General features: G+C 39.4%; 10 protein-coding genes, 1 non-coding gene and 1 pseudogene across 16 annotated transcripts; 3 read left to right on the forward strand and 9 right to left on the reverse strand.

Moving 5' to 3' along the window:
• Positions 1–1069: 1069 nt before the first annotated feature.
• On the forward strand, positions 1070–13759 carry LOC148087554 (alpha-N-acetylneuraminate alpha-2,8-sialyltransferase ST8SIA3-like). Its single transcript, XM_087789337.1, has 4 exons — positions 1070–1497; positions 4592–4714; positions 5970–6527; positions 8308–13759. The coding sequence occupies exons 1-4, from the start codon at positions 1340–1342 to the stop codon at positions 8588–8590; spliced, it is 1122 nt and encodes a 373-aa protein (XP_087645463.1). The 5' UTR covers positions 1070–1339; the 3' UTR covers positions 8591–13759.
• Positions 13760–15179: 1420 nt separating this feature from the next.
• LOC148087555 (ras-related protein Rab-27B-like) lies at positions 15180–18037 on the reverse strand. Its single transcript, XM_087794791.1, has 5 exons — positions 17854–18037; positions 17702–17787; positions 16204–16307; positions 15451–15574; positions 15180–15369 (listed from the first exon to the last, which is right to left on the reverse strand). The coding sequence occupies exons 1-5, from the start codon at positions 18004–18006 to the stop codon at positions 15180–15182; spliced, it is 657 nt and encodes a 218-aa protein (XP_087650917.1). The 5' UTR covers positions 18007–18037.
• A 2408-nt stretch (positions 18038–20445) lies between these two features.
• On the reverse strand, positions 20446–27893 carry poli (polymerase (DNA directed) iota). Of its 2 annotated transcripts, XM_087789376.1 has the most exons (11): positions 27820–27893; positions 27460–27560; positions 27276–27389; positions 27040–27204; positions 25356–25499; positions 23890–24120; positions 23658–23830; positions 23503–23594; positions 22403–22536; positions 21439–21632; positions 20446–21379 (listed from the first exon to the last, which is right to left on the reverse strand). In XM_087789376.1, exons 2-11 carry the CDS (start codon positions 27497–27499, stop codon positions 20711–20713), a joined length of 1956 nt encoding a protein of 651 aa, XP_087645502.1. In that variant the 5' UTR covers positions 27500–27560; positions 27820–27893; the 3' UTR covers positions 20446–20710. The 2 variants fall into 2 exon arrangements, with proteins under 2 accessions (XP_087645502.1, XP_087645493.1); XM_087789367.1 differs by lacking the exon at positions 27820–27893 and having other exon boundaries at positions 27460–27643.
• A 44-nt stretch (positions 27894–27937) lies between these two features.
• On the forward strand, positions 27938–37240 carry LOC148087557 (uncharacterized). Of its 2 annotated transcripts, XM_087789346.1 has the most exons (17): positions 27938–28088; positions 29020–30182; positions 30248–30337; positions 31064–31301; positions 31422–31723; positions 31778–31921; positions 31987–32101; positions 32158–32229; positions 32893–33033; positions 33587–33700; positions 33755–33828; positions 33880–33984; positions 34762–34877; positions 34975–35113; positions 36438–36558; positions 36654–37034; positions 37155–37240. In XM_087789346.1, exons 1-16 carry the CDS (start codon positions 27938–27940, stop codon positions 36737–36739), a joined length of 3171 nt encoding a protein of 1056 aa, XP_087645472.1. In that variant the 3' UTR covers positions 36740–37034; positions 37155–37240. The 2 variants fall into 2 exon arrangements, with proteins under 2 accessions (XP_087645472.1, XP_087645480.1); XM_087789354.1 differs by lacking the exons at positions 36438–36558; positions 36654–37034; positions 37155–37240 and having other exon boundaries at positions 34983–35110.
• LOC148087558 (UDP-glucuronosyltransferase 2A2-like) lies at positions 37091–41445 on the reverse strand. Its single transcript, XM_087792792.1, has 6 exons — positions 40731–41445; positions 40518–40666; positions 40191–40322; positions 39746–39833; positions 38967–39186; positions 37091–37400 (listed from the first exon to the last, which is right to left on the reverse strand). The coding sequence occupies exons 1-6, from the start codon at positions 41443–41445 to the stop codon at positions 37091–37093; spliced, it is 1614 nt and encodes a 537-aa protein (XP_087648918.1).
• trnae-cuc (transfer RNA glutamic acid (anticodon CUC)) lies at positions 38228–38299 on the reverse strand. The gene has a single exon. It is a non-coding gene; the product is annotated as a tRNA-Glu (tRNA).
• A 432-nt stretch (positions 41446–41877) lies between the features above and the next one.
• LOC148087560 (UDP-glucuronosyltransferase 2A1-like) lies at positions 41878–46108 on the reverse strand. The gene is made up of 6 exons (XM_087793397.1): positions 45394–46108; positions 45180–45328; positions 44382–44513; positions 43909–43996; positions 43584–43803; positions 41878–42483 (listed from the first exon to the last, which is right to left on the reverse strand). Exons 1-6 carry the CDS (start codon positions 46106–46108, stop codon positions 42150–42152), a joined length of 1638 nt encoding a protein of 545 aa, XP_087649523.1. The 3' UTR covers positions 41878–42149.
• Positions 46109–51569: 5461 nt separating this feature from the next.
• On the reverse strand, positions 51570–57505 carry tal2 (T-cell acute lymphocytic leukemia 2). 2 transcript variants are annotated; one of them, XM_087794927.1, is made up of 3 exons: positions 57026–57505; positions 53785–53956; positions 51570–52915 (listed from the first exon to the last, which is right to left on the reverse strand). In XM_087794927.1, the coding sequence occupies exon 3, from the start codon at positions 52896–52898 to the stop codon at positions 52566–52568; it is 333 nt and encodes a 110-aa protein (XP_087651053.1). In that variant the 5' UTR covers positions 52899–52915; positions 53785–53956; positions 57026–57505; the 3' UTR covers positions 51570–52565. The 2 variants fall into 2 exon arrangements, with proteins under 2 accessions (XP_087651053.1, XP_087650980.1); XM_087794854.1 differs by lacking the exon at positions 57026–57505 and having other exon boundaries at positions 53785–54234.
• Positions 57506–58107: 602 nt separating this feature from the next.
• Positions 58108–69565, reverse strand: shoc1 (shortage in chiasmata 1). The gene is made up of 28 exons (XM_087793971.1): positions 69497–69565; positions 69157–69223; positions 68964–69087; positions 67596–67677; positions 67359–67522; positions 67141–67297; positions 66984–67080; positions 66182–66323; positions 66024–66110; positions 65174–65297; positions 64931–65025; positions 64537–64746; positions 64179–64469; positions 62897–63115; positions 62597–62785; positions 62437–62529; positions 62191–62354; positions 61635–61707; positions 61507–61570; positions 61272–61447; positions 61120–61216; positions 60946–61057; positions 60206–60327; positions 60050–60137; positions 59805–59936; positions 59576–59725; positions 59022–59502; positions 58108–58391 (listed from the first exon to the last, which is right to left on the reverse strand). Exons 1-28 carry the CDS (start codon positions 69499–69501, stop codon positions 58306–58308), a joined length of 3891 nt encoding a protein of 1296 aa, XP_087650097.1. The 5' UTR covers positions 69502–69565; the 3' UTR covers positions 58108–58305.
• An 889-nt stretch (positions 69566–70454) lies between these two features.
• On the reverse strand, positions 70455–84306 carry krt1-c5 (keratin, type 1, gene c5). Of its 2 annotated transcripts, none has more exons than XM_087789397.1 (9): positions 84041–84306; positions 82556–82950; positions 80224–80306; positions 78836–78992; positions 74753–74917; positions 74548–74673; positions 71006–71223; positions 70917–70942; positions 70455–70851 (listed from the first exon to the last, which is right to left on the reverse strand). In XM_087789397.1, the coding sequence occupies exons 2-9, from the start codon at positions 82940–82942 to the stop codon at positions 70739–70741; spliced, it is 1275 nt and encodes a 424-aa protein (XP_087645523.1). In that variant the 5' UTR covers positions 82943–82950; positions 84041–84306; the 3' UTR covers positions 70455–70738. The 2 variants fall into 2 exon arrangements, with proteins under 2 accessions (XP_087645523.1, XP_087645514.1); XM_087789388.1 differs by having other exon boundaries at positions 70455–70854; positions 84041–84302.
• On the forward strand, positions 80935–82291 carry LOC148087564 (uncharacterized; annotated as a pseudogene).
• A 5333-nt stretch (positions 84307–89639) lies between the features above and the next one.
• LOC148087565 (LIM/homeobox protein Lhx6-like) lies at positions 89640–98741 on the reverse strand. Of its 2 annotated transcripts, none has more exons than XM_087795125.1 (9): positions 98601–98741; positions 97947–98062; positions 97402–97530; positions 96909–97030; positions 95172–95389; positions 93765–93865; positions 93573–93668; positions 91277–91448; positions 89640–89945 (listed from the first exon to the last, which is right to left on the reverse strand). In XM_087795125.1, the coding sequence occupies exons 2-9, from the start codon at positions 97947–97949 to the stop codon at positions 89863–89865; spliced, it is 924 nt and encodes a 307-aa protein (XP_087651251.1). In that variant the 5' UTR covers positions 97950–98062; positions 98601–98741; the 3' UTR covers positions 89640–89862. The 2 variants fall into 2 exon arrangements, with proteins under 2 accessions (XP_087651251.1, XP_087651176.1); XM_087795050.1 differs by having other exon boundaries at positions 95172–95392.
• Positions 98742–109259: the final 10518 nt, after the last annotated feature.

Here is a 109259-nt window from a genome sequence, read left to right on the forward strand (position 1 = left end):
AACAAGGATATGTGTGTAGTATTGTCGAGTACTCGACTCTGGTGTTTTTACAGACCACATGACTCTTGACGAAGTTCTCTCTTTCATTCGTTTTGACACCAAAATATGTCCAAACATCAGCTTTTAAAAGATGCTGGAGTCGACTGTATCCTCTCGTCCTCAGTCATCGCCGGGAATCTTACAGGTTTTCAACCTCCCTTTTGACGGCTGAGGACGTAATGATACTAATAATGTAATAATGTTGCCATCTAGTGGCCATATGTTTAGTTGAAAGACAAACATTAAAAAAAAAGTATTATTATTTGTAAAGTTCCTTTTTTCGAGACCAGGGTCACAAAACGCTTTAACAAGCTATGAATATTTGCACGTTAGTTGTTAACAACATTTTCTTTTTATTTTAACACACACTTCATTGGTATAAACCATAACAGAACTATGCCTAACCCCCTACCCCAGAAATAGGAAAACATTGTTTAGGAGAAATATCTACACAGTATCGTAAAAAAAATTGTGATATATAGATGTATCTGTATTTTTCTATGTATTTAAATACATTATTATAACGTATTTACATACATAACTCACAGTTGAATCCTAGTCAATACGTTTTTGGAACTCAAAGAAAATATATTAGTTAAAACCTCTCTCTCTCTCTCTCTCTCTCTCCATTTTGCACTTGCTCTCTCTCTCTCCCTCTCTCTCTCTCCCTCTCTCCATTTTGCACTTGCTCTCTCTCTCTCTCCCTCTCTCCTTCTTTCTCTCCCTCCCTCTCTCTCTCTCTCCCTCTCTCTCTCCCTTCCTCTCTCTCTCTCTCTCTCCCTCTCTCTCTCTTCTTGTTCCGCTCTTTCTCTCTCTCTCTCACTCTCTTTCTCTTTCTCCCTCTCTCTCTCTTCTTGTTCCTCTCTTTCTCTCTCTCTCTCTCTCTCTCTCTCTCTCTCTCTCTCTCTCTCTCTCTCTCTCTCTCACTCTCTCTCTCTTTCTCCCTCTCTCCCTCTCTCCCTCCCCCTCTCTCTCCATTTGCACTTGCTTTTCGCCCCTGCGTGCGTGTGCACGAGCCTGTGCGTGCGCGCGCGTGTACGCTGCATCTCCTGCAGCCTGGAGGCGTTGCAGCGGCGGCTCCGGGCAGGAATGAACACAGAACCTGACGCGACCACCACCGTTCTGATGCGACCCGTCCGGACCCGACGAGAGTGTTTTCTCCCCCCCTTCCCTCACGACCCCCAGGACCAGCAGACACACACGTCCCGGTGATGCGAGGATAGGCCCCCGCCTCCCGTCAGCCGCACACGGGGACTGAGAAGAAGAAGAAGAAGAAGAAGAAAAAAAAAAGGCTCCCAAGATGGTCCGCATCGCCAAGGCCCTGGGTCTGATGATTCTGTTCGTGGCGGTTCTGATCCTGTCGCTCATCAGCTACGTGTCGCTCAGGAAGGACAGTCTCTTCGGCTCCCCCAAGTATGACATGGGGGGTCCGAGGATCATGTTCCACGCGGGGTTTCGGTGAGTAGAGATCGAGATGTTTTTTTCTGGTTGGAGATGATGCTGAGAGAACACGTGACTGTGGGCCTGGTGTGTCAGGGATTCGAACCCGCGGCACCTCACCTGCGGACACACCTGGACAACATTCTACTTAAAACTACGTCATTTTAACGATATATTTCTCATACATTTTTTTTTAAAATCAGAACAATAAGAGACAAGAAATACGTTTTTTAATGAAATAATATTAATAACATTCTCACTCCTTTTCAGAGAACTCAGAATCAGGGTTAAAGGGCTAAACTAATGTTGATTGAAATATTCAAGTGGATTTAAGCCACGCCCACGGAAGACACCTTTTCTGGAGATTAAATCTTGTTCTATCATAACCACACCCGCTCCGCTGTGATTGGTCAAGCGTCGAAGGTTTGTCACTGCCTGTCATCACTCACGATCATTACCCCTAACGTTGATATGTGATACACATTTTTGTCCGGAGCGATACAAGACGACACAACTATTTACTGTGTCACCTTATACTTTTTAAAGTATCTACATTTGTTTATTAGTACATCTGTTAAAATAAATACATCTTCATGTTAATATAAGTACATCTTCATGTTAATATAAGTACATCTTCATGTTAATATAAGTACATCTTCATGTTCATATAAGTAAATCTTCATGTTAATATAAGTACATCTTCATTTTAATATAAGTACATCTTCATGTTAATATAAATACATCTTCATGTTCATATAAGTAAATCTTCATGTTAATAAAAGTACATCTTCATTTTAATATAAGTACATCTTCATGTTAATATAAGTACATCTTCATGTTAATATAAGTACATCTTCATGTTAATATAAGTACATCTTCATGTTCATATAAGTAAATCTTCATGTTAATATAAGTACATCTTCATTTTAATATAAGTACATCTTCATGTTAATATAAATACATCTTCATGTTCATATAAGTAAATCTTCATGTTAATAAAAGTACATCTTCATTTTAATATAAGTACATCTTCATGTTAATATAAGTACATCTTCATGTTAAAATAAGTACATCTTTATGTTAATATAAGTACATCTTCATGTTAATATAAGTACATCTTCATTTTAATAAAAGTACATCTTCATTTTAATATAAGTACATCTTCATGTTAATATAAGTACATCTTCATGTTATTATAAGTACATCGTCATGTTAATATAAGAACATCTTCATGTTAATATAAGTACATCTTCATATTCATATAAGTACATCTTCATGTTCATATAAGTACATCTTCATGTTAATATAAGTACATCTTCATTTTAATATAAGAACATCTTCATGTTAATATAAGTACATCTTCATATTAATATAAGTACATCTTAATTTTAATTTAAGTACGAAACTAAGGACCAAAAAGAGGGTTCAGCTTATTGAACTTTCTTTGTGCATTAAGCTAAAATAATAAACTGAGACGGACAGCTGTCAATCAAAATTGGAAAAAAAAACAATGAAATGTTGTGATTGCATTATTCTCATTGCAGTTATCAGATTAATGACACAATAATGCAAAGTACATCAACAAGCATTATGAATGTGTATAATTCCCAATCTATTTCTGAATAAATAAATATTTTTGGCATTTTTGTAGTAGAAAAATAATGTTGAGTTGCGTCGTTTACAAGTCGCTAACATGAAAAAGTTACGCACCTCTATTCCGTTAAGCTAGCTCCATCACTTCCTGTTTTTATCCAGTGAAACTATGCTTTTGATTCAAATGAGAACATATTAAATTGCTATATTCGCAAGTAGAATGCAAGGAGAGACTATTTGAAAGGATCTCAAGCCTTAAATGTAACGTTTTAATTAAAAGTATAGAGGTAGAAACTGCGCTGTTTAAGCTAGCTCGAGTTAGCTTATGCTAGCGCTGGTTGTCTGCAGGTTTAGAACCCGGTCCCGCGACCTTCCTCTTACTAAAAGTACAAATTAAACAAGTTTAAACGTGAAATTAATGTTAAATAAATCCATCTACAGCAAACCAGCTTTGGCTAGCAGCGGCTAATAAACACAGCTTTATAAAACATGTTCTTTACTCAATGTTTCTGGATGAAAGCCCACAAATGATACTGGAAATATTTTTTAAAGCCTTTTATCCAACTTTACTTTGATACTTTCCACTTGGCATGGTTTCTTTAAATGAGTCAAAGAGCCTGATGCCCCTAATCCATTGACTCTAGGTTAAATAAAAGGAAGTTGTTTTAAAGCCTGATATTTCAATAGAAGTTGCCACACGATCACTTTTAGTTCCTACTTTCTTTAGTTTAATTTCCTTTCAAACATGGTTCTTCTGTGAGTTCACCATCTTTTTTTTTTTTCTTTTTTTTTAGCACATCAGGCGGCTGCATATTTCTATCATCTGTTTTTGTTTCTGATCTGTCAGATTCCACCGTCTCAGGTTTTCGCTTCCATATTATTAAGAAAGGATGTTTAGGTTTAAAGGTAGATTTGTGTTGCTATGACTACGTTAGAGGAAGTTTCTCAATCAAATTATTTCTACAATTTCTCATTTTTAAGGGTGAATATAATTGTTTAAAGTCGTGTGACAAGATTCTTCTTTAACGTTTTCTTTTGAGCTTTTTATGTCTGTTTTTAATAAAAACACATTTTAATATGAGTGAAAACATCTCCGTCATGGATAATAAAAAAAATCCTGAGAAACGTATTTTGAAAAACATTTTCTTCTCACTTTTCACAAAGAAATAAACGACAACATAAAGTCTCTAATAAACGTGTGTTACTAATAAAAGTAATCTCATTAGTTTAGTTGTGTAATGTTGAAGGTCCAGGGTTTAAATCCAAGTGAAAGTGTCAAGATCTCATAATAAGAGTGAGAAGCGAGAACATTAAAAAAAAAAGAAGAATGAGTTCACTGAGAGGGAGTGAGGCAAAAATGGTTCATGTCAGAATCGGGGTTATTTCAGTTGACGAGTCGGGGTCACAAGATGAAGAAGCTCCTGATTCATGTGACTATAAGTTCTGGATATGGATTTGCTTTTCAATTATTAAAGTTATTTCTCGGATCTGACGCGTAACAACGTTCCTCTGTCCTCAGATCACAGTTTGCCATGAATTTCCTGGATCCGTCTTTCATCCCTTTGACCACCGCCCTGAACGAGGAGCTGCAAGGAAAACCCTCCAAATGGAAATTCAACAAGACGGCGTATTATCAGCAGAGGTAAATCATCATCATCATCATCATCATCATCATCGCTTCCTCTTTCGCTCTCGTCAGTGCTGCGTGATCAGCTTAAAAATCCACATTAGCGAAGACATGGCATCAACTGGAGAGCAGTCATCTCCGCCTGGTTCTGTCAATTATTGATATTGATAATTAGCCTCGTGGGATGTGAGTGGTTTTCACTCCAGTGTCTGTGGAGGAAACAAGTGAACGATGAATTAAGAGCGAGGAAACCACCACAACAACGAGGTTTCAATCTTTAATCAAACATCTAAATAAAAGTGTACACAGTAACTTGGGGAAAGAATCAGTATTTGTTCACCAAACATCACTGATAGGGACGTAAGAAATGATGGATACATAAATATCGCAATGTTTTTTTTCCTTCACGATACTGTATCGGTATGTTTTTTTAATTTATAATTACCACGCAGATATTCACGGTCAATATGGCAGCGGCGGTTATTACCTCAGCTAAAAGGACCAGTGAAATCCAGTGAGATCCTGGTGATGACTGAGGGCGAGAGGATGCAGTAGATTCTTTTAAATATGATGTTTGGACATATTTTGTTTTCAAAACAAATGAAAGCAGTTACGACTTCGTCATTCGGTCGTTTCAAAAGGGAGGTTGAAAACCTGTGAGATCCCCGGCGATGACTGAGGACGAGAGGATACAGTGGACATATTTTCATGTCAAAACAAATTAAAAGCTTCGTCATGTGGTCTGTAAATACCGCAAGACCAGAGTCAAGTACTCGACAATACTACAAATATATATTTGTTACTACAGTATCACAATCTTTGCGCTTGATGGATCTACTGACTCCTTTAAGAAACATCTTAAGACTTTCTATTTGTTCAGGCTTTTCCTTGATTTTCTGGAACTCCTGTTGTGTTATCAGTATTATCTTGACCTTTAAAGTATATACTTTATTGAATATTGTTTTGATTGTTTAAGTGCTTTGTGACCCTGGTCTGGAAAAGTATTTTTATACCATTTTAGCATTTGAAATATTGTTGGTGGTGTAGCATCCCAGAACTTGCATGAACATCACAAGAGTGTGAGGAATCATCTCGAGTCTTAGGACTTATGTATTTAGATCATTTAAGACACTACCATGTGTTTCATCATCTTGTCCCGTTAATAACATTCCCTGAAAATGTTTTTTTTCGTAGTAAAAAAAAACAAACTCTTGTGGACGAGGATCAATGAAAACAATGATCAATGTTGTCTTTTTCATCTCGTTTCCAGAAAAGATATCTTCCACTACATCGACATTCCCAAGAACTTCTCCCTGACCAAGAACAGCGTGCGCGTGGGGCAGCTCATGCACTTCGACTACTCCAGCCACAAGTACGTCTTCTCCATCAGCAACAACTTCAAGTCCCTGCTCCCGGACGTGTCGCCGATCCAGAACAAGCACTACAGCATGTGCGCCGTGGTCGGCAACAGCGGCATCCTCACCGGCAGCCACTGCGGCCCCGAGATCGACCAGGCCGACTTCGTCTTCCGCTGCAACTTCGCCCCCACGGAGGTCTACTCCAAGGACGTGGGCAAGAAGACCAACCTGACCACCTTCAACCCCAGCATCCTGGAGCGGTACTACAACAACCTGCTGACCATCCAGGACCGGAATAACTTCTTCCTGAACCTGAAGAAGCTGGAGAGCGCCATCCTCTGGATCCCGGCCTTCTTCCTCCATAACTCGGCCACGGTCACGCGCACCCTGGTGGACTTCTTCGTGGAGCACAAGGGCCAGCTGAAGATAGAGCTGGCCTGGCCCGGAAACATCATGCACGATGTCAACAAGTAAGGAAGTCACGTCTTATTCTCTGCTACTGCTCTTGTTACATCACAACCTGCTGATGCAGCAAACAATTATTTATGAGACAGTTTGTCAGTGGGAGGCCTTGACCTGGAAAACAAGATTTATTTCGAGGGGGCTCGGAGTCAAAGAGGTTTCTCGTTATAAATCCATTTGTTCTCTTCGTGCTTAGGTTTAAGCCCATTGGTTCCCAACTACCAGGGCCCGGTACCGTACCATGAAGAATTTCATATTGGGCCACATAGAAAAAAAGGTTATTTTAATTAATTTGATATATGTTTTATTTTGGAAACTAGGCCACATTTAAGTACCATTAGCTTGTCAAACATGGAATGCTAGAGATTCTTGATTCTTTTCATACACTTTAACGTTTGTTTGTTCTTTGCCAGTCATGCTGTTTTATTTTCGCTGCTTTTATCTGAAGGTCGGTCTGTAAAAATAGTTCTGACATCAAACCAGTCTGTGGTTTAAAAAAAGTTTGGGGATCCCTGGTTTATGCGACACTCACTGAGAAAGATGCATCTAAAATTACACAGAGTGGATTGTGTTACAGCATCTCATCATAATAGCTTACGCTGTATATTTGTTATTATTAGAAAAACGTGCAACAAAACCCACAATATTTTAGCGACTGAAATGTGCACAAAGAACAACGGTTCCTATTTCTTTTACCCTAACCATTAGGACAACTTATGTGTTGTTTCAAGTGAGTCTTAAATAGATGTTGGACTCTATTGTATCATCATCATCTGTTTGTACAAAACTATCTTTTCATTGAAATATTTACATTAGAAAATGATCTTAAGCCCCGCCCACTGAAAACTCCTTTCATGAGCTAAAATCTTGTTTATTATAACCACACCCACTCTGCTGTGATTGGTCCAGCATCGTGATTTGTCACATGCGTCAAGTTTCCACCTCCAAGGGACTCATCGTACAAAAAAAGCAGGGTGTGATTACAGCTGGATGGAGGAGGAGTGAACCCATTATTACATCATAATGTACTGCGCTCTTGTAACCTCTCGTTCGCCCAGATTTAAGAGGGGGAAGAACTTTATAAAGTAATAAGTTATAAACATGGTCATGATGAGAGACTTACTGCATCTTGGAGAGAAAGACTTCAACATTTGAAACATGTGAGCGAGTCAGGAGAGTTGGGTTTTTAAATGAGTTGCCTTTTAAAACAAAATGGAATGCTGACAAACAAATAGGGATAGGATCAAAAATGTTCAATACCGTGACTGAAACCGATATCTTCACTTCGATACAGCTTCCCGAACAATACTTCCTACATCAAAAATAATTAAAAAAAATGTATTTACAGTGTAAAATAGCAGTTGCTTACAAGTGATAATTCAATATAATGTTCACTGCATTTGTCACTTGAAATGTAAAAAAGAAGAGTAGTCTTACAAGTTTACGTTATTATTATTATTATTATTATTATTTTTTAATAATTATTGTTTTTTGCAAATGCACTGTTTTCCTTTAATGACGGGGATGTACATCTATTTTTAAAGAAAACTAAATAAATAAATACAAAACGAGCAGCCTCTGTGCTAAGACCAGATGAAAGACAGTCGGTCCTTATGCTCGAACAGAAGATTAATTCTGATCCATGTTTCCGCTGATTAGACGCTCAGACACTGTGATCTCTGTTGTATATCACACTTTCTTTTTTTCAAAGGTTCTGCGTAAAAGATCGCTCACTAAGAGCCTCTTTCATCACAATTAGCAACTGAATTTTTGGTTTCCTTCCTGCAGATACTGGAAGACTAAGAATCTGTCCCCGAAACGCCTCAGCACCGGGATCCTCATGTACACGCTGGCGTCCGCCATGTGCGACGAGATCCACCTCTACGGATTCTGGCCCTTCGGCTGGGACCCCAACACGGGCAAGGACCTGCCTTATCACTACTACGACAAAAAAGGGACCAAGTTCACCACCAAGTGGCAGGAGACGCACCAGCTGCCCAGCGAGTTCAAGCTGCTCTACAAGCTCCACAGGGACGGCGTGACCAAGCTGGGCCTCACGCACTGCTCCTAGACGACTGGGACCCACGGCTCCAAACGCGACAATAAGTCTCCCCTGATCCGCCGCGAATGTAGATCACAGATGTCATTCATTTCAGGACGAAAATTTGGTCCGTTCTCTCTCTCCCCCCCCCTCGTAGCACGACTCTGACACTAACAGCCTGCAGGGGGCGTCTCATCCGTAACAGATGGTATACTCCACTTCTGCTAAAAACGACTTCGCATCTATCACCAACGTTCTGTCCTCTGAAATCACTGCCTAATCTCAGGGAAGGAGTTAGATCAGTGTGTTATTTTTAATCGGAACCCACAAAAGAAGGTGCAGTTCCTGTTTCCATTTCCAAGTGTCGGGAATCTGCACTGCCCTGTAAATGAGTGTTTACACAACAGACCTTGCTATTCAACCTTCAACCACTAATGTCTCTCACTTCCAGTTTTTTTTTTTTTTTTACTAAAAAAAGAATTTAGCCAAACAAATGATTCACTCAAGTTAAGATATTCCACACAGATGTGCCTTTGACTGGTCATGATAAAAGAGTCAGAAAAAAAACAGTAAAAACATGGCGGTTCATTTTCGTCCAGGTTTATCTGCTTTATATCTTGTTGTCTTGCTATCAAGACTCTTCAAGAATCAAAGCCTACTAGGATTTTATTTCCTCTGAGATAATGAGTAACAAAGAGTGAGTAACACAAGGCTATGAAAGATATAAAAAGGTAAACAAGAATCACAGACTTAGGTCAATCTGACCTCTTCAAATAACTAGAAGAAGTACAGTTTAAATGCATTTATAAACAACTAAAACAAACAATTGTGTTGATTGTTTTTAAAAACTATTCTAAACTGAACCTACGCAGCATCAACTAATCTGATTCCAAGTTTATATGTTGGCGTCGGTGTATGTTGAGGCTCTGAATTAAACGTTTTTTAAACACACATATTTTACAGTGACATATTCATGGTAAATTCGCCTTCTAGTATGTTTACAAAAGTGAAAGTATCTACTTAACTAAACGGGAAACTACAAATAGCACTTTGGATTCAGAAGTGGGAGCATTTCCTTCCTGCACTAACTTCTACTTTTTACAACTTGTTTTACATTTATATTAAACTAAAGCTCATTTTTAAGGTGAAAAATGTAAACTGCATCATTTGTTATTGAGCATAATCACACAAATTAATCACAAAAGCCCTATATTATAAGTACAAATTACTTACTTACTTACTTTCAAATGCTGTCAAGAGAAATGCTACCGATAGAGTTCCAAAGATAAAGAAGTCATCAAATTACTGTTTGTATCCAAAATACAACCTGTTAGTTGAACTCACCTTGTCAGGCATTTTCTTGTGAGCCCCTGTAAAATATTTGTAATCTGTAATCAAAACGTTTTTATTTATTTTACATGAATTGTTCTTACAGTATAGTGTTGTTTAACTGGAAAATACCTAAATACTCAATAATTTACTCGGCATTAACTTTGTGTTGATCAACTTATTTAGATATATTCTTCAAAAAATAAAATGTTTATTTAGCTTTAAAAATGTCTAAATATCATCAGTGAAGAACTATTTTATGGTCCTTCTCTTCACTCCAGGTCTTTGCCAGGACACGTTACAGTAACATACTGTCGTACAACTATACAAATGTATGTGTAGTTTATCACAGTGGAAAATAACACCTCATATAAACACAATGTTATTACTTCTCCATGATGGAATTCATATACAATTTATATTGCTTACAAAAAAGTTGCTCGAGGCAGTCAGCCTCCTCCAGTATAAAAACATCAAAAAGCCAACTTTTAAATGTGTTAAATAAAGATTTTCAACCAGGAAAACAAGCCAAGTTACAAGTCAAAAAGTTCTTGCCAAGGTTTCTGATAATCTGGTGTTATCTTTGTATTATGACCAGTCCAAGAAACACCTGTGGATGTTGTTTACGTAGCATCACCTCCGAGTGGAATGCCAATGTGTCGTATAAGCCAAATATATGGAAGCGAAAGATGTTTATATTGAATTCCACAGTCAAACTGTCCGCTTGTGTTGGACTTCTCTGACCTTATTAGACTTTTTAGCGACTGCTCACACGAGGTTAAACTCCTGCACCAGCAACCAAAACAGCAACACACTTGTTCCAGTTCGTGCCTCCGAAAGAAACACAAAAAAAACAAGCTTCGTCCACTATTCAAAGTTTTCTGAATCCGTTTAGATTTGTACATTATAGACTAGACTATGTAGATGGATTATACCATTTTTAATCTCTTTACAGTTGAAGTGGGGATTCGACAAAAAAACGGGTATTTTTACCAAAGGAACTAAAAAGATGGTTTTTATTTTTTAAGATAATCATAAATCCAAGTTTGTGTTTGTTGATGAATATTCCAAGAGAAAGGGATTCTGTAGAGACACATTTAAGAAGTAGAAAATCACACTAAGGAACAGGAAAATGTACAAAATGTATTAAAAGCTGTGACTAATGAAGTATTAAAATAATTTAACATTATTTTCTAACCTTCAATCTTACCAAGGGATTACAATTCTTTAAATATTCATTTATAAAACAAATGGAATGATTGTTGTTTACATTTGCAACACAACATTTGATTTCTATTTTTTACATCTGAGTCCAGGGCCAATGGGGGAAATATAAACCACTACTTAAAAAGGCAAATATTGACTCTGCTTTGAGTCTCTGCTGGTTGACTGTCTGTGAGGGAAACACCAGTAACAAGTGTTTTTTAGTAAATAGGGTTTAAATCTAAGATCGAAGATTTTTTCTGTCTCTTTTCACAAAAAAAACCCCATCACTCATGAACAAGATAACAATTTTTAATCAATCCAATATTTAAAGCTAAGATTTGCACCAAAAAACACAGCAAACACGTTAAAAACTACAGAAAACTAATATTTGTTTACAGCCATTAGCATTAAGATGCTAACGTTAGCTCGTTACTATTTTTTTTTTCCAAAGAGAGATAATGTCAATTAAGAAATATAATGTATTTTTACGTGTTTCACAAATTAAGATTTAGAAAAGATATAGTCGGGGCTCAAAGGTGACTTGCTAGGAGCTAATATCAGTGGAGTTGCTTTCAATTAAAATGACTAAAATGTTAAGCTTTTATATGTGAGGTTCAGGTTAAGGAGGGAAAAGTAACGAATGACGAAATATTTAATTTAAAATAAACTTAAATTTGTATATCCAATTTCTTTTTAGGTACTAAAAAGTGGAAACACAGTGGATACAAAAACACCCCCAGCCCACTTGAAAAAGCTGACCCTCTCTGATGAAATCCACTTCTTGTGTGGCAAGAAAAACAAACTCCCAAAAAGTTGATGCAGGATTTAGCAAAGTACAAGCATGCGATAAACACTCAAGTCTTGGATAAACACCAGTGGGACCTGGATTTATGTGAAGTCCAGCTCCAGCTCCAGTGATGAGAAAAACTGAAATAAGATCCACGGTAGCAACTTTATCTCTGACTCGTTCTTCCGTGATGAAAGCGAATGTGATATGACCTGCATCGTGTCTTACCTGTTCAGTCGATCTGCATGTGTGACCATTTGAATACAGGATGTGATTTGTTGAAGCCAAAAATGCGGTTATATATCTATATATATATATATATATATTTATATTTATTCAAACGGGACCAAGCTTTTTTTTTTCCTTCCGCATATATACCACCTTAAATCCCCTTCACGGCCAGACGACAGTGAATGGCACGATGGGATTGTGAAGGGATGAGGATTGAGAAAAGCCACATGACCACCACATGACTCCACCACTCATGCTCCGGGTGGTAATTATCAGCTTCGTTTCACCAGTACGCTCATTAGGATGGAGTTTTTTTTATTTTTTTACATTCCACACAAAAAGCTGCTTTTTTCCTTTGGTCCCATATTTGGGGCGTCAGTCACTGCTGTTGTCATGGGAACACCAGGTCACGTGAAACCACAGTGTGTTCATCAATGTCTCGTTGTTTGAATTGAATGTTGAATAAAAATCATTGTTATCACAAAACCAAAGATCAGGGAACTTCAAAAAAACACAATTTCCTTTTCTAAATGGCAAATTCATCAGATTTTAATTAAGTAAAACCTCACGGTGTAGGAATCAGTTTAGATTTTATCCTATACCATTCTAGTAAGTACTAAGTATAAGTACCCATCCCTAAATACTGGAGAACATGCAAACGTTTCCTTTTTATACCCCAATATAGTATTGTGCTTAGGGGCCTCATTCCATTGTAAAAGACTTGTTCTGTCAGTATTATTTTATGGCATATTGTGTCCGTTTTCATTAAGAGGTTTTCATTCAACTTTTATAAGACATAATAATGACTTTATAACAGTTAGAAAAGATCTTAAAGCAGTTTATAGTCATCCACGACCAAGGTGTCCAACTCAATCACACTAGGGGCCAAAATCTTTAAACGCTCTTGGTCGAGGGTCAAACAATTTTTTTATTTACTAAACTCCCATGAAATGCTGGCATCTTTATAGGTCTGGGACATGAACATTAATTTACGGACTACATCAGATGACGTGGCTGAGTTTGATGGTGTGATAACTTGATAACAGGGTTTAATGAAGTATTACAAACCGAAATTCATAGTAGGTTTTATCAGATTTTCGTGAAGCTCCAAGAACCAAACCAATAAAATACAGAACGTGAAATTAAATGAACACTAAAATGTTAAATAGTGCTGCTTTGACATTCTTGGAACTGATTTGTGGTTTGAGGTGACGTGGTTTCCCAACCATCCTATTTCTAACTAATCAAGGAGGCTGTGACCCTGACTAGCCTGGACAACCATTGTCAGATTAATGATTGTATAGCAGAAGGACGTTCACCGTGAGATTCGTTTTTTTTTTTGTACACAGGAATATTTTGGTGAGAAAATATTTTTGGAATGTTCCGACTCCGATGTGGAATTGTAACACAAATCCTCTGCTAATAAATATCAGATTGTCTCAGAAATCCCTTTAACATTCTTGTGCATGGAAACCTTGGCTGCTTCTCTTGTATAAAGTCATGTGTATTTTGAGCTCACGACGACTGTAGTCACGTCCGACATCATCTCTGATCGTGAACCATGTACGTGCGCCTGCACATTTACTGACAATAATCTCATGACACTGTTTACTTTCCCCACCCATTAAAGAGATCTGATATGATTATTCTGTTTCTGTCAATGAGTGAACACCTGTTTTATTCCCCAGCAGAGGTCACCACGGCGACACCATCGTCACCTCGTTCTTCCTTCACAGTTACTATCTCTTTCATTTCATTTTCATTATTCTTTCTCTAAGTGGCTCTTTTTAAATATTTGTGCCTCTGTTTATCAAATGACTCAATGTAAATATAGCAACTATATAAATTCATAATTAAGGCAATTAACTTTGTATTAAAGGAGGGGTAGATGTTCTTCAAAATCTTGTAATCTGTATTTTTAATTCAAAATTTTGACTTTCTGTTCATAATGGTTCCTGTAGCAAGTTAGCATCAATGCTAACCTTTCTCGTAGGCTCTATTCAAACACAATGGAGGAGAGAACAAATGTTTAATGGACATATTACCATCATATTATTTTGAACGGTTAAAATGTTTAACTTTTTTTGGTTTCGAAGTTTTCAGTACTTTATGATAGTGTCACAGGTGATTCAAAACATTCTATTAATTGTCAGCAGTCAAGAGGATTTCAAGCAAAACAGTAGAAACCAATAGTTTCCACATTTTGTTGCTTCTATTCTTTTCCACTTTATAAAGGTTGTTAAATTACATTTTTTTCAAGATAAAGTTGTTTCATAAATATCATATTTCACAATTATAAATATGTTTTTCAACATTGACGTTGTTGAAAGAGACTTGAGTGATAATAGCCCAATTATTGGAATAATACATTTCAAAATGTATGACAACAGAAGTTTCTTGCAACAGGATGAGACACAGGAAGTGAACAGGAAGTAAACACACAATTAAAACCAAAATAAGGGCGTCTCATGGCAGTATTAAATCATTTAATATATATCTATAGTAGGATTTTGATTCCTTAATATTTCAATTTTTTTATTTCATTTAATACAAATAAAACAAATGTCTACTTTAATTCCTTCTTTTTGTGTATGTAACTGCTCCTAAACATTTTTTTAGCTCAGAAATTAACTAAAGGAAGGATATTCTCATTGAAAAAAGAAATATTTTGATGGAAAAATACATGTTTTTATTTGAAAAGAGTCAAACTGTTACGTTCTTTTATAAGACATTCAAGAATATATTGTATTAGTTTAATTTTACAGTGAATTATGAGCCAATATTTTTTATTTAAACAGTTGTTTTTTCTTCTTTAAACCCTGTTTCCAAGAGTGATTGAGCAGTTAAAACACAGATGAAATACAGTAAAACACTACATACATGGTAAAATGAAAATATATAATTGAACTTTTTATTCTTTAAAGTATCACAAGATGTCAGTTGAGGTTTCTGCCCCTCGATGAGAACCATGGTCTCAGACTTGAAAAAGTAAATGTGGTGTGAATTAAATGAGCAACATCTTTATTTAAAAAAGAAAAGACGACAGAAAAAGGTTCCAAGGGCGTATCAGCAGCCACACCCGCCCCTGACGGGGGCCACCTGGAGGTCCCGGTGGGTGATGGAGCTCCCGTTGTGCTCGCTGCCGGGGCCACAGTAGGTGCTCTGCTCCATCCTCTTCATCACCATGCTGAGGAGCGTGCTCACCGCCTTCTCCACGTCGGTCCCCGTCACCGAGCTGGTCTCGAAGTACGGGATCCTGTAGACGAGCGTGGTTGCAAGGCATCATGGGAAAGGGCCGAGGACGTGATGATGATTCAATATCGACATGATTTCTCACCCGTATCTGTCGGCCAGATCCCGGATCTCCCGGGACTGGATGTCCCTCAGGTTCCTCAGGTCGGCTTTGGTGCCCACCAGGACGATGTCGGGGTTCTCGCAGTAGGCGTTGGCCTGCAGTTGACCTGAGTGAACGGAGAAGAACATGACGACCGATTGTTCAGTTATGCAACACGTGACCTTTCTGTGGCACAGCAGAAGGTCATGTGTTTATCAGACGCCATCAATCCTGACTTTATTATATAATAAACTCAAACCCTGTGTGATGAATACACTTTTGATTTGAACTCCTTTAATCTTTAGCTCGTAACTCATCGATTATGAAGCGTTTTATTTTAAATTCAAAGGTAGTTTAGGTTATATTAAAACATATATTATCAATTACAGAACGTTTTTTACTTTGATAATTAATTTATGTTATAATTTATGTTTTGACATTTGAAATTCCAGCTCTTCTCTACCAAAAACTGAGACTCATTCATGACTTTTACTAATAAAGTGAAAAATGTCAGGTGGAATTTATTCTCCTTTTCATTAAATGAAATACAACAAAATATGATTTAAATGATCATTAATACCACTTAAAGATAATGTTTTTGTCAAGTAGAAATTAATAAAAACAACATGTATAACCTGGAAAAAAACCCAACCTCATTTTTCCAATGGAATAAAATGTTTTAATATAACTATATATAATAATTATCATATGTTTCCATTGATGAACTCATCCGTAGATCCTTAAAATAAGTCGTACTCATCCAGTTCCGGACATTGTGGAAGCTGTGCTCGTTGGTCAGGTCGAACATCAGCAGGAAGCCCATGGCGTCTCTGAAGAACGCTGTGGTGAGGCTGCGGAACCTGGAGCGGATCAGTCGGTGGTTTGAGGAAAATGTTCTTTGATGAAACATTTGAATCCACAACTACTGTCAGGCCAACACGACTGCCTTCTACAAGTAGGAAAGCACTGAGGAGGGGAATACCTCTGCCAAGGAATCAATTTCCCATCACTACATTAAAATACAAGACAATGAAATTTGTGTAAAACAACTTCCATGATGAAACTTGAGTATTAGCTCCAAAAACATGATGAAAGTTTCTTTTATATAAAACTATTTTTTTTGCCTTTTTGCTAATTCCAGCTAGCTGGGGCAAGAGGCCTATGATGTGCTTTTATGTGGCACTCATGAGGTCAAAGTATGATCATCTAGAAATGACTTTTATTTTGTATTTTAACTATACATTTCAACACATAAAAAAACACAGTTGTGTTTAATTGGGTCTAATTACTTTTTAAGGCTCATTTTTGCGAGTATTTTCCTCAAAAGATTTTTCAAGTAAATTAAACAATATAGAAAAAACATGCATATTATCATGTTTTATATTTGATTGGATATATATATTTTTGGTAACACTTTAGAATGGGGAACACATATTAACTATTAATAATCAACTCATTTATATCTGTTTCAACAGAAAATTAACCACTTACTAACCATCATGAAATACTAACTCGCACCTTGTTCATTGTGACTATATTCAAGTTTACGCTGAACTACACCTTAATAAGTGATTATAAACCGAAAATAAATCATTAAAGATTAACTTTGGTGAAAACTAGCTTAACTCTATTTACCCCTTATTCAGTGTAAGTACCATGAGAGAATAAATTCACCATCAATAATACTTTTAAAGTAAAAAATACTAGTTTTAAAAGCTCTTTAATAACTCCAAAATAAGTATTTAAATATGTTTTACACAATTACAAATAATTATCGTTGAGTAATTGTGTTTTGGATGTTGGTTTATTTTTTTTTAATTTTATTTTTTAAAGATAAAGTAACAAGTAACTATTTCTATCATGGTACTTACACATAATATGGGGTAAATACAGAAAAGCTAGTTTTATTTCTTTCTTTATAATCAGTAATAAAGATGTTGTTCACTAGAACAAGGTGTGAGTTAGTACTTTATGATGGTTAGTAAGTGGTTAATTTCCTGTTAATACTGATATGAATAAGTAGATTATTAATAGTTAATGTGTTTTCCCCATTCTCAAGTATTACCATATTTTTTTAACGTAGCTTAATGAGCTTTGATATAAAATTTGATGTAAAAAAATCTACATTTCTTAAAGTTTTGTTTGTTCTTTCTATTGTTTTGACTGACCCTTACAACAGTGTATATAATGTGGCCCCTGAGGACATTGAGTCTGTCCACCCCCCCCGGACCTATAAGAGACGTCTCATAATCACCTCTCTTGTCCTGCCGTGTCCCAGAGCTGAAGGTGGACCTTAAAGTTCTTCTCCGACATCCCGTCCGACCCCATCCCCGTGTACATCTGAGGTCAAAAGGTCAAACGCTCGAGTGTAACATCTTCTTCATCACGGTTTCACGTCTCACTCACCACTCGCTTCTCCTTGAAGTCGATGCCCACCGTGGTGGTGAACTTCCTGTTGAACTTGCTGTCGGTGTAGCGGTGGAGGAAGGTGGTCTTCCCGACCCCGGAGTCCCCGAGTGCCAGCAGCTTGATCAGATAGTCGTAGTCCCACTCAGCCATGTCGAGACTCTGACGTGTTTTTTTTGTTTTTGGTTCAGTCTGGAGGAGGAATACTTGCAAGGCAGCAGATGAAAGACCATCACAGGGTCTTAGCAGGACCTCATACCTCTGCGCTCATTAGGCCCCGATCACAGACGCGAGCACATGACTCGGGCTGAGTTCCACATGAGCAGTCAAATGTCTCCAGAGAAGCAGAAAAACCACGGCCCTGTTTCGGAGACAGAAGTTCGTTTATTGGCCGCGATGATACGGTGCCGCGGCCGGTGACGTCAGGTCCGACGTCTAGCCGTCTGCGTCGCCATGGATACGGACAGTTTTATGAATGGAGTATATTAACGATTAGGACACGCGGCCAGGGTCAAAAGGTCAGACATAAACAACTACATGACATTTTTTTAAGCTTCAAGAATCAGCTTTTTTTACAGAACACAAAACATTGTGTTTTTTGCATGTTAGCATGGATGCTAGCGGCTGCTACTCACATCAAGTGCAGTAACACAACCACAACTTGTTTCAAGTGAAAAACAAAAGTAAAAAAAAGTAGTTTCTATTTCTAGACTCTGAGATTAAGAATCTCTCAATTATATTCTGTTGATTTGTTTCATAAACTAAACAACTCTATATAAAATATCGATTTAAAACCTGAATGGTTGTCATTTGAGCAGCTAGCTTAGCAATTAGCTGTTTTGTCTAACAGTTTTTTTTCTGTGTCCAACTGTGTTTTCTGTGTCTAAATTAACAATTGTGATGTTTATTTCAAATGTTAAAATAGTCACAGTTGTCACTACAGGGTCTGCAATGTTTAATAATACAATTTGTTAAAGGAATTCTTTACAGTTGACATGTAGCTCGGCTGCTAACACAAGTAAGTGTCGGTTAGCTTCATGCTAATTCTGTGTAGCTAACACATAAATCATGTTCTTTCATTGTTGTGTTAAACATTTTGCACAATAAATTTGAATTAAATGTTAAAAATACTTTGATATTTTCAAAACTTTGTTTGAAAGGTTTTCTATTCTATTTTTTATTTTTTATTTTAATTTGTTATTCATTCTATTTATACATTTTTAATAAATAATTGGTTACTAAACATATTTCTTTCGATAAAGGAATGTAATTTATTTTGATTTTGTTTGATCAAACAGTCATTTTAATGTTAATAACATCCATTTCTCACAATACTGACTTTTAAAGAATTTGTTAATAAAACATGTTTTTGAGAAAAGTTCTTTAATTTTTCATTATCCTGTAAAAATAAGCTTTATTAGATTAAACATACATATAAATACAATTTTAACTTGTAGTTTGAATTGTTTTTCATCCTTTAAATGTATTTCTTATAGATGTTAATTAGCTAAACTTGGTACCAAGTTGTACGATAAAACTAATACTTTTTTTTTTAATGTAAAAATAAAAAGAATGCATATCTTACCACCTCCAGTGCTGAGATCTTCCACATCCGTTCAGTTGAACCGTGATCGAATGTCACAGGAGAACTTTCCCAGCAGTTCATGTGACCAGGGAGGAGTTGAGCTCACCGACCGGGGTTGTACTTACAGACCTTGTGTTTGGCATTTTCCTGGAAAAAACAGAAAAGCTGTTTGGAAGAACCAACACCCGACTCACACCGACTGTTCCCTCAGAGCAAGATCCAGCCTGATAAAGACTCAAGATTAATACTGTTTTGACAGAATTTCTGAAAACTTAAAATCAACTTGACGATCAAATTTGTTTATTTAATTGTTTTCTACTGAACAGTGGATATCGATCACATGTCCAATCTGTTGTCAGAGCCAAAATTAAGGATTATAATTAATTAAATGATTGATATTCAATTACAGGTGCGTCACTCAGTAATTATGGAAATAAAACCTGAAATGTAAAAGTTAATAATGCACAAACTAAATAGCATTTAATGTAAAGAAACACATGATGTGTCAATAGGATTAAAACATGTATTTCATTTATGTGAATTAAAATAATAATAATAAAAAGTCGATTAAAAAACATTTAAAATAAGGAAACCTAATAACTATGTAATTATAATAAGTTAATAGCACCAATGAACATTTTAATATTAACTAGGATTAATTACATAATAATTGAATAAATATATATATATTTTTTAATAAGTTTATTAACTTGTGTGGGGGGGCAACCAAAACCATGATTATATAATAAGATAAAGAAAATTAAATACAAAAACAAGCTAAACAAAGAAGTAAAAATATGTAAATATATACTACTGTATATTGTAATCAGGGAATTAAATAAAGTATACATGTTAATAAAATGAATCGACATTAATATGAGATGAAGAAACATGAAAGTTAAATAATATAAATATATGAAAATGTGAACAACGCATGTGTGGTTTAAAATAAATCCTGTATTAGAAACAATATCTAAAAAGATTGAATTCATTTCGAGCTCAAAGTCTCATCAACAACTTTTTTTAATTGAGAAATGATTGAAACACAATAAATGTAAGGAACTGAACAGAACATTTTTCATCCCTGAAACTCAATTTGGTTTGGAGAAGAAAATCTAGTTTACTGACATCCAGTATTAGATTTTCTTCACCTAATCATGTTACCACGGCAACCTTTGGCAGAACAACAACCTAAAAATACTGGAGAGAACAAGGAGGCAAAGAAGGAATATTGAAAAAATGCTTGTGTTGTTTGAAGAACTTGTTGTTGCTCTAGCTTGGCTTGAAATACTTGAACAAGTTATTAGCCTGAACAGTTTTTCTGTCTTTTCCCGCCGAGCGTCTTCCTGACTTCTTGGAGGAAGCGGTCTTCAGGATGGGCTTTCGTTGCTTCCACTCGGACATCAGCTCTCTCTGAACGTCCGGCGGTAGCTCTGAAAACACTTTGGGGTCCACGTCGAGGGGAAAAGGAGGCTCAGGAAGTGACGACGCCCCTTCTTCCCTCGTCCTCCCTCCTTTACAAACACCTTTTTCTGCTGCATCATCATCCTCCTCAGCTTCTTCTCTGCAGCCCGGAGAGGAATCTTGAGCGAGCTGTGACTTCTCCGATGCGTCGGCAGCTTCACGGGTGTATCTCGAATCTTCAGACGCCAAGAGTTCCTTCTGGATGTCCGCGGGCAGGAGTCGGAACACCTCTGGATCAACATGGGGGGGCAGTCCATGTGTCACGGTCTGTTCGTCAGAGCGCGACCACACGGAGCTGCAGGAGACTCTGGAAGGATCGCTGTCGTCTTCGGGAACAGACTCGCTCTGTGTTCCTCTGAAGGGACACGACGTCGGCTCAGAGCTTCGGGGACTTTTCGCGGCCTCTTGTGCGAGGAGGCGAGCGGCGCTGAACTGATTATCCGCGCCGGGAACCGGACCGCATCCAGAGGACTGGGCCTGTTTTTAGAAAGAAACATTTGTTTGGGGGAAAGATTCTAAGAATGAATCGGTTCTACCTGTGGTGAAAGGAGCCGTGTTCCTCTCGGGGACTTTGAGAAGAAGGACTTTATGGAGCTCTTGGTTCCGGCCTGTAAGTTGCTGAAGCACACGTTGATGAGCGTGAGGTGGAAGGAGGCGTTGGTGTCCACCATCTTGTGGAAGAGCTTCATGGCCAGAGGGACGAGGTGGATCACGGCGTCGTCGCTGCAGCCTGGCAGAGAAAGAATTAGGAGTCAATCTGGCGATACTTATCACGATACAGGGGAAACAATACGAAAGAATTGCCATATATAGTGATACTGTAGTAACAAGGATATACTTATAGTATTGTCGAGTACTTGACTCTGGTGTTGCAGAATTTACAGACCGAATGACTCTTGACGAAGCTGTAACTTAATTTGTTTTGCGACCAAAATATTTCCAAACATCAGCTTAAAAATCTACTGGAGTCCACTGTATCCTCTCATCCTTAGTCATTGCTGGGATTTAATTCTTCCATTAGGTGCAGAGGGAGTAATGGCTGCTGCCATCTAGCGGCCGGAATTTTAATTGCAACACAAAAATGAACAAACGCTCTGAATGTTTGCATGTTGATTCTAAAACTTGAAATCCAATTCTTTTTTATTGTATACACACTTTATAAATATTAAAAAAAAGAAAGAAAGTAAATAAGATTTCAAAGCCATTTTAATAATAAGATTATATTTTTTATCATATTTGTTGAATATACTGTATCAACATTTTTTTGGAACTAATGATAACAAAATATTTGTCAAACTCAAGGCCAAGTCAAGCCCACCAAGTCCTGTCTGAGGCCCACAAGCGCTTCTATAGTCAACAGCATCTGAAGCAAACAGAGACTAACCCACACAAAAAAACAGTTTGACATCGTGACATGAAGTTCACTAGAATTGTTCATTCAAATTAAATCTTGAACTCATCCTAAACTTTGGGATGAAATCTGAGTTTTTAAAATCTCACCCGAGGAAATCTTCTGCCCGACGTGGTTGGGGATCGGACATTGCCGACTCTCTCGACTGAACCACTTGTTGGTGGCGGAGAATCGTCGGATGGTGAGCCTGATCGTCTGAGGCAGGCGGCCATCTTTGTGCATCCTTTGTTGAAACAACAGTGACATAGAATTAGAAAAATAAAATATGAATTCTTGTGTCTGGAGGTACCAGAGATTAATTTAGACGAAATCCAAGATCAATATTCAATCAACAATTTACAAACAATAAGGGTTTCTTTTGAGTTTAAATTTACAATTTTCTCGTTTCAGAGATTTTCTGTGGGAGTATGGAGGTTTTTTCTGGACGACTGATCAGCTGATCTGCCCCGGGGCTTCCTCCCAGTTGAACAACTCACTGGCTTTGCTAGAAGATATACCGTCTCCTTCTAGAGGAGCAGTGGTTCTAGAAGTGTGTTTTCACAAAAATCTGGCGAAATTATATGCATCATGATAACGGGTGGAACGATATTGCTATATATTGCAATACTGTAGTACCAAGGATATATTTGCAGTATCGACCGAGTACTTGACTCTTGTGTTGCAGAATTGACAGACCACATGACTCTTGACGAAGTAACTGCTTTCATTTGATTTAAAACCAAAATATGTCCAAACATCAGCTTTAAAAGCTGCTGGAGTCTAGTGTATCCTCTCGTCCTCAGTCATCGCTGGTATCTCACAGGATTTCATTGTTCCTTTAGCTGCAGAGGACGTAATAACTGCCATAAAGCGTTTAGAAGTTTAATAGTAACACAAAAATGAACAAACGTTGGGAAGATGTGTTAATTGTAAATATAATATGAACAATACAATTACTATGAGAAAACATAAATATAATTTGAAAGCCCAAAAACAGAAAGAAAACTAACTGTTATGTCATATTGATAGAAAATCTTGATGTTTCAATATTTTGTCACACCCATCAGTGGTTCTACTCTGAATCTCTCCCGGGTGACTGAGCACCTTTCGTATTAAAAATGACGACAAACTAAAAATGTGTGATGTCATTTGAAATGAACTGAATCTCATTCACTTTGAAGAGAAATATGTCAGCAGGTCCATCACTGACCTCTTCACCAGACTGTCCAGCAGCTGCTGAATCTTCTCCGCCACCTCTTCAGAGGACGAGATCTTCTTGAAGGAGTCTTCATCACTGAGAGACTAAGATTGTCAGGATGAGTTTCAGAGAAAAAAACGACCGTGAAATATTTCAACCGTCTCAACCTGGGGGGCTCCTGAAGGAGTGACTGCAGAGTTGTCGACGCCTTCAGCCAGATCTTTCAAACGCTGAGCACCCGGGAATTCTCTCGCCAAGTCAGCGAGAGGGAAAAGCTGCAAGTCCTGGACGCTGACCAGCCCCAGAGCCTGAAGCCTCTTGGCGGTCTGGTGTCCGACTCCTGACGAGAGACAGACTGTCTCACTCGGACGCGAGCGCCGAGAGACGTCAGGTTCTCACCTGGAACTCTGCGGAGGCCGTCGAGGCGGGCCATGAGGTGGGCCGTGTTTTCGGGGAGGAGGGTGGTCTGCTGGTTGGGCTTGAAGGCGCCGGACACCAGCTTGGCCAGCAGCTTATTGGAGGCGACGCCGGCACAGCCGGTCAGGCCCAGCTGCAGGTGGACGGCTTCTCTGAACCGGGCCGCGACCTGCGAACCCAGAGCCAAGCTCGGGTGCTGGCCGGCGTCAGTGTCTGCGTGGGAAGGGAAAAAAAAAAACATTGAGTCATCCGTGCTTGTGATCCGACCCGGAGGCAGCGGAGACATGAGCGGTTCTGAGAGCGGGAACATGCTAGTTTGTGTGGAGCAGCATGGAGATCGATTATCTGCAGCTGGAGTCAGAACGTTGTGGGGAAAGAAATGAAACACTATTTTAGGAAATGAATGAGAAGAATTATGGAACAAAGAGATTGTTGAAATGAGATTTCACATTAATGAAGAACCTCAGCGGCTATAAATGGATAAAATTCATGTTCTTTCTCCAAATGGGGCTCAAGTCTATCCCTGATACTGGAGGCAGGGGACCCCCAGGAGGGCTTCTTTTATTTGAGATAATCCCATTCACAGTGAGTCTTGTTCACCAAAATGTTCAAGTATGTTTCATGATCATAACTGTAGTTCTTTAGTTTACCCACTATGCCAAGTGAACACTTAAATAAAAGAGTGTTTCAGATGAGCTTTAGTATCTATATTAAAAAAGATAACTCTAAATAAAACGGAAAGGTTTCACTGCATTTTTTGTAGTACTTTTTATATTACATTTTTTTTTAATGAAAATTATCAACCCAAGTTGCATGTTTGCTCAATCATTTATATACACTAAAAAATATTAGTTTTTTTCTGTGTTATGACATTATATTTTTGTTTGAATTAATCTAATAAAATTGTAATAGAAAAAATTATCGCTTAGGAACCTGTATCAAAGTGAAGGTACCGGTATTGGTGTTGAAAATATTAGACTGACACCCAGCACTATTTTCTTTATATATTGATTTTTCTTTTTTTAAATATTGTATTTATTCTTTGGAATAATTCATCTCTTATATACGTATTGTCATTTTCCCATGTCTAAACACATATCAAAACCATTTAAACAATACACATTACTGATGAAACCGGATAAAAACATTTATCAAACAATAAACAAAATTAGGCATACATCCCATACGTCCCACACACCTGCACTATCTGTAACTAAACATTTACAGAGATAGAAACACAAGCCTAAACACAGAAAAGTAAAATAAAATACTATTTCAAGTCATTGTTTGTCCACCAGTCTCCCCCTCTCCAATTATGTCATTATTCGTTTTCCTTGCAGTTGTATATAATACGTTCACTCATCCAAACCAATATATTTTAATAATAATCTCTTTATCTTTTTATTTTGACAACATTTCATCACCTGATATTAAAGAGTACTGCTCACCGTTAGCGTCATAGATGTGGCCTTTAAAGGACAAGTCGGTGTGTTTTGTGTCTGCCAGCATCTTCTCCACCATCTCTGTGACGTCGACGAAGTTCTCGTCAAACCCAAGACGCTCCACCAGTGGACAGAAGGACATCAGCAGCTCTGGGTGGAGAAGAGAGTGAGAGGGAAACTAATGTTTTTAAATAAAAATGTCATAAAATGCAATTACATTTTGACTGAAATTGTTATGTAAAAACATTGCATCTACTTGTTATAATGAATAATAATTGTCTTCAGCTTTAGCAGAAGTTTCATTCTCCCCCTACTGTGATTCAGTCGGCCCTGACTGAGGGGCCCTAAAGTATCTGCAACCATAATTGAAGATCTCTATCTGGTGCTCTGTGGTGTCCTTGAAGCAGGAAGCGTCTGGAAAACCTCAAAAGAATAACGATGGGATCAGCTGATAGCCTCACAAGATACACAAACCTACTTAAGGCATCAAGAATCCCACTTTGATTTTCCCCGACAGTCTAGCATGGATTTTCCATTTATGAAGAACCCAAAGTTTCTTCAGGAACAAAACACTTCTAAAAATGTTCAGAAAACTAAGTGGAGCCTTCACACAAATCCTCCAAATATCTGGCAAAACCTAAAAAAACGACATGTGCGTATAAGACTTCCAGGAGCTGCGGCAGCATGAGTGAGTTCAGTGGTTGTGACTTAAGATTCAGGAAGATCGTGGGATATTAACGTTATGTGTGGATGGTTGTCTTTCTTTGTGTGCCGTGCGACAAATTGCCGTCCTGTCCAGGGTGTCCCCTTTCTCTCGCCCAATGACACTGGGATAGGCTCCAGTCTCCCCGCGGCCCCCTCAAGGGATAAAGCGGTAGACAATGAATGCGACTCTAAAAACAGGGGTCTGCAAAATCGGCGATGCAGAATGGCTGCCTTGGGTTTTGTTTTTCTATTGCTTATTATGTGGGTCATCTTATTTAATTATTTATTCTTTACTAATTATATACCGTGACTGACAGTCAAGACGATAGAGAACCTTTTAGAAGCAAAAGCATTAAAAATAATGATTAAAAATAAATCAGAAAAATAGGACAAAACTTAAAAAAAAGAAATCAAATGTTGTCCATAGTGATATCACAAAAGTTGCATTACTATTCTGTGACGTTACAGAACGAAAATGGCCGCAATGGGGGCCAATGCATTCAGCCACTCTGCCCCCCAAAATTTAGAATACTTCACCCATTCACCTGCGACAGTTGGACATTTTCAAATCACAACTTAAATCAGACCTTTTCAAACTGGCTTATTCTTTGTAATAATTAATATATGTATTTTACTGTATATTAACTGTGTATTTTCAATGTTTTATTGTGCTGCTTTTATCCTCTGTAAGGCGTCCTTGGGTGTCTTGAAAGGCGTCATCAAATAAAATGATTTATTATTAAAATGATTTATTATTAAAAATGTTATTCTAACATACAAGTATGATACAAAATAACTTTTCTTGAAAATATAGTTACAGTTATAGTTATACAGTTATAGTTAATCTGGTAACATGATATAAAATGTACAAAAAATGTAGTTTGTTGTCAGAAACACTGTATTATTATTTTTTAAATCCATCACTTGTGTATAGTATGTTTTTTTATGAGGGTTTTAAGAATAAGTTATTAGACTTTTTTTTTACCTGTAACTTTATAGGAAATATCTCTGTAGTTTGTCAGATCTTCTCCATTCACCAGGACCAACTGAGGACATTTCTCCTTCGCATCCGTGACAGACATGAGCTTCTTGACTCCCAGATCCCTCGCCACGTAGTTGCAAGTCACTATAATATACTTCTGTTGAACTCCTGGCAGCAGGACAGTCAACAAAAGTTAGTCAGAGATGAAGAAAGATTCAAACATGAATGACATTTGTCACCTAGAGGAACATTCCTGAGCGCTGGGTTTCTGATCATCTCCACTTGTGCATAGAAACAATCCAGGTCGAAGTGCAGAATGACTCTCTGTTTACATTTATGATGGAACCTCGACCCTGGGAAGGAGTGACAGATGAACAGATGACAGTGTGTTTTACAGGTGAAGGACGAGTTCTCTGTGTTTACCTGAAGCTGCAGGAAAAACTCCGGAATCCTTTGACGTCATTGCGTCTGTAAAAGTGTTCGTCCACTCGCCTTCATCCTCCTCCACAACATCATCATCGCTGCTATACATTATAAAAGAGAATTATGAGTTTAAAAAATAAATATAAGACACTATTTCCAGTTCTGAAGTGGGGCAACACGAGCGAAAAAATGATTCTGAACGAGAGAGAGCGACACTGCCATCAGCTGGTTGGGAGGCGGAATTGCTATTTTACATTTTTTTTTTACTTTTCTTTTTACTATTTTAAATCGAATTAAAATGCGTTTTTAATTAATTTTGACGGATTTTAACAAATTCCAAAACGTGTAAAGTGTAGTTACCTTAGTTTTAACGGGTGGACAGTTTGGTATAAAAGCAAGTAGCTAGTTAGCCTCCTGTTGGCTAGCTCGTGTTGTCAGGTCCACAGGTGCAGAAAAACCTTTTCCATTTTATTTGCTGATGTTTCCGTCGTTTGGCCTCTTTTCCGACCTGCCATGTCCCCTCTCCAACTACCGGGATTGTGAACGGCCTCACTGTTTGTTCAGACATGATAGAAAAGTGGACAAAATGACAGATTCCTCGTGTAACTCGTCAGTTGTTGACCTCACAGGTTGGTAAAAATACAAGCTATCATTTTATTTTGTCTAAAAAACTTTAGTTTTTTGAGACTATTGTCGTTTTGGCGTTTAAATAAACTTGAAACTTAAAAATAAACTTCTTTTGCGATGCTTACTTGTATAATTTTGGCTTATGTTCGATTTAAAACAACAACAAAAAAGTATAAATGTATATATATATATTTTAAATGGGGGCCTTTGTAATTATTTAGCTAGCTGTTATGTATATATATATATATATATATATATGCTTTAAAAATGACATGGCTTCATGGAAACCTTCGTATACTTGTATGTATGACATGCCTAACAAACGCCTTTTAAAAATGGAACTAAACATAAACAATCCCAGTGTGTTTGTCTTTATTTATTTAAAATAGTATTTACTAAAGCAACTGAATAAATAAAACTACAAAAATCAATCAATAAATAAGTAAAATCAAGTGAATATTTAAAAACAGAATATAGTTTCCTTCCCAACCGTAGTCTTTCAACTAGTTAACACATTAATTAATAAAAATAATTCATGGATTATTGGTAATACCACAAACATCATACGGACTAGAACAATTAAAAGACGACGTTACTCTTATAAACAATAGTAAAGATCAGACAATTGGTTTATAGTGACTCGAGTTTCTTGAAGTGGGACATTGAACGGCCCTCAGATCTTCAGGGAAACTGTTTCCAGTTTTGGTTTTCGCTTGTGTAAAAATACAATGCGTTTATATTATTTATTTAAGCACTAGTTAAGAACACTGGGAAGATTTAATTTGTGAAATAATGTTTAAAAGGTGTAACGGTGAATTGCGTCTCAAGTCGGAATCCTAACATCCAAGGATGTTGGCTTTAATCCCAATATTAAATCCATCTTTAAAGTTTAATAATTTAATCTGATCATGGCGTTTTGTTCTTCTCTTGCAGGAAACTCAAACGATCGTTTCTCTGGCGTGGGTGGCTCGGTGGTGATCGATAACCACCTCCAGACGCTGGAGAAGCTCAACAAAGAAATCGAAAACATCAAACACGAGGTAGAGCTCGAGCAGAGGCGTCTGACCCACTGCCAGACCAAAGAAGCAGACTCCAAACGTTCTGTCTCGAAGGTGACGGAGAAGAACGCAAACCCTGCCTCATACGGCACAGACCGTAGCCAAGCGCGACTCCGACCCAACAAGTATGTGGTCGATAACTCTCAACCACGCACCGATCTAGAGTACGACCCCATGTCCAACTTCTCCGCCGATTTTGGTTCCTACAAGCAGAAGGTAAAAAACGGTTTGAAAAGGGTCTTGACTGTCGAGGAAGGCGGTGCCACAAAAGCCTCGAACCCTACGTCTCCGAAGACGGGGGACGACTACGACGACGACGTCCTGATCATCGACGCTCCCATGTCTCCGGACAAGAAAAGGAGCCGTCAGCAGAAGAGTGAGACTCAACAGGACGTGACAAACTCTCCCGTGATCACTAAACCTCCGCCAGACCGTGAAGTTAAAGTGAAGGCAGAAATGTGTTCACCCGTTGAGGCTAAAACTCCCTCAAGTTTGGAGCAAGAACAGATGCAAAACGAGAACATGTCTTGTTTTACAGACGCGGTAAATGAAGCCTTGAAAGGTCTGCCCCCTGTAGGGGAAACCACTGAACTGCAAGATTCCAGTTGGCTCAGCAAGTTGTTGCACGAAGAGGCCGTGGCAATTTCATTAAATAAAAAAGTTAAAAAGGAAGCGGCGTCTACAGATGAGAACTACTTCCCCAATAAAAGTGGCCTGGAGCTGCTCAGCGAGATGTCCGAGCTGATGCAGAGCAAAGAGGCTTTCCAGAGTGTCCCTCCAGCAAAGGTTGAGCTTGTTCCCACCGACTGTCCACAACAAACCTGCGACGCTGCATCCGGTTCGGCCGACTTGACTGCCGAGGCTCGAACTGAGCAGTCATCGGGGAAGCAAAGCGTGATCCTGATCCGCTCGAGCTCCGACGACGACGTCAACTACTCTGACCTGGACGTGTCGGACAGCGATCCGATGGAGGAATGTTACAGGATCTTCATGGAGGCCAACGAGGAGGAAGGGAAGCGTGATGGGCCTGTCGTGCCTGTGAGTTTGCTACACAACACTGCGTATTGTTAATTTATTAATGAATGGCGTGACTTTATTTTCAGAGTGATTCGGAAAAGCCCGTCATCGACGCAAAACCTGCCGAGGTGGCGGCGGTGAAGAAGAGGCTCGCTCATCAAGTTAAGAACCCAGAGGTGCCCCCAATTTTCATGTTGATCATTTCTTAAGAGCAGAAACATTTTTTTTCTTTGGTTGTTTACCATTAGGGTTCGCCACAGTCAGTCCTTGTCTTATATTTATTATGTCACAGCAAGTTATAATTATAGTATGGATGCATTTTCAGTGCAATATGAATATTGAATGGTTGATTTAAAAAAAAAAAATTGGAATAAATTAATTCAATAATAACTGTATAGAAAGGTGGAATTATTGTTATTATTTTTTATATATATATATATTTTTTTCCCCTCTATAATAAAACTTTTTTTTTTGTAAAATTAATATTTATACAAAACAATTGAATTCAATATTATAATAAATTATAAACAACATTATCAACAGCATTTTTCAAAGGTTCTACATTTAACATGTAAAATTTAACAATATAATATTCAATATACTTCCATAATAACAGTCGCAGCATATAATGTCATTTTTTAGGAGCTTTGGTTGTTGCCTGGTTTTGGGTCTTCGTTAAACTGGGTCTGAGGTAAACCAAATCGAGCACGGGGGAACATACAAACGCACTTGTTGTGAGGTGATCTGACTAATTCAGATGAAAACTATATTTTAAACAATCCTATTTCAAGATGCATCAATAGAAAAGTCAAACCTCACAGATCGGTCAAAGCTCGGTTTCTGATTTGTGTCCAGCAGGTGGCGCCAACATGTTTTAAAAAAAATTGTGTTTCTCAATCCAGCAGCCGGGAGTCAAGAGCCGCCCGGAGCCAAAGGTGCTGGTCCCACTGCAAGAGCCGGCTCCCAGAGTTCCGTCTCAGGGCTCCGTGTCCAAGATGCATCATATCCAGCACCAGGCGTCCATGTTGACGGCGTGTGTCAACGGTGGTCAAGCCTTCCTCAACCACCCCGGCAGGCCGGAGCCTCAGATCCCCGTCATTCAAACTGCAACACAGATGCAGCGACCCGTGGTCGCCGGCGGTAAGTCAAGTGTAGAAACTGCTTAGAATAGAAGACTAGCTTTATTTTATTGATGTCTTATCTCTGATCTTATTGATCTGTTTGCACTTTTTGTCCATCTGATGTGTTGTTCTCTTGCAGAGTACTTGAGCTACATACCCGCGGGCTCAACTCTGGTGGAGGTGGGCAACAACGTGCACCTGATACTCCCACAGGGAGCCTTCCAACTGCCTGTCGCCTCCAACGCCAGCCCCGTCACTTCAGTCCTCACTCCCATCACTCACGTTCAGATCAGAAAAGCTACCTTCCCACCCGCCGTCTCAGCGGGTCAAAGACACCGCGCCCCTCCTCAGGTCATCCCGCCGCCCTCCCTCAGACCGTCGCTGAACCCACGTGTGATGCCTTCAGCGGCTCCGGTGCAGCAACAAGTCGCCGTCGTCAAGGTGAGACCATGACAGACGCTTGAATCCGTTTGATTTGAAACTTCTCTTTTATAGCCGGCAGCAGCCAAACGCAAAGGGAAGGAGGCGTACAAGGCGACGAATGAGAAGGTTCCTCACGACATACGGCAGAGGTACGTCAACATGTTCACCGAGGAGATCCTCAAAACCACACCCAACGTTAAAGACGCGTTTGAGAAGGTGAGAAGGTGTGTTTTGACGAACCGTCTCGACCATCTGAGACCGTGACCCGTCTCCGTCCACAGGCTCTGGCCGAAGAGAAGACGGTTTATAACCGTAGCATGAACAAACTGAAGTACCTCAGTGTCGCTGTCAACGCTCTCAAGAAGCTCAAAAACCAGAGTGCTCTCCCGGCAGCAGGTGAGACTCCAGCTTCAACCCTTTTGAATGTTCCTGAACACAAGGTGTGTCTGCAGGTTCTGCCGAGTCCAGTGGCCAGAAAACAAGAGGCAACATCGCCCTGGATCTGCAGAAGGTCAAAGATGAAGGTGAGTTTTAGTTAAAGCCGCAACTGGGGGATTAAACCGGTGACCCTTTACGCTGGGAGGCCACACATCCCCAGTTTCACGATTATAGTGCAAATGATGGGTTGGGACCTAAAACTGGGTTGCAAAGATGATTTCAAGGGGTCACTAAAGAAATATTGGGGCTGGATTGATTGCATGATTTCCCTTAATTAATCAAAATCATCAGCACACAGAAAAAAAAAACAAGATTAGAAATTTAATAAAAATGTGGTTTATCAAGCCATGAAACTATTGAGGTTCAATATTTGTTTTCTATATTTGGGTTACCGCTTGTGATGTACTGTAGGAGTATTCGAGGGTCCTGAACCCTTCTTAGGGTCACAAGATCCAGAGGCCACAAAATACAACACAAGGTTTTGTTTTTGGGTCACTGTGACCCTGAGATAACACAAGGGTTAAGCAAGTACAGTAGAGAAATACTGTATTAAAGTACATTTTAAAATGGTTCTTGAATTTCTATGTCTCAATTGGGTTAAATCTTAAAGATTATTTACCTATTTTCCTGCTATATTTTCATATATTTAAATTCTATTTTTATGCATTTACATCTTGTAAGTCTTGTAAGTGAATTAATAGATCATTTTACGCCCTTTTCTGTGCTGCCCTTTTCTGTGCTGCTCTCAGGTGACCCGGCACTGTATGAAAGCCTGATGGATTTTGTTCTGACTGAGGACAAGTTGATTGAGAGCAACTTCCCCATCCAGCACCCTGAGAAGCCCGGCTGTGCCATCCTGTTCGCCAACAACAAGAAGACCAACGCAGACCGTGAGTGGAAGTGTCAACACCTGCTGTGATTCTGAGGCTGAACACCAGAGGGCGCGCTTTCACCGCTGTGTTGCAGAAAGTAATGGGGGGCGAGGGTTTGTTGCAGTAGAAAGGTCTGAAAACAACTGTTCGAATGAAGGCTTTGGTGACACACAACCTACTCCTTAATTAACTTGACATGTTTCATAAAAAATGTTGAATATAACTTTTTTCCTAATTTGAGAATTGATTGTATCAGGTCAAGAGAGCTCGTAAACGTATTCTCGGCACTGGGTCGTGTCTCACACGGTGCTTATCCAGCGTGAGGAGGATTCTTGACCTCATTTACGAGCCCTATCGACCGGGTTTCGTCCTTGTCGGGACACAAGAGTTCGAGCTGTACTCGGCACCCGTTGACAGACGAGCAGTAACTGCTGATTAGTGAGATGTTGTGTTCAATGACCCTCCAGAAGAGGAGACGCCACTTGAGTAAAAGTGCTTGAGTTTTGGCAGCAGAAGCGCAGCCACTGTAAACCATCAGTCGATCGTTGATAACAACTCTTGTCTTGAACAGCACTAAAGAAAATCTGCTGCCGCTGCGGAGCCACTTACTCGGTGAGCCGGACCGGGAAGCACCTCCGCAAGGAGGAGTGCAACTACCACCCTGGACGAGGAGTGGAGAGGAAAGGTACGTCGTGTGTTGTTTAAAAAGTCCTTAATTAATCTGAGTTTTCTGCTGAAGTACCTGGTGGAGTGGAGACGCGTTACAGTTGTTGTCAAGGAGTGATGGGGGCACCCGGGTGTCAACTCTTCAAGGTAAGAAGTGGTGTCGTCGTGGAATCTTTCAATGATTTTTCTTCCTTTCAGTTGCACGTCCACGATTCCCTCAGCATGGAGGGATTTGTGACAACGGCGCCGAAACCTGCTTCAGACGCCAGCTGTCCCGGAGTCTACGCCGTCAACTGTGAGATGGTGATTTTTCATATATTTTCTTCTTCCGCGTGATGCTTTTTAAAAGAGTTTGTTTAATATTTAAAGCTTGTGTCCTACAGTTAAGTTTTTTTCTAGATTAACTTGGGTCATTATGTGAAACCAATGCATTTTATCTGGACAATGGTATGAGCTCATAAAGTGTTTAAAAAGCATCAAAGTTGGTGTTTGAGTTGATTTCCATAGCACGTTTAATGTTAAGATAAAATCAAATCTCTTTATTGTCAAAGAACAACATTGTTTTGGCAGTACTGTGAAATAAAATTCTGTTTTGCAAACAATACATAATAGAAAAAATTAAAATTTATATTTAAAAAAGACAAATAAACTAAAAAATACAACTTGATTAAGTAGATCAGTAGAAGAATAAAACAATTGGTTGTAAATAATTAAAATATATTCTATCTATTTATTATAATTATTATTGTTGAAATTGTATTTTTTATTGTACATCTGGTTTTGCACTGAAGGGGGGCACTAATTTCGTTATACAGATTATAATGACAAATAAAGACATTCTATTCTAAATGTAAAGTAATCTTTGTAATCAATTTTGCATATCTGGAAAGTTCCACATAGAATAAAATATATTAAGACTTCTAACTACAGTTATTTCCAAAATTAAAATTCTCCATGAAAAAGTGACATGCGATAAACGTTGATAGAAATATAATTCTCGTAATAAGGTAAAGTGGAAAAGCAGTTTCATAAATTGACCCAAGACAACATCAGTCTCATGAGTTCGTCTCGATGCTTCAGTGTTACACCATCCATGGTCTGGAGCTGCTGCGAGTGACTGTTGTCAACTCAAGCCTGCATGTGATCTATGACACGTTCGTCAAACCCAACAACGAGGTCATCGACTACAACACCAGGTAAACGCGTGTCTGTTCAGGTACTCTGGTCATATACAAATAATGTATACAATTATTCAGTGTAAACTTTGGACACGTCTGACATTCCTCCATGTAGAGTTTCAGGCATCAGCGAGGAGGACTTGAAGGGCAGTTGCTCCTCTATGACTGACGTGCAGAAGACCTTGTTGAGCCTCGTCGGTGCAGACACCGTCCTCATCGGACACGAACTGGAAACTGACTTTTGTGCCCTGAAGGTGACGTATTCCTGTTATGGATGAGTTTTAGTTATTTGCTAATGACGACCAAACGTATAAAAGATAAATGAAATCTCTTCTGCATCATCAGTCGTCGTCATAATCACATCTTGTTGATTTCGCACTAGGAGTATAAGTTGAAGTTTGTTAATCTTGTGGCAAAGATGGCTGACGATGATGCTGAGTGTTTTTGAGACGACCAACTCTTCTCTTCTTAAACCAGAAAGTAAAATGTTTGTTTTTATAATTATGGAAAATCTAGAGTTAATACTTTGCTTCAGGAATTTTGGTCGGTAGAATAACTAAAAGGAAGTAAAAAAAACCCTAAATATTAAGTAGAACTTCATTGATTAGGTAGAACTTTATTGATTATTATTATTAATTAGTAAATTATTATTGGCTCTGAACTCATTCCTTTGCTTGTTCGTTTTCATTTATATTAAGACTTTATTCATTTTGAAAAACTCTCAATGAATATACTTATTTACCTTAGTTACTCAATTGGTTTCTCATTTGCTCCATTTCTCTTAAATTGAGTGAAGAAATGTTAGTCTATATTTCTTTGGCTGTATTCTTAGTGGTTGATTATTTATTTAAAATAACTGGATTTTTAAAAAGATATTTAAAATCTAGAAAACAATCACACCGTGAAAAGATACAAGATAAATATTTAGGTTTGTTCAAATTGTTAATTATTTTGTGAGCCTGGGAATGAATTGAATTTGATACTTCTTAAACCTTTACTTTAAATCCTATTGAAAGTACTAACTCCGTCTGTACAGTTTTATCTCTTCATCCTTCTCGTTTGTTTTATAATTGTTTCCTCTCTCAAACACTTTCTATTAGGTTTTTTAATTGGATCTTTCATAGCAGTGAAATAAAACAACTTCATTTTTGAGTCATGAGGACAAAACCTTTTTTTTGTGTCTATTATTTAAAGGTCTGGGTTTCATTGAACTTTTAATGATGTTGGCAAATCACTGTATAAAATATTATTGCCATCATCTAAGAATTTTTGAAGGCAGAGTATTTTCTGTCCTTCATATGAAAATAAACTATGGTTCCTCCACAGAGACAAAAATACTTTTTGTCCTTCATGACTCATTGGCTACTACCCTATGTAGCTGGGACATGATTTTATAAAAAGAATAAGCAGAAGAATATGGATTCAAGTGGTTCAGTGTCTGGACTTAACACACAGTGGGAGCGCCCCCTGGTGGTCAGAACAGACGAGATGTTTGCTGAATGTTACCATGTATGAAGTATGTACTCATTGCTGTATGAAGACTTCTGACTCCAGACGTGGGGGGCCTCTTTACTGTAGTTGTTCCACGGTCTGGTGGTGGACACGTCGGTGGTCTTCCCTCACCGCCTGGGACCCCCTCACAAGCTGACCCTCAACACTCTGACGGCCGAGTACTTGAGGAAGATCATCCAGGAGAGTGGTGGGTCCACAGCCATCATTCCTGACAGCCAGACCAATAAAATGACTCTGTGGCTCCTTCTGGATGGGATTCTGAGTTGTGTTGTCTTCCTGCAGCTTGCGGCCACGACACCGCCGAGGACGCCACCGCCTGCATGGCGCTCATGTTGTGGAAGCTCAGAGACGGGAAAGTGAAAAAATGAGAGTGATTGTCGTCCCATGAATCGTTTGAGTTCCAGGCTTGATGAAGGCCGTTTGTTTCTGTTCACGTCACTGTTGTCACTGAGGATTCATCGGGCAGGTGTGATGATTAAAGCGAAGAGCACTCACTTATGTCATGTTTTTATTTATGAGCGGAGTCGGCCAATCGCACGCCAGGTGGAGGCGTCAACAGCGGGGAGCCAATCAGGAGGCACTTCTGACATGGACCAATCGTGTTGAAGTTCTGACATCATGACTGACTTGACTAGTTCCGAACAAACATCTTTAATTCGACAGGTAAAACTGATCAGAAGGTGATTCATGTTAAAAAAAAAAACAACACCTGACAGCTTCTACTCTTTCTTTGTTTTTGTCTTTGTGTTGGTCTTCGTGTTGGTCTTGGTCTTCCTGCCGCAGCATCTCCTCCAGCAGAAGGTGCAGCTCTTGACGAACAGAACCAGGACCAGCAGAGCGACTCCCAGCAGGAAGCCCATGACGTCCAGACTGTGGTACTGGTACCAGGTGAGCTGGTGGGCGTGGACCCTCAAATGCTCGGCGCCCTTGTTTCTCATGGTGAACTCCAGCCAGAACACGGCCTCGTCGAGCGGGCTCATAGGTCGGTCGTGGTGGATGGAGGACAAGTGCATGGCGTTTTCCTTGAACCTGAGGGTCGTCGACATAGATTTAAATCAACCCGTGTTGTGTCGTTCAAATATTTATTCCTGCATCACCTCCCTCTCTGGCACAACTACTCCAGTAAAGACATATTAATCTCCACTAACATACATTACATACACATTAAACTCCAGCTAAACTCTCATAAAGATCATGTTTCAAGCTCTGCTGATCGAGATCTTTTTTATGTAGAAGGTAAAAACTGTAGATGTCGAAAATAAATCTGTGCTGTGTCTCAAATCGCATACTTCTCTTAGTATACTAGCAGTTAGTATGCATCAGGATAGTGTACATACTAACTAGTATGCAAATTCTCCACAGATAGTACGTCTCAAATCAAACACTGCTGCTACACACTAACAGGAATTGAGGCGACAACTTCTTCTTCTACTACTATTGAACGATGGTTTAAACCAGCTGTTTGAAGTTGAAGTTTGGAAAAAGAAATAAAGAAAAAATATGAGAATCTAAATATTCGCGAGATATTTAAGCTGGTATCAGCACCGAAGACGTGTTTATCCTCCTACTGCTGCGGAAAATACACCTGTACGTACATGAATATATATGCATATATATATATATATATATTTTTTTTTAGAATCCCTTATTAGTCCCGCGAGGGGAAATTCAACCATTCACACATACTGTGTGAGTAGGCTGCACACTTTCAAGTTCACCATCAGGAGCAATCAGGGTGAAGTGTCTTGCTCAGGGACACAACGACACAAGCTTGTCTGGAGCTGGGATTGAACCTGCAACCTTTTGGACTGCAGGCAACCACTCTACCATCTGAGCTATGTCGCCCCTAAGAGTAGTTCCCTGACCGGGAATCGAACCCGGGCCGCGGCGGTGAGAGCGCCGAATCCTAACCACTAGACCACCAGGGAATATAACGTAACTTCCGTTTAAAACGTCATTAAGATGGCGGCTGTTTAGGGTGGATAGTGTCCATCGAACCATACTCAGTTTTGTGGGCGTGTTAGTACGCCAATTTAGTGTGCATGGAGCACTAAATTTTGCATACTAAGAATTGAGACGCACTTACGCACTTAGAATACTAGCTTTGAGAGACACAGCACTGGAATATTCATACAAAAAAGAAGCAGATGAAATAGAGTTCCATGAAACGAGGAAATCGCTAAGGTCTGAAGAGATTCTTAAGGATGTTCAGTGGTCCCTCATTTACTGTGAGGGTAACCTCAAACTCAACATTGCCCATGAGGTGCCATAACTGTCAGCGACGGTGTACTGACCATCTTCTATAATGCTTTGCTGCCCAGCCAACCAATCACGGCTGTCGATCACTTTTGACGTAGCAACATAGTCTAGTCATTGAATTTAAATATTAAAGCGACCAATCAGCCTTCACTCGATAGAGCAGTGCGGACAACCGCATCATTTTCTTGGCACCATAAGTAAGGTGGATGCAGTAATAAGTACCTCCTACTGGAAATGTACCTTCTTGTGGTGAGGGACAGCTGTATTTTGTATTTTGGAAAATTTCTATAACTTAACTAGGCGGTTCCTCGCAGCTTCCTGTCAGATGTCACTTACGATTTGTCGTTGACGACGGTGTTGATGGCGTCGGTGAGGTCTTCGGCCTTCATGAAGTTCAGTTCCACGGTCAGTGCGGCTCCCTTGGCCTTCATGTGCACCATGTTTTCAGGCTGGTCGGCGAACAAGGGAATGCCCACCATGGGAACGCCGTGATAGATGGCCTCGTAGATGCCGTTGGTGCCGCCGTGAGTGATGAAGACTCGGGTCTTTGGGTGACCTGAGGATGAGGACGTGTGTTAAGGGTCGGGGAAATGTGGTTTGGGGTCAAATCTGGCCTGTCAAATCAGTATATGTGGCCCAATTGTTGGCTTGTGTCAAAGTATATGGACGGCCAATAGAAATGCAGGTAATTAAGCTAAGCTAAAGTATAAAAGTGATCTGAACTAGAAATTGTGCAGAGATTTCCAATCATGGTAAAATATGGAGTTGAATAAAAATGTTGATGTGAATTAGATCCTGTTAAACACAGTTTGGTAAATATCAGTAAAGGAACGTTAGGGTCTGCTGGCCTCGTATTAAATGAAAAGTAAACGTTTGTTGTGTCATTTTATATTCACTTGAATGCGCCTTTTATGGTGTCAAATATAATGTTCGATTTTTTTTTTATCCAATCATATTTCAAAGAGATAGATAACGACACAAAGTGTCGTGGAGGTGTTGAATGAGGACGACTGGTGGATGATCACATTTAGGTTGTTTTCTTCAACTTTAGCATGAAGTTATTGTTACAAATGCTGGTTAGTGATGATGTGATGTTATTTGAAAGGGAAACTCACCTAGCAAGTCATTCTGGGGGATCCAGTTGTAGATTCTGGTATTGGCCCCTAGAGTCAGTGGTTTGTTGCCACTGTACCGCCACAGAACCTTCACAGAGAACATTCAGTTGAGTCACAATCCCTAGATCTTTTTTCTCCATGTTGCTGTCTGGTTATTAACTAACAGTCTTTAAGAACATTCATGCCACTGGGTTAGCAACAACTCTGGTGTGCTGAAACTTCACTCCACCATGTACCAGCTTCTAGGAAATACTTTTGACTGAACAAATGAAATTAGAATAATAAAACAAAACTATCGTATAAAATACTGTGATTTTCTCCCTGAGGTAACTATATGTGAAAGTCCTACTGAACTTAGTATTTAATGACTTTGTTATCTTTATGGAGGTAATTATTGACGATGTGTTCGAGGTACAGTGTGTATAGAGGTGATTCAAACTCTCACCTTCTGTGGGATCTGAGCCAGACCTGAGGCGATCATGTTGGCCTTGTCTTCTGTGAGGTTCTTGATCATGGAGCCCAGAGTAAACACCACAATGCCGTGGTCTCCGGAGGTTTGAACAAACTCTTCCATTTCCTGTGGAAACAAGAGGATGTTATAAAGGATCCTCGTTGATGTCCCTCATAATACTGTACAATTCCTTGTGTACTTTTAAAACCTTTATACCTTTTTACGTTCATCGCATGGCCAGAGATCCCTTAAACCCCCCCCCCCGTGTCTTGTAGTAAAACTAGTAACATATTAAGAATGTAAAACACAAGTTAGTCTAACCTCTGGTAAAGGTTTGGCTGGTCTGCAGTGGATCCCGCCGATGAATTTAAAGTTGGGCAGAGAAGGACGAGGGAAGTCAAAATCCCAGTAGGTTCGCATCAACCACATGTCGGCCTTACCGATGATCTCACAGGCGCTTGTTGGTTTTCCTGCCAAAGTGCAACACATTTTAACACTGAACATGAACACAACAAGAACATGCTGATGATTGACCTCTGAACTCTGTGTAGTATTGATCAAGGTCACGCCACATAACTCTCTGCATCACGACGTCTTGCAGAGCGTAGAAGAGGAAGTTCCACATTCTCTCCGAGAAGCTCATCTTGTCGGTGAGTTTGCTCATGGAAGCAGGGACGAATGAAGGAGGAGCAGGAAGCTGACCGCAGTATCTCTCCCAGTGATGGGCCAGAGTGAACCTCAAGGAGAAGACGATCGGTAAATCCAAATAATCTGCGATCAATTCGCTCCCGACATATAAGGGGTCGGAGAACACCAGGTCGTAGTTTCCGTCTTTCAGCTTCTTCAGCATGTCTGGTTTGAGGAGCGCATCCAAGTGCTGCAAGTTGTACTTAAGGTCCACTTCCATGAGTTCAAAGAAGCGCCTGTAGATCTGGAAGACGTTCATGTGATCCATCTCGTACATGGAGAATTTGAGAAACTCCTCCATGAACTCCTCCATCACCTCCACGGACACCGGGACGTCGAAGGGTTCAAACTGGAAACGATTTGTCTCACTTCTGTTCATGAACATGGAAGAACTCGGGACCAGGACCGTCACCCGGTGTCCTCGGTCCACCAGGGTCTCCAGCACCGGCTTGATGTTGATCCAGTGGCTGCCCTCGGTGTACCAGACCAGGATCCGTCCTCCGCTGACGGCGGCGAGCAGCGACAGCAGCGCACACACGGACAGTTGGTGTCCTCGCCTCATGGTCGCCGCGAGTAGAAGAGAGTGACGGAGCAGTCGGAGCATTTGTAGAAGCTCCTGGAACACAACAATCATTAACCGGGATGAACTCTGACTTGCTGTTACTATCGTGGTGTGCGATACACTTCATGACCCACACACCTTGAATGACCCATGATGCAATAGTTGCCCGGTGCCTGTCAAATGCTCTGGTGCGTTCCTCTCACGGATGCTCAGCCAAAGAGTTTCTCTCTCTCTGACCTGATGATGGTTCACATCGCAGTTGGAGTTTTTGATGAGGTTCTAGGTCTGGTTCCGGTCCATATTCCACACATAGTTCAAAAACATCCAGATGTTGATTGATGACAAACTGAGAAGTAGTTGTGAGTGTGTGTCGGCTCATACGTGTCTGGGAACAAGATAATGTTGTTCATTTTTTTATTTAATTCAATAGTTTTATACATTCTTTAAGGATTTTTTCTTTTGTGAAGAAATACATTTTTGTCACAATTCATGGACGATTTGTTTCATATTTTATTTACATGTGGAATCAACCAATTGAATGACTCAACAGACCGAAACAGAAGCAGGAGGCATCTGTGACTCAATAGTACAAAAATGGTGTGCTATGGAACATCGTGAACCTGACTTGACTGGTTCTGAACAAACATCTTTAACTCGACAGGTAAAACTGATCAGAAGGTGATTCATGTACAACCACTTGACTTCTACTCCTTCTTCCTCTTCGTCTTCGTCTTTGTCTTCGTGTTGGTCTTCGTGTTGGTCTTCGTGTTGGTCTTGGTCTTCCTGCCGCAGCATCTCCTCCAGCAGAAGGTGCAGCTCTTGACGAAGAGAACCAGGACCAGCAGAGCGACTCCCAGCAGGAAGCCCATGACGTCCAGACTGTGGTACTGGTACCAGGTGAGCTGGTGGGCGTGGACCCTCAAATGCTCGGCGCCCTTGTTTCTCATGGTGAACTCCAGCCAGAACACGGCCTCGTCGAGCGGGCTCATAGGTCGGTCGTGGTGGATGGAGGACAAGTGCATGGCGTTCTCCTTGAACCTGAGGGTCGTCGACGTAGACTTGAATCAACGTGTGTTGTTTAGTTAGAGGGTTCCCTTCTTATCCGCCAAAATGATTCTCAGTTGTAACATGATAAGTAACGGACAAAAACTCAAGAAAATTATATTCAAACAAGTAAACTACTCAGATGGTTTTTGGAATTTTACCAACTGTCCAGTGGCTGATATAGTCCTGGTACTTAGAGCTCAGTGAGACCTGAATTTGGGACCTTTTGATGCTTGTTCAAGCTCATGCCAGTTTTCGTATGTCAATTTTTACTGTACAACAGAGGACACTTTGTAGACTTTCAGTTCACATGCATCTGCTGAACCTGGAGTGTGCGTTCATCATATTTAGTTGTAAAAGAGTATTTATTGTGTATTGAACAGCCAGCAGTCACCCATGTATCAGGAATTTGTAAGTAAGTAAGTAAGTTTTATTTGTATAGCGCTTTTCCAGACCAGGGTCACAAAGCGCTTAAACAATCAAAACAATACTCAATAAAGTATATACTTTGAAGGCCAAGATAAAACTGATAACACAACAGGAGTTCCAGAAAATTAAGGAAAAGCCTGAACAAATAAAAACGTCTTAAGATGTTTCTTAAAGGAGTCAGTAGATCCATCAAGCACAAAGAGAGAGGAAGATCGTTCCAAAGCTCAGGAGCAACAGTCTGGAAGGATTTCTCTCCTCTGGTCCTGAACCGTGTTCAGGAACCATCAGTAGATTCTGATCCACAGACCTCAGAGCCCGAGCTGGGGTGTAAGTCTGGATCAGATCAGTGATGTAAGGAGGAGCCTGACCATGAATTTGTCATAATATAAACCTAACAGCTTTGTTAAAATCTCTTCACGTGACTTCCGGTTAATTGATTAATTGTTCCTGTGCTCAAGAGGGTTATACTCAATATTACAGATTTTTTTAGAGAACCTTTTCAGCCAAATGATCAGTTAGTGACAGTAGATACCATTTCATCCTCACTTCAAGACCACTTTTACTGATTCAACTCACCAAATAATTGTGTCATGATTCATACCAAACAACTGGGTCTACGTTTATTATCATGAACTCGTCGGTTCCTCATGTCAGATGTCACTTACGATTTGTCGTTGACGACGGTGTTGATGGCGTCGGTGAGGTCTTCCTCCTTCATGAAGTTCAGGTCCACTATCAGTGCGGCTCCCTTGGCCTTCATGTGCACCATGTTTTCAGGCTGGTCGGCGAACAAGGGAATGCCCACCATGGGAACGCCGTGATAGATGGCCTCGTAGATGCCGTTGGTGCCGCCGTGAGTCACAAAGACTCTGGTCTTTGGGTGACCTAGTCAAATTAATGAAATGACATCGAAGGAATACTTCTTCTGAGATGTTTTGGAAAATGTTTGATCCAATAAAAACCATGCGGTTGGTTTAAAGGGAAACTCACCGAGCAAGTCATTCTGGGGGATCCAGTTGTAGATTCTGGTATTGCCCCCCAGAGTCAGTGGTTTGTTGCCACTGTATCGCCACAGAACCTTCAAAGAGAAAATTAAGTCGACTGTTTAATTATACTGAGAAATCGCAATCCTCTGCTGTTTTTAACTGTATTGCTTCTCATGGTTTATAATATATATTTGTAGTTTTTCGCCCAATGAGACGGTCCCATTTAAGGGTGATGAGAGACCATGAAGCATCAGTTCATGTGTAACAAGAAAGATGATTAAGGACCAACGATTTGGGATATTAAATTCAATCTTAGACCATATCTGATTCTCTACAACATCTAGGACATTCAAAAGACCTTTTTCCATAAACTAGAACCTACATACTTAGTATTTAATGACTGTGTTATCTTTATGTAGGTAATTATTGACGATGTGTTCGAGGTACAGTGCGTATAGAGGTGATTCAAACTCTCACCTTCTGTGGGATCTTAGCCAGAGCTGAGGCGATCATGTTGGCCTTGTCTTCTGTGAGGTTCTTGATCATGGAGCCCAGAGTAAACACGACAACACCATGGTCTCCAGAGGTCTGAACAAACTCTTCCATGTCCTGTGGAGACAAGAAGTTTGACAAGGAGCCTCTTTCAGTTATTTTGTTCAGTTATTCACTCCATAGTTGTATCTTCCATTCAAGTTTATTATTTTACGAGGAGATTGTGTAACCTTTGTATCCATACTGAAGACCTGTAGAGGAGCTTTGTTATGAGACCTGTAAACACTGAATCTCAAGAGTTAAAACTGCCCTACATTGTTGACCTCGAGTGGATAGAAAGGAATCTATGAAGGGATTCAATGTTGACTTGTGTGTCAGTTGGTCAACACAATATGAGGCTGAGCCAGAACCAATGTATTCCAGATAACGGCCGGAGAATTTTCCTACTGTAGCTATTCAGGAGAAATACAGCGATCTGTCCCAGACGAGACTCAATGATACAAGAATTGCAGGATCTGCAGGAGGATCTCATCATTCTCCTGATGATTTATTTTTAATTAGTTACATTTTGAAGGTTTTCTGTGACAAAACAACTTCGCAAGGATCTCTCTCAATCTGTTGGGGGTCTTAAGTTAGTGGAAAGTCAAATTTTGTACTGTGACACTTAAAGTACTTCTGTGTTGTCTTGTCCCTTCAAAGCACAATTCTGGATCTCTTCAAACAAACCCTTCTTGTAGTAAAACTAGTAACATATTAAGAATGTACAACAGAAGTTAGTCTAACCTCTGGTAAAGGTTTGGCTGGTCTGCAGTGGATCCCACCGATGAATTTAAAGTTGGGCAGAGAAGGACGAGGGAAGTCAAAATCCCAGTAGGTTCGCATCAACCACATGTCGGCCTTACCGATGAGCTCACAGGCGCTCGTTGGTTTTCCTGCCAAAGTGCAACACATTTTAACACTTTTTTCTCTCAGGACAATGAACATGCTGATGATTGACCTCTGAACTCTGTGTAGTATTGATCAAGGTCACGCCACATAGCTCTCTGCATCACGACGTCTTGCAGAGCGTAGAAGAGGAAGTTCCACATTCTCTCCGAGAAGCTCATCTTGTCGGTGAGTTTGCTCATGGAAGCAGGGACGAATGAAGGAGGAGCAGGAAGCTGACCGCAGTATCTCTCCCAGTGATGGGCCAGAGTGAACCTCAAGGAGAAGACGATCGGTAAATCCAAGTAATCTGCGATCAATTCGCTCCCGATGAAAACGGGGTCAGAAAAAAGGAGGTCGTAGTTTCCGTCTTTCAGCTTCTTCAGGATGTGTGGTTTGAGGACCGCATCCAAATGCTTCAGGTGTTGCTTGACTTCCTCTTCCATGAGTTCAAAGAAGCGCTTGTAGATCTGGAAGATGTTCATGTGATCCATCTCGTACATGGAGAATTTGAGGAAGTCGTCAAGAAGCTTCTCCATCGTCTCCACGGACACCGAGACATCGAAGGGTTCGTACTGAAAGCGGTTCGTCTCACTTCTGTTCATGAACATGGAAGAACTCGGGACCAGGACCGTCACCCGGTGTCCTCGGTCCACCAGGGTCTCCAGCACCGGCTTGATGTTGATCCAGTGGCTGCCCTCGGTGTACCAGACCAGGATCCGTCCTCCGCTGACGGCGGCGAGCAGCGACAGCAGCGCACACACGGACAGTTGGTGTCCTCGCCTCATGGTCGCCACGAGTTAAAAAGGAAGGACGGTGCGGTCCGATCATATTATAGAAGCTCCTGGAGCGAAACAATCATTAACAGGGATGAACTCTGACTTGCTGTTACTATCACAGTTGCGTGACACGTTTGATAACAGACACACACACACACCAAGGTCGTAAAATGACCAGGCACGTTCCACTCTTGGATGCTGAGCTCAGTTTAGTATTAAACTTCCATTGGAGGTTGATGGAACTCTCCTGGTTAGAACAGCTTTTATAAAACTCTTGTCCCTGTAGACTTCTCTGACGTAAGATGTTCCCAATCACAATTGCTTCACTTCTATAGGAAAAAGGACTTAGTTTTTTCAAGACATTGGCTTCTTGGAAGATGGTGGAGTTGGAAGTAACTGGGTTTAAATCTAGGTGAGGTAGCTCAGGAATAGACCTTTTTCTTTCTGCCATAAGTACCATTGATTGGGTTTTTGCAGTTTCTTTCAGGATCAACTTTAAAATTCTGGTTCTTACTTTCAGATCTATTCATGGTCAGGCTCCTCCTTCCATCAGTGATCTGATCCAGCCTTACACCCCAGCTCGGGCTCTGGGGTCTATGGATCCGAATCTACTGATGGTTCCTGAACACGGTTCAGGACCAGAGGAGAGAAATCCTTCCAGACTGTTGCTCCTAAGCTTTGGAACGATCTTCCTCTGTGTTTGATGATCTACTGACTCCTTCAAGAAACATCTTAAGACGTTTTTATTTGTTCAGGCTTTTCCTTGATTTTCTGGAACTCCTGTTGTGTTATCAGTTTTATCTTGACCTTTTAAAGTATATACTTTATTGAATATTGTTTTGATTGTTTAAGCGCTTTGTGACCCTGGGTCTGGAAAAGCGCTATATAAATAAAAATGACTTACTTGCTTACTTACGTGACAAATGGAGGATAAGTAAGTAAGTAAGTAAGTTTAAGCACAGACTGAACTGTTGAGGTGACGGACGCTGGATAAACAGTTCTACTCGGTTTTAGCATTCAGGTGGCTCAGCTTCCCTGTGACCCTCGTCTGACCATTTCTACAGCTGATTCCCGAAAACCAGCTCAGGCCAGAGGGGTCAGTCTGGTGTGAATGTGGGGGGTGTGGGGGGGTGGGAGGAGTGGTCCGCTCCGCCTCAGGAACAACAATTTGTTAAGGCTGTTTTTGTTTCTTGGAGACGTCAACTAAAACATTGGGGCTTGTCTTAAATCTTCCCCTGGCTACTGACCCCCCTTCATTAACATTGTTAGACTCCCATTGACGCCGGGCTCAGGCAGGAGCGTCTGGGAAAAACAAAAGTATTTGAATATCGGACTCAACGCCCCGTCGAGGGAACCTTTTCAAACAGGAGTACACGGGTGTGGAAGTAGTTTTCTGTCTGATTTAGGACACTCTGGATCATAATTGTGTTATTAGCTCCCGAGGTTTTTCCTTCCGACATTCCTTCCATCTCCTCCGCCGCTCCCTCGCTCTCCGGCGCCGGGCCGAGGGTTACAGCGTGTTGCTTTTTGAAGTAGACATTTGCATAATCAGATTAGGATGTGTGATTGTCAGGGGGGCGCCCCCCCATCAGAGGGTGCTCCAGAGGAGAGAGGATGCTGTCCAGCGCCACAATGGAAAGGACTCCCCTCGTCTCCCACCGTCGTCCCAACCCTGTCTGCACCTGCATCCCACCCACCCAGGCCTGCAAGCCCGGCAGCCCACCATCACTGAGAGAGAGTGTGTGGGGGGGGGGGGGGTGCGGCTGAGAGCGGCGAGGGCAGGGGTTGAGCCGAGATATTTAAACATGCAGAGTGTGAATTGGCTTTGAGGGGATAAAGAGCTCAGGGCCTATCGTTTGGCAGCCAACTCTAGAAATTCTTTTTCAGCGGCGCGTCAGCCGGGGAGAGCGAGGGGCTGCCGGCACTGATCTGGCCCATTGTGATAACGGATTCAGACAGTGTGCGAGACGCTGATAAGGAAATGTGCTCTCAATAGACGATTACCCACATACTCGGGAGAGAATAGTCAATCAGGCGAATATACTTGGTCGAGGAAGAGAGATTTCGTTTCAATTCTCGTCGTCGGGAACCCGGAGAGAAATGTAGCGTCGCAGCAGCTCATAACCCGGGGAAGAAAATGTAACGCTGCTCTTAAGACACGGTCATTTTTATGAATCTGTGACGAGAAAACTAGTTGTAGAGATAAAGACAAGTGACCTTCAGTTGAACAATTGATTTTAGATTTGAAGGACAGTTTATTCAAATGTGACCCTTTTTCTTCTCACCCTCATGTCGACTAAGGGTTGGGATTATTTTCTGTTCAATTTAAAAGTTATAGACAAAAATGTTTGCTCCTTTTAATGTAGCGACTGGAGCTCAGTCGTCTTCGTCTTCGTCAAAAAAAACAAATACCTCCATACTGCTCGACTGTGACGTCCATCTTGTTTTGAAGCCTCGTTACGAGGAATTGTTACGGAAACAAAACTAGATTTTAAGCTTGTTTTAAGTAGATGCTGCTAAACTAGCTTCTAGAGCAACATCCTACTCAAATAGGAAGAGTGTAGACAGTAGTACACTGGAAGTACTCGCGATATTTAGCTGAAGTACTTCCTGTCTTTTGATTTTTAATCCAAGGTTGGATCTCAGTTCAGCTCCTGAATTCCCTCCAACAAGATAGTTTTGTCCTCTTAAGATTCAGCTGGTGATTATTCAGGATGTCCTGGCTTTGTCCCGGGGCCTCCACCCTCCTTAAACCACCTCAATATGATGGCTCTAATGTGAAGTGAACGTAAAGGTTCTATTTTGTGTACGAAATGTTACATTATGAAAACCCCTCTATAAACAACAAATCTCATGAATGCACCCATTGTCAGTATAGTAGGATTTAAATAAAGTGTAGCCATTAGCACAGCTTCATCTCTGTGGCTTGTAGCTCGGTCGTAGCTAGCATGCTAGAAGTAGCCCGGTCTTACATTATGACCAGGCATTATCCATCTTGGCTGCAGACTGGAGGTCTTGCTTGTTGTGGCACCAGTAGAGCGTCTGGTGCGTGTTGATTGTCGTCACTAAAGGTCACACGTTGTGTAGGTGGATGAAAACATCAAGAATCAGAACGACAGCGGACTTTATCGCAGCAGCTTCAGCCTCCTCTGTGTGATTCTTCTCAACACGATTGATTCTGGTAAATATTTGTGTGTTGTGTCGTAGACTTTTTACTGCCTCGTTTGTTTTCTCTAGATGAAACGCTCGCTGCCGGGTTTAGTGCGCCCCACAAAAGAGTCACCTGTCCGGGCCCACACGTCCAGAGTGTGTCCAGCTGCCCTCGGACACGTTTACACACCATTAGCCGCGGTTTAATAGCCGGCGCCGGCGCTGCTGCCTGTTTGCTCTTGGGCTCAGAGGCGCTGCACAATAGGGCGGCGAGCCCGGCGGACGACCGCGTCGTAAACGTAGAAACGAGTCGAGCATTTGTTCCTTTTTTACAGGAGATTGTAATTGTCGATCGATAATTCAAACAATGGAGTCTTTAACAGCTGATGGACTTAGAGGGAGGGATTGATGTTGCCATGGTAACCACGGTTCCTATGGAGTTTTCCATCTGCATATTCATTATGAATATTGGCAGTTTCATTATTGAAGAAGAGTTTTGAGCAGAACTTCAGGCTCAGGGGCCAAAACTGGCCTGCAAGGTCATTTAATTTGGCCCCTGAGAGCTTGAAACACTTGTTTGGTTTGTGGATCAGCATGAGAATCTTAATCTAGTTAAATATATTTACAGGTTTAGATCTTACTTTACGCAGGTGTTAAAACGTCTGTCCTTACGGTTCTAATCCGAGGTTGGGTCACGGGGGCAGCAGTCGGAACAAATAGGCCCAGATGTCTCTCTCCCTGGAAACCTTCTGAGAGAACCAAGAGGAGTTCTTTAGGTCCAGCTGGACATGTCCTTAAAGTGATACTTCGATCTAAAGGTTGGGATTATTTTCAGCGTAATCTGATCCTTTGTATAGTTATAGACAAAAATGTTTGTTCATTTTAATGTAGCGACTGGAGATCATTTGTCTTCGTCTTCACCTTTATCCAAAAAGACACTTAAAAACATCCAAATACCTCCATACTGCTGGTTTGTAACGTCCATCTTGTATTGAAGCCTCAACATTAGAAACAAAGAAAACTTAATTAAATCTATAATTTAAGTTTGTTTCAGCTCCTGCCACAGAAGTATAAAGATAGAACTTTTCTCAAACCAACTTTGAAACACAGAAGGCTTCGGTTACCGTTTCTAGCGAAGGTGCGCTCGGTTTGCTCACCCAGCTGTCCAGGAAATGTATTACCGTACGAAGATAATATATGAATATGATATCTTCATCAAGAGGAAACTGCTGTGTAAATATTCAGATTTACTATCTCTTCTAGTCTAATGTATCGTAGAAACACGAGGTACTACATTCTTCAGAATAAACTCTCTGGTGTCAATCATATGAGAATATAAATAACATTAGTTAAAGATTTACATATTCCTCAAATAATGTATTTAATTGAGGCTAATATTAAAATAAATAAATAGTTATGTCGCAATAAGATTTAAAAAATAATCCATATAAGTATCATGTCTGTGATCGAACCTGAGGTTTTTGGATCTGGAGCCAAGAGCTATAGAAATGAATAGTATACATGGGGAGATTAAAATTGATGGATTAAATTATTTAAATTATTTCTTGGCCACAAAATTTTTTTTCTTACCATGTCATGCCTGGGGCACTGTTTGAGGTTGAATAAAAAAAAAAACAGCAACATTTAGATTTTGATGAACACCTGAGAGCTATTATGGGGAAAAGAGCAGCTGTTTTAACATGTTTTATTGTTGTGACGTGTGTGTGTTACACACTGGAGTCGTAATGACAAGTGTCAAATAATGTTTCTTTTAATGAATGTAGTCGTTTCAGGCAAAGGTATTCAAATATTAAAGATTAAAACTTTGTGATGCGTCACTTTAAGAAGAGTCTTAAAGTGAAACTTGTTTAGGTTGTGTTTGTGGCTCTTTGTCGATCTCTTTGTGCGCCCCGACTGGACAGTGTTTGACTCCAGGGCGACCTCCGGGGTCACAAGTTAAGCTGCTCCTCTTCTCTCTCGCCGCTCTGTCCGCAGAGGTCGGAGGTCGGCCCTGCGTCCACACGGTCATCACAAGACCAGCGGTCGAATGTCCGCCAGCTTGTTGACCGCGAACAAAAGCTGCTCTTAACTCTTGCTCAGTGTTTGGAGCCGCGGCGTCGTTCTCTGACGGAACGTTCCTGCTAAAGATCGAGGATTTTCATTTAAGTTTTTCTATATTTGCACTTTGTTCTTTTTATTTGCACTTTGTTCTTGCTTTTATGGAACTTCTGAACCTTCTATCATCTCCTGTGATGAACAAAGTCTAATCTAATCTAATATTCGTACCTTTGTTGTGATGAAACAAGACAACACGGAGGGATTTCTTTAAATAACAATCAATTTATTAAATAAATAGTTCAAATAAATAAGTGTTTTATTCACAAGAAAAATAACTTAACGAGGAGACAGTGGAGCCACAGGCAGCATCTTCTTTGGCTCACTGGCGCCACCACAGGTAGACTCGAAACACTACGAGGAAACAACTCCACAGTCAGAACATGTCAGTCCTAACTTGACTTTTTCAAGCTGCTCAGATCAAATGTTGGTCGTCTCAAATGTTGAACTGGGGGGGGAGGGAGGGGACACCCTGGACAGGACTCCCTTTTCTGAATAGTCAAAAATGTCCAGTGAATATTTCTGGCCGGTATGAGATCCTTCTCCAGGTGCCGGTGGAGGTCAAATGTTTGAGGTCTTGTTGACGAGTGAGGGGTCGAGAAGTTTCGGTCTTGAGGACTTTTAGTGGAGAAGAAAGAGCTGAGCCAAAAGACAAATTGGATTTCTCGTCTCAACTGTTGTCACCGAGCTTCGGTGTCTGAACTCTTGTTGAGCTCAATCATCCGGGAGAGACTCAGAGTAGAACCTCTAATACTCCTTGAGATGGCTCCGGTCTTAGGAGGAAGCCCAGGGTCAGACCCAGGAGACGGGACCGGGGATTGTCCCTCCAGGAAGAAGTAAGTCCAGACAAAAAAAGTTCATCATCTCCAGAGAATCTTTCAAGCGTGACTTGAGGAACGTTTGGATGAAACATTGAGAAACTTCACCGACAGGAACATCTGACGTGACTAACAAACACGATAATCGTCTTCTTCCTCCTCCAGCCACACGTTCCCGAACCTTATCTTATCTTCTCAGACGCTCCTCACGACTTAATCCCTCTCTCTCTCCTCGTCAGCCAACGACCTCTTGTTGATGAAAGTAATGGCGTCGGGGCCAGGATTAAGGAAGACGACGGTCACATCCATGCAGAATACAAACGAGTCAACATCCACTTTTTTTCTCTCAAGTTCTCGTCCGGAGACGTTCCCCCCCGCGGGTCCTACCAGGCCTCCGAGCTCCCGCAGCTGGACCCGGGCGACGTGGCGTCCGAGTCGCTGTTCCAGGGGTGCGGCGTGGTGCGGAGCTGCTCCATGTTGCCCCGCAGGAGGTCCAGCAGGGCGGCGGGCGAGTGGCTGGCCGGCTGACCCGTCTGGGTCTCCAGCAGCTGCACCAGGAAGTTGATGTAGCGCATGGCCAGACGCAGGATCTCGTTCTTGCTCAGCTTCTTCTCCGGCGGGTGCGTCGGGATCAGCTTGCGGAGCTCGGCGAAGGCGGTGTTGACGTTGTGTTGACGCCAGCGCTCCCGGGTGTTGGTGAACACCTTCCTGGTCATGGTGGGCGGAGGACGAGCTGCAGGAGGGAGGGAGGGAGTTAGAGTTATTTGTGAAGCGCTTTTCTAGACCAGGGTCACCAAGTACTTGAACAATACACAGTTCAAATATATACTTTAAAAGGCAGAGACACATGAGACAAACACAGGAGTCTCAGTAAATTTGGACAAAGCCAAAGAAGGTCTTAAGATGTTTCTTGAAGGAGTCAGTAGATCATCAAACACAGAGGAAGATCGTTCCAAAGCTTAGGAGCAACAGTCTGGAAGGATTTCTCTCCTCTGGTCCTGAACTGTGTTCAGGAACCATCAGTAGATTCTGATCCACAGACCTCAGAGCCCGAGCTGGAGTGTAAGGCTGGATCGGATGATCACTGATGGAAGGTCTGACCATGAATAACCAGAATTTTTAAAGTTGATCCTGAAAGAAACTGGCAGCCAGTGAAGAGTTTTTAAGGATCGGGGAAATGTGAGTTCTTCTACTAGAGCGGGTTGGAATTCTCGCTGCTCCTTTAACCTCTCTTGTTTTTACACGAAAATAAACAATAGTATAAACTACAAGACAAAAACACACGGATTACAAGCTCCAGATCGTGTTGTGTTGTGACGGACAGTTCAATAATCACATGAAGAAGAACCGAGGTCGACTCGTCAGTCAAGCCGACAAATGATTGAATACAGGTTGATAATCTCCACCTAGTGAAGCTCCTGCGTCATTACAGCAGATTTAAAAATATCTTAAATGTGGTCACATGACCTCAAACTTTGACCGTTTTTAACCAACACGACACAAATGCATGAAGAAGAAGAAGAAGAAGAAAGTCACATGATCCGGGCACATGCGGGAATCTAAGCGACGCACACGAGAGTGGAGAGAAGGTTCTGGTCTCACCTGGTTCTTGTGAGGATGTTGCAGGAGGTGATCAGACGGTCATGTCCGTGTGAGGCTCGTCCTTCAGAGGCGCGTCGTCATCCTTCGCCGAGGTCTCAGAGTGAGGAGGAGACGCCGCAGCACGAGCCTCGTCTTTATAGGAGGACCCTCCCTCTGGTGTGACGTGGACTCACTGTTGTGACACACACACACACACACACACACACACACACGCCCTCACACACACACACACAGGTCTCACGTCCACGTGTGTCTCAAACACCTTCTCTCAGACCTGGACGGTCTTCAACGAGACTCCTGGTTCTCAGTTAATCCGAACCTCTGATCTGATCCTGGGTCTGTGTCGGGACATGAGGCGTAAGAGAACCTGGGCCTGATTGGACCACAATAGGTAACGGTAGCATATCCAGATTGACAGATGAACAAAGTGTGTTTTGTAATCTTGTTGAGGGGCCACACATAAATTACTGAGGGCGGTGTCGTGACTCCCCCCCCCCACCTCACCCTCACCCTCACCCTCACCCCCCCACAGCCTCCTAAATGTTCCCCAAAAGTCTAGTTTGTCTGATTCCCTGTGTCTCCCTCGAACACCCTTCAAGTGTTGATTCAAAGACGCAGTGTTCCATAAAAACTCTGTGTGGAGTAGGAATTTACATAATCCGATTAGGAGCCGGGATTAGCCCCCCGGCCCCCCCACCCCCGGCCTGGAGGACGAGGGGTGGGGGGGGGGCGCCCGAGCCGGCCATTCATAGACCTCGATGCTGGTCCAGGAGCTGCAGCTGCAGGATGACGGTCCACGAGTCTAACAGTTGAGACGAGTCTCATGGATGGAAGAAGATCGTTCATGACTTTATCTAATGTTGTTTTTAAACTAATTAATCTTTATTCATAATTAAATGGAAAAACAAATGTTTATTTAAAAGTAAAATACGTAATAATATAATAATATATATGATGTTATATTATCATAACTCACTGTCAGTAATAAACATCATCATAAACTCACAAGTAAATGAATTATAAATAGTTTTAGCTGGTTTATGTTTATTATATTTATTATATACAACCACAATATTATATAAAGACATTTAATGTCTTCAGAATATTTATCAAATGTTGAAACTTGAAATGTTTTAGTTTTTAAACTATTCAATGACTTTTTTTTATTGATAATAAAATGATCAACAAATGTTTATTTAACAGTAAAATACTTAATAATATAATACATATTATGTTATGTTATCATAACTTACCGTCAGTAATAAACATTATCATAAACTCACAAATAAATGAATTATAAATAGTTTAAGTGGGTTTATGTTTATTATATTTATTATATACAACTACAATATTATATAAAGACATTTAATGTCTTCAGAATATTTATCAAATGTTGAAACTTGAAATGTTGTTTTAGTTTTTAAACTATTAAATGCCTTTTTTTTTATTGATAATAAAATGATCAACAAATGTTTATTTAACAGTAAAATACTTAATAATATAATACATATTATGTTATATTATCATAACTTACCGTCAGTAATAAACATTATCATAAACTCACAAATAAATGAATTAGAAATAGTTTGTCGGTATATGTTTATTATATTTATTATACTATAACTACAATATTTTATAAAGACATTTAATGTTCAATGTTGCACGTCAGTATCAAAGGAAAAACACAATAACGATACAAATAATTCTGAACTATCTGACTTTTTACTACTTCTAGATCCGATCTCAAGGACGTCTAAACTTTAAATAAAGAACTAATTCATCAATATTTCATGATCAATGTTGTACGTGAGCGTCTGTCATAGTGAGACTGAACTGAAAACATCTTCAGATTCACCAGGAACCACTGAAAACATGAGTCGTCTCCTCATAGTGATATAAACTCTTCATGTGCTTCAGCTGCTGATGTTTCACGTGAAGAACATCTGGTTTGTTAACCAACTGAAATATATCTTCATGTTCAAGTAGACTTTCTCTTTGCTACTAACTCAAGGTCGTCTCTGATCATGTTGTGATTCTTCACTCATTGTGTGTGAGTGTGTGTGTGTGTGTGTGAGTGTGCGTGTGTGTGTGTGTGCGAGTGTGTGTGTGTGAGTGTGTGTGTGTGTGCGAGTGTGTGCGCGAGTGTGTGTGTGTGTGCGAGTGTGTGTGTGTGTGCGAGTGTGTGTGCGAGTGTGAGTGTGTGTGCGAGTGTGTGTGTGTGTGCGAGTGTGTGCGAGTGTGTGTGTGTGTGCGAGTGTGTGCGCGAGTGTGTGTGTGCGAGTGTGTGTGTGTGTGTGTGTGCGAGTGTGTGTGCGAGTGTGAGTGTGTGTGTGTGTGTGAGTGTGTATGTGTGTGTGTGTGTGTGCACGAGTGTGTCTTCACTTTGGCTGGTTTCAGCTGTCAATCAACGGCAGAGGAGGTTCGTGGTGGAACTAATATTATCATCTAGAGTTTAAATACGTCCACAGAGATACTATAACTATATTTAGGGCCAACAGTCTTAGATTGTATTTAAAAGGCTTCTAATTAAAAATGTTGAATTTAGAAAATAAAAAAAATTGAATTATTGTAATTAGAAACTGTGTGTAAAGAAATTATTTTATTTTTTTTAACATTAAAAATTGTTATTTAATTATTATATTAAAAAAATAAATCAACGTTTCAATAAACAAATTATCAAAATATTATTATTCAAAGTAATTAAATGTTAAAAAATAACATTTCGATACAGAAATGTGGATGAAAAGAAGCTAAATGTTTGGCTTTTGGTATCATTTGGTCTCATTAGTAAGTTATAGTTATTAGTGACTATTATACCAATGATTGTATATTGAATTTAAAAGGCTTCACATTTAAACGTATGGATGTAGAATTTGATTTATGAATTCTTGAGTAATTAAACCCCTTTCTATGGGTAAAATAAATTAATCTTGACAATATATTTAATTCAATGATTTAAAAATAAAATTAAAATAAATTCATATCAATAAAGAATTGATTGAACTCAATAATTACTCTTTAAGATTTACTGCTGAGTGAAGTAAAAATAATGACATTTGTAGTATTAAATTCAACAGTTAAATATTGTGAACGATAAACTTTATAAAATGCTATTGTTAACATCTACATATTTTTAATGCATTTATTTTGAAACACTATTGGAAATATTTCTCCACATTGATCGCAACGTCACATGATTTTTTTTTTTTAAATCTCAATTTTGACTGCAGCAGAAAATCACTCGTTCGTCACGACGCTTGTTTTCTTCGACACAGTTCGGCCATTTTTTTTTTACGAAAGCGTTAAAGACGACGCGCTGACAAATATTTAATCTGCAGTTTTACACTCCGAAGGTGTCCAGCGTCATGATGGAGAGGAGAGTGAGGACGAGGGCACCCCCCCCCCTCCCCCTCGTCTCACTCCTGCCCGGGGTCGTCTTTGTCTGCATGGTTCCCCGAGGAGCTGGGCTTCAGTGTGCTGGCTCGTGCAGATAAGACCCTCGGCTCGCTGAGAGCCCCCGATAAGGGGATTGAAGCTGCCGAGGACTGAGGGGCGACTGCGCCCACAGAATGTTACACTGACTGATGACTTATGATTGATCTGCTGTTTTATTACGACCAGGAACAGCCGCGGACGCACAACAAAAACATGAACTGAAACTGACGCACAACAAAAACATGAACTGAACTGAAACTGACGCACAACAAAAACATGAACTGAAACTGACGCACAACAAAAACATGAACTGAACTGAAACTGACGCACAACAAAAACATGAACTGAAACTGACGCACAACAAAAACATGAACTGAAACTGACGCACAACAAAAACATGAACTGAAACTGACGCACAACAAAAACATGAACCGAACTGAAACTGACGCACAACAAAAACATGAACTGAAACTGACGCACAACAAAAACATGAACTGAAACTGACGCACAACAAAAACATGAACCGAACTGAAACTGACGCACAACAAAAACATGAACTGAAACTGACGCACAACAAAAACATGAACTGAAACTGACGCACAACAAAAACATGAACCGAACTGAAACTGACGCACAACAAAAACATGAACCGAACTGAAACTGACGCACAACAAAAACATGAACTGAAACTGACGCACAACAAAAACATGAACTGAAACTGACGCACAACAAAAACATGAACCGAACTGAAACTGACGCACAACAAAAACATGAACCGAACTGAAACCGACGCACAACTAAAACATGAACCGAACTGAAACTGACGCACAACTAAAACATGAACCAAACTGAAACTGATGCACAACTAAAACATGAACCAAACTGAAACTGACGCACAACAAAAACATGAACCGAACTGAAACTGACGCACAACAAAAACATGAACCGAACTGAAACTGACGCACAACAAAAACATGAACCGAACTGAAACTGACGCACAACTAAAACATGAACCGAACTGAAACTGACGCACAACTAAAACATGAACCGAACTGAAACTGACGCACAACTGGACCAGAGACGCGTCTACAGCAGTCGCAGCCGCGTCTGACCGTCGCTGCGGCCGGGAACTCTTTCATAACTCAACCTGGAGCTCTTGACCGGCAACAAGCCTGAGACACACACACAAACACACACACACAAACACACACAAACAAACACACACGCACACACACACACATGCATGTCCAATAATCCTTACAAATCTTTTTCTTTAGCAGTGAAGATTTTAAATTGATTTTAAAATAACTTCTTACACAAGAACCTTCAGGTCAGAGTGAAACTATTAGTCATGTAGAAAGTATGTAGATATTATATAAGATAAGTATTATCATTTAACTACTTTAACTGCTTTAAATATATATATAGTTCTCAAAGATTCACTACAATGTTTATTTTATCTTCTTTGTTTTAGGATCTGAAATTATTCATTTGTCGCTAAAAACAATTAAAATCAAAGATAAATATCAAGATACTTTTTTAAACTATTGTTTGTTTACACTCAGAACATCTATTTGAACGTAAATAACATTTTTAATCTGTTCTAATCATGTCTGGATTATCGTTTCAAGAATATTAAAGAATAACTTCTTGATGTATTTTTCTTATTTCTTCACTTTTTCTTCACTTTGCATCTTTTTTGGCATTTGTTACATTACTTAATAATCTAAGGAGCCGCCAGGGGGCGCCCTTTAACTAACATAAGCTAAAGTTTTGCAGACGTAGAGCAGAAGAAGACTCACCAGTGCTGGACAGTCCACTGACGTCTCCTCTTCTCTTCAGCTCTCCCCCCATCCAGCAGGTGGCGCCGGAACTCGTGGAATTCTTCCTTCTGAGATCTTTGCTTCTGTGGCCCTCACAAGTGTCCAGACTGAGGTCCAGGAAACTGGTCGGATCTCCAGAGACGGTTTGTGTCCAGTCGTTGGATGATCTTCTCGGGTCGGTCCACCTCAGCTCCTCCAGGTCCTCCGCTCGGACCTCCTTCCTCCACGGGTCCGAGCAGGAAACCTCCGGGTTGCTGAAGGAACATCTGGAAGCAAAGAAGTCCACGTGTTTCTCCGGCGTGAAGAACCCGGGGCTCTCTTCTGGACCGAACAGGAAGGAGGTGCTTTCTGATGGTTCCGAGCTGAGACTCTCTGGATCGGGAGGAGAGAAGCTGCTGGAGGTCCCGGGGGTCTCGGGGACGGCCGGTGCCAGGTGGAGCGAGGTGGTGCCACAGAAGAGCTGAAGAAGAAGAACGAAGGAATCTTGTTGGAGTCACCAGATGGAGGATGAGTCCAGAACCAGGTGGAGAGACCTTCAAGACTTTCCCCGGGACTTCCGGCAGCAGCTTCTCCATCTGAGGCAGCGAAGCCTCCAGCAGCCACGAGAACGATGGCGCCCTCTTGAGCATGGACTGAGCCACCAGCGAGGTCACGCTGGGGAACCGAGTCAGACTGAGCTCGTCCTGAAAAAACAAGACCTTCGTGACCCTCGTCTCAAGGATGGAAACGATCCAGACCTGGGATCATGTGACCTGAGGTCACCTGCGAGGGGGTCACGCTCAGCCAGTGCCGGTCCAGGTACACGACAGGATCTCCGTCCCTGGACATCATGCTGAGGAAGCAGATGCGTCTGATCCAGCGGGCCAGGTCCAGAACCTCGTCCGCGATCAGCACCTGAAGGAAGCCACAGATGGTTAAACCCGGTCAGCAGCCTGAGCAAGTCAACGTGAGATTCATCTAACTCCCTAGAGCGCCCTCTGCTGGTCACCCTCCACACTACACTGTACCTTGACGTCCAGGTCTTCAGGCTTCAGGCTGAACATCATGAGGGAGGAGAAGAGCAGCAGCAGGTGAGTGAAGGCGTCGCTGCTGAGCCTGACGTCGAGAGGAAACACATGAACGTTGACGACCCTGCGGTGACCTTGAGAGAGAAGAGTCCTGACCCTCCGTCCTGGTCCTGGTGCCGGTGCAGGAGGATCCAGCAGCAGCTGTACTGCAGAGACAGAGCGCTGAGCCTCATCACCACTCGCTCGCTGGCGCCATCTTGACGCAGCTCGTCCAGCTCCTGCGCGAGAGACACGTTTTAGCCGCTAGAGGGAGACAAACATCAAGTTCGATGACACACAAACAACAATTAACTTTTGAGATAAAAGAAAATGTTCTTTTAGCAGCAGTTTTATTTTATTTTACTGTCTTGAATTCATCAATTATTTTACTTCGAATTAAAAAATATTTTGCTTCAATTACATAAAGTCAATATCTATGAAATATAGTATATAAGTATATAATTCCCATCAGAATATTGAACGTAATTAAACATTTCAGATGTGATTTTTTTTGTTTTTGTTTGCATTGCATTGTTTTTTAAGGATATAATTCAACATCTTCTATATTGAAAAGTTACTTTTGTTTTTTATTAGATAATCAAAGGCAATAAGTTATATATTTAAAGGTTGAATTTGTTTATTTTTTATAATTGAATAATAATATTGGAGTATATTCAAAATTATTGAATGTTTTTATTTATTTAATAACAAATAAGAGATTATTAAATAAATAAATAAATAATGCTTAAAAACCAACAACATTTCAATAAAAACACTCATTTGAAACGTTACTTCGGTTTAATTCAATCTTCTGACGCCACGATACGTGTCATGTGACCTGCTGTTGACCTTCTGACCTGGACGACGATGGCCGTCTCCTCGTCCACGGTGATGACCGAGTAGAAGCGAGTTCCTCCGAACATCTGCAGCGAGTGACAGAAGCTCCTCTCCAGCACCGTCACGTTGAACCTGTGGCACGAAGAACCGTCAGCTGCTGTCAGAACCTCAGGAACCTCAACAGAACATCTCACTCGGACTCCAGCGCCTGCAGCAGCCGCGGACACGTCACCAGCCCGTCGGTCGCCATCAACACGTACGGAACCTCCTCCTCCAGACGCCTCGGGTCCACTGGACGGAGAAGAACTTCAGTCGGATCCACAGGAGACGTGAACAAGAGTCTCACCGTCGTCGGGCGTCATGGTGTTGAATCTCAAGTGACTGATGTTCTTCTCCCTGCAGATGCTGGTCCAGGGCGAGAGACCCGGGCGATCGAACTCCAGCACCAGAGAGAAGACGCTCCAGGGGAAGTCCGGTCCGACGTGCTGCTCGTGCACCAGAACACACTGGCTGTCGCTCACGCTGGAGGAGGAGACGTTAGGATCGTCGGTCGGTCTCGTGGAAAAACGCTTCCGTCTCACCTGCTCACTAGACCGGCTCCGAGCAGTTTGGTCCGGTTCTGCTCCGGACGAATTGACATCACAGCTGGAGACACGAACGAAGTTTAAAGTTCGACTCGAACGGATCATGAACGAGCGAAGCTGCTCACCGGTCACTTGACTCAGACTGTGGATGACCTTTGACCTGATGTCGTCAGAGTCCACCGACATGATGATGAGAATCTACAGACACAAGTGGACGCGTAAGAAAATATCAATACATTTAAATATCCTCGTTTTCTTTTCATTATGTTGTATTTAATACTGTATCCACATTTTTTATTTTAATTTTTATCATAGTTCTATTTATTGTTCATATTTGAATAAAGTGTGTTTGAAATAAAATAATTCAATCTTTTCACAGCGTTTCTTTCATTATTGTTGTTATTAAACATCCGGCCACTAGATGGCAGCAGTCATTACGTCCTACCTCAAAGTACAATAAAATGCTCTGAAATCCCCGCGACGACTGAGGATAAGAGGATACAGTCGACTCCAGCAGCTTTTAAAGCTGATGTTTGGACATATTTTGGTTTAAAAAAAAAAAAAAGAAGCAGTTACAACTTCGTCAAGAGTCATGTGGTCTGTAAATCCTGCAACACCAGAGTCAACACATCCCAGGACATGACACACTGGACGTTATGGAAAGTTGTGTTTGTCACCAACTTTATGAGCGTCTCCATCGTTCATCCTCGTACGGATCATCTGCTGCAGCTGCAGCACTTTGTGGTTGGACTCCTCGCGATGCACGTGACGGACGATCTTCAGCTTCTTCACCAGCTGCTCCAGGTTCTGCTGCGTGCAGGTCTCTGCAGCCTGGACCAGGTAGTCTGCCCGAAGGAACAGGAGTTTGGGTCTTCATGAACTTGAGTGATGATGTCACAAATCAGGAAGTGAATGAGAAGTTCTCACCCAGAGCGGTGCCGAGGTCACACTGGAGCAGCAGATCCTTCACGGCCACCAGAACATGGATCAGAGCAACCTGGTTGAAGAGCTGCAGCTGATCTGAGCAGAGAAGATCTTCATCAGAACCTTGTTCTTCTCAGGTGGGATCAGGAAACATCTAACTCACCTCGGAACACGTCCTGACTGCGAGTGCGACGCAGAGTCAACTCGTGCTGCTTGAGAACAAAGCGGGTTTGGTCTGGAGACAGACTCCCGAAGTCCCTCCAGGAGGGGGGGTTCAGTCCCAGCTCCTTGGCAGCGGTCAGTCGAGGTCTGGCGAAGGTCAGCAGCTCCTGGTAGGCTCGCCGCTGACTGGCTGCAGGTCACATGATCAAAGAAGCACTCGTGATACACACAGATATCTCACTGATGAAGATGTAGAAAAACATTTACGCAGCAATATCAACTCGAACAGGAAGTGTCTCACCTGATGCTTGGACCTGGACTACATGACTGTTGGGTTTCAGTGCTTGAGAAGATTGCTGGCTGGCTGATGGAGCCGCCGTCACCTGAGCAGCTTCCATGGACTCTCTGCTGGCGTTTCCTGCCACGATGGAGTTGAGGAAAGACGGAACCTTCTCCAGTTTTTCAATTTTCTCCTGGAGAAACGGCTGCTCCGACTGAACCGTGTTCTTCTGGGTCAAAGCTGACGATAGAGAGACTGAAGCTTCAGGTTCTGTTTCACATTTTCACAAGTAGACTAAGGAGCTAGTCATGAGCTTTTTATAAACGCTTGTTTGAAGATAACACAAGTACAATTGTTGTATTCATACGTAAGTGTTTATAGTACTTGATTTTGGTTGGTTTGAAATGTTCGTAAAATACACGTAGTAGTTGTGATGTGGCTTCCTAGTTTACAAATATTTTGACAGATTTTTTAGCGCCGACATAAAAGTTAAGTAAGTAAAGCCAGAATTATTTGAAAAGGCACAAGTTCTGTGATTAATCTGTTATTTTGGCTATAATGTATTACAAGACAGTATCTATTTTTATTTTTTTAACACCTGGAATTGATAGATCTGAGGTATTTCAATTTAGACAGAACCCTCTAGTGGTTATATAGTGCAACTGCAATCTAAAGGTGGCATGAGAGGGACCATAAATCATCAATAGTTGTGTAAAAGTATTTAGTAATTAGATTTGTTTTTGTAATAACGAATTATCCAAGATTAATTTAAATGTGTACTTAGCTGCATTATTAGCTCATCAATATTAGTGTTGAATCAATACGTGTGTGTTTGTGTTGTGACTTCATTATTCAGCCACACAATGTGGCAAGTTTGAACAAGTAGCTCGGAAATCTTTTAGTGGCACTATTAACATTTTATATTGAATTTGAAACGCTATGAATTAAAATATGGAATATATAAAATATATACTGTATATATGATTGGAATTAGAATATCAATGTTTAGAATGTGTCAAATCTACATGTAAAAATGTTTTTTATAATATTATATAATATAATATATATATAATAATATATATATTCACATTTTAAATTATTAAAAGAAACAACAAATCCAAACCTTCTATAAATAAATTATTAAATTTAACTACTCAACGTATCAACGTTTAAAATGTTAAATTCAAACATTCATTGGAAACTGTTTTTGTTGTCGTCACATTTGAAACAGTTCTAAGCATAAATCCTTCTTCAAATACATTAATGTCAGTTTTAAATACAGTAGAAGATTTGTTGTTATAACCTGTGCTGACGCTGACGTCAGTCACTGGAGACTTCAGCTGTGAGCGCAGCATCATGAACGTGGACAAGTGGTCCTGCAGCTTTGGGTTCTTCTTCAGGGTCACACCAGAGGAGACGATCCGTGGCGTGGACCTGGTCTCAGAGACATCAGGAACGACTTGTGAGGATGTTTGATTGACAGCAGCGGAGGCGGGACTCGTTCTATCAGGATGTATTGTCACAGGTTTGAAGGACTCCAGAGCAGCTGAGGTCTGGGATTTGAGCTCTTTGGAAGACTTGGTCAAGATTGAGGCTGAGGAGTGAATCAGAGGAACAGTAGAAAGGACCTCAACAAGAGCAAGTTCAAGGACAACACTTACAGTCTTCAGCGTGCAGCGGCATGTGCGGGAAAGTCTCGTCCACCTGCTCAGTGTGGACGGACTGACCATCAGAGCTGAACTTCTCAGTGACCTCAACAGGCGTGCCCCAGAGTTCCATCTGAGGCTCTTCAAGGTTTTCTCTCTCCACGTTAAGCTTCAGAGCTTCTGAGAGAGGACAGAACTCAAACGTCTCACCGTCCATGTCAGGTTCTGTCAGGAAGTGAACGTGAGAATTACTGCTTTATAAAGAGGGTTTGAGGTTCGACTTGTGATTTTACTGCAACAATGAGGGGCGAACACCTCATGAACGTCTCTGACACAACAAATTAAACAAAGTTTTGGTCGAGTATGGATCAACATGATCAGCAAACAAACATTTTCATCTTGTTTTTACCTGCAAAAAGAAAGTGAAGCACAAACTTCAGGTGTTTCTCTGCCGTCCAAACTCTCCTCTCCTTCCCTCGTCGAGTGCTCGCTGACAACAAACACCTGTCACACAACCGTCAGTCACTCAATTCATCTGGAACATTCGAGACACATTTATATAAAACACTTGTATGTGACAATGTTAGTTTTTTCTTTTTTCATTAAAATACTCCATAGAAATAGTTCCATTCTCAGCTCTTTTCTCACTCACAGTTGTCTGACTGGGGACATGTGTTCAGTGAGCAGGTCAGACGTAGACAGACGAGTCTGGGGTGGACTTGCTGGAGGAGTCACGACCACATCCAGTTCCAGGTCAGTGGGAAGCAGCGAACGTCCTGAAAGACAATGCAGAGGATTGATCCCAGTAAGTTCATCCTTATCTATGCCGCCATCTGGTGGACTGTCAGCTCATTACACCTTGAGAAAACTTCCCAAAGTTTATGATCTCCTTAAGTAAAAACAAGAACTTTAATTGTGATTGTTCTCTAAGTGTAATCAAGTAAGAGTGAAAGAAGTAAACTTAAGTAACATTAGCCGCCGCAGAATGGTTTAGTTCTGTTTTTCTATTGCTTATTTTGTGTTACGTAATTTAATCATTATATTCTGTGCTGCCACCACAAAAAAACAAACATATGTTGTGTTGTTACAACACTAGTAAAGATCCTGATTAACATAAACTAGGTAAAAGTAACTCAGTTACTAGTCAGCAAGTACATCATTTTATGGATGCAGATTGTGTCTCTTGTTTGTGGGACTTCATTATTTGAATAAATTTGTTTTACTCGCAAATTAATCTTTTTTAAAGTGAAATACTTCAAACAAAACACACTAAACTATAATTCAAATTGAGGTTTTTCTTCAGGGATTCAAACCATCAACCATATTGCTGTGAGGCAGCTGCTGGTCAACCATGAACAAATGAAGAATAACTCTCTGTAGGTGCAGATTGTTTTTTATAAATTACATATATTTGAGCAGCAGAGACGATCCAATCAATACCAAATATTGTTTTAGTATGTTCACTGTAAATGACATTCTGAAGATTATAAATATAAATATACCTTTAACTTCTGTGTCCACGTGTTGGTCTGTCAACGGCTCTTCACCCTTCGACGCTGGAGGCTCAAACTTTAAAATTTCCTCTGGCTCTGATAAGGAAAATATATAGATTCATGAAACCTTTAATCATCATAACACAGAATGGGTGTGATCTGGTCACCTGGTTGAAGAAGCTCCAGTACAAGAGGATCTTTATCGTACTCTTCAGGAGCTGCCTTCAGTTCTCCACAAACCTTTGAAAGCTCGACGCAGTTTTCAAGAATCACTTTTGACTTGCAGACGACATCCGGTAGCAGCAGCTCCTTAAAGAAACACATTGTTGTATTTTTCATTTACATATTTTATTAATGCATAATTACTTTTCTTTTAGATAATGACCCCTATATTTGTAAACCATACATACTTGAAAAATACATACAATTAATAACAAAATATCTTGAACCTCCAGGTGCAACTAAAGACATTTTCCCACAAATGTAATTTATTTGCCATAAATATCTATTTATTCGAAGGAACACACAAATAATATTAGAAGAAAAATGGTAAATTAATGATTATTAATTAGCTGCAAATAATACTGCGTGCATGCGTGTTCATCTGACTCGTGTAGTTCTGTAGTCAAAAATATTTGTTCTAAATTACTCAGTAGAAATTAATATTCAAAACTATAGTTCATTCTCATTTCTTAAATTGTGTTTTGAGCCATGAAACAGCAGATGGCGCTAGACTCTCTGTTACCATCTTTGGTTCAGTTGGAGACCTAAAAAAAAGAGTTAAATTAAGTCCATCACTAAGTAAAGTTATTACTACTTAAATAAGAAATAGTTTTCTAAATGTTAATTTTTATTTCAGCTTGAATTTGTCTTCTTTATATACATAAATACTTTTGTGTGTACACTTTTCAAAAGGATATGATTCTAATTAAAAAATAGTTTGTAAGTTTCTATTTGAGTTCAAGTTACCTCACAATAATGTGTTGGCTCTCTAGAAAATTCTTCTTGAAACGAGGGAGGTGTTTGGATGATCTCACTCTGAGATGTTTCATAAACCTCACAGTGCCTGAAAGATGATAAAATAATATGTAATTTCATGAAAAAAACATCCCTTCTCTCGGGTCACCTGAGTGTTAGTTCCTCAGTGTCGCTGCTCCTGCTGAGCAGAGGGTCGACCACGGGGAAGGTCTTCAGTCTGGACATCAGGGCCTTCAAGCAGGGCAAGTGTTTCCTGAACCGTGGCAGGGGATCCGAGACCATGATGTCGTCAGACAGACGGAGATCTGAGGAAGTCACCAGACAATGAAAAGGAGTTTTTAACAACTTCCTTGCGCAAACATTCACCGTCTCGCTTCTGCTCGCTGGTGCTGGAGGTCGTGAAAGATTCCTGACAAGGGTCTTCAGACTCTGAGATGTTAAGAATGTGCCGAAGCTCGTCCCGGTCTGGAGGTCTCGGTGATCCGGGGTTGGAGCTCGGTACGATCTCAGCTTCTTCTAACACGTCAAATCTGAAAAGAGTTAACACTCGATATATCGCACAACAGAGACACACAATCACAACAACAGTCGAGTTTAACAAACCTTTCCAGCCAATCCGCAGGTGTGCGTCCTCTGAGCTCATCCACAGAAGAACCTTCCAGTCCACATTCAGAGCTCCAGTTCCCTGAGACGGAGAATCAGAATTTTAAGTCATCAAACCTGTATTTCACTCACATAGACTAGCTTTGACGGCGCAGTCCATATTATCATCTTCATTTTTGGATAAATTAATAGATATTTCAATGACTTTAACAAGTTTTCATCCTGATCCACGTCCACTAGAGGCTCCTTCAAGCAGAGCTTCTTTAATGTTGGTACGGAAACTCATCGTCACTAAATGTTCTACAAATTCTCCACATTGGGAGTCGTAGGAGCCTTTGAACGTCTCTCTTGCAGACTCATAAATCAGTGTGAAAACATGAGTAGAAAATAGGAAAACTACTTTATGTTCATTAAAAGCCGCCCATCCTGTTAACCCGACTACTACTACTTGAACTGATTAAATAGACTTATTTGACTAAATTATAACAAGTGACTGTTTGCTCATGTACTGTATGCTCAACGTCTGCCAGCTATTACTATTATCTGTCAGTATTACTAATATCTTTTGGTTATAATTCTTTCATTTTCATTTTGTTTATGGAAAACTCGACAATCTTTGAGCCAATAACAGATAAATAACTTACAATAGGGGAACCTTGTGATTTGTTTTTACTTTTTCTTTCTCCAAAATGTTTTATCGTGTGTCATCTTTATTCTCTAGAAAATCAATACAATTGCTGATGAAAACAAACATGAAATATTCGATCATCCCATGTTTACTCCTTTAACATAACATGATATAACAAGAAAATATACCAGATTTCTTTGAATATGAATCTTTCTAATTCTACTTTATGTTTAAGCTAGAACTTTACAGACGGTTGATCCCACTGGTTGGACCGCGGACAATGTATCTGAAATACTCAATGGACTTTAGAGAAAGTTGTAGGAAAACGTGTCACACCAAGTCTATCTGACACTGTATAAGCAAGTTCAATTATTATTATTATACGTTTCATTTATTTACATTTTTAAAACCTTTTTTTCTAAAGATTATTTTGTGTGTAGTTTTATATCTTAATTATCTTTACCTTCATCTCACGTTTGACTGTTTTTTTTGCAGTACTTTGTATATTTTTTGAATATTCAATTGTATTCTAATGTATCCCGTGTGAACAAAATGCAAATTCCTAAAGAGTCACAAAGAGCCAAAGAGAAAAATCACGAGTATGTTGTCAACATATGTTTGTTCACTAAAGTGGTTTCTGATTCTGATATTACAAAGATTTAGTAATACATTGTTTGACGTGCAAGTCATTGTAAAGTTTGAGTTGGTTCTATCAGTCGCAAGTGTAACTCTGGGTCTACCTCTGGTCCAAGGTGTTCTGAGAGATTCCTCCGCCAGAGTGGCAAGAAGTGGGTCAGCGGTACCAGACAGGTAAGGAGCTGGAAGGGTCAACAAGTTCTTCATGACCTTCACAGTGCTGTGAGCCTGAAACAAGAACATTCACACTGAAGCTCGTAGGATCTTTTTAAATGTTTATTTTATTTAGGTTTCTACCTCGAACACATAGTCCAGAGCTTTATATCGGACCGCAGGGAAGACTTCAGCCTTCGTGCCTTTAAACCTGTTACCATCACATCATGTTAACTAACTGTAGATCCCAGCATTGATAGTTTATTTCACATAATTACCTGCGAAAATATATAATTATAATACATATATATATTTACTGAGACGTACTTAGCATTAGCAAGTGTTAGCTAGCTAGCTTTGATTTAGCGCCCATTAATTCATTAGTTATTTTAAAAAAATAACTCCACGTAAAAAAAAATATATATATAGCCAAATCGAACAACAGAACTGCGTATAAGAATATAAATACACGAATAATACTTACGCCATCACGCCAATGTTTGGCTAAATTAAATTAAATTCGCTAAATAAAGTTTGACGATCTAAAGCTCTGCGACGGACCCGTATCGCGCATGCGCGGTCACGTGACATGTATTTACGTTCGTTTAATTATTATTTAATATTATCGCAAAACGTGTATATCTAACAATTAAATTCAAGGTTAATATATTTTAATTTTAAACCGGAGAAATTAAATTTAAATGATTGATGAATTTAAATTTAGAATACATTTAAAACTACATGTATAATGAGAATCATTATCAGAAACGTGTATTGCTTTTATTGTAAACACAACATAGGATTTTTTTTGTGTGGTGGAAGTGCAGGATAAAATAATTAAATAAAATAACAGACAAAATAAGCAAAATAAAACAAGAAACCAAGGCAGCAATTCTGCAGCGGCCATTGGCAATAGTTGTTTTTTTCCACGATAAAAAAGAAGAGGTTTGTGGTTTACTAGTTTTAACATTTGAGTGAGAGTTTGGTTCACTGTTCTAGTTTGTGTGTAAAAATTGAGAGGTCAGTGCTAGACGTCTTTGTTTTTTTTACAGCTAAGCCTAAAGAATTTACAGTTTTCAGTCCATTCATGGACGGTAAGAATCTGTAGAATGAACTTCCTGTCTCATCTTTGTTAAGAAAAAAAAGAAGGGTTTAAGGTTCCCCTCTTTGCTCCATTTACACATTCTGTCGTTTCCTCAAGGTTGTGTTGACCTTGTTTTATGACGGTTTCACTCAGAATTTGGGCTTCATGGCACAGGAACACACAAAGGAGGACACACAAAGACCGGCTATCTGACACCGGTGTGTGCGTTTGGGTTTCTGGAGCGTGCAGCGGAATTGTGTGCGTCCTTGTTCTCCGTCTTATATCAGGTTCTTTAAGTTTCACTCAAAGCTCTACTTAAGCTCAAATTCCTCTGGAATGTCAAAAAAAAACAAAAAAACACTTGAAAAGTTCACTTTATTGTAACTAAAAAGTCAAGTTTTGGCAACACAACTACACTTCAATGGATCCACATTTGCGTAGTTCATTAGGTGATTATTGTACATACATTTTAAGAAAACCATTAAAGAGGAACTAACAATTAATTGATTATTAAAATGAAACCCCTTCTCCCGTCCCTTCTATCACTTACGCCACACATTCGCCGACATTTCCGAGTCGCATATTTGGCACGACGAGCAACAAAATACACAAAATCAGTCACAGCGTCTGAGATTTGATCTTTCATTTCTTCCGCTCTTCGATCTGCTCCACCTCGCTGGACTCGTCCACCACCTTCCCGTTGACCATCGTCTGAGTGACCACCTTGACTATCTTCCTGGTCCTCACCTCCGGGTCTTCTGGAACAAGACGGGAGACGTTACAAGACGAAGGACACACATTGAGAGTTGTAAGGACTTACTTTTGGGAGCAGGAATTTCTTTAACCCTGTGGAACAAAATGACAATTAAAATACGTTTTCTTTTTAAAAAAAAAAAATCAATCTCCTACAATTCTTCTCCTTCCAGCAGCCTCCTGTAGGTGGCGATCTCCATCTCCAGGTTCTGCTTGATTCGCAGCAGTTGTTCGTAGTCAGTCTTGTGGCGCTGCATGTCCAGACGCAGCTGAGACAGCTCGTCCTCCAGCTGGGTCAGCATGGCCTGAAGGCGGTCCATCTCCTCCGAGTACTTGTGTCCGGTCTCGGCCAGGTTCCCCTCCAGCACCGACACCTGTCGGGCACAATGACGGCGAGTCGTTATAAACCAGTGGTGTGTATTGGCAAGAATCTGGCGATAGAATACATATCACCAAACAGGGAAAACGATACGATATATTGTGATACTGTAGTAACAAGTATATATGTATAGTATTGTCAAGTACTTGACTCCGGTGTTGCAGAATTTACAGACCACATGACACTTTCATTTGTTTTATAAACCAAAATATGTCCAAACATCAGCTTTAAAAGCCGCTGGGGTCGACTGTATCCTCTCGTCCTCAGTCATCACCGGTAAGATTTTATTGTTCCTTTAGCTGCGGAGGACGTCATGACTGCTGCCATCTGGCGGCCGGAAGTTTATTTGAAACACAAATGAACAAACTATATAAGCTATAAGCTATATTTGCACATTAATTGTGTAATAAAAATATAATATTTTTTATTTGAAACACTCTTTTTTGAACTGTAAACTAAAAAAGAACTATAGAAAAAAATAAAATCCATATACAACACTGTATTGTTACTTTCTAAAACCCATAATAAATACATACATATGATTCAAACATATATAAGACACAAGTCAACATGTTTATGAAAGTCAGGGTTGTGTGGGACTCAGCTATTCCATGGATTTAATGAGGATTCCTTCTGAATAAACTGAATCACTTGGACCACCTCACCAACAGACGCTGATTTTTCAGATGGAGAACTTAAAATCCTTGCTAACACCAGTAGAAAATGCAGATATTTCCAGTTTGTGTCCTTTTTGTTGGAAGAATTGAATAAGAGCGAGGGGTCAAACAACGTCAACTTCAAACAATAAAACAAGCTTTTTAACTTTCAATGCAAAAACCATCAGTCCCTGCAAGTATTAAAAATACACAAAACACCTTTGTTCTTCCCACAATTCCCACACTTCAAAAATATCCTTTTAGTTACATCATCGAGAGAACTTTAGCCCGTGTTCCGTTGAGATCTCTGATGTAAACTTTCCCAGCGCTGGTTTGTCGTCCCGTCCGTCCTCAAACCTCTTAGCGACGACAACAGCAGCTATCAGCACTAAAGCATGAACACACTAATAATACGGTGTGTTATCAGGGAGGACAAACACAAACGCCGGCTACTTTACCACCTGCTGAACATCAGCACATGTTGTGCGATGTTTGCTTGCGTCACCGTGACGGCAGCAGGAGTTGTGTACACGAGCTCGACGGTGACGACGGGGGAGAAAGCAGCTGTGATGTGAGGACGGAGAGGTTTGAAGGTTTTCTTCTCGGTGTGGAACTCTTCACTCGAATGTTGTCCATGTATGATCATGATGTAAATAAATAGTTCCGCTCACTTCTTTACACCAATTTTGTCCCTTTCTTGGACTATTGTGCTACAAATACATCGTGAACGCATCAAAGATCTGGACTTAAACCGCCCAAAAACACAATGAGATATTTCGCCAACCACAACATCCAACATCCTTCAGCTAATCCTGGGATAAAAGTGACATTTTCCAGGTGGTTTCTCTAGTTATTCCTGGGTTTGCCCCAAGACCTCCTAGTTGAACACAAGGGAGGCAACAAGATGATGAACAAGCTTCACTTTCAGTCTGATTGAGCTTCTCTCTCTATAGTATTCACAATCTTTTATAAGTTTTCTTGTTCATATGTTTAAACACACTGGCCATTGAAGAGCTTTGTCTTTTAGCTCAGCTCTTTCTTTATCACAGAGATCAAACCTCTTCTATGTCTTTCCTCTCTCTCTCCACACCCTTCTATCTTCTCTCTCCTGGTTTCATCGCAGCAGAGTCTGGTTTGGCTCAAGGTTTCTGCCTGATAAAATGACGTTTTTTCTGTCGCTCATTGTTATTTGTTGGGACCTGGTTTTCTACTTTTTAAACGGTTAAGAGTCGTCATATCGCTCTGTTGTGGTTTGACACAAATAATATTTAAAATATTTCCGATATTAAAAGTGTTCCTTACGTTTTTTGGCATCAGAATTACTTTTCAGTCGGAAACATAAATGTAATTTCAACTTTCAGAAGATAGTTTTTTGGTTTTAAACACACATTGTGAAGTTACAATGACATATGTTATGTCTAAGAACAAAACCTTTTCATCATCTGGCTAGCTAATGCTATTTGTAGAATATTATTTAGTGTTTTGTTTGGTAACTTTTTGTGTCATTGCACCTAAAACGCAGACCTGCTATAGAATGTGTCAAAATCCAGTTCAGTATCTTTTGATATCATATTTTTTATATCATAAGAATTTGAAGTTCCAGAGGTTGTGTCAACAAAATTTCCCCAGTACTATCCGTAACTTAGTTTATTTTTTAAATGACGCATTTAGAAAAATAGAAGTGAAGGCAGATGAACAGAAAACCAGAACTGTTTTTGGGGTTTTGTGTTGAAAAAGAGAAATAATTAAGAGTTTAAACGTGGACTGATTCTGTTTAAACTTCTTGTTAAAGATGGAGAGTTTGATCAATGAATAGAAAATATTTGAACGTATCGTCAACAGACATCTTAAGTACTGTAGTAATTAAACTAACTACCCATACCTTCTAAATAACTATTTACATATGCGGTCATCCATTATCACCAGTACACACAAACATCTATCAACACAAAGTAACCTTTACTTGTTCAACCTATAGCTTGTCATTATTTCAACAATATATTAATTTCTAATGATTTTAAATGATATATAATTTTGTTTTAAATATATTTTATCTGAATATAAACCATATATTTGATATATGGTATAACTTTTATAGTCCAAAAAAATACTTTTAGAAAATACAAAAAATAATTTAAAAATAGAGTCGAAAAACAAAGAATGTTTTGCAAATATAGTTAAAAATTAATTAATTAATTAAAATGTAAAACTTCTGTTACGGAGTCTGAATAATGAGACTTGGATCATGTTAAATGTAGAAGAGAGAGTATCCTCATTAATATTTACTCATTAATATCATTTCTACTTTATTGTATTTTTGTGGGTTTATGTTATTTTTTTGTTTTGTTAATTTAGTTATTGTTCTTTAGTTCTTTAATAACTGCACAAAAACATTCTCTCTACATGTGACCTTTCAAGATATTTCATCTATCCATGTTCTTGAGATATTTCGGGTCATGATCGGACTCATCAGTTTCCACGACGTAACTTATGTTTGAGGCTTTAATATGAAGTCAAAACTGGTTTTGGAGGCTCCAGTGTTTACTATCAGAGACGAGCAGGACACGTTCAGGAGGTGAGACAGGATCGTCGTGGACAAACACCTCTGACACTTGCGTCACTCAACAGACTCTGACGTGGAGACGACCTTCTCGTGGACTCACCTGCTTGCGGACACTGTCCAGCTCGACCTCCAGAGCCTGCAGGAAGCGCCGTCTCTCGCTGAGCTCGCCCTGTGCGCAGCGCAAGGCCTCGTTGCTCTCCTTGACCTCCGACTGCACGGCGTCCAGCTGCAGGACAACAAGTCCGATCAGGTCACGCTAACCTTTTTATTTTTTATAAATAAACATGCGGCCGATGAGTCCTCACCTTCTTGTGGTACCAGGCATCAGCGTCATCCTTGTTCTTACGAGCGATGCCCTCGTACTGGACCCTGAGCTCGGCCATGATGGCCCCCAGGTCTGGACCCTGAGCCGCGTCCACCTCCACATTCACCTGCTCGTTGGCCAGACGTATCTTCAGGGCTGCAGTGTCCTGCAGATGAAACAAGGTTCATTTAACAAACGTCAAAATCTCCACTGGACAAAATCACCCTCTCGACTCTTTTGGATTTGATTAAATTTAAGAAAAAGCTAAAGTTTTTTTTGTTTGTATTGTATTATAGGATCAGTTTTTAACAAATTAAAATCAACAAAAGATGGAGAGAATTGTGATTAATAAGATTCTTATGGTCACACAATTCTCATGTATTTCTTATTTATATAAATACAAAATACAAAGGGTGGAGGAAAATGTCATGAATAAACTGTATTTATATTTATATATATATATATATTTCCTTTTACATTTTTGTTGTGTATCATAAACTCAAACACACAAAAAATTAGTTAATAGTCATTTAAGTGTTTTTGCTGCTACTCAGTCCATAGCTCACAATGATTCAGAGATGTTATGCCTGTTGTGTTTTTATTTTTGCTGCATATAACTTTAAGGCCTGTCGCTGTAATAATCGACGACCACTAAAATAGTTTAGTGACCTCTGTTCTGACACAAAACAAGACTATTTAATCTTGTCATAAATACTATTAAAACACTCTTCAATCAATTTGAAGTGATTTGAAATCATGTAAAATTGAGCTTGCGCACAACGTTTTGAATATCGTCTACCCCACTCTTAAAGTGATAGTTCACTCAAAATTCACTCACTTTCTACTCATGTCCACTAAGGGTTGGGATTATTTTCAGAGTAATCTGTTCCTTTTTATAGATGACATTTTTTCAATGTAACTCGTTGTCATCTTCGTCCAAAAAGACACTTAAAAACATCCAAATCCCTCCATACTGCTCGACTGTAACCTCAATCTTGTATTGAAGCTTTAACATAAGCAATAGTTTAGAAAAAACTTTAAATAAATCTGTATATATTAAGATTGTTTGTAGTAAGCCCCAGGTCTCTCAGCTTCAGCTACAAGTTTAAAGTCATTAAAACACATTGCAAGGGACAGTGTGCAAAATTTACGCCGATGACCTCAACTTCTTCTGCTAAAAACATGCTTTAAATATAAACTTTTTTTTTTTCTGAAAAAAATCCTATTATAGAGGCTTCAATCCAAGATGGACGTTCCGGACGTGCAGTAGGGAGGGATTTGGATGTTTTTAAGTGTTTTTTTGGACAAAAATGTAGACGAAGACAACTGAGCTCCAGTTGCTACATTAAAATGAACAAACATTTTTGTCTATAACTCTAAAAAGGAACAGATTACTCACTTTACTAAAATTAAAGATTATTTATCTTCATAAAACCGGTATTTAAAATGCACGTTAAAGACATTTTGCTAAGACTTAAAATAATACAATGATATGGGACGTAGCTCAATCTTATGGCTTTTTCTGGCCAAACTCTGAGTCAAATAGCATTCTGGGACCTCGAAGGCTTTCCTTTTGACTTCCATCAATCCTCCTGATCGCAACCTTTCCACCCTGGCAGCAGACAGAAAGCGCCAGGCATCAAGAGACAGAGGGTTGAGGAATGCATTGTTGCCTGTCCTGGTCCAACACCCTGAATGTGTCGGACTGTATTTCTCAGATGTCAGCGTTTTACTGCCGCAGTGCAAATCTGGAGCCCGGAGAAGGAAAAAAGGTTCACCTCCGGGACGGACCAGAGGAGCGCCAACCGTCATTTTTGACCGACCGTCGACCATCACCCGGGACGATTCTGGCTCCTGCACCAGACTTCAAACCTGTTTTACGAACCAAGCATTATCTGGGCTGTCCCGGGAGGTTTTAGAAAGGACTTCTTTGATGTCTTTTGCTCGATCCTGGCCAATACACTGAACGTTTTATGGATCGTTGCCTTAATGTTGACTTCTATTCTTCACATCCTGAAAGTCGTGGCTGACGTGATTTTTTTTAAACTGAACTTGATCGTATCTCCTGAGGTCGTCAAATAAAACATCAACACAAAGTTGAACTGAGGACAGTAGTTTGAGAATATTTTGGGGTAAACAGAGATTTCATCTGATGCTCAGAAGAGTGACATTTGTTATTTGTTTGTAGTGGCGTCACCTTTATTTACCGACGGGCTCATCACGGGGGAGGTAAGGGGTGAGTGAGATCGTATCTGTTGATACTCGTGGGCTTCGATTGAGCAAATAACGCACAATTCTGTTTTTTCCAGCTACATTTAAAATTCAGTCACGGCACCAGAGTGGGAGAGTGGATTTGTATCACTTTATGAGCTGATTAGCCTTTAGCAACACATTGTTGTGTCACCGGCTTTGTTTAGTTTAAATACTGAAACCTGTTCAGTGCCACTGTCGTTAAAAGCTAATAGTCATAAACCTTAATCTGTTTCTTGAGTCTTCGCTTGAGTTCTCCTGCACTTTACATTAGCTAGCCTTAAAATGGCAGGAAACGATTAACACAAAGAGCCTCACATACAAATCCACTTCCTCTTTTCTTGCAACAGATCTTCCTGACAGCTGCAGTGTTGAAACCTGACATCTCTAAACGACACCTCTGGCGTCATTTTGGAACTTTTTATTATTTTTATTTGCTAGCAAACTTTCTCAAACCGAGATCTTTACTACTCCATGTGAACTCAGATTATCCCATTATGTCACGTCTTGGTTCATGATTTTATTTTGAAACTTGTTTTGCATGTCCTTGCTGTTTCCTGAGTTCCACAGCGCCTGTTGCGGGGAGCTTAAAGCCACCTCTCCCGCAGCAACAGGCGCCAGATTATAAATGTCACTCCCTGTCTCCTTGAGTTTTTGTTCTACGCCCAACTTGTTGTGTGCTTTGTTTATTTTGGACTGGGATCTGGACACTCTTTTGTTTTCTTTAGAACTTTTGTTGTTTGTTTTTTTCATCTGTCCTTGAGCCTCTTGTCTAAACCTCACACACAGTAGCATCACTAGGCCAGACCCACAAGCTGTTATTATCACAGTTTTGATATCTGCAAAAACACTGTGGCTCCTACTTTTCTCTGATCAGCAGCTTTTAGTATTTAGTATGTATATATATATACTTAAATTCCAATTTAAAAAAATCTACCAGTCTACGTTTGTACTTTCAGACCTGTTTAAAACAAGGTTAATCTAGGGTGTGAAATTTTGAGCCAGGGGAAGGGGCTATAGTAAAATATTGAGAGATTCTTTACACATTTTAAAAAGCAAATATGATCAGATTATTCCCAATCAGAAACTATTAGGTACAAGGAAAACCAAACTATATTAGTAAATTAAAATAAAGATATACATATATTTTAATTTTTTGAAAGTCGAATTTAATTCAAAAGAGCAATTTAAATTAATGTATTATTTATGCGACGAGGAGAGCAATCCTAAATTCCTAAATATTTAGAGTTCGAGACTCATAAATAGTTTGGCCCCTTGTTTGATTGATGTTTGTCATCCCTGGTCTAGTCTATCTGTGACCAGCTAATCTAAAGTTAAACTTTAATGTTTCTACATGTTCGATTTTGTTCCTGTGTTATTGTTTTGTACTTGTAAACATGTAAATAAAGTAACGAAAATACAAAATCCTTCCCTTAGAGACAAAACAATGTGTAATAAAGCCTGTTTGTTAAGTAAAGTTTTCATGTGTGTGTTATGAAAAATATGTGAGCAAATTCCCCCCAAAAAAGCCAATTCAGCAGAATTACTGCGGAAAACAAGGTGTGTGAACAGGGAGCAGCAAATGTCCACATCCTGGATACCACGCCTGACTGTAAACACTCGATACCTGGCTCAGGTCTGTGTCTGTTCTGGGCGTTATCTACGAGGCACCATAGTAACAAAGGAGGGAGGGTGTGGCTGTAAACTTCAAACTATCATATTTCTGTCACTAAATACAGACACTATCTTGTGTGAAAGTGGCAGCATCACTGTACACACACATCCATCAGGTTAAGTTTATGGATCGAACCGGACTTTGATCTCTCGCCCCCACCTCTTCGTGGTTCTTCTTCAGGAAGTAGAGTTCCTCTTTCAGGCTGTCCAGGTCGCCCCGGAGAGTGGAGATGATCTGGTCGTGATCGGACTTGGCTCTCTTCAGAGCCTGGCAGTCCCTCTCCACGGACTGGCACAGAGCCGCCTCGCCCTCCCATCTGGGACACAAACAAGTCAGGGTCAATCATTCATATGAGTACAAAGTGTGAACTGGAATAATACCTAAAATCAATCCCTGCATTTTCAAAATAAAATATAAAAAAGTAAAATATTATAAAATTCAAAGAAGATGAGAGAGAAGAGCATCTTTCTGCATTGATTTTTTCCCAGTAACCCAGGGTAAGAGTAAGAAAGTAAGAAGGTCATTTATATCTATAGAGCGCTTTTCCAGACCAGGGTCACAAAGCGCTTAAACAATCAAAACAATACACAATAAAATATATACTTTAAAGGTCAAGATAACACCGAGAACAACACAGGAGGCTTGAAGTTAAGTCACTAATGTTAGATGGACTTTAGATTTCTACTTTATTTTAACCCTAAATCATTTCTCTTATAGTTACTGAATCATTTGTCAGTACAGTAGCTGCAAAGAATATCACTTTTCTCAGCTTGTTTTTTCTTAACTCATATTTTCATCAGGTTAACAATTGAAAACATGGTTCTGTATTTAACTAAATGTAAAACCAATCAATATAAATAAACACATCGGAGGTAAAACAAATTTGTTTGGACAAAAATCATGAAAATAATAATACATAAAGTTATGTTACTTTAATTAACAATATTTTATATACAACATGTTTGTTTAATGGCCGTTATATATACACATATATTTATATATATAGTTATATGGCATTCAAAGCTTGTCAGTACAAATACACATGAAACAAATGTGTAAAAATACAAAAAAATGTTATAAAGGAAGTATTTTATATTATTCATTTTAATGAATACAAGGGACAAATTGTCTTCATGTATAAAACCTTTCAATTAAAAAGGCACAAAAACAACTATAATAATGTAAAATAAAGAGAATATAAATATTTTTCTATGGCTTCATAATGTTTTAATACTGGTTTGTGTAGAAAAAGTAGTTGAAAGCTGTAAAAATGTTCCTAACACATGTTAAGGTGATGCAGAGACGTGTTAAATATTTGAACTCGAGTTCCACCTTCATGCTGCTGCTAATCCAATACATCACAACCATCAGAGTGACTCTCCTTCACAGCGACCGCAGAGCAACACTCTTTCTGCTGACCTGCATCATCACACACTGTGAGATGAGGGTCAGCGTGAGAAGGAGGCGGACGTCAGACGGCTCATTTATTTTCAGTCTGGCGCGCCGGTGTGAACACTTTCAACAAAGGCCACTTGTGTGTCACTCACTTGATCCTGAAGTCGTCGGCGGCCAGTTTGGCGTTGTCGATCTCCAGCATGATGCGGGCGTTCTCCAGCGTCTTCTTCCTCACCTGAGGACGAGGAACATGAACCACATTTGGTTTCAACAGTTCAAAAGTTTCAACATTTCAAATGTTTAATTCTACCATGAAATATTCTAATATAATTCCATTTGATATAATACGATATATACTGGTTCACCATAAACTAGATAAACTAACAAGCTTGTTTATATCATGACTGATGATGTTATTCAAGATAACAGTTAAAGTTTTTAAGATTCAACAATTTTGTAAATTTAAATACAGAGTGTTTTATTTGTCTTATGAAAATGTAATAATTTAAATTGCCAATAAGCATAAAGAGATGTTAAAATCACAATCAGGTGATTTTCTGTAGCAACTCTCTCTAACAAGATGTATTATTGTTTCATTTAGCCCCAAAATAATGCTGGCAGAACTTAACTTATTATCACATTACATTTTAAGCTGCTGAATTTTTTGGAAATATTGGCGGAACAGCTTTAAAAAAATGGTATTGAATAAAACGAATTGAAAAAGCCATTTCAAGTGGCCCTTTATTTTTCTCATAGAGAACTGGTCATGTGATCAAATGACATGTAATAACATAAAATGTTTTTTTATTTTTTAATATGTTGAGAGGATCGAAGGATAGGAATAAAATAAATGAAGAGTATGGATGAGGTGAATGTAGATCGGGGGGGGGGGGATTCAAACTCAATATATTGTGATACTTTAGGAACAAGTATATATTTGTAGTATTGTTGAGTACTTGACTCTGGTGTTGCAGAATTTACTTGACAAAGTTGTTACCGCTTTCATTTGTTTTGAAACCAAAATGTGTCCAAACATCAGCTTTAAAAGCAGCTGGAGTCCATTGTATCCTCTCGTCCTCAGTCATCTCTCAATCCCGCAGGATTTCATTCTCCCTTAATGAAATGCGGAGGACATATTGACTGCCGCCATGCAGTCGACGGAAGTTTAATTGCAACACAAGAATGAACAAACTGCGTAAATATTTACATGTTAATTGTTAAAATAAATTTGATTATTTTATTTACACAGTGCTGTTGAATATCAATACAGTATCGTGACATTAAATGTTTCCATGTATATGGAGGTAGTTTGTTAGGAATGTCCTGGAAGTGAAAAGAGTGTCAGCTAGACTGATGAGTCTGATGCTTGAAATAGAAAGTGTGATGTTAAATGTTATTAGTGACTATTTCCCTTTAGAGTGTATGATGACTTGTATGCTAGGTTGGAAAGTAAGGAGGGAGAGAATGATTTATACAAGTTGGCAGAACAGAGAGATAAAGATGCTAAAGAGGACCACCAGGTTTGCTTGATTAAGGATAGAGTAGTACATGTGTTGACAGGTGCCACAGAAGTAATAGGAAGATGGAAAGAGTACTTTGAAGAGCTAAGGAATGAAGATTATGAAAGAGAGCAAAGGGTAGAAGAAGTGACTACTGTGAACCATGAAGTAGTACAGATTAGTAAAGGTGAAGTGAGGGAGGCATTGAAGAAGATGAAGAATGGAACGGCAGTTGAGGATATACCTGTGGAGGTATGGGAGTGTCTAGGAGAGGAGGCAGTAGAGTGTCTGGAGGATGTTAGGTATTTAGGGTCAACAGTGTTCAAGCTGAGTGGAATGGTTGGAGAAACAGTGGTGAGAGCAGCGATGCTGTATGGTCTAGAGACACTGGCACTGAGGAAAAAGATAGGAAGCTGAGCAGGAGGTAGCAGAGATGAATATGTTGAGGTTCTCTTTGGGAGTGATGATCATGGATAGGACCAGGAATGAGTCAATCAGAGGAACAGCACATGTGAGATGTTTTGGAGATAAGGTCAGAGAGGCCAGAATGAGATGGTTTGGTCATGTACGGAGCACAGATAGTGAGTATATTAGTAAAAGGATGCTGGGGTTGGAACTGCCAGGCAGGAGGTCTAGATGTGGACCAAAGAGAAGGTTTATGGACGTAGTGAAAGAGGACATGAAGTTGGTTGGGGTTAGATGGAGGAGGTTGATTCGCTAATTTCTCACACCCTGAATACCTAACGGGAAGTATGAGTCAGATTTAGGGGCTCTTTTAGGCTCAAATTATCTAGTTATCTCTGTGTTAAGCGATTTTTCTTTAACATCATTTTTACTTATATACTTAGATACTCATTGTTGACATCCATTATCTCTGTTACTTATCCTATCTTAAACACTGAGATCTTTATAGGTCACCATAGCAACATGAACATTAATCTACTACTGTTGAGACGACCACGAGTCGACACCGACGACCACTGACCTCCTGTCCGATGGCGTGCGCCTGAGCCATCATGCCCTCGATGTCGTGCCCTTTGGGAGCCTTCTCCAGCATCACCTGCTTGATCTTCACCTCCAGCTCGGCGTTGGACCTCTCCAGCGAGCGCACCTTGTCCAGGTAGTTGGCCAGACGGTCGTTCAGACCCTGCATGGTCTCCTTCTCGCTGGCGCTGACGGGCAGGCCGTTGAAGGACAGGCTGGAGCTCAGCACGTTGAGGCCGTTGCCCACGGAGAGCGAGCGAGACAAGTTGCTGACGGTGGACAGCGAGGAGACGGGAGCCTTGGAGCGCAGGCTGCGTCCACTGTCCCGCACCGAGACGCTGGAGAAGGACGGCTGGCGGACCGAGTAGCTGCGCACAGAGGAGGCCATCGCGTCTTCTGCAGACAATGGTTTCTTTCAGTCGGAGACGCCACATTTGAGTCGACTTATGGAGAAAACTGAAGACACCGTAACTTGACGATTCATTTTGAACATGAACTGGAATCCAAATATTTAACTTGATTCACGTTTTTATTTAAATAGTCTTGTAATATATGAAGTATTTTTGTATTGTTTATTTAATAAAAAAAATTAACAATGTGTTTGTATATAGTTTGAATAAAAGACACTGACTAAACTATAAATTATTCCTTAAATAAATACTAATGCAATAACTAATATCCAATTATATTTCAAACATTTCTATTGAAAAATACTATTAAAATGTTATTTTGTTAAACTTTTGCAGAAGAAACTTTTTTATCATGTCTTCTGTAACGTTAAACATTAAAATACTGACTCAACCATTAAAGTAAAAATAATATAATGTTATAATTGTGCTTATAACTACCTCCCCTTACTTGTGTACGTGTAATAATGTTTATTGTTGTTGACATATTTATCATTTATTTGTTAATTACTGTATTATTCTATTAAACATTTTTTATTTCTTTATTTCATGGTTTATCTTATTATCTCATGTTGTTCTTTTTAATGTGTGTACAGTACGTCTTGATCTAATGTGTTTGTGTGTTTAATCTTTTTTGGGGAACTGCTGTAACTACTTACAATTTAATTAATACAATAATAATTAAATCAATTATTTAGTCAAAGTCAAAGTAGTCCTTTTATTGTCATTGCAAACTATTCAATACGTTTAAAATGTAAGATTTCTGTAATGTGAAAAAAGAACAAAAGTATATCATAACATAAAATATAAGATTAAATTGGATTATGTGTCAGATTGTTTCATATATCGATGCAGGTGTTTGTTCAGTATTTGGACGACTTACTGTTTGACGACAAACAAGCCTGGAGTCAAACCGGAGTTCACAGAAAGGATTACACTAAATGCTCTTTACGAAGCTCAACTTAAAATGAACGTTAACAGTTACTATTCACAAGTTTTCAAGTTGATGTTTATCGTATAGTTTGTAACTCACCTTTGTTTTTCTGAAAAGTCACAGGGAGGTCGTGGTAAAAACTCACCTAGAGTGTCTCCGGTGCTGGTCAGGCAGGTGCAAAAGGCGACTGTCCACTCTTGACTCCTGCAGACGAGGGTCAACTGTTAGGGTGGAGTCATGTGAGTGTCCGGCCCAATCCCTCAGCAGGAGGGGAGAACATGACACTGCAGCCGGAGAAGCCTTTAAACAAATAGGTTTGTTTAGAGGGAAACGAGTGAGACTGCTGCAGTGAAACAGGGACGGAGAGCGAGAGGCGTGTTTTAACACCTTCGTTGACTTATAATAACTTACTACAACCAGGTTATGATCGGTTAGGAACCGGTGTGTCTGGCTGTAAATGGAGGCTGAGCTGTCTCCACAGTGATCCCATTGATGCCGGACACAATACCTGCATGTGAGAAGTTGGTCTGGGCCGGAGGACGGCCCACAGGGATGGAGCAGAACAGTGGGAACAATGAAGGACAAGACTGAAAAGAAAACAAAAACCCCTGAGAAATGCAACCAGTGAACCGAAAACCTGGTTTGGTTCCATGCGAGCGTGACATCAGCGCGTTAAGACACATGTTCATCATATTCCTGGTGAATGTTAAAGTTCCAGTGACCTGGTTTAGTTTGGCAGCAAAACTGCCTCGACACACCTTTTATCCTCATGACATCATTAATCGTCTTCTATATCCATGTATTCTTCAAACTCATGTGTCTGTCATGCTCTCAATTTTTAATATAGAGATTTATGGTCTTCTAATGACATTTTCTGGAGGCTATAGTCAGCTTGGCAATGGATAAAGGCTTGAAAATTAAATTCAGGAAACGTATAAACAACTCGATCCGTTGCAGCACCGCCATCTTGTGGTTCTAATAGTAACTATATCACACCTCAATTTTTTAATGGGCTATTTTTTTTGTTGATTTAGTAAAATTAAACTTCTAATTTAACATAATAAATGTATTATTAAACATACATTATATGCTCTTTGAATGAAACACCATACTTTAATTACACGGATTTCACTTTTCTCTTTTTAACAGTTAAAAAAAAACCTTAAAATGGTTAATGGCGTCATCTTGCGGGGAATTTCTGCACTAAATTGTGACTTTTTACTCGATTTAAACTTTAAGTTCTGGCTCTACTTTAATACATATAAATATATTGTTGAGTTGTATCAGAAATATGCAAAGAATCCCATCGGGTTATTGTTTTAAATATATATTTTTTAATACAATGATAAATTCCCTCTTCCCCAAACACTGAAACTCACCTTTTTTATTTAAGCCATTAAAAAATGTATTAATTTACAATTTTGACATTAAACACAACATGAATTAAAATGATATTGCACAATATTTAAGGAGTAATCTTTTTTTTTATTATTATTTGATGCTATGTTTTTATCCAGTGGTGCATTTATTCTATTCATCTATTTGTTTATAAAACATTTTTATATTTTAAATATTTCAACTGACATAATTCAGTATTCTAGCTTTCATTTATTGTAATGTTCTGGTTCCTGTTTGCTATTTTGCTATTAAATGTATTTTTTCTAGTAGTTTTTCTAGTTTTATCTATAGTTTTTTTTACTGATATTACTTAAATTGGCTTTTATTACTTGTTTTTTTTTACATTTTCCCTGCATTAGTTGAATCTTTTTGACAGAATTATTTCAGACTTTGTATGATAGTAATGTTTAAAATACATTTTTCTAGCATCCAACACACATCATCAGTCACTGAATAAATACATTAGGCGATCGCTCAGAAATTCAAATGTAAGTAATGAAGTAGCTTTGTAAGGAGCAGAGAGTGATTGAATCTTTTGCCAGATACTAATAAATCAAGCGAACTAGTGAGAGTTTTCTGCCCAATATTTATCCTGGGAGCCTGCAGCCGTAGTGTTTATCTCTGGCCGCGGGCCTGGACCAAATGAATCATCCATTTAATGGCGTGTTTCGTAGATTTTCAAGCGTTTTCACTTCTGAACCGGGAGGGCTACTGTACGAACGAGTCTCTTTGTTTATTTGGCAGTTTCTCGTGCACTGTTTTGTATGCGTCGCGCAGCTTTCTTTCCCCCCTTTGTTTGGAAACGCGATACTAAAATGAGTCTCGCAGCACATTTAAAGTCGAGGTTAAGTAGCGAGTCTGTGCAACGTCCAGAATCCTAAGGGTTTTGTCTTCCATTGTGAGTGCTGTTGTGTGTTTACCTTCGCACGTAAGCAATCCAGGAAACAAACAGTGAATACTCCTCGCCGTATATATGAGCCTTCACCAGGACTTCTGCTGAGAACAAAAATCAACGTGACTTTTCTTTTCAGCAAATTTACACAGAAATCCTCCTGATTGTGTTGTGTTTGAACATCCATACACACCTCAACGTTGTGTCAGGATTCAACATAAGACACAAAGGTTTCATTAGCATTCTTTGTTTTTGTTAGCACTAGCATACATCAACAGATCTCACTGATCTTAAAGATCAGTCATGAGCATAGTGAGGCCCAACATTTATGTGGCCCTCATCAGGTCAAAGATCAAGAATAAATGAACAGTTTTTGACGTAATGACGCCATTTAACGGAAATTTGAAAAACACTTTATTGAGCTATAAACCACAAAATAACTATAGTTAAAAAAAAAAAAAAAAGACTTAAAAACCTAAAAATAAAACCGATACATTGCTGTCAAATATCGATATGGTATAGGGGGAAACAAAATGGTGATATATCACGTTATCGATATTTTTCTAACACCCATTACTAGTTGACTGTAGGTTCTATGGACCTTCAGTTTTTGAGATTATTTATTAAAAATATTTTGAAAAAAATATGTTTTTATATCAGATTTCTTTCTTTTTTTAGATTTGTTTATTTATTATGTAGTTTTTTTCCCATTATATATATATTTGTTTTCTTCTTTTGTTTTTGCTTAATGTTAGTAAATTTAATCTCATACCACTTTTTACACTCTTTTGTCGAGTACTTGACTCTGGTGTTGCAGTATTTACAGACCACATGACTCTTGACGAAGTCGTAACTGCTTTCATTTGTTTTGAATTCAAAATACGTCCAAACATCAGCTTTAAAAGCTTCTGGAGTCCACTGTATCCTCTCGTTCTCAGGCATCACGGTATCTTGCAGGATTTCCTTTGGCTACGGAGAAGGTAATGACTTGCTGCCATCTAGCGGCCTTAAGTTTAATTGCGACACAAAAAAGAACACGCAGAAAATTTGCATCTTAATTGTAAATAATAATCGAATTGTTTCATTTTACTATTTAAATAAAAAACATAAAGGATCAATGATTGAAAATAAAATATATATTGAATCATATTTAAAAAAAAGATATATATGGGAGTGTTGTAGAATATCAACGCAGTATTAAAACATTGCGATATATCAATTTACCGATAATTTCTCACACCCTTAGCTAAAAGAAGTTTTTCCCCGTCACTGTCAATCATTGTGATGTTTTCTTTCCTCTTAAATAATGTTATTTCAATGTTTAAAGTGTCTTAAGAAAACTTTATGATTTCATAGTTAAAAATAAAATTGAAAATTAAAATAGAGGTTCGCTTTTTACATTTACATGAGGTTTTCTTATCCTACTTAATCCATAAATTCCCTTCTTTTTTTTCCATCCAATATCCCGGTGCTTCTGCCGAAGCGTTAATAGCTATAATCATCTTCATCAGCTCATTCACACTTAGCGCCGCATCATCAGCGTAAATTACATCCTTGAGCAAAATGAGGGAAAAAAAAAAAAAAAAACATGGACAAAAAGAACAACAAAATAGCAACGATCCTGCCAACATATGGCAGCTTCTGAAATAAACTTGAGGAGGAGAAGGAGGAGGAGGATGAAGATGGCTCACAATCTTCCACTGAGGTTTTGTTGAGCTCATCAGCGTCGGAGGAGCGAGATGTGAATGCGAGGAGACGAGGGCACGCCAGTGTATCTACTCATTAGACGGGCGACGCTGTAATTCGGCGAGCGAGCGGTTCTGCAATCAGGGGCCTATTCATTAGCGCGGGGGGGCCCGCTTTCATCTGCAACCACTTGAGGATGCCAATCACGGCGGCGAAACGCAGGACAACAAAAACCGGCTCTTCGAGTCTCAAAGACGTGTTTTGTGCGGTAAATGCCGAGTGCAGTTTTTAGAATTGTTTGACGGGAATGAAAAGTGACTTTTCTGCCTGGCGCAGGCATGGCAGGTGGCCCCAAAACTTTAACAGTCTGGTGATCATTTTAAGAGTCGCCTTTGTTTCCAGTATTTCTTTTGACTAAATGAATCCTGATCATTTCAATTCAGCATTTTTTTTAACTCAACAAAATCATTTTGGTTTAAAAAAAAAAAAGGAAATTTACTGTTAAAACAGATGCTCTTGAAAAATAATTAATAAATACTCATTTTATTTGAATAAATCTAGGAAATATCTGATACAAATGAAAACACAACAAGCTAATCTCAGGAAGCTAATGAGCTAAGCTAACTAGCCAGCTAACAAACAAATGGCTAGCCTATCTAGGTTGAACTTACCAATAACAGCGAACATACGTATTAGTTATTTGTTTAGTTACTGATACCTCTTCAGATAAAAGCCAATTCAGTTGTAACTTTGATTTAACCTCTGAGGAAATAACAGAAGACACCTAGCCGCATTAAGCTAACAGCTAACCTCTGTCTGCATCTGGGAAACATGTCAATAAATACAGTGTATAGTTTTTTAACACACATGCAGCTAAAAGCTGAACATTTTACTCTCTTTTTTTTATATTTATTTATGTTATTTTATATCCTCGTTCTTGAACAAAGGAATACGGTGGCTAAGCTAAGCTAAGCTAAGCTAAGCGAAATATATAAACATCAGGAAACGTATAAATAAATCGTGTTATAAATGGTTACAAAAGTAAAAATGAATACTTACCTTTTTGACACGGATTATAAATACAAATTTCTCCACCTGATTTTGATTCCTTGTGTTCATGCTGATCTCGGATGAAAGTGTCCGTTAAGACAGTGGCTCTAACCAACAAGGCAGCTAAGAGATTAAATTAAAAGTAATCGTGTGGAGACTTGCTTGAGACCTTGGCTCCAGCCATAGTTGAGTGATGTCATGGTTGTCTTTAACAATAGCTATAATGTGTATGTGTTAGGCGGTGGTGCGAAAAACTGATGGAAAGATATCTTTATATTAATAGTTAAAAGTTTTATTTGAGTAAAACCGTAATAATATAAATAACATAAATGACTAAATATTTGAATTAAGGATTTGGTTATGAATTGCTGAAGTTAATTTGGGACTTTCTAGACATTTGTCCTTGATCTTAGCCATATAGTTAAGACTCTAAGGCATTTTTAAAATAATAATTTGGTTAAAAATGACTTCAGCTTCAGAAATTCATCATCGTCTTGTTTCGCTTGACGACCTTTGACCTCTGCTCTTCTTCAAACAACAGTCCGAATACTCGTCTAAGTACATCTTTATTACCAACAGCAGTATTGAAAATGTACAATCACTGAATCATTTCACTTAAAGACACATTTGTGAACTTTTTTTTTTTTTTTTGGAATAAATAAGAGTTTCCTTTTTTTGACAACAGTACAAAAAACAGTCAACTTGTAAACAACGACAATAAACAAAGCTGAGGTTTTTAGTGTCAGGTCCGGACTCGACAGTCTCTCCGAAAGTGTCCCGTCAAAAATGGGGGGCGAAGAGAGTCTCGCGGTCCCCGTCCGCGTACAAAGTTTAGCTCACCCAAGCCTCGCCATGATTGAAAACAGATTCGAGGATTTCCTGCCGGCGCAGGATCCCCGAAAACGACGACAGATTTCACTTCCATGTCGGGGAGGGAAAGTTTAGCGGCTGATGGGAAGTTGCGGTAGAGAGATGGGCGGATGAGTCAAGTGTCCCGGGGCGGAGAGAACGGAGAAGGGATGATCTGTACACGAGACGACAAGAGGGACATGTGTTTCGTGAAAGAGAATAAAAGAGAAAACATGTAAAGCATTAGCGTGATGGATGTAAAAAGATCGCAGCTGCTCTGATTTTATCTCGAAAAAAAAGGTTTGTATATGTGCTGTGTTTTATTGACACAATACAATACTGTCATGACAGAAACACGAGTCGTGCTGAAGGGCTTGAAACGAACATGATGTGAACAAGATCAGGGGTCGATCGAGCGGTTTAATGTCAGCATTATGGTCATATTTTGAATTTAAATGTATTTTCTCATTTAAAAACAGTAAAAATAAATGATAAAGAGTTTGCGTTTCACTCATTTTCACTAGTTCAGCGGTTTATTTTTGGAGTAAACTTGACTGAAATGAGTGTCTTGACATGTCGAGAGTTACGGGGAAAATTCTACTTCAGAGAATAGAAGTAGAAAGAATAGAAGAAAAAAAAAAAGATTTTAAAAGAACAAAAGAAAAATTGAGTTGTAAAGAAACAAGTTTTTTTTAAATATCAGAAAATTAGGTTAAAAAAATAAATAAAACTAAGACAATTTGATAAATAATTAGTAAAACGTTAGATTAAATTAACAATTATCTCAGGCCCGAAAAAAGCCCCATATGGTTGTTCAGCTTGAGCCAGAGAAAACACAAGGGATACCTCAAACACATTTGTTTTTTTAGGCCTTGGGTCACCTTGACCCTGAGATAATACAAGGGTTAAGAAAGGATAGCAGTAAAGTACACGTTTTTGGAGTAAACTTGACTGAAATGAGTGTCTTGACATGTCGAGAGTTACGGGGAAGATTCTACTTCAGAGAATAGAAGTAAAAAGAATAGAAAAAAATAAATAGATTTTAAAAGAACAAAAGAAAAATTGAGTTGTAAAGAAACAAGTTTTTTAAAATATCAGAAAATTAGGTAAAAAAAAAAAAAAAACGAAGACAATTTGATAAATAATCTGTAAAAAATCGGAAAAAAAAAAAAGGTTGTTCAGCTTGAGCCAGAGAAAACACAAGGGATACCTCAAACCCCTTTTTTTTTAGGCCTTGGGTCACCTTGACCCTGAAATAACACCAGGATTAAAAGAGTGGCCCGAAAAAAAACTCCAAAAAGGTTGTTCAGCTTGACCCAGTGAAAACACAAGGGATACCTAAAAAACATTTGTTTTCAGGCCTTTGGGTCACCTTGACCCTGAGATAACACAAGGGTTAAGAAAGGATAGCAGTCAAGTACACGTTTTGGGAGTAAACTTGACTGAAACGAGTGTATTGACATGTCGCTTCCGCTTCATATATGGTATACAAAAACGAGAACTCACTCTCCAGGTATCCGTGCAGGGCCAGCAGGTGGGGTCGGTCCGGGCTGGCGAACGGCGAGTAGTGGATCTCGTCCGGCAGCGAGGGGGGCATCCTGGACAGCGGGGCGCCGTGAGGGAAGCCGCTCCCCGGGGGCTGCTTTTTGTGTCGCGCTCGACAATTCTGGAACCAAACCTGAACAAATCATGAACAAACTGTGAGGAAGCTGTGTGTGTGTTTGTTAGTGCAGGATAAGATTATAACTCATACTTAATACTTCTTTTACTAAGGGGGGGACTCACTTTTGTTGCCAGGTGTTTAGCTATTAATGGATATAATTTTAGTTATTTTGAGTGAAAAATAAATGTACACTGTTATATAAGCAACACACATACTACTTGTCATTGTGTAAAAGTGTCCTTTCTTCAGTGTTATCCCATGAAAATGTATACTTAAGTATCTGCAGAATGCGAGGGGTTTACTCACTTTTGTTGCCACGGGTTTAACTATTAATGGATATATTTTTAGTTATTTTGAGGGGGAAATAAATGTACACCTTTATATATGTAAGTAAGTAAGTAAGTAATTTATATTTATAGAGCGCTTTCCAGACCAGGGTCACAAAGCGCTTAAACAATCAAAACAATACTCAATAAAATATATACTTTAAAGGTCAAGATATAAGCAACACATAGACTACTTTTCATTGTGTCAAAGTGTCATTTCTTCAGTGTTGTCCCATTAAAATATATACTTAAGTATATGTGAGGGGTGTACTAACTTTTGTTGCCAGGGGTTTTCACTATTAATGGATATATTTTTAGTTATTTTGAGTGATAAATAAATGTACACCGTTATATAAGTAAGTAAGTAATTTGTATTTATATAGCGCTTTTCTAGGTCAAGGTCACAAAGCACTTAAAAAATCAAAACAATACTCAATAAAATATATACTTTAAAGGTCAAGATATAAGCAACACATAGACTACTTTTAATTGTGTCAAAGTGTAATTTCTTCAGTGTTGTCCCATAAAAATGTATACTTAAGTATCTGCAGAAATGTGAGGTGTACTCACTTTTGTAATACACTGTAGCAGGTATAATTGAGAGAAGAGTGTAGAACAGATGACGCAAAATTTTCAGTTTTTCATTTTCAACTCAGGCTGCATAAATTGTATTGAAACAAGTGTGTTTCCTTATCTATGCAAAAATCTCAAACGATGATTGTAAAAGTTAAAAATCCTAGAAGAACGCTTTATTCTCCTGAACACAACAAAAACATTTGTAGAATCAAATGGCTTTTCTGGCTTTTTTCGCTCACACAGACGCGACAGAAATCAGTGACTGGTGATTTCTGATAGATGAGCTCTTGATTGATGGCAGTGGTCGGCTCCCCCCCCCCCCGGCCCTCCTCCCTCGAACCCCTTCAGAGACCTTTCATGGAACTGACAAGAACCACACACGAGTGGGACAATCATCTGGTTTAGACTGAGGCTCGGAGGTGCCAAGAAAAAGTCTCGCAGAACACGACACAGTCACGGAGGGAGAGGGCCGGAGACAAATGTGTCTGAGGAGGACGAGCGTTACAAATATAAATAAGAACAAATGAATCAACTCAAGATTTTTGATAATAACTCCAAACACTAAATAATACAAACTTTCATTGATGATTTATAAAGACTGGATTCACATTTTTCCCGCAATAAGAAACGGTACAAACGGAAAAATTACTACTTTTAAAATATAAACTAAATAAAGAAGAATAGAAAAAAATTAATTGATTTCAAAAGAACAAAAGAAAAATAAACAAGTTGTTTAAAATATCAGAAGATTAGGTTAAAAAGATAAATAAAACTAAGACAATTTGATAAATAATTTGTAAAGTTAGAGTAAATTAACATAATATCTCAGGCCCCAAAAAAACCCAAACATTTTGTTCAGCTTGACCCAGAGGCAACACAAGGCATACCTAAAAACACATTTGTTTTCAGGCCTTGGGGTCACCTTGACCTTGAAATAACACCAGGATTAAAAGAGTGGCCTGAAAAAAAACCCAAAAAGGTTGTTCAGCTTGACCCAGAGACAACACAAGGGATACCTCAAACAGATTAGTTTTCAGGCCTTCGGGTCACCTTGACCCTGAGATAACACAAGGGTTAAGAGAGGATGGCAGTAAACTACAAATAAGTCTACAGTTTTTTAATGCTTTAGGGTAAAATGTGATACAAAACGTTTGTAAATAAAAGTATATTTTAGTCAAAGTGAAACAAACGAGTCACTATATACTTTGTACAACAAGACCCAGAAGTGCAGCCTGACCTGAATCACTCGTCGGCTCAGGCCCGTCATCTCAGCCAGTTTCTGCAGAGTCTGCGCGTCCGGGTTGTTGTCCTGCGCGAACTGGCCTTGCATCACCTGCGATGGACAAACTGCGGTCATGAAAGAGCACGAGCACCCGGGTCGTGGTCGTACAGCGAAGCACCCAAACGCACATGTGAGAGCTGCATCTACCTGCAGTTGCTCCGCTGTGAAGGACGTCCGGGCCCTCTTGGCGGGCTTGGGTTGGCAGTCCTGGTCCGAGGGCAGCGCCCCCTCCAGGGTCAGACCCGTACCTGAACGTAAAAAAAACAACCACATCGTTGTTCTTCTTCTACATCAGGGTAATAATATAATGGTTTTTCAACGTTAATCACACGAGGAGCGAAAAACTTTTACCAATCAAGGTCGTTGTCATTGATAGTTGACAATTGTTGATGGATCAATATCTCAGATCAATATCTCAGTAAAACACTGGCATCTTAATAGCTCAAGATGAACATTCATCTATTTCTATTTTCAGAAAACCATCTGAGTTTGACACATTTGTACATCATTATATTCTAAAAACACACATTCTTTCTATGACAAAAACCTCTTTCTTACACATATAAGGCAGAAATGAAACGCGAGCCAAACTATTAAAGGAGCCAAGGTCTTAAGTAGTCCAGCTCCCACATGATTTGATATGATTCATCTGATCTTTTTGGTCGTAAATTAGATGAATTTCTTTAAAAAACAAAACAGATGACATGAAAACATTAAAATGACGTTGTTATATCTGTTAAACATATTGTGTATTCTTCTTGTTGTTTCAGTATTTTAACTTTCTTATTTTATTAATATTTATTTCTTCTTTCTTCACATTAAACTGAGTTTGTTTTCTCTCACAAAAGAAACATCTTAAAAAAATGTGTTCTACAGCAAGTTTGACATAAAAACACAAACCAAAAAGAAGCACGAGTAAAATGGTTTGTGATAAATAAATATATTAGTAGGTGAAGAGGCAGATGTGGCGATGTATCGCGATACAAAAAGAATGATACGATATATTGTGATACTGTAGTAACAAGGATATATTTGTAGTTTTGTCCGAGTTTTTCAGAATTTACAGACCACATGACTCTCGACGAAGTCGTAACTGCTTTCATTTGTTTTTAAAACTAAAATATGTCTAAACATCAGTTTTAAAAGCGGCTGGAGTTGACTGTATCCTCTCGTCCTCAGTCATCACTGGGATCTCTCATAGACATAGTGAATAATGCCTTCTAGCGGCCAAAAGTTTAGGTGCAACATAAAAATGAACAAACGCTGTTAATAAATGCATGTTAATGCATAAATAAAATTAATTTGTTTATTTTACACACACCGCCATAAACCATGGTAAGAAATGTAATATACGTTTTTAAAAATTGTATTTCTGATACAGTATCGTTGAAAGGAATATTGCCTTTTATCCTTGTATCAATGTTTCCTACCACTTGTAATCAGGATAACAAGAAAATATTCTGGGTATTTAAATAATGGCAGATTCACCTACTTTAGCTTATGTCTTCAAACTTAAAACTGTGAATCCCTCAGAGGAGTTCAAAGGATCAGTACCGTTCTCAGCCGCCCTGCGCAGGTTCTCCAGCATGATGTCGTAGTGGCTGCGACAGAGCACCCTGCCCTCCACCAGACCGAACTCCTCTCCGGTGCTGAGCTGCCTCTTGCAGGAGAAGCAGGCGAAGCAGGCCAGATGGAAGACGCTTCCACGAGCCCGACGCACCCAGTCGCTGGCGAACACCTGCCGGCCACACTGGGCACACTTGGTGCCGAACCTACTGTGAGGAAGATGAAGCAGGCGAAGGGATTATTAATAATACATCCTGAGCGTTTTTTCTGGTAGAATAACAAATCTGTATATCTAAATATCTGCTTTTATTCTCATCATCCCAATAAATTAAATGTTGAATAATATAATGTCTTATAGATGAAAGATTAATCTCATTTTAAAGGTCAGTCACATAAGAAATTCCAGATTTAAAGCAAAATTGTGTTGCTTTAAATGTAATATTTCTGTATTAAAATGATTAAAAGATGCATTTTTTAATTTAGCTGACTCTATGTTTGGTAGTACTTTCATTACATCACAGTAGCTTTTGATATAAGAAGTGCAACTCAAATATTTTAGTGATATTTAGTCCAGAGTAAACCCCTTTAAATCAATCAAAAAACCTACAAAATGTAGACAACTAATAAGGTCCAAGATAAAACTGTGAGCTGACTCGCTCTTAAAAACTGCATTTTCTGTGGAAAAACAAAGAGATCCAGGTTTGAGCAAATAAAACCCAGAACAGAAGCTCAAACTGTTCATATTATTTAACTTAAACATGTTTTTAGTAGTTTGAAAAATGCATGGAAATGGCTGATCTTACTTACATGTATTTTTTTTAATATTTAGAAATATAACTGCTTAGACTCACATCTGTTGCAGCTGCTTTGATAATAAACACAAAGGTTTCCATCCATCATCGACGCCACACTAGTTTATTATCACGAGCAGCTCTCTTGGATCAAAAGACTCGACAACAGGCCAACAACAAGCAACACTGACCGTGTGGACGACATTAGATCATAATTGTTGCATTCCTCAGACGCAGTGAAAGAAAATCTTTCACTGAAAATCCGAGCACACTTGAGCTCATTCACGTAACACTAACAATGTGATGTCGCTTTTGAATCTTTCAATTGTAAATTGAATATAATGAAGTCGTCCAAACTGAGACACGAGTTTGAACCAATAAGCTCTAATGCAATAAAACCATCTTCTTGATGATAAAAGGACAACACGGACGCATGTTAAACTCATTAAAAAAGATATTTGATTTTGCCAAGAACCTAGGAATCCAGAGTGGAAAAGATGATTTTATTTATTTTTAACGTTTTGAATAATAAGATATAGTGTTGAAAGATTATCCACGTGTTTTCAAACAGAATGTAAATGTTAAATTGATCTACATAATGACATATACTCCTGAAATAATGTTTAAAATTGCAACAAGTAATTCATACAATACATATGTAAGTCTTGTTACTCACTTTAATCTTCAGATATATTAATTAAAATATATTTATAACATCACTTTTGATGCATACCTTTTAGAAGAAGTTTGTCTTAATTTTCAATATTTAATCGCATATAGAGTGAAAGTACAGTAAGAATACATTATTTTCTATTTACAACCACCTGAAACAAAAACTTACTAATATTTTCTCTTGACTTTGACAGTAATACTGTTAAACTCAAACTGACTACTTGCACTCCAAATATTAGAGAAAAAAAAAGTGTAATCTTACCTGAAATAATCCAGTTTACAGTAGATTTCCTTATTTTTCACGTAGCAGCTGCTGTGTTGTCTGAGCGAGGCTCTGCACACGGAACATTCCAAACATCCCAGATGCCAATTTAGGTTGTTCACCTGCCAGAGAAATGTATTTATAATTATTATTGATATTGTCAGTATTTTTATTTTTTTTTTAAAGAAAAGGTACATAAAAGTGCTAATGTGTCCAGCAGAAACACAAAATGGCGTCTGAAAATACAACGTTAAATAACACATTAATATTTAAATATACAATTTTAAGATTTACTCCGTTATTTTTGGTGTATTTTTCAATTCAGGTCGTGATTATTTATTTAAAAATTACATTTTAGACATTTAAACTATTTTTACATGTTTTAATACTTTCAGTAGGAAACATTTTAAAATCAAAATGGCGATTTTATTCAACAATTTTAATAAAAAATGATTACTAAAAACAATCTTTAGAAAACAAATGTATTTCTCACCTTCAGCAAGTAGCGCTCTTGTATTTCCATGCCGCAGCTCTCGCACAGGTTCTTGGCCGGAGGAGAGCAGAGGCAGGCGGCCTCCGGCGAGCTGGCGACCCCGCTCTCCTTCTTCACCTCCGGCGCGGACTGAGCGCGCGGAGTCGGTGTTAGAAAGTAAAAAGTTTAGATGAAAAAAATTATCTTAATATTATATTATTTGAATCACTGTTTTTTTTTTACATTGAACGTTGATTTTTTTGTTGTTTTAAGCCATAAAAGAGTTTTTTTTAATCTTTTTTAATGAATCCAGAGTTGCAGGTTCGAATCCGGTGTCGGGAAACAGTTTTAAATATCATTTAATTTTTACATTAGTTTAGTTATTTAGTTCCGCAGTTTATTTACATAAAAAAACATTTTTTAAAATGTATAAATACTAATAACAAAAAAAAAGCGATTTAAAGATGTATTAAAAAAATAATAATAATTTAAAACGTATAAATACGCGATTTAAAGCTATTTCCTGGCGCAGGCGTGTGTAAACGAGTGAAGGATCCAAAACTTACCATTTCTCAAGCGAGTCTTATGTCGAGGGAAGATGAAGTTTTTTTGCGCGCGTCACGCATCTCAGCGCCGACTGCGTCCCATCCCAGAGCCCCCCGGAACACCTCGCCTTTAAACCCTGGCAACAAAAGACAGTATCCAGGCAATTAAAAAAAAAAGAGAGAGAAAAGACGATAAGGGATCGATCACTGCTCGGAAGGTTTTTGTTTTTTGTGTTTTTTATTCTCACGCAATCACTAGAAAAAGGGATGCGCCAGTATTTGTAATTAGCGTCGGATTGAGACGCGTCTCTTGATAAGACAAGTGTCAATTTCATCTGTCAATCAAAGAGCCAAACAAGAGTGTTCGAGGAGGAGGAGGAAGATATATCCCATAATTTCAATTGCTGTGTAAAAAAAAATCGACGGCAGTGAAGAGCTGCGGCGCATTGACGGGAGACAATGGCGCAGAAACAGCGGCTGATCTGCGGCCATAAAGGAGCCTGATTGTGATGGAGACGTTTAACGCACTCGAGGCGTGATCACTGGTGCATTCAGGGACTGCCAGGAATCACAACCATCGTGTAAAACGTGTCCACTTGCAGGGAAAATTAACAGGTTGTTTGTTAATCGCCAGACGATAAACATTGGAAAAAAAAGAGTTTGATAAAAACGTACACATGGCGGCACAGCTGACTGGAATCATGGGAAGTATCCTCTCTTCACATCATCATCCACATCAAAACCCCCCGAAAAAAAAGGAACGTATAGTCCGCTTGTGAAAACCCTCTTATGACTGCAAGTCCTCGCAGCTTCTCCACCTCCTTTGACTCGAAGTTTACTCCCAGTTCTCCCAGACAGGATGTGATGCCGCGCACTTTAAACAACTCTTCTTCCCAGAGTTTGAACTCCAGTCAAAACACTTCACGATTTATTCCACACTTTTATTTACGCTGACCTTTAAGGCAAATTCAATCTCAACTCAAAAGATGGTAGTTTTCCCATCGATTTTACAGTTTAAAAAAAATAATTTAATTTAGCTTGAATTATTTTTCCATCACTTGGAAACTGATGGACAATAAAACAAAGCATGTGTATATAAAAGCAGCATTTTTAAATAAAATAAAACGTTGATGTTATATGTTATAATATTTTCATGAATATATTTCAATAAGTGAGTCTATAGTGAGCTGTGAAGTTGTTGAAAAGTTCATCATGTTGTTACTAAACACAGCTTTAAAATCGAAAGAAATAAAGCGTTGTAAGGCTGTACTAACATATAGTTGGAAAATATATATTTAAATATTGTTTTTTTCTGTGATCGTCCTACTAATATATTTTCTGGAACTCCTGTTGTGCTATCAGTTTTATCTTGATCTTTAAAATATATTCCTTATTGAATATTGTTTTGATTGTTTAAGCGCTTTGTGACCCTGGTCTGGAAAAGCACTATATAAATACAAATTACTTACTTACTTACTTACTAAAATAGGGCCTGGAAACAAAGTATCAACATTTAACGCAATTTTAAAAAGTTTACGTGTTCAGTTGAATCTGAAGAGCAGCATTAAAACATTTTTAATTAATCATTATAATCAATTATGTTATGTCCACATGTTCAAGACCGAAATAAGTGAATTTTTAATTTATATATTGTTTTTATTTTGCTTATTTTTCGTTATTGATGTTATTCTTTTTTAAATACTGTAAAGAAAATAAACATAAACATAAGATTTACTCCAAAAAACAAACATTCATCAATCCATTCTTACGCTACACTTCATATCCATTCACTCTCTCTTCATCACACCTCATTTATCAACAACATTCTTGTCATTCATTTCATACAATTTTAAACTGCCTGACTCACCATCAGTCTTTCTTATCCTTCTCTATCGGTTCCTTCCCCATGTGCCCATGAGCGCCCCCTCACTTTTCTATGGTGAACTTCTTTTCAATTTAAAAATGATTTCTTCACAAAGTGCATCTTTGTCTATAGACCTACCTGAACAGAAAACCACTCAACCTGCAGACCACCACTTGATCTCCTCCTAATGGCCGAACGTCCTCCCACTTAAAACGTCTATAAAATCAATCATTCATTCTCATTGATCCACTAAAAAGCAGCGTTCCAACGGTGAAATTTCATTTTTCTTACAAAGCCCTGTTTTGTTAGGGTCTTGACCCTCGTGCACTTTAATGTAATTGTGGAGTAGAGCAGGTCAACCTGAGGAAGATCTGGAGGACCAGAGGGTGTCATTACACATCCATTTAGTTAACCAAGACTGTCAGCCTTCAGTAATGATCGGATCGGACCAGTCGTTCTCTAAAGGTTTATTTCAGTTTGTGTGTTTTTCTTTCATTTTTAACCGTTTCGTGAGAAGAAATGCATTTGTTTTTACTGCTATTAAGTCACATGGACATCACACTGACAAAGGTGACACACAACAATTGACAAATGAGTAAAAAATGTTTGACTATTTCAGGATTAGCGTCGTAAGCAAGTAGCTCAAACTTCTTGAATTTATCATTTTATTGATCAGATTTTGCAAATAAAAAAAAAATGGTTGAAGTTACTTTTTCTTGTTCAACCAGAACAATAAGATCAACATACTGTTGTTTTATATTCGATAGATGAGGGCGTCCTCAACCTTTTTCGCATGACGTACCAGGTTAATATTCGGCATTATATTTAAGGAGCAACCATCAGATAAACACAGTAAAAATACATCATAAAGAGTTTGTGTGTCACTCATTTTCACTAGTTTACAGGTTAATTTTTGGAGTAAACTTGAGTGAAAACACGTAAGCGCTGTGTCTATAATTTGGCTAATGATCACCTTTTTTTTCCAAAACAAAACACCTTTCAGACAATATTAATCAATAGAAAATAAATTACATACATTATTTTGACATTATTGTTATAAATGCCAGTCACCAGGCCCGGGAGAGGGGGGGTTAGGGACCACCCATGAGAGAGCAGATCATACTTCTTTGACTCTTTCACCACTAGGTTAGACACTGGACCTGTTGAAGCTAGCATTCACCCCGAAAGTAGATATGAAGGAGCTACGTTAGTAGGTATGACTACCATAAAAAACCCTCAATAAATGGGGTCAGAAGGGGGATGACAGCTTTAGAAATGGTGAAGCACCATTAAGGGGAGGAGGGCACGGATGGGCTGTTATTATATTGAATTTATTATATTGTATTTTATTTTATTATATATTATATTGACTTTATTAATCTGGTTAATAAACCTCTGGAGATCTCCTTCCAGAAATTTGATTTCCAGTTCATGGCAGACAATAGAAGGTACAGAAGTTCCATAAAAGCAAGAACAAGAACAAAGTGCAAGTAAAAAGAGCAAAGTGCAAAGAGATAACAAAGTGCAAATACAAAGAATATAGATCAAGGAAATAATCATGATTTGAAGACATTTGTTTTACTACTTGCACCTTAGTGTTTGTTTCCGGTGACAAACAGAAATTGGTCTGGGGGGGGGTCTAAGGTAAGTGAAAAGTCAAAATGGGGGATCGGAGAATCGTACATTTCTCTAATACATTTGGAAGTCTTTGATCCACCAGATGCTTCAGAGAGCTATTAGCTTAGTGAGTTTCATTCTTCTTCTTATCGATGTTTTGTGTTGTAGTGTGTGTGTGTGTGTGTGTGTGTGTGTGTGTGTGTGTGTGTGTGTGTGTGTGTGTGTGTGTGTGTGTGAGTGTGTGTGTGTGTGTGTGTGTGTGTGTGTGTGTAGGGTTTCCCCTCAAAAAAATCGCCTCCTCAAGACCGCAAGAACACTTTTTGTTCACCAAGCAGGTGTTTGCTCAAACAGGTATTTTCAATCCAACTCCTGACTCCCATTATTGTTCGTACGATACAGCTCAGAAAAAAAACGTGACATTCCGTCATCACCTGTTGCATCCTGGATGTGTTTGTTTGATCGCCGCAGCACGTTCCCCTATCACAGCTGTCAGAACGCCGAGCCAACAATAATCTCACCGCCAGCATGTGAACACGTCGCAGCACATGCAGAATCTATTAGTTTCCCTGTGATTGGCCCCGGCGGACGCTTTGATAGCTGGTATGACAAGAATGTATTGTCCGCTTGATGTGCAGAGGCGAGGCAGAGGTCAGCTGAGTCCGGCGTCTCATCGAGTCTTAGGGAAGGAGACGAGAAGGATTAATGGCGTATTCATATTTTGATTCAATCAAGTATTATAAAAATACATCTTAAATGTCATATAAATAAGGCTAGATGGTACCAGGGACAGATCCGGCTCGAGACATCTCAGGGATACACCCAGATATGGGTGTTTTATTATTGCTCTATATCAGGGGTCGGCAACCTTTACTACTCAAAGAGCCATTTGGACCCTTTTTCTACAGGAAGGAAAACCTTGAGAGCCGCAATTCCCTTTTTGACTCTTTGGCGCCGAATATAAAAGGACGCCTCGGTGATTGTCTCGCTTTTTCCACTTCAACACAACAAATTCCTGTGTTGTTCTTACATCACTGGCAAATTAAACTGATTCTGAAAATTAAATATAATTCCATACAATGTTCACTTCCTTTGTTTGCCTTCATGCTATATATAAATAAACTCTAAATAAAACTTTAGTTGGTGATAGTTCACACAAAATTCAAACTTCACTCATTTTCTACTCACCCTAATGTCGACTAAGGGTTGGGATTATTTTTAGAGTAATCTGTTCCTTTTTAGAGTAATAGACAAAAATGTTTGTTCATTTTAATGTAGCGACTGGAGCTAAGTTGTCTTCGTCTTCGTCTTAGTCCAAAAAGACACTTAAAAACATACAAATATGAGGAATTGTTCCCAAAAAATTAAACAAGTCTATATTTTAGGATTGGTGTCAGTGGATGATTCCAAGCCCGCAGCCTAAAGCTCTCATGACTCTTTAATACAAGAAGGATGTTACAGTCGAGCAGTTTGAAGGTGTTTGGATGTTGTTAAGTGTGTTTTTGAAGTAGAAAATGAATACAATTTGGGTAAACTATCACTTTAAACATTGATAATTATCATAACCATGTTTTTTACTGTATATTTACTGCAGTTTGCCCTGATGAACTGACTAATGTTTGTTTATAACAATTTTTTATTTAAAGCACTATATGACTCTGAAGGGTTATATATACTGTACATTAATATAAATCATCATCATCATCATCATCATCATCATCATCATCATCATCATCATCATCATCATCATCATTATTATGATTTGCTATCAATCTTAATCTTATTTATAATAATATACATGTTTTTAACTGACTGACTGTTCCTTTAAGCGTGAGCGAGCTAATCGTTTGTCACGCATCATTTAAAAAAAAAAAAACGCTTCGAAACATTTAAATAAAATACCCACATTTATATCAATACGTATTTTCAAACACCACAGGGAGCCGCATCATTGGGCTGAAAGAGCAGCGTAAGACCCCTCGTCTATATTAACTTCCAGATAATCTGATTTTAAAAACTATAGTCGATTTTCGCACATGTGCAGCATTGCTTTTCCAAGTTCAAAGAAGTGGCGCGATGCTACGTTTTCCGCCAAAGAAAATGCAAACTTTATTTATTTTTAAGGTTTGTTGTTTGGAAACCCCATCAACCAACAGTAGAGGGCATCATTCAGGCAGTAAAGTCGGTTGGTTTACAGTATAATTTGAACCGGGAACATCAACATTACATCAGAACTGGTGAGCAGCAAACAACTAACCATCTGGTCAATGAAGATCGTAGGTGATACCTGATACCGTGTACAACAAGATGCTTAACTTAGTAGTGTAAAGCTGCACCGTGTGTGATTACTACTACCCCTACCACAAAGACAATACCAGAAAGGACAAGTCTGGACTTTGGTTTAAAGTAATTAAATAAAGATCAATGTGAGACATTGGTCACTCTAGCCAACCACCCTCTCTAGGCCTATCAGCCGGATGGGTTTCTACAACCAACACATTGATGACCAACTCGTCCCTGTTTTACTTTGAAAGTGTGATACGAATTCCTAAAACTCTATCCAGTCCGGCTGCTTTTGAACCATTTGGAAAACTTTTAAATACTGAACTCTCTATCCAGTAGTCCCAACAAGACCAAGGGTGCCAGAGAATCCAGCTGATGCAGAGACACCCTGAATCACGGTTGGTCGGACAGGGTCTGTAGATCGGCATGGTTGCGATACTTTGGTAACGCAGATGGTTTTGGTGGAACCAAACCAAGGGACCGACTCAACTACCAACACCTTCCATGACGCCTTATTAAAACTCTCCCATTAACCCTCCATTATTACTCCTACCTTCTTGCTGATGGACCCAGTCTTGGCTTCCCTTACAAAAGAAGACATAAGTTACACTCTAGTATTGCTTCACCATTGCAGACTGTAACGAAAGAAACAAGTGGTATTTGTACGTGCTTTTCTCACTGTCTTACGTTTGTTTTTTTGAACTGGAAGGAAAGGGAAGTTGCACTGATTCATTGCTGCCTTTGCTCCATTCAAGAAACAGCAGAAAGTCACGGAAAGGGGATGATGAACGCTCTCGTCGTCGTGCACGAGGCCAGAAGCACAACACGGGAGTCTTATCTCGTTTTTCTGTACAACCTCACTGCGGTTTCGTGGGAGTGTCGCGGGGTTTGTGCGATGACTGGATACCAGACTGGCCATTTGTGGCGACCCGCTTCGTAAACACAGCTGACACTCATGGATTCCAAACTGTCACCAAGTGTTTGTTAGTGTTGTGCAAGACGACGTCTGCAGGGGGAATCTGGTGTTTTTAAAAAAAATAAAGGTCGATAGACTCCCGGAGAGGGAAACACTTCAGTCGAAAAGAGCCTCGCTTTTACTCCAGCGAGTGAGTCTTCGCCCCTCGGGAACTTGTTGGACAATCAGTTTGACATGGAAGACTCTCAAGTCCAACATCCACCCCTTCGGATCAAACCCGGTCCTGCGGCCAAAGCTTTCAACAAACAAAGGAAATGACACATTACACCATCCCTCTGTGAGAAGCTGCAGCGGAGGGAAAAAAAAAAAAAAGCCTCGCCAGTTATTCTACAAATACAAGTTTATTTGAAGAACAGACAGGGAAAAATGGAGGGCCTTGTTTTTCAGCGCTCCATATGACAGCAATTTGGGGCTATTGTGTATCTTGGCCGGAGCGTGTGGTCTGTGATAGATGACGGGAGAGAAAATCACAAGACGCTGGCTCGGGCTCTGACTTGCAAATTGCTTTCAGCTGATTCCAACATTGGGTTTGATATACATCAACTCCATCACTGTATATACGTCTCTATTTACATCCAGGAAGCAGCTGATCAATTCCAGGAGAGTCCAGGCTATGTTTCCCCTCCGGCTCGGACAAATAAGACGTATCCGAAAATGATCACGTTTCATAAGGGAATACTCTGACGATTCGCCTGGTTCGGGCCAAAAACTCTTGTTTGTTCAGATCTCAAAATAGGTCCAACAAAAAGAGAGACTTGTGAAGGTCTTGGGTCGGGGGGGAAGAGCTGGGAACATCTCACGGTAACACGGTAATATGAAGACGAATGATGCCGTCCGTGTATCTGGTCCTGGAGAGAATGTGAGATAAAGAGCATCGGTCACATCACCAGAGCTCTTGGGAAGGCGATGAAGCAATCGTAACTACAGAGAAACTGCCAAAATCTTCCTTTCACACTTAAAATGAAGTGGTCTCTGTGGCCCAACCCTGTGATGTGGAGAACTTCCCTGTGCGTGACTGTGGACTCACTCAAGTGTTTTTCAAAGACCAGTCGATGACGGACCGACACCATGATTTGTTTTGCGTCACAGTTGAGCAGCAGGATCAATAGCATATTCAACGTTTTGGGACTTTTTTTACGTGTGATTTTTTTGAGTCTTTTAAAATAAAGAAACAACGTTCTGGTTCTGCTCTCTTCTGGCATACACTGTAGTGGTGTGAGGTGGTTCTATGAGTGGTCACACATTTGCTGGGATTATGGTTCTTAGAAGGACAAACTTTCTTAGAAATTTAGCAGGACACCCAGAGGAGGCTCTTCGAAGGGCACAGGTAGAGAATCCGAAGGATAGACACAAGAAAAATAATCATTTGTTGGAAATAAAATCAGGCCAAGACTCAAAGGGAGAGCAACAAAACCTGAAGCACAATAAGAGCCTAAGTAAGCAACAGCCCCATGAAGTGAAAGGGAAAGTTCCCCCAAAATTTAAATTGAACTCATTCTCTTTTCCCTCACGAACGAATGTTGTTTAAGGGTTAGGATTAATTTTTAGATAAATCGTTCTTTTTAGAGTTATAGACAAAAATGTTTGTTCATTTTAATGTAGTGACTGGAGCTCAGTTTCTTCATCTTCATCTTCGTCCAAAAAGACAAAAAACATCCAAAGACCTCCATACTGCTCATCTGTTTTTAAAGTGTGTATTTTTTGGACGAAGATGAAGACTAAGAAGTACTTTAGCTACCTTTTATGAATGGATTACTCTGAAAATAATCCCAACCCCCTTATTCATACATGAGGTTGAGTACAGAATAATAGCAATTTGAATTTTGGGTGAACTATCACTTTAAGAACAACTTGAAGGGAGAAACTTCGCACTACCAAGTGTTTAGATGACACCAACAAACCCCCAACACAAAGTCTTGAGTTCCTCTGAAGCTCACAGTGGCAGCAAGATGGACCAGAACTATGGATCTGTTGCCGTGGTTATCTCGATAGTATCTGTTACCTCTAGATGCACCTCAAACTGATTTAAAACCGTTTTGCTTGCTTTTTTTGAAGTCGCAATTCATTTCTCCCTTCAAACTTTAAATGTGTGATTTGTCTAAATCAGTTTACATTTGAATTTTACAACATTGAATCAGTTATACAATAAGATTTAAAAAGTGCACATGACTAGCCTTACAGAGCAACTAATGTGAAAACAAAAACTATCCTGACTCACATGTTTCAAAGGTTCAAGTCTTTTTCTCCAAGATGCAGTAAGTTTATAAAGTTCGTCTGAAATCTTGGCGAACAAGAGGTTACGAGAGCAGAGTAAATTATTAAGTAATAATGGCTTCTCTCATCCTCCAGCTAACTGTAATCACATCCTGCTTTGTTTATACAACGAGACCCTTGGAGGTGGAGACTTCCGAGATTAATGACGCGCGGTGACAAACCTCGATGCTTGACCAATCACAACAAAGTGGGCGTGGTTATGGTAACAAGCTTTATTCTCCAGAAGTGTTTTCAGTGGGCGAAGCTTAAGATAATTTTCTAACGTAAATATTTAAATGAAAAGAGAGTTTTGTACAAACAGACACTGATGATAAAATAAGACACACTTAACACATGAATTGCCCTTTAATGAATCTAGAATTTTATTCTGGTTAAATAAAAGTCAAATTCGATATGTGCTGTTATTCGATCTGTACTCTACAGCGTCATGGCGTCACAGGATACCTCCGTGGACTTCACTGGTGTCAGGGATCAGCACCTCAGCCGGGCTGGTAACCAGCTCCAGGAGGAAACGACCGTCTCCTGATCATACGAAGTCACCTGCAGTGACCCGGAGCAATCAGAGCGAAGACCCCCCCCCCACAGGCCATAGAACTCCAGCACCACCCGAGCGTCTGAGTTCAAGTGTGTCACTTCTAATTGACCTCAAATTGGAGATTACGTGCAGCGGAGCTGATGGGTGTTTAGTTTGATGCCAGATTCAATATCCTGTTTCCCCGTCGACCAGAGAGGAAGAAGGAGATGGAAGAGGGTGGAATGGATGGAAGCTGGTGTTTGTTTTGATACAATCAACTCTGCTTGTGGAATATTTCGCTGAAAAGTTAAGATGGTGACTGAAGGGGTTAACATGTCCGGGAGCCCTTTAAACTACTGAAAACATTTCTGTTGTCGTACTGTCATTTCATACCAAGAACAACAACCATAGCCGGGTCAGGATGATACATTTTTTGTATCATAAGTTTGGAAGAAAACTTCCTCCCATTTATCTTATAATTCATGGACAAATCTGACCTGTTTTTAATTCCAGATTCAATAATAAAATAGCTTAGCCTTGCATTAATCATTTTTTTCTTATCCAAAAATCTCAAGGAGCCAAAAACAGTGCCATCCAGACTCCTCTCTCCCCCGTACATCTCCTCAAGATCTTCTTGGATTACTGTAAACCCCGGAGTTTTAGTGCTAGACAGATAGACTTAATTACTCCCTCTATAGATCTCCTTTAGGAAATGGGGTAGAAGCTAAATGTCCGTTGAAATATTCGTCAAGACTTATGGGGGCTGTACATTCTCGCAACACCAGGAAAGTAACGCATTGAAATTGTAAATTGAAAAACTGATAAATAACTTTTGCATATTGATACAGTATTGAGAGTATACTGTGTATCATTATTTTCGTACACCAAAATACTGTAGTAAAAATGAGGGTCACGATTCTCTGCTTCAAGATGATGTTTGGGGTTATTAAACACAATAGTCACTGCTGTTTAAATTGCTCATATCAATCGGATTGTCAATAAAGTTGAAGCTGAAGAGATGGTTAACAGTTTTAGGACCAGGAATTAACCAAACTACTGTCTCCAAATCAGAAGCTCCTATTTATCACATTTAAGAAGAGTATTTCCACATTAGAGTGTATCTTATGTGGTGAGTCAGGCTGGTTCTGCTGCCCTCATGTGGATAAAATATGAACTGGCGTGAAGAATGAGAAAATATAAACAAAAACTTTCAACTGAAGCAGAAATTGAAAACAATATTAATTCGAGTCAAAACATTATTATTATTTCTTTACGACCTGATTCCACGACGGTCTCTCTGAAGGACGGAGGGAAGGTAATGAGAAAAACAGGTTGAACACGTGCCACACATGGCTCAGGTCAACGGAAACGCTGGTTGACTTAAGAAAACTGAATCTAAACACAAAGATTTGTGTGAGCGCCTGCAGACTCCCGGTCATGAAGACAAACATTTGCAACTTCAAGGACCTTCTTACCTATGTTGGAATCCGTCATAGATAACGCTCTCGATTGTAGCTCGGCACCGGGGCTTGGCCCGGGCCACAACTTGGACAGGAAGTCTACTAATCTGCAACCTGATCCAGGAGGAAGTTTGGACGCAGCCCTTAAAGAGCTTTCACCAGTCGTATTCATCACGAGACCCGGAGCAGGGCTCATTTGGAGTCCGAGCAGGGCTTAACTAAACATCTCCGCTATAAAATAAATGCTTCCAGGTTACTCCGAGTCTAAGTTCCACTTACAGGAGCATCTGATCCCAATTAGCAGGAAGCTGCAGCGCCGCCATGGTAACCGGCCACGTGTGGACAGCCG

Source organism: Callionymus lyra, chromosome 1, assembly GCF_982586985.1.
Source record: "Callionymus lyra chromosome 1, fCalLyr1.hap1.1, whole genome shotgun sequence".
NCBI classification, from domain to species: Eukaryota; Metazoa; Chordata; class Actinopteri; order Syngnathiformes; family Callionymidae; genus Callionymus; species Callionymus lyra.

What these genes read in the sequence shown, in the direction of transcription:
- LOC148087554 (XM_087789337.1), top strand. Translation starts at nt 1,340, where the DNA reads ATGGTCCGCATCGCCAAGGCCCTGGGTCTGATGATTCTGTTCGTGGCG. An exon ending in ATGTTCCACGCGGGGTTTCG is followed by an intron (nt 1,498 to 4,591) that starts GTGAGTAGAGAT and finishes CTCTGTCCTCAG; the next exon opens with ATCACAGTTTGCCATGAATT. An exon ending in ACGGCGTATTATCAGCAGAG is followed by an intron (nt 4,715 to 5,969) that starts GTAAATCATCAT and finishes TCTCGTTTCCAG; the next exon opens with AAAAGATATCTTCCACTACA.
- LOC148087555 (XM_087794791.1), bottom strand. Translation starts at nt 18,006, where the DNA reads ATGGCTGAGTGGGACTACGACTATCTGATCAAGCTGCTGGCACTCGGG. An exon ending in ACTTCAAGGAGAAGCGAGTG is followed by an intron (nt 17,788 to 17,853) that starts GTGAGTGAGACG and finishes TTTTGACCTCAG; the next exon opens with ATGTACACGGGGATGGGGTC. An exon ending in GATCTGGCCGACAGATACGG is followed by an intron (nt 15,370 to 15,450) that starts GTGAGAAATCAT and finishes GCTCGTCTACAG; the next exon opens with GATCCCGTACTTCGAGACCA.
- poli (XM_087789367.1), bottom strand. Translation starts at nt 27,568, where the DNA reads ATGTATAGCAGCGATGATGATGTTGTGGAGGAGGATGAAGGCGAGTGG. An exon ending in AGTTTTTCCTGCAGCTTCAG is followed by an intron (nt 27,390 to 27,459) that starts GTAAACACAGAG and finishes ACTCCTTCCCAG; the next exon opens with GGTCGAGGTTCCATCATAAA. An exon ending in CGGGCAGAAGATTTCCTCGG is followed by an intron (nt 21,633 to 22,402) that starts GTGAGATTTTAA and finishes TTTCTCTGCCAG; the next exon opens with GCTGCAGCGACGACGCCGTG.
- LOC148087557 (XM_087789346.1), top strand. Translation starts at nt 27,938, where the DNA reads ATGTTTCCGTCGTTTGGCCTCTTTTCCGACCTGCCATGTCCCCTCTCC. An exon ending in ACGAGGAGTGGAGAGGAAAG is followed by an intron (nt 33,701 to 33,754) that starts GTACGTCGTGTG and finishes TTTCTGCTGAAG; the next exon opens with TACCTGGTGGAGTGGAGACG. An exon ending in ACGCCGTCAACTGTGAGATG is followed by an intron (nt 33,985 to 34,761) that starts GTGATTTTTCAT and finishes TCGATGCTTCAG; the next exon opens with TGTTACACCATCCATGGTCT.
- LOC148087558 (XM_087792792.1), bottom strand. Translation starts at nt 41,445, where the DNA reads ATGAGGCGAGGACACCAACTGTCCGTGTGTGCGCTGCTGTCGCTGCTC. An exon ending in ATACTACACAGAGTTCAGAG is followed by an intron (nt 40,667 to 40,730) that starts GTCAATCATCAG and finishes GCACTTTGGCAG; the next exon opens with GAAAACCAACAAGCGCCTGT. An exon ending in CCCCCAGAATGACTTGCTAG is followed by an intron (nt 39,187 to 39,745) that starts GTGAGTTTCCCT and finishes CCTCATCCTCAG; the next exon opens with GTCACCCAAAGACCCGAGTC.
- LOC148087560 (XM_087793397.1), bottom strand. Translation starts at nt 46,108, where the DNA reads ATGAGGCGAGGACACCAACTGTCCGTGTGTGCGCTGCTGTCGCTGCTC. An exon ending in CCCCCAGAATGACTTGCTCG is followed by an intron (nt 43,804 to 43,908) that starts GTGAGTTTCCCT and finishes TAATTTGACTAG; the next exon opens with GTCACCCAAAGACCAGAGTC. An exon ending in ACCGTCGTCAACGACAAATC is followed by an intron (nt 42,484 to 43,583) that starts GTAAGTGACATC and finishes GACGACCCTCAG; the next exon opens with GTTCAAGGAGAACGCCATGC.
- tal2 (XM_087794927.1), bottom strand. Translation starts at nt 52,898, where the DNA reads ATGACCAGGAAGGTGTTCACCAACACCCGGGAGCGCTGGCGTCAACAC.
- shoc1 (XM_087793971.1), bottom strand. An exon ending in TGACCTCGGCACCGCTCTGG is followed by an intron (nt 62,355 to 62,436) that starts GTGAGAACTTCT and finishes TCCTTCGGGCAG; the next exon opens with ACTACCTGGTCCAGGCTGCA. An exon ending in TGAGCGTGACCCCCTCGCAG is followed by an intron (nt 59,726 to 59,804) that starts GTGACCTCAGGT and finishes TTGTTTTTTCAG; the next exon opens with GACGAGCTCAGTCTGACTCG.
- krt1-c5 (XM_087789388.1), bottom strand. Translation starts at nt 82,942, where the DNA reads ATGGCCTCCTCTGTGCGCAGCTACTCGGTCCGCCAGCCGTCCTTCTCC. An exon ending in CGCACGCCATCGGACAGGAG is followed by an intron (nt 80,307 to 82,555) that starts GTCAGTGGTCGT and finishes CCTCGTCCTCAG; the next exon opens with GTGAGGAAGAAGACGCTGGA. An exon ending in AGAAATTCCTGCTCCCAAAA is followed by an intron (nt 70,855 to 70,916) that starts GTAAGTCCTTAC and finishes GTCTTGTTCCAG; the next exon opens with AAGACCCGGAGGTGAGGACC.
- LOC148087565 (XM_087795050.1), bottom strand. An exon ending in TGTAAACTGGATTATTTCAG is followed by an intron (nt 95,393 to 96,908) that starts GTAAGATTACAC and finishes TCTTCCTCACAG; the next exon opens with TAGGTTCGGCACCAAGTGTG. An exon ending in TGAGCCGACGAGTGATTCAG is followed by an intron (nt 91,449 to 93,572) that starts GTCAGGCTGCAC and finishes TGATTTGTTCAG; the next exon opens with GTTTGGTTCCAGAATTGTCG.